This window comes from Notolabrus celidotus, chromosome 11 (assembly GCF_009762535.1).
Source record: "Notolabrus celidotus isolate fNotCel1 chromosome 11, fNotCel1.pri, whole genome shotgun sequence".
NCBI classification, from domain to species: Eukaryota; Metazoa; Chordata; class Actinopteri; order Labriformes; family Labridae; genus Notolabrus; species Notolabrus celidotus.
Window position 1 is genome coordinate 30,687,824 of NC_048282.1, and position 119,870 is coordinate 30,807,693.

At 41.1% G+C, this 119,870-nt stretch overlaps 2 protein-coding genes and 3 long non-coding RNA genes across 8 annotated transcripts in view; 4 read left to right on the plus strand and 1 right to left on the minus strand.

Moving 5' to 3' along the window:
* Window positions 1-14,784, plus strand: part of LOC117821798 — a 16,412-nt gene extending 1,628 nt beyond the window's left edge. The window contains exons 2-5 of the long non-coding RNA XR_004633058.1: window positions 6,732-6,876; window positions 6,956-6,973; window positions 9,849-10,054; window positions 13,561-14,784. This is a non-coding gene — a long non-coding RNA (uncharacterized LOC117821798). The remainder of the gene's footprint in view (window positions 1-6,731; window positions 6,877-6,955; window positions 6,974-9,848; window positions 10,055-13,560) is intronic.
* A 21,860-nt stretch (window positions 14,785-36,644) lies between these two features.
* Window positions 36,645-84,292, plus strand: itga5 (integrin, alpha 5 (fibronectin receptor, alpha polypeptide)). Its single transcript, XM_034695529.1, has 30 exons — window positions 36,645-37,069; window positions 48,624-48,754; window positions 56,093-56,193; window positions 56,733-56,856; window positions 57,094-57,155; window positions 58,212-58,257; window positions 58,357-58,482; window positions 58,570-58,614; window positions 58,874-58,917; window positions 59,148-59,204; window positions 59,810-59,862; window positions 60,037-60,245; window positions 60,699-60,890; window positions 60,982-61,027; window positions 61,757-61,870; window positions 63,204-63,259; window positions 63,664-63,821; window positions 64,763-64,900; window positions 67,231-67,298; window positions 70,417-70,567; window positions 70,679-70,771; window positions 72,391-72,470; window positions 72,602-72,682; window positions 72,772-72,877; window positions 74,536-74,694; window positions 75,302-75,409; window positions 80,403-80,516; window positions 81,157-81,258; window positions 81,377-81,499; window positions 81,622-84,292. Exons 1-30 carry the CDS (start codon window positions 36,861-36,863, stop codon window positions 81,703-81,705), a joined length of 3,180 nt encoding a protein of 1,059 aa, XP_034551420.1. The 5' UTR covers window positions 36,645-36,860; the 3' UTR covers window positions 81,706-84,292.
* A 30-nt stretch (window positions 84,293-84,322) lies between these two features.
* rapgef3 (Rap guanine nucleotide exchange factor (GEF) 3) lies at window positions 84,323-117,405 on the minus strand. The gene is made up of 27 exons (XM_034695530.1): window positions 117,019-117,405; window positions 111,312-111,356; window positions 103,141-103,247; window positions 102,924-103,045; window positions 98,388-98,559; window positions 97,957-98,041; window positions 97,018-97,078; window positions 96,552-96,628; window positions 96,303-96,449; window positions 96,025-96,131; window positions 93,769-93,857; window positions 93,590-93,668; window positions 93,348-93,498; window positions 93,148-93,230; window positions 93,026-93,056; window positions 92,838-92,913; window positions 92,502-92,639; window positions 90,918-91,015; window positions 90,637-90,762; window positions 90,106-90,287; window positions 88,513-88,603; window positions 88,346-88,396; window positions 87,143-87,230; window positions 86,981-87,045; window positions 86,825-86,879; window positions 86,637-86,708; window positions 84,323-84,975 (listed from the first exon to the last, which is right to left on the minus strand). Exons 1-27 carry the CDS (start codon window positions 117,100-117,102, stop codon window positions 84,860-84,862), a joined length of 2,598 nt encoding a protein of 865 aa, XP_034551421.1. The 5' UTR covers window positions 117,103-117,405; the 3' UTR covers window positions 84,323-84,859.
* Window positions 85,498-93,893, plus strand: LOC117821333. 3 transcript variants are annotated; one of them, XR_004632946.1, is made up of 3 exons: window positions 85,498-85,591; window positions 93,186-93,494; window positions 93,585-93,893. It is a non-coding gene; the product is annotated as an uncharacterized LOC117821333 (long non-coding RNA). The 3 variants fall into 3 exon arrangements; XR_004632947.1 differs by lacking the exon at window positions 85,498-85,591 and adding an exon at window positions 86,761-86,915; XR_004632945.1 differs by lacking the exon at window positions 85,498-85,591 and adding an exon at window positions 87,913-87,963.
* Window positions 95,886-99,290, plus strand: LOC117821334. 2 transcript variants are annotated; one of them, XR_004632948.1, is made up of 3 exons: window positions 95,886-95,999; window positions 96,578-96,663; window positions 98,399-99,290. It is a non-coding gene; the product is annotated as an uncharacterized LOC117821334 (long non-coding RNA). The 2 variants fall into 2 exon arrangements; XR_004632949.1 differs by having other exon boundaries at window positions 95,887-96,012.
* Window positions 117,406-119,870: the final 2,465 nt, after the last annotated feature.

Genomic DNA, 119,870 nt, shown 5'->3' on the forward strand with positions numbered 1-119,870 from the left:
TGGTATTCTTATAGTGAACATGTTAGCATGCTACAGCCATAGCCATGATGTCACCCTTTGCTTTCTGAAGCAGAGTTTTGATTTGTATTGATGGTGGTAGCTACAGTATATTTAAAATGCTGACTCAACATAACTGTCTGTCGACCTAAAAATGAGGCATGGAGTTGTGACTGGTAGTAAGCATCCTGGCTAACAGCTACAGTGTGCCTGCCTGTCAGTCAAGAAAACCATGCTCCAAATAATGCAAAACATGTAACCTTTTTATCCCAAAACAAATGAGTTATAAAACAGTGTGACCACGAACAGTGTGTGCAGAAAATCTGTTTTCTTTTTTGTACCAGGCTGCAAACAAGTTTATTCTTCCAGTCAAGATGGTCTTTTATGAATTGGTGTATTTGTGACCTTCACTTCTTCTGAAGACAGCCTCGAGTGGACACTTGAGGTTTTATCACTTCCACATTGGCTTCATAGTTCAAGAAGGAGGATGCCGCTTGGCTACAGCCCATATTTAGCAGAAACCATGCAGGGCTGCTAGCATTATTGCACTTGGTCTTGATATTAACATTCAAAACAGAGCCTCAGTCTGAGAATGAAGGTAAAAAAAAGAAGTTAATATATGATGTTGTTTTCTCATTCTGATGCTGCTGTCGCCTCAGGCTCACATGATCAATAACATGTTTGCGGGGGTCAGACTTTGTGTTATAGAGGTGGTGGGAATAAGACAGATGTGTTCTTGCAAATCTGGGAAAGGATGTAGAATCATATCCTGTCCATGTGCCTTTATTCCCCAATGGACAATTAAGTGAATCATGTAAAAGTCTCTGCTTGTGGCAAATGTGTAACTAACCCCCATCACTGCAGGGAATTCACCCCGCGACCTTAATTAATACCATATTCCTACAGTACCTTATTGTGTGTTTGTCTCACATTCATAAACCTGGCATTTTCCCAGCAGGGGCCAGACTGTGGTGACATTTATGGAGCTGCAGTTTTACAGTAGCGGTCTTGTATTTTGATTGTTTAATCCAAATGACCTAATTTCCTGTAACAGAGGGGTTCACTGATCTACCTGTGAAAACAATGTGCCTCCCTGTCGCCTCTCTGAGAGTTTCCATGCTATGTGCACTGGCGTACAACTTTGGTGCCATGGAAATGTGTGTGTGTATGTGAGTGTGTGTGTGTTTAGCGTAGGCATGTTAAAGGGTGGAGGGCTCTTTCCATTTGTGGAATAATCTGAATCGTTGGGGTGGGCACCGGAAACTTGCCAGTTAAGGGTACATTGGTAGTTTAGTTACAAGCTGATAAGAAACCTTTGTCTTTGGCTATTTCTGATTCCCTGTGGTTCCACTAGCTGTGTTTACATGGAGTATGATATTCTGATTATAAACGGTTCAAAGCCCAAACAAAATACAGTTCAATCGGATTAAACAGGCCCAAAGTGAATTAAATTTCATTCGGTTGCAGAGGAGAACTTTAAATCCTTTCATTAACAAATCAAAATAAAAAGAGTCCCATGGGGGTTGCTGGTGGCCTAGCGGTCTAAGCACCCCATGTACAGAAGCTGCAGTCCTCGTCGCAGGGGTCGCCGGTTCGATTCCCGGCCAGTCGACCATTTCCTGCATGTCTTCCCCCACTCTCTACTCCCCACATTTCCTGTCTCTCTTCAGCTGTACTATCTAATAAAGGCAAAAAGGCCAAAAACATAACTTTAAAAAAAATAAAAATAAAATAAAGAGTCCCATGTAAAAAGTAGGGGTGTGCGATACCACACATTTTTTGTTTCGATCTGATACCAAGTAATACAGGGCCAGAATCGCTGATACCGATACAGATACTGATACTTTTTATTATTAAAAGTATCTTATGTATTTTGATGTATTACATGCGTGTTAAAACACAGGACAGTTTTTAAAGGCAAACAACAAATACTCTGCCTGAAGCATTTCCCTCCTCCTCACTTCTTTCTCTTGAAACTCAGAGTTCTCTCTGACGTGGATTTTTATATGTTTTAACAAATTGGTGGTGTTACCACAGTAGTGAACAGCCTTCCTACACAATTCGCAGTTTGCTAAATTTTCAGTGACAGCTGTACAATACCTCCAAAAGATGCTCCTCTTACTTTCAGCCATCACGGCATGCAATCCATGTTTGATTGGCACCGTTAGTCAGGGTGCTTACTGCGTCGCGCTGCGCGTGAGCAATGAATGTGCAATGCATGATGCGTTTTTTCGTAGTTTGAGCACACAGGACAGCAGCAGTGGAGAAGCAGAGAGTGCATGCACTAAGTGTGTTCAAGAGAACAGAACGTTGTTTGCACAGACAGCCCTACTCTTTGATGAAATGGATAAAACCTAGAAGAGAGAAAGTGAAACTGGTATCAATCCTATTGACGTTAGAATCGATCTTCAAAAATGAGGCGTAGTATCTGTAGTATCAATATTTTGGGATCGATCCGCCCACCCTTAGTAAAAAGTGTATCTGATGTCTTAAAGCTGTGTTCTTTCTGAGCATGCCCAGCGTCTTCATGTACATACGTAGTGATGTACAGTTCTTCTTCCATAGCTTTCTCGTCTTGGGACAGAGAGATACAGTATAAGGTAATGTTCTGGTAGACTTCTACTTCGGTGTAATCGCCTCCTACCAGCCATTAAAGAAGAAGCATGCAGCTTTAAGGCATTTCTACCCAGGCTTCTTAAATCCACGAGGCTACAGTTACTTATTTTGAACGGTCTAGTCTCCTAAATGTGGGGAAATCTTACTCCACCCAAACTATCTTTTTACCTGCTGTGTCATTGGTGCCAGTGTGTGCTGGGAATCAGGCCCTGGTCTCGGGTTTCTGCTGGGAAAACAAGCGTAGCGAGAGTCCAACAGGTGATGGGCTTGATGGAGCGGCTTGTCATAACACTGCGGTGCTCCATCACGAGAGAACCACTGCCGAAAATTAATTACGCATCAGGGATGACTTCAGGAGGTTATTTATAGCCTCTCTCTGGGATTCTAACTGAAAGGGGATCCCCTCGGAAAGACTGGAAGTATCTCCAAGAATAATCTGCCTGCTCGTCTGGACTCTGAGCAACTTCCCGTTTGACTTGTGGACTTCACAAAGTAATGTGAGGTCATTTGGAGGCTTTGGCTTTTAAAGCTCTGCTCTGCATCTGTGAGATGATGTCAAGTTTAAAGTGTTGGCAATCAGCAACAGATAACAGATCAGTCCAGCCAAATGAAGAAGAGGTTAAGCTCTCTAATGCTCTGGAATGCCGAGTGGGTTTTTGTTTACGCTGTACTTTCCACTTTTGGGGTAATTTTTTACATTTATGTTTCGGGTAAATCTCAACAAAGCAAAACAGATGTGCAATAAATAAAACAGAACAGAAGGCGGCATATTCCTCTGTTTTACACGTTACTTTAAAAGACAATGTTCGTTGTTAAATTGTCTGAAGGATTCAGGAGATATCAGCACAGCTTCCAGAGTCACCTCAGCTGTTAAAACCAGTAGAAGATTATGTCCCATCAAAAGGTCAGACTAAGCAGGTCAAGACACTGCTGAATGTCAATTTGATCCTCATCTCCTTCTTCTAATCACCAGACACTCCCAGCTGCTCAGAAAGAGAAGATGTTATGGTTCAACACTTCCGATGGCTTTCCGTCTCATTCCTCAAAGGGAATCTGGGATGTTCTTCAACCTGGGCTTGAAGGGGTTAACTGGGTTTCTAAAAACATCAGGGGACTCCGTTGTGATCTCTGTACAGATTTACTTCACTCCCGTGTCAGACAGCATCCTGGAAGCCGATAAAATATTTCAATAGAAACCCAAAACGCTCCTCCCAGAGATTAAGCTCCAAGGGGGAGAGAGAGAGAGAGGAGACGAGGAGTTCAAACTGCCATAAATTCTTGGCGGAGTAACGTGAACTGGAGAGACGGTTAATGATTAGAAAATGTCCTGATCCGCCTCATTTCACCCTATGGTGCTGTTTCCCACCACTTTTTTTCCATGAAGTTGTAGCACTGAAAATTCTTTGTTTTTTGTGGGCACTAATGCTTGTATGAGATGCATTCATAGTCTTTAAAGTAAGATCTTTGTCTGGTCTTGCATGTTTGGGGAAATGTATGTTTGGTAGGCTGGTACAGACTTCTCTGGATGTTTTGGATCTGTGAGGGGATAGTCTTTCCAAGCAGAAACCATGGCTCATGTCCCAGTGAGTGCAGGGTAATCCCCATATTTCATATCCTTGGCTGAAAGATTTTTTTCCTGTTGCTTTTTTACTTTTAAAGCTCTTGTTCTCCTCAAAGCGTTGTTTTGATTTGTCATTGAATCAGCCAAAGCGCCTTTGAACGGCTGGTTTACTCTAATTATGAGAAACTATTTTTACCCATACACCTCTACTGCTGAGAGTTTGGCTCAAGTTTTGGAGGGTTTGAGCGATCAGAAACTTACAAAGCATCTCAATACAACAGAATTCAATAGATTATACATTTGTGGTATTCAAAGCACACAGTAGGACTTTGATGAAAAGATCTATACCCTTTAACAAGCACTCTACTGAGAAGCTGGAAGCTGTGTCCCAATTCAAGGGTAGCATCCTTTTGAAGGATCCAGCCTTTGGAGCCTGTGTAGACCGCTTAGTCTCAACTAAAATAAGACTGTAGATCTACAGACAATTTCTTGTTTGTGCAACCATGTGTTCCTGCCCTTACACATGCGTCACATAGACCTACTGCCCTGTCACCTTGGTGGTAAACTAGCTAACAGCTAGCGTCACATAACTTAACCATCAACACCATAATTTTAACGATAACATTGTCAGCTTTCTTTTTAAACACTTGTATTGCTTTCATTGAGTTGTAACAAAATACTATCATTGAACAGTTTATTTTTGGTTGCTTGAGAGTCCACCATCATATTTGAATTGTCAAATTGAGGTAGCAAAGAATCACGGGATATGTTGGTCCACAAAGGATTCATTAGATGCATTCTTCATATCCTGGAGAAGCTGGATGCATTTGAAGGAGCCATTGAAATAAGACATATTTTGATGCACTGCTGTGATGCAGTCAGTCCTCAAATACCCCCTCAAAGGATGCAGACCCTGAATTTGGACAAAGCTGGAGATTAGCCTAGTTAGCAGACTAGATTTGTGAAACAAATGTGTGCAGAAGTTCTTCATTTTTTGATTCCAAGTGGCGTTAGCAAGGACGTAGATTGCCTCCCGACCCTAAAACTACAGGATAGCAGCTTCTTGTGGTCCCTAAGACCAGGCTGGAAACCAGGGGCGGCCGTGCCTTCTCGGCAGTGGCCCCCAAACTGTGGAACGAGCTGCCCCCCCATGTTAGATTCTCCCCAACATTACCGACTTTTAAATCCCGTCTTAAAACACATGTTTACTCCTTGGCTTTTAACCCAGCATGAGAGTTGTGTGGTCTCTGTCTCTGTCTGTTTTTATTTTATTTTTATTTTTTATTGGATTTTTATTTGATCTTACAGTGGTTTTATTTTATTTCTTATTTATTTTTAAAGTGTTTTATTGGTTTTATCATGATTCTTTTATTTTATTCTATTTTATTTTCTGACAGTTTTTCATGTTCTGTGTTTTAACTTATTTTACCTCACTGTGCAGCACTTTGCTAAACTTGATTGTTTTTTTTAAATGTGCTATATAAATAAAGTGGATTGGATTGGATAAAACGTATCAGAGCAACAAATGTCTGTAGTGATGTGTAGCGACAGTGTGCTAAGCTGAGTAGCTGGCTCATACAACCAGACCATACTTTAATAGGCAACATTAGCCCTGTGAATGTAGTGTGAATTACTGGTTAGGCCACTTAGTACTGTCATAAATAGCAGATTCAGAGTCTTCATTAATTAGCATAATTAGCTATTTTGGGCACAGTTGACGTTGACTAGCTGTGTGCCAAGAAGCTAAAAGCCCGCCTCAATTCCTCCTCTTTTCTGTGTCTAGGTTGACCAAAAGCTAGGTCGAGTCAGCATTTCCAATATGGTAACCGCCATCTTTTGGCTTCAAAATGTCACTTCATGTGCCAGCTGGTGACGCCACTGAGACTACGTGTTTTATACAGTCTACAGTCTAATGGGAGGGCAGCTACACACATCTGCCAGAGCCACTGAAACGTGAGCAAACAGAGGTGTGATGTTCTGAGGCTAACAGGCACTTAGCTCAGTAAGAAAAACAAATTTTGAAGAACCGTCCTACCAGCACTTAACACGTCAATGTGCACGGCAAAGCAACAGTTTGAACTTAACTGCTTGTAAAACCTCAACTTGTTATTTTTTGCTTTTACATAAGTCTAAATATTTAGAGATGCTGATGGGGGAATTTATTTAACTTTGGACGGAGCCGTGCTTTCTGTTTACCCCTGCTTCATGTCTTCATGGTTAGCTAAACAACTCCCTGCGGTCTCTGGCTTCACATTAAGCGGACAGATGGAGGTGGTACAGCTTATCTCTTACAACTACAGGTGAGAAAAGTCAAATCGTACTGAGCAAAACTTCAAACTCTCTCAAAAACTTTCTGAAGGAATTTCTCTGAGAAAGAAAACCTGGGAAGTGACACCAAAATATCTGTCAAGCTAAATGGCTTTCACAGCGAATAAGTGAGAAATCATGAGTTATCCAAAGTCATACACACCCTCACATGTCTCTCTTCGTCTGTGTTGATGTCTCTAGATTAGAGGGTTCTGTAGTTCCTCACTAACATTATGTTCTGACCCTGCAGGCCTTTCTGTGCGTTCGGGCCCCTTCATTAGGCTCCTGCAGTGTGTGCCCACTCACCCAGGGAGGGGAGGTCATCTCCAGGCCTATTACTAATCACAGCCCCGCCCTCCCCTGAGCAGCCAGACCCCCTCACTCACAGCTGGCAGGTGAATCAACGCACTCTTTGTCGAATCACCTGAAGGCCTGTTTTCTCCCCCTGAATCTTTTTTTCTTGTGTTTTTGCAGATTACAGGGGGGGAGGCAGTGAGTCAGAGAAGTACCTTTGTTTGTTTGAACTAACAGCTGCTCCTCATTCATTACACTAATGTCTTCTTTCTCTATTTGTCATCACTGAAGTCTATTGCAAGGCACGCTTTGGATTTTATGCGGTGATGTATACTTAACGTCTGTCTGAAATCCTGGCTTCAACAAGCTAGGAATAATATAAAAATAATGGATCAAATCACAAAATATAAGAGGAAGAATAGGCAGTGTGGGAATCCAGAGAAAGAAGACTGCTGAGTGCAGGATTCTGTCAGGTGATAAATCAGATTAGAACATTTTAAACACTTTGCTTTAAATCAGTGTCAGTGCCGCCGGGTGTGTCCCTATCAGGAGCCTGAGGGAAGTAAAAACCTCATGCTGTGGTAATGAGGGTGCCGGTGCCTTAACCCAGCATGGGTGCTCCTTCATGCGGGAAAGTTTGCGGGAAAATTGAGCTGCAGGGAGAGGAAGCCGACAAGGGAAAATTGTTCTTTCTCCAGAAGAACTGCGAAAAAAAAATTCCACTGTCTTAGAAAGTCAGCAGCAGGAAATTATGAGCTGGGTACGAGGGATGTGATGAAAGATGTGTTTATTTCATCTGAATTGTTGAGTCACAGAGTAGAAAGCATGCAAGTTATAAACACTGTGTTCTACAGGAATATCATGGAGGGAAATACTATGCTTGTCACTGACAGTGGTTATTTGATCTTATCACAAAGACTCAATAGGGTAATGAGTTAAAATATGCCCTCTTGCAGCTCTGAAGCTTCATCTGTATTATCTTTTTTTTTATCTGATCAATTGACTCTATATTTATATGGACTGCATGCCTCCATCTCATCTCACTGTAAACAAGTGAAGCCAAAATACCGCCTTGATGGCCACTGAGTTATTGCACTGGTGGAGTCAAAGGATTGACAAATTATTCCCCCTCCTCTAGCCAGAATTCTCATTTCACTTGCTTCTAAATCAGCAGAGATCCCTCAGGTTGGTACAGTCCAGAGCAGAACAGAATCTCTTTGTTTGTTTGAAGCAGACACTCATGGAAAGTTCAATGACTCTTCTGTTTGTCATGTTTTCTCTCACTGCTCCTCCACCACTCCACTATTCTGGTAAAGAACACTGTAGGAGTCTCATTATCAACAGAACCATCCATTATGATGTCCCATCCCCTCTTTTAAATATCTAATAATGTCTCCAGAAATCAGCATGAGGAGAACTGACATCGATGACAGAAAGCATGTTTAAGAATAAGTTAGCTGAATTTTGTATTCTATTTCAACTTTATAGTTTTACCCATGCTCCATCTGTTATAATGGAGGAGGCGGGCCTTATAACATATACTGCAGCCAGTCACCAGGGGGAGCTCTAACAGGTTTGGCTTCCCTTTTGAGGAGCTGTTGTGCCAACCATGTTTTATACAATCTATGATCAGAACCAAAAATGAAGCATAAATCGTGTTGAGACCAAAGACTAAGTAATGTTTGCCTGCTGCTATTACATGCACAGTAAGTGCATAGACAGAATTAGAAACTGGAGTTTGCTAATTGTTTTTTAAATCATTATATCAAATCTGATTAGCCTTAGACTTTGGTAAGGTAACCAGACTGGTCACATAGGGTTGTCAGATATTCAAAAAGGTGTTGTTGTTATTTCTAAGATTGAGTGATGTTTTCAACTGTAATACAGCAACTCATCTCTGAGAAGGTGTCAATTCAATGCAAAACAAAGCTCAATCCTGAAACTACATGCACACAATGAAACACCTACTTTTGAGCATAGCTGGCTTATCCAAAAAACAACATAATATAAGAAGACATTATATCTCAAAATGCTCAAATTGAACTTTGAAATTTTATTTCAAGTACAAGATGGTCTTAAACCTAGAGAAGGGCCGCTGTAATACAACTCAAATTAAAGTGAATACATCTCAAATGAAGAAGTTGACATGAAATGTATTGGTGCAAAAATCTTTTTTTGAGTGTAAAAATAATAATTGTTATCATTCCTGGTTTATTCTGAGACACTAAGCCTTAAAATACTGGTAAAATATTGCTTAAAATAAGTTTTCCCTCCTAATAAAATATTTTTTTGCTTATTGAAAACCCTTTTTTAAAATCGCCATAAATGTGCTCTAATGGTTGAAAAGTTCCTCAACAAACTAATTTGCCGATCCAGTGGGGGGGTAACCCACAAAAGTTTTATCATAACATCACAGACGTCATGCTGAGAGGTATTAAGCTTTGAACACAACCAGGTGCAATTCAGAAAAAAGCCCTCCTCCAAACCTACAACAAGGATTTGATGTCATAGTCTTGCATTCATGCAACCTCTATGTAGTGACATAGACTTGTTGTAGAAGGTTATAAAAGGTCAATGTGTATTTAGCTTTAATAGGGGCCCACACATCTTTTCTGGGCTCACATCTGATCAAAGCTCTGCATCAATTTAAAGCAAAGTCAAACTCAGCCTGGCTTTGAGGCTCCAAACATCAACAGACAGTACATTTTTTTAAATGCACCCTGATACAGTCCCTTCATGCAGCAGCTTCTCTTATCAATAACAGTCATTGTAGGTTCCAGTGTGGTTTAAAGAAAGGACCTTGTAAATAAAAAAAGGTTTAGCTGGACAGAGAATCTACATTTTGACACACAGGTTAGCTCATTTCTCTCTGTTTCCGACCTTTGTGCTAAGCTAAGTTACTGTTGGTGTTGAGTTTCATATTTACCATACAGCAATGAGGCGTGAGAGTTGCTCTCCAGAGCATCTTTGGAGGTAGCATAAGTAATTCACCAGCTTAGAAACAGACCTTCAGTTTGCTTTGTGCTGGCTAATGAAAAAGTTTTATTGCTGTTCTCTTATTTCCTCTGTCAAGTATGTTTGAAAGGGAACCACAGACGAGTCAGCCGCCCCTCACTGATGACAAGACCCCAGGAAGTTACAGCACCCTACAGTATCAAGGCACCCTTACAGTACTCAGTGCCTCCCTGTTAAACCACAGCATGTTTGTGCTGCAATACCCATGGGTGCGAGTCAGCTCACAGTCTCCCCGATGAACAGACGTCACTGAACACACAGGGAGTGAGTAGGAGTACAGTCACAGACCCAACACACACGAAGCTGTACTGATAGATTTCCTGTAAGGTCGTCTGTGTGTCTAAATCTCATTCGACAATGCGTTCAATTGTTTTATCTCCAGATGATCTGAATGTGAAACTTATCATGTGGTTAATAACAGCAAAGAGAGAGCAGGCCACCCTCAGATCAGTGATAATGTGCTGAATAAAGACTCTTCAGATCCCAGGAGTCAGGAACAATCAGCTGTTGTTCTCACAGTGATACTGATCCAGCACGTCTACGTTCAGTTTCTTTTTGATGTGGGGTGAAAAAGAGGTTGGCATAAGTTCATCATTTCAGCTGTCAGTGCAAGGTCCTCAAGAAAGTCACACATGTTTGTCCTTGTATCACCTCAAATCTGCTGTTATATAAAAAGGGGTCTGCAGAGAGATGGGACGGGCACACCTGGTAGATTTAGGACAGAGGATCCAGATGGCACCTGTGGAGCTGAGATTGCTCACCTGCAGGAGCGAGCTAACACCTGGATTTAGTCTGGACACTGAGTTCATTCAGTTTGCCTTAAAATATCTTGCTTTGAACGACTGGCGGAGGTTTTATCAGACTGACATGTGTTGACAAGTGGGAAAAAAAGATCACATCTTGGAAGCTTCTGCAGATTTTCAGCCGAGCCACGGATCAAAAAGATCGCTCTGACTGCGAGAATTTTAAATCTTGCAATATGTCTCCAACAAATGTATCTCCAGTTCTTATCCGACGGCCTTTCACTGTTCAAAAATGTTCCAACATCCACAAAAATGTACCTCATACCTTTTCTTCTAAGCGTGTGGTGGTTTTAATTGGCTGTAGGAGGTTGTGGTTCAAGACGTATAAGGACGTAACTGCCATGGAAATAGCACGATATGAGAAAAAGGAAAGCCTGACTCATACAGCGCACGCAGAGAGCTCTCCAGAGCTGTGTCATCAGGACTCTCAGCTGAGAGCACGGTTCTTCGAAATGACCCCACCCAGCTGGTCCCTGCTGTTCTCATCTGAAAAACCTCCACCTCTCACTAACTAACATCATCAGCACGGCCCGCACCACAACTGAGAGGCATGGAAGCAATTATAGCAGCAGGACCGGGAACATGCAGGGTGAAGTCAAATCTGAGCAGGCTAAGGAAATCAAAGCTCGGTCTCTGTGTTAGCATGCGAGGGGACTGATTGTTGGCTTAGGACGTGGTCAGAGAGCCGGCTGTTTGAGCATATACTTGGAGGTTTTTTCTCTGTTTTTTGTGTTTTGTGAACACAGCTGTAGCATGACCTCTGTGGCTGAAGAGAAGCTTAATTAAGTCTGGTAATGATAACCCTGATGATGTCATGAGGACAAACTGAGCAAGGGTGAGAAACCATCAGACATACAACGTGAAGTCTGATATAAAAGCTGTGGACACAAGTTGGGGAAGTGTCAGATGCAGACCTTTTGGAGCTTGAATCAGTTTACAGACTGAGTGATCAGGATATTTCAACCTTTGATGGATACGTTTGGATGATTTTTATTACATTTTTTTTCTCACAGCGTTAGAACAATCCGATTCTCTATTTACAAGCATGAACCAAGATCTTAGAACTGGAAGAACTCTGGTTTTCGCCAGCAGCTGTTTGTAATTAGAGTAAACAATCATGTAACAGCAGGTTTTATTGTATGCAAGAAAAAACGTCAGTGTGGGGAGCAAAGGCAGGTGGACCACAATCTGCTGTCATCATATCCCGGCGTCCATCAGCGGTAATCTGACAACATGTCATTTATCTCTGCAGAGTTTCAAGTGAAGCTACAAATCTGCTCTAGATTGGAAATTACAAATTGAGTAACACATCTAAGGGTTTAGATTTCTTGAAGTCCTGGAATGCATCAGACAAAGTTTGCAATTTTACTTTGTACTAATCTGCGTAATGATGTTGTTATTTTGGCAAATGCAAGACGTGCAAATTGCAAACAAATCACAGGCTAATTAGGTTCTTTTTCAGGCTCAAACTTTTAGAGCAAGCCAGAGTGAAGCCTCCGTCTAACTTACTAATTACAGTGAAACTGAGACTCACCAGCAAAAGATAAATGGATACTCCACTGGGGATGTAATAAAACAAGAAACAACCGAGTCACGGCACACAGTTAAGAAAGTCTTGACTGGTAATTATTTCTCACCAGCAGCTGGCTGAACTCAGTTGCCCCCAAAAATAGACCAGGGTTCCCGAACTGTTGTAAGATGATAGATAATGAACAGTCCAAGTCCACGTACAGAGGAAGTCAGTCTGACTGGATGAGTCAAATATACACAAGATTTCACCGCAGACAATGGCATGTGTCCTGGATGTTGTAAACAAAGGTCAGCTTTGAGTTCTTTAAGAGGGAAATTCAGGGAATGATTACATTCAGCAAACAAATAATAAGAAAAGACAAACTAGTATGGGAGACTGTTTAAAAAAAGTCTTGAAAAACATAGAACAAATACTTCCACCTCAAACTTATATAAAAAATATTGCAGTGCTTTTCCAAATGCATGTTATCTATATTTAGATGAATTTCAAATCATGCTTGTTGAATATGAAGCAGTCAGCACAGAAAGAGTTACTGAAAGAGACCTTCTGTATTCATGGATATTTTAACCTTCATTTCTGGAATTCATCAGTCTAATAACAGTGTCATTGTTATTTTTTTAATTTTTCTATTTTTTAAGTTATATTTTTGGCCCATTTGCCTTTATTTGATAGGACAGCTGAAGAGAGACAGGACTTTTTTTTTTACCAGGTAAAAATGTTTGAGAACCAGTTCTCATTTACAAACATGACCAAGAGGCACCAACAGGAACACATACACACACATAGACATATAAACATAAAATAGACATATAAACATAAAATGTAGGGAGTAGAGAGTGGGGGAAGACATGCAGGAAATGGTCGACCGGCTGGGAATCAAACCAGTGACCCCTGCAACAAGGGCTGTAGCCTCTGTACATGGGGCGCTTAGACCGCTAGGCCACCAGCGCCCCTTAACAGTGTCATTGTTGACATGTTTTTATTTTCTGTTTTGATTGATTTGAAATGTAAAATGGTTTTCATATGCTTCTAATCAAATCTTGAGTCCAGACAGCCAACAAAGACTCTTTAATGCAGTCTCTTTTGACATTTGCAGCATCATGACAAATGAATGCAGCCAAGTGTGTTGAATGCCTTTTCTGTCAAACTATGCACGTCTCATCCATACTGTAATGAGCTGAGCTGAAGTTGCCAGCCAATTGAAGTTTCCTGCCAAAAGGAAAAGTTTATAAGTCAAAAACGTTTGTCATGCTTTAAAAATTCTGCAATAATGAAAAATATCTGCACTTAAGTTAATGAGCTCAAAAAATGCCTGGCTGATGATCTGATCCTTGAAATGACTTTGTGTTTCTGGATCCACACCAGCTGCATGTATTCTCATGAGATCCACATAATTACTCCCAAATTCAGATTATCATTTGTCTTGCTCCTCACAGGCTCCCATCCTATCAGGGCTTTCTTTCATTTCTCTCCACAAGCCTTCCACCCAGACCGGGGTTATTATTGGTCACATCACATGGGGTATTACAACACAACAAGATATTTCTTCCAAGAGGAACCCAATTCCTCGGTGACCGTTGTTCAGCCAGAACCTGATGAGCTGAGGTGGATACGTCCAAGAAATCTGGACGCGCCTGTGACAACAAACTCTTCGGGGAGTCCAAACTTCCTTGTTACTCATGGAAACTGATTTACTAACACACACAAAGTTTACTCAAATTTTCCAGTTGTCGTCGTCCCCTGGTAGCAGAGCTGGGACAATGAGGGGTGAATTGTGTTTTTGTTTCTCTTATTTGAGAATGTGTTTGAGTCAAAGTAAGAGAGACAGACTGAAACTTTGGCCTGTGTTGTAAAAGGGGGAAATTTCTGCTTTAACAGCTCCCGTACCTTCGCAGAACGCGTGCATAACTTTCCAAATCACTAATAGAAACCAGACACGCCGTGAACAAGGATTGGGGTTTTCACTGCACAGCTCAGGAGGGAACCACTGGAGAAGTGACGTGACAGAGTAGGAGGTTAGGAGGGATAGTCACGTTTTTGAGAAAAGATAGGAAAATAATAGAAAAGAACTGGGCAGAGAGCAAACTCATACACTTTAGGATTTATTTTTACACAGAATGACAAAAGTATGGACAAAAGGAGAGGGAGGCCAGAGACCAGGGGAAATGGAAAGGCTTTGTGGACAATCTTGGAACCTATGAGTTATTATTTGTAGCTCCTGGGAGTGATGGACAATTTGGAGGGCTTCTGGTGTTGGCAGTTATTTAGACAAGGGATAAAAGACTTTGTGGCAAAGAATATTTATTATTTTGAATCAGAATCAACTTTAAGAGCCAGACTCTGCTTTACCCTTGCATTGAGTGTACATATGCAGCTTTAGCTTGCAACAAGGAGCAGCTTACAGAAGGTAACAGTAAAGCTCCTGTAAGGAACCTTTAGTTTGTGTCAATGTTATTTTGTCCTGTTTTGGACTTATCTCTCTGATCTTGCCTTGTATTAAAAAAAAAAAAAAGAGTTCTGTTTTGCTGTCTTTTTTAAGTCCATCATACCCTCACTGAAAACCTTTGCTGTGAAAAATGTCAAGACCTGTTTATTTAGTTCACTTCACCTGACTCCCACCTGTTGGTGGTGGTTTCAAGCATTACAAATGACTTGATATACATATTTATTCTTGTCCCTGATGGTCTTACTTCCTTTTGTAGGTCATAAAAAGGCATTGATATTGATTTCAGTCTATTTCAAATCAAGCTAAAGCTCCTTACTGGAGCTTTAACTTAATTTCACAATAAAGGCCATAGAAATAAATACAGGAAGTGTTCAAAGTATGCAGAAACAATATGATAACATACAGTGTAGGTTATAAAATGTGTCCTTTTCACATGTGAAAGATGCAGTGATGTTCATGATAAAATGAGAATAAAAGTCATGTGAAGATGACCAGAGGTAAACAAAAAGCTAAATCCTTGTCAGATAATAGTCTATTAGTTCTTGTATTGCACTGCTGCTCATGCGTTCCCTCTCTTTACTACATGAATCATTTGTTTCAAGAAAGTTTCTTTGGCTTTAGCACAACACCACATGTAGAGCAGTCTGGTAAAGGAGCTTGATTAGTGAATGAGTCTTAGGTGTGACGGCTGATTGGCAGCAGGTGTGTGATGGAGAGCCACACCCTGACACAGACAGAACAGGGGAAAAAAACAACAACACACCAAGGAGGGGAAACAACAGGGGCTGTTTTCAAAACCGCCTGCTACATACTACCTACAAATGTAGTATGCAAGAAGAACTACATACTGCGTTTGAAAGTAGTATGTTGTATGACTGTTCTGTTGGATCTGTTTTGCTGTGCCAGGTGTCGCTGGATTTCCGGTTTCGGTAAGCGGAAGTAAACAACGACCAAGCTGATAGAGAAACTGCTTCTTCAGCATCACTTATGATTTAAAAAGTTAAGAAGTGGTTTATATGGAATTTAATCATTTTCACAGCACCTAAAAACTGAGTTCCCCCCTTCAAAAAAGAAGAAAAAGGAAGAACCGAGATGTTAGCGCTGTGAGCTGTGGGAAACAGTACGTTAGGGAGACTGGTCCGATGCATACTGAAAAATGTTCCCAAATCAGTACAACCTCTGGGTAGTTTTGGCACATTGCAGATTTTGCTATTGTTCACATGCTACATACTACATACTGAATTCTGGTCAAATCAGTACGTACTAGTATAGTAAGCTGTTTCGAAAACAGCCTAACACACAAGGAATAGTGAAGGGGCTAAGTCAAGACCATGACAGTTATGATGTCATTTGTGTTTCTAACACACGAACTTCAATTCAAACCAGGCTGTTTTTGTCTTTATTGGACAGGACAGCTGAGGAGAGACAGGGAATGTGAGTGATTGATATGCAGCAAAGAGTCATGCCTGGAGTTGAACCAGCAACCACTGTAATGAGGACTACAGCCTCAATACATGGGGTGCACTCTTAGACCGCTAGGCCAACTCGCCCCCAAAACTGGGTTTCTTTTTGGAAATTTAACCAATTTAAGAGCATTTCACATGTTTGTCCAGTTTGCTTGATGTTGGTACTCTCAGTCATAGCATGCCATTTTTCAAACCACAACAGATTTGTTCATCTATAAAGAGAGAAGGGATTAAGTCCAGTAAGTTCTGGAGAAAATGATTAATTACAGTAAAAAAAAAGTGAGGATAAAAAACGTTTCATCCATGATTTTCCCTCTAGGCCTGTCCAAGATTTAAGCGTCCACTCCCTTTCAGTATCTGAAATTTCTCCATCCACCCGTGAGCTGTGCACCACTGACTGATAAGGGTGAAGTCGGCATTACACTTAACTGAGATAATTCCCAAAATCCTGGGAGCCTCCCAAACATGTGAGAAAATACTCCACTGCCTGACATCTTGATTCAGCTTAACGGGGGAGAGCACCTAACTACAACCACATGCACCCACACAGATAACCACCCTGCTTCAACTCTGAACTCCCTGACAGCTCACTGACATGAAGCCAGCCGAGCGTTTTAAGATAAACATTGATGCAGAAAATATGAGAAGTTGAGGATGGTGTAATCAGGGTTTTCTTTTCTGTTTAACTTTGATTGAAATGGGAATAGAGGGGGTGATTTGTTTTTTTTTGTGTAATCTGGGACACTGGGACAGCAGATCAGATGAGTCATCATCATTTTGTGAATCATATAATTTCTCAAGACCACAAAACCCTTAACCCCCTTTCATCTGCCTATCTTAAAGTCTGTCCTCTCCTCCTTTTTTCTCTCATTCACATCACATTTTCTTCCAGCTCCATGCTGGTCATGTGTGAAACATCCGGGGAGGAAGAACAGAGGCTCCACTTCAGTCTTTTCTGCGTGCTTGTAGTGTTTGTCAGGTCATAAGCTGGGACAGTGAGCACCACTGGGTTTGGAGGGGCTGATAAAACTCTGCTGAGAAGCTCACTGCCTTATTTAGAACTGAAGTTTAAAGGGGCTTTGAGTCACAAGGCATCAGCAGAATAATCTCTCCCAAGGGAATGTATTACAGGGAATGAATCAGTATTTCGATGCTAGGTGTTAGTGTTTGTGTTCGGCAGTCTTTGTAAAGGAAATGTATTACCATGAATGGTCAATTTCTCCTCAGAGTGGGACATGTAGTCTCCAGGTGGTGATGAATCAGCTTTGGGAACAGTCCCGTCACTTCCTGAACGAGTCTTTGAAAGTGGAGACTAAATGGTAAAATGTTGTTTATGTTCATTTGGACTTTGAGGAGGAAGGAAACAGGAAACAGATCTGCCTGAGGTGGCCAACAATGTTTTATTGTGCAAATTAAACTTGTTAGGATCATCTCATTGGCTTTTTTCTAGTCACCTGATGAAACACAGCACACATCAATACAATGATGTGTAATCATAAAGTAGGGATGTTATGTCACAGAGTCTGCAGATAAATACTGTCATATTGGTTTGCAGAGTGTGGCTAACTTTAGTAAAGCTTCAGTCAGCTTAACATCCTCTTGCCTGTGCTGCTTACGCATTTCTTAGGTTGAATGGTCTTGCCAGTTTAAGCACACATACAAGTTTATCTCCATATTCTAGAAAAAAAATAATGACCAAACTGGAAGGCGCTACGGGAGACCATCTGTCATCTGTGCTTGTTTACGTCCTGGTAGTAGAGCTTTATAGCATTATGGCAGTTATCATTAACCGGACCTACAGCGCTGGCTAGTATCAGATGCTACAGTGCTACAGCTTTGAAGCAACATATGACTGGCATCATGGGTCTACAATGATAAAATATTAGTAAGTTGTTTAATTGACTTCAAATTTTTGTGCCGAACAGTTAATCATTTGGTCAACTGGATATTAGATACATGAGACGTTTTTCGACCGCAGGAACTTTACCCCGAAACGTGGGACTTTACCCCAGAACTATATGCGTTTCTACCAGGGTTAGGGTTAGGGTTAGGATTAGGGTTAGGGTTAGGGTTAGGATTGGGGTTAGGGTTAGGGTTATGATTAGGGTTAGGGTTAGGATTAGGATTGGGGTTAGGGTTAGGGTTAGGATTAGGGTTAGGGTTAGGGTTATGATTAGGGTTAGGGTTATGATTAGGGTTAGGGTTAGGATTAGGGTTAGGGTTAGGGTTAGGATTGGGGTTAGGGTTATGATTAGGATTAGGGTTAGGGTTAGGATTGGGGTTAGGGTTATGATTAGGGTTAGGGTTAGGATTAGGGTTAGGGTTAGGGTTAGGATTGGGGTTAGGGTTAGGGTTAGGGTTATGATTAGGGTTAGGGTTAGGATTGGGGTTAGGGTTAGGGTTATGATTAGGGTTAGGGTTATGATTAGGGTTAGGGTTAGGATTGGGGTTAGGGTTAGGGTTTGGGTTATGATTAGGGTTAGGGTTAGGGTTAGGATTGGGGTTAGGGTTATGATTGGGTTAGGGTTAGGATTAGGGTTAGGGTTAGGGTTAGGATTAGGGTTAGGATTAGGGTTAGGGTTAGGATTGGGGTTAGGGTTAGGGTTATGATTAGGGTTAGGGTTAGGATTAGGATTGGGGTTAGGGTTAGGGTTAGGATTAGGGTTAGGGTTAGGGTTATGATTAGGGTTAGGGTTATGATTAGGGTTAGGGTTAGGATTAGGGTTAGGGTTAGGGTTAGGATTGGGGTTAGGGTTATGATTAGGGTTAGGGTTAGGATTAGGGTTAGGGTTAGGGTTAGGATTGGGGTTAGGGTTAGGGTTAGGGTTATGATTAGGGTTAGGGTTAGGATTGGGGTTAGGGTTAGGGTTATGATTAGGGTTAGGGTTAGGATTAGGGTTAGGGTTAGGATTGGGGTTAGGGTTAGGGTTAGGGTTATGATTAGGGTTAGGGTTAGGGTTAGGATTGGGGTTAGGGTTATGATTGGGTTAGGGTTAGGATTAGGGTTAGGGTTAGGGTTAGGATTAGGGTTAGGATTAGGGTTAGGGTTAGGGTTAGGATTATGGTTAGGGTTGGGGTTAGGGTTAGGATTAGGGTTAGGGTTAGGATTAGGGTTAGGGTTAGGATTGGGGTTAGGGTTAGGGTTAGGATTAGGGTTAGGATTAGGGTTAGGGTTAGGGTTAGGGTTAGGGTTAGGATTAGGGTTAGGGTTAGGGTTAGGATTAGGGTAAGGGTTAGGATTAGGGTTAGGATTAGGGTTGGGGTTAGGGTTAGGGTTAGGATTGGGGTTAGGGTTAAGGTTATGATTAGGGTTAGGGTTAGGATTAGGGTTAGGGTTAGGGTTAGGGTTAGGATTAGGGTTAGGGTTAGGGTTAGGGTTAGGGTTAGGGTTAGGATTAGGGTTAGGATTAGGGTTAGGGTTAGGATTAGGGTTAGGGTTAGGGTTAGGATTAGGGTTAGGATTAGGGTTAGGGTTAGGATTAGGGTTAGGATTAGGGTTAGGGTTAGGATTAGGGTTAGGGTTAAGGTTAGGGTTAGAACCAGAACTAAACTTAAGCAAACAGAACCAGACTCATGCAAACATAACCGGAACCAAACTCAAGTAACAGAACCAGAACCAAACTCAAGCAAACATAACCAGAACCAAAATCAAGCAAACCGAACCAGAATTGAACCAGAACCAAACTCAAGCAAACAGAACCAAACTCAAGCAAACAGAACCAGAACCATTTTAAGCAACCAGAACTTGAACCAAACTCAAGCAAACAGAACCAGAACCAAACTCAAGCAACCAGAACCGAACCAGAACCGAACCAGAACCGAACCAGAACCGAACCAGAACCGAACCAGAACCGAACCAGAACCGAACCGAACCAAACCAGAACAGAACCAGAACAGAACCAGAACTGAACCAGAACTGAACCAAACCAGAACCGGACCAGAACCGGACCGAACCAAAACCAGAACCGAACCAGAACCGAACCAGAACCGAACCCAAACCCGAACCGAACCAAACCAGAACCAAACCAGAACCGAACCAGAACTGAACCAAACCAGAACCGGACCGAATCAGAACCGAGTCAGAACCGAATCAGAACCGAACCGAACCAGAACCGAACTGAACCAGAACCAGAACCAGAACCGAACCGAAACAGAACCGGACCGAATCAGAACCGAATCAGAACCGAATCAGAACCGAATCAGAACTGAATCAGAACCGAATCAGAACCGAATCAGAACCATACTCAAGCAAACAGAACCAGAACCAGAAGCAAACTCAAGCAAACAGAAACAGAAGCAGAACCAGAACCAGAACCAAACACAAGCAAACAGAACCAGAACCAAGTCAAGCAAACATTATTAACGTTCTCAGTGTTGGTTGCAATTGAGAAAAATCAGATGCCTCAGCTTTGATGGGCTGATCCAATTTCTCCTCTCAATGAGTGTTTGCCCTGTCTTTGAGAAGAACCCAAACCCGAACCCTCTTAGAAGGAACAGATGAAGCCACGATACACAGCCTCCCCTCCATCACCCATATCCTATATCCTCACATGCTATTGGCAGCATGGCCGCTATGCTGACCAATCAAAACAAAGTTCTGCTGTGAGCAGAGCTGGGGCTGAGCACTGTGAGAGCTAAGCAGTGAAAGGAAAAAACTGGGAGCCGGCTCTCTCTCGATGTGAGCCGGCTCTTCTGTAACACTGTAAAGCATCGGCTCTCAGAGCCGCAGCTTTTGATCATGGCACATCACTAATGTGCTTAATCTGTGTTCCAATTATGAGGGGGTCCTTGGACAATTTTCTCACCTTTCAAGGGGTCCCTGGCGCCAAAAAGTTTGACAACCCCTGCTTTTAATGAAGGTGGTGCTTATTTCTTATATCTGTTTCTATCTGGTGTCATAAGATGCCAACCTTCCATCTCCTGTTGTAGCTTTATAGGAAACTGGCTACAGGCAAGATAAAGTCTTCCTGTTGTTTTCCACCTGTGTGTTCCTCTGTTGAAATTTGTTTTCAGTGAAAGGAAGTGAAGCTCTGTTGTTAAAAAAAGTATATTTTGTCATTTTCCCCACGGGGAAGACACCACGGCTGCTCCAGCACGTAGGTGGTCCTTTATTAAGCCCTGAGCTGTGTTATATTACATTACCAGTTACGTCTGCTATGTGTGGTCAGGAAAAGGCATTTTGTCAGTACATTTAATATAATTACAGGCGTATTATGTAAAAGACAGATTCAAGTAAAGTGGTAGTGCTTGTTAAGTTTTTCCATTGAAAGAAATATGGCCTCAGAGAACAATCACATCCAGAGACATCAACACATACAGCTAAACAACATGTGACATTTGATAATACGTCAAGTGATTGTCCCCCTTTGAGAGGCGATTCACAAAACAACATTCCTCAACACAAAAACAGGAAGACTGGGATTGTTTGACATTAGTGCTTCACTGTGGCAGCATGGCACTCTGCTAATAATGCAGCATTAAAACATGCCGAGGGAGCCAATCAGCGGTATCCACAAATAGTGGCTGTGCAGGGGTTTAAAAGCTCCCTGCTTTGTCCTTATGTTTGGGGTTTGGGCAAGCCTTTCCTGAGCAAAATAAAAAGCTAAATGGAAAAGCTATTTTTAGTCCAGAGACATTTGTTTGAATTACAGATTCCTTGCAGACAGGAGAGTTGTTGTACAAGCTGCTGCAGATTCAGTTTTAATGACCGTCCCAGAACCAAGGAAAGATTTTCCATGGAGATGTCCCAGTGCTGGATGCAGCTGCAATAAAAATACCTGCCTGGAGTTTTTACTTCTTTCGGTTATTGTCTGAATTTAAAAGATGATTTTATACTACAGGTTTCTGTCTGCTGCTTCAAACATCTGCTTGTATATTTAAAGGCTCGTATATCATTGAACAAATAAATGCTGGGAACAGGTGAGGATACTGTGGATGTTTCAGACATGAGCCTGTGTTGAGTCAGATTTCAAAAGGAGTAAAAGCCTGCAGTTGGAACATGAATTCTGCTGACCCTGCAACCTTTCATTAGAGAGGACACTTCACTTCCCCTCATGGTGTTTGCTTGTGTGCATGGTTTGGTTTGTTTGAGATGTAACTCTATCCAGGCTTCATGCCAAGTCCCCTCTAATGCCTTCATCAATCTCAACCCCCTCCAAAACACTGATATTACCATGCCAATTATCTCCCATTACCCCCCGTCTCTGTGCCTGCAGGGACCCTCATGCATATAAGGAAGGGTATGAGCGGCTTCACCAGACCACCATTGGATTTGACCTTTCTATGACATGTACATTAGCAAGATGACAGAATACTCTTTTGCATGTTGGTTCACACCGGCTGATACGACTAATGCACTCATCACAGACCCCTGATGGCTTCTATATAAGGCTGTGCAAGTGTGCATGACACCTCTGTGGTCTGGACAGTATTAACATCAACATTGACTTATAAGGAGGAGCGGGGGCAGATTAAAGGGAGTCTGGGGGGGTACGTAACATTTTAACGGGCATTGTGACTCACCATCCCAAACATTGTTTTTAGTGTTTACAGAAGGTGACACAGCTGAAGTATGGTACATTCTTTTCGGACTTCCACATTCGAGAGGCACAATGTTATTAATCAGCTCAGCTAAACACAGTCTGGACAGGACATAACACACAATACAACAGGAAGTAGTTTGATGAGAGATAAAAGTGTGAAGAGTCGTCACCAGAACACAAGATTTAAAATATTTTGGATTTGTTCTAATACATATAAGCATCACGATTGTAGGGATAGTGACCTCTTTAATCCAGACTTAAATATCTTTAAAGCTAAAGGTAGATATAAGGAACCATTCATGGAGCCCAGAGGATGAACCCTGATGACTTTTGTGTGCCCCTCAGTTTTCTGAAGTGCCACCAGCTGATGACCATTATTGTTTTTTTTGTAACAAAATCATCAAAACATCTATAAGATGGATAGGCAAACACATTTCGTAAAGCTGTTCATGGTACCCAGGGGATAAACTCGGATTATATTTAATTTCCCCTGAGTTTTTCTCAAGTTCCCCTAGAGGGTCAACATTATCTGTTTTCAATAAGATAAATAAACAGCTGTAAACATTGTTCAAAAATGTTGTACATTCATGGTCCTCAGAGGATGAATCCTGATACATTTGGTGTGCCCATTAGGTTTTCTGAAATTCTGACCATAAACATTTCTATTTTTTTCCCCCTAAAATGTCTACATATCTAGTTAATGGAAAAACATGAGGGGCTTCACGGTGGTGCAGTGGGATATGTAGTGCTGTTGCCTCACAGCTAGAAGGTTCCTGGTTCGTCTCCCCGGCCAGGCAGGTGCCTTTCTGTGTGGAGTTTGCATGTTCTCCCCTTGCACACGTGGGTTCTCTACGGGTACTCCGGCTTCCTCCCACAATCCAAAAACATGCTCACCAGGTTGATTGATCACTCTAAATTGCCCGTAGGTGTGAGTGTGGGTGTGAATGGTTGTCTGTCTCTCTGTGTTAGCCCTGTGATAGGTTGGTGGCCTGTCCAGGGTGTACCCTGCCTTCCACCCAAAGCAAGCTGGGATAGGCTCCAGCCCCCCGTGACCCCTAACGGGATAAGCGGTCAAGATAATGGATGGATGGAAAGACATGAAATTTGGTACAGATGTTCATCGGACCCAGAAAATGAAGCTTAGCAAAATGTAAAATCCCCTTTTGCTTCCTATTGCCACCAGAACGGCAATATTGTTCTTTTTATTGAAACATGATAATATCTATTGATTCCCATTAACTCTGTACATTCATGGTGCCCAGAGGATTATATCTAATGATAGTCTTGATCCCCTGAGGTTTATTGTACCCTCAAAGGACCAGCATTATTGGTGTTTACTTAGATTTATGAACAACTACTATATGGATTGGCATTAATTCTGCATTCATGGTGTCATGAGGATGAACCCCAAAAACTTTGATTGTCTCCTGATTTTCTCTGAAGCCACCAACAGGTTTTGTCCTGTATATTTAAAAGTGGAAGTTTCTTGACGTCTTCTTGACTTTTGCACCAGATTTAGAATGGACATTCATGGTGCCCAGAGGATTATTTCTAATGGTAGTCTTGATCCCATGAGGTTTAATGTACCCTCAGAGGATCAGCATTGATGGTTTTTACTTACATTTTGATAAAAACAACTCTTTTAATTTTAAAGTGGAGGTTCCTTGACGTCTTCTTGACTTTTGCACCAGATTTAGAACGGACATTCATTGTCCCAAGGTGATGAATCCAGCTGACTTTGCCTATACTTGGACATTTCCCATAGTTCTATGAGGATATCATTTGTGGACTTAGAGTAATAATGCCTAGAAATTTAAGTTTAAACTCAATGTCCATCTTTGACTGATTAGTAACAACTTTTGAGAGCCTGTCTGTTTTTATTAAGTTAAATCATTGAGTGTTATATTTTTTTAAATCTTGGTTTATGACTAAGATTTGCAAGAAAGATGACATTCCAATCAGTCTCAGTTTACTGATGTTGGTTGTTAGCTTGCATACAAACAAAAATATGATGTAGAAAGGTTTAACTTTTTTGTCTGCTAAACATCCAAATTTTGACATAGTTATTTGGTAATGTAGGCACACTGATACGGACATTTAGCTCAAAGCCCATGGAAAGCCTCACAGAGCTGCTAATGGCTGCAGACTCTCAGCCTTGTCATATGAATCAAAAAGAAAACAGTTAATGTATATAAACATGTAGGCTGTGTTGAAAGATCCTGCACGGCATAGCTGTGAAACAAAACACTGTGATAAATGTGAACTCCAGCCACAGGAAGGAAGAGGGAGTTTGAAGATATTAACCAGAACATTCAGGAAATTATAGTAAAATGTTACACCAATAAATTGATGCAGATGACACATGGTGATAGTAAATGTAAAGAACGCCCTCTGAAGGGAAAAATGCTCTGTTGTATAACATGTCGAGGAGCCTTTGTTTGTGCAGACTCATTGTTGTTCCATCCATCTCTTCTCCGTCAGTGGAGGAAACTCATGTCGCCATTTAGCTGATGAAGTGTTGAAAGCCATGGCGGTGTTATTGTGTTTACTGGTGCCATCAGCCTTTCATTGTAATGAGATTTCTCAAGTCCCAACAGAAGTTTAGCAGCCAAAGGCCTTTTCTCTGGGGTGGTTTGGCCTCTTCAATCAAACATTTAATACAAATTTGGATGTGCTTAAAGCAGCAGTGGTTTATTCTCTGCCCTGCTGTTTTTGAAACAATAACAGGAGGCAGGCAAGATAAAAAGAACATATTTATGTCTATGATTATAAGAAGAAACAGAAGGCTATCTTTACTTATCTATTCCCAGTTTAAGTGCGGTTTGTTTTGGTAATGGGAAGCTGCATGCCCTGTTTCCATATGCATTGTGTCAACCATGTTTAGCTAAGAGAGTGGGTGTGGGAAAGCAACAGCAGCAAATTGGAGGGAATGTGTGAATGGTTACGCGTGTGTTGGGTGTGTTGGGTGTGTGTGTGTGAAACAATACCCCAAGGCTCTCCACTGATCACACTGATTCACTGCCCTCTCCTGCTGTACCCCCAGATACACACACACTTTACAGCCGCATTCCTTCACTCTGAGGCCTGGCTGTGGCACAGCAGCACGCCCGCCCTGATAGCAAAACACAGGAGGGGGTCAAGGGGCACGCCATTACTCTGAGAAACAAATAGGCCATCCAAATAAAACATGACACCCTGGACACAGGACCTGAATGCAAAACTGGACAACTGGCTGTGCAGACGTCTTCATCTTTCAAGTCAAACTTCCCTGTTCACAAGTTTTCACACTAAAGGAGGGTGACCTGGTTTTGGGATCATACCCTCACTGGTTTATTTATTGTTCCTCTGTTATGATGACCTGCATGTATGCTCTGCTGTGATCCAGCTCATAGGGTTCACAGTTTTCTGTTTCATAGTCGGTTCTGGTATTTAAAGGGAACTTCAGGAGAAGTTCATGTCTGATGAGTGTTGATAGAAAATGTGCTCGGTTGAAGCAATAAATCCCCTGTGCAGGATACACGGACAGAGAAATCTGAGTTCTTTAGCTGGTTGTGCCATGACGTTAGTGCAATCATATACCAGGGTGCATTGCACAGGAGCAGCTGCTATCTCTGCTTTCCTTACTGCAGTTATTTGACAGTATACTTTTCATTGTGCAGGAATAAACTCAGCTAAATATCCATCTGTCATGAGTTGCACTTTAGTTTTGTTTTTGCCTTGTGTTTCCTCCTTGTCTGTTGTCTGTTTTACATGTTATCCTATGTGTTCCTGGTTTAGTGATCCATGTCTTGTGTTGTATTTTCATGTGTTAGTCTGTTGTGTTCCCTGTTTTATTTTGTAGTTCTTGATCCCTGTGTGTCCAGTTTAGTTTTACTTCCTACCCTTGTGTGTTTCCCTCCTTTTTTGATTAACATCATTAGTTTCACCTGTGTCCTGTGAACCACAGCTGTGTTAATAAATCTATGTATTGAGTTCCTCTGTTTCCCCTGTCCTGGGTTGGATCATTGTCAGTCTTCTTTGTGTTCACCATGCTTATTCTATCCCAATGTTTCCTTGTGTTTCCTTTTAGATAGATTGATCTTTATTTGTCCTTAATAAGGAGATTTGTTGTCACCGTCTGTGCAAGAATACATGTATAAAACACAAATAAACTATAAACATCCACCCAGCCTCACAACAATGGTGCACATCATCCCACATATATGCACACTGGACACATATAAACACATCGGACACATTACATTGGCATTTTATTTAGTATTGCTATGGCCGACGGGACAAAGCTTCTGCCAAACTTGGCTTGCCTACAGTAAGGGGATCTGTATCTGCGACCAGATGGGAGTAGTGTGAAGACTGAGTAGAGGGGGTGTTGGGGGTCCAGTGTTATAGTGCGTGTTCTGCGTATGATGGCTCTGTTGTTGAGGTCCGACAGGTTAGGTGTGGGAAAGCGGATGATTTTGGTGGCAGTGTTTGTGGTGAACATGAGTTTGTTTTTGTTGGAGACAGTTAGCATGTTGAAGTAGCAGGGGGAACAGGGAGAGCTTTTGAATTCAGCTTCTTAGATATTTTAGTAAGTTTTGTTTTTACCTTTTTGTTCTTTGAATATAAAATTACATTATTTTAAATCTGCACTTGGGTCCTCCTTCCTCCATTTTACCTAACGTGACAAAGTTCTTGTGATAATCAAAGCTTCTATTCATGTTTTTGGCACTTCTGCTGTTTGTGGCTCAGTTTGCATCACAAGCAAAGGCAGGGAGTTAAAAATCCAAACTAAAACCACTTTAACATCATATGAAAATGAGGCTAGTGGTGCCGGAAGAACAATATATTGAGGTTGAATTGATAGAGATATGGTTGATGATTTGCAAACACTGTTATTTCTTTTTTTCCTATGCTTGTGTTGACGCTTTTCTTACATCTTGTGCTCTTATTATGACACTGTTGAAAAATAAATACATTACTATCCACAAATATAAGAGGGAAATAATTAGCAGGAAACTAAAAAAGCAGAATATATAATTGTATATTACTCAGAGGCAGTACTTTTATAGGTGCAGATGCAGCATACTAATTGTCTGGTCAGGAAGAGATAATTTATGTTATATGTTCCTGAATTAATTAAATTCCCTCACATGTATTAATTATCCAGAGCAAACACTCTCCTAGCCTCAGGGTGGCATTTATGATCAAGTCTTAATGTCTTCACACCAAGTGTAAAACAATCAGGGCAGATGCCCAATAACCATTCTTGCATCTTGTCTTGGTTTGTCTCCTTGGCCACTCAACCACAGTCACCTCCCATTAAATGATGTCAAGCGTTTTATCCTGCCTCTTCACAAGTTTTATTTAAAAGCAAACAAGCTCAGTGAGGTGGGACTGAGACTAAACACTGCATGAAGCAGAGCACTGGCTGTAAATACAAAGAGGGTCAGAGCCGCTGTCGGGGGACACTTGAGTGTTATGGAGTGTAGAATGAGACTGTGAGCAGAGGGTCGTTTCCCCCCCCCAGCAGCTTGCATGCTGCTACTTTACAGCTCTGCTCCCTCACACTGATTAGCAGATGTACATAAAAAACACAACGGCTCATTTTCAGGAGTTTTGTGGCTGTTTTAACAAGGCTACAAAAACAATGGAGACTGTTTGGATCATCTTGCTCCCCACACACGTTGTCTCAATTTGTCTGGATTGACAGTAAAAGCTCAGAGGAGGAAACAATAATGCAGAAGGGGTGGGTGAACTCTGCCTTGTAAGGAGCCTCGGGATGAATTCTACTTCTAAAACAATCATATGATTCACTCAGCTGCTGCGTTGCTAGGAGCTTGTGTTGAAAACAATGGACAGTCCACTCAACGACACCGGCCAGCTCAGGACTTCCACCCAAATGACAAATCGGTCATCCAGAATGCAATGTCTCAGACTGGCTGGAGTAATCAGTAACACCTCAACGCCCTTCCTCCTTGTATATGGGGAATGTTACAGAGCTGAAAGAGTGTGTGTTTGTGTGTGCGTGTGTGTGTAACGGAGATACAAAGAGTAAGAGCTTGCTGAAACAGGAAGCCCAGGCAGGCTTTTACATTGGAGGAATTTCCTGTCTGTAAGATGTGTATCACTGTTTCTACAGTTTAGGAGAGATGGAGGAGAGAGGGGAAGAAAAAGGGGGGGAAAGGAAAGTTCACTCTAGTGCGTGTTTGAAAAGCACTGGAAGACAGGTTTCGGGCTTAATGTATAGATCAGGAGCAGGTTTCAATCTCAGCCACAGTAGCCCATTCTTCTCAAACACTCAGGATATACAGAAGTTTAGTAACAGTAGACCCCTCTGTTCAGGAACCACTATTTACATTATTGCCTCGGTTTTCTTACCAAACATGAAATCTCAAACATATCTAAATGAATTAAAAATACAATACACCCTAAAGAGACAAGTGGACTGTACCAGAAGGCGATTCCCTGGGATGTCAGGTGGTTCATGGAGAAACTCTGGAGTTGCTGAGCTATACATAAAAGCATTCAAACCAAGTAATGGTGGTTCTGAAGGGCAAACACGACAACATTTCACAAAACCACCTTGTACCGCCAGGGTCAGTGTTTATTTATTTTCTGTCCTCATTACTTTTTCCCCTTTTTCTGAAGATTTTCAATGCTGTACTGATGTCATTGCTTTATGGTCTTCCTCAATCTTCTTCTCTCCCTCCTTCCTCCTTTCACTTTCTCTGTCTCAACCTTTTACTGTCCCTGCCTCAACTTTCTACTTCCCTAAACTGGATTGAACCCAGAACCATCAGACTAACAGACAGCAGCCCTGTCCACCACACCACAGAGCTGCTTTTCAGTGCTTGCTTTTTTTTGGGGTCTTTTCAATCCATAATTTTGTTGCAGTAGTTTAAAAGCACAGCTCATGCACATTGTGAGGAAAGTGATTCATTCCCAATTCACATTGGAAGCCCATAGTGGGATTTGAATCCAGAACCATCAGATTGAGAGGTGGCAGGCCTATCCTCAACACCACAGGGCTGCTTCGATGAGCTCTATTTTGTAGGTCTCTTCATTCCATGATTTGGGATATTGTACTTCAAAAGCATAGTTCAAACTACAGTGTGAGGAAAGTGTTTTATTTCCATCTCTCATGGACAGTCAGTGCCAGGATTCAAACCCAGGACCCTTGCAATGAAAGGCAGCAGCCTGGTCCACCACACCACAGAGCTGCTTGCCAGTGCTTACTTTTTTTTTTGGTCTTTTCAATCCATCATTTTGTAGTAGTGTAAAAGAACAGCTCATGCATATTGTGAGGAAAAGTGTTTCATTCCCATCTCACATTGGAAGCCCATAGTGGGATTTGAACACAAAACCATCAGATTGAAAGGTAGCAGGCCTATCCTCAACACCACTTGGCTGCTTTGAAGAGCTTTCTTTTGTAGGTCTTTTTATTTCACCATTTTGTTGTGAAATAACTAGTGTGTGAGGAAAGTGTTATATTTCCATCTCCCATGGACAGTCAGCATCAGTTTAAAATTCAGGCAAGGACTCAGCTGAGTAGTAGTAATAGAAAAAGGAAATTACTTTGAGCTGAGTTGTGTCCAATCAGAAACAAGAAGTGTTGTTCCTACCCTTTCCGTTTTGTGAAATGTTGTCATGTTTCCTGAAATGTTGTTGTGTGTTGCCCTTCAGTGCCACCGCATAAAGTCACTCCCCGTGAGACAGAAACATGCACCAACTCTCTTAAATGTATTGTGGTCAGCATTATTTTTCTCAGCCATTTTTGTGCAAACAGCTTGCCAGCCTTAACTTGTGCATACTGATTGACAATTGACAAAGTGCACAGAAAGCACACCCCGAGAGGACAACTGACCTATTTCAGGCCGGCAACTGGGCCTGCGACAGATATTTTTTCTTTTGATCCAAGAGCAAATTAATGTATAAATTACAGTCAAGATGAATGCAGAAAACATCTTCTAACATTGATTTCTCACCTTAGTCACAGACATGAGACTGCCATTAATCTAACATTCATCTAACTCTGCAAGAAAGAAAATAGGTCCTTTCAAAAATGTGTTGAACTCTTCCTTTAAGCATGAAGAAGGCTGACAGGTGGCAGTTTTGTTGCCTTTCACTTTTCATCAACTGATTTTCCCTCTGAGATAAGTAAAGTGCTTCTGATTCTGATGTCATTTGTCTAAAGACAGTTTAATGGACACTCAAAATGTGTTCAATGTAAAAAACAGAGGAGAAGCAGTGGCACAAGAACAGATTTCACACTTTCTGATCTTGATAAAACCGTGTGACCACTAAGTGGCCTTCTGGTAGTGCTATAAATAATCTGTCCCGCTATATCGGAAAACATATGGCCAGTTACCAGAGTGAGAGGGGGCCAGTGTCTGTGTGTGTGTGTGTGTGTGTGTGTGTGTGTGTGTGTGTGTGTGTGTGTGTGTGTGTGTGTGTGTGTGTAGGTGTGTGTATGTGTGTAGGTGTGCCTGTGCCTGTGCATATATATGCCTGGCCTTGCAGAAGTGCCAATGTGTCAGGTCTATATTTAAAAAAAAAAGTCAGCCAGCTGTGTACAGTCCTGTGAAATGTTCTTTAAGTGTTTTGCTGCGCTTCGGATCTGTAGCCATGGCAGCCAAGTGATGATGTCAGAGCAGAGGCATTGGAACAAAAACCACACCCCCTTTTGCAACACAAATCTCAGTTGGAGGGAGACGGAAAATATTGTTCAGTTAGCCAAACCCAATTACGTATCATCGAAAAGCAGAACAGAGACTGGCCTCACACAGACAATATGGTACAGTTGTGTACGCTGGTTTGTTGGTTAAGCTGCTACTGGATTACACAATCAGACTGTGAAAAGAGGAAGAGAGTGAAAAACTTAGTTCTGCTACCTTCTGGCAGTCCTGTTTTGGTGGTTTTTCGATCTGGCCAAGAGTTAAAATAACTTTGCTCATGTAGAGGTCATACATGCGAGTAATAGAAAGACTGTGGTCAAAGAAGAAGTGCTGATTCAATGTTATTACTGGAAATATTAAAAAGCACTCGATGAAGGACATTTTGTGCATAGCTTCCTGAAATTAAGTGTTCAACTTAATTCATCCTATTTCTAAAAAATATTACATCATCCCATCACTTGCAATGTCTAACTCATGGTTAAGGAAAGTTCAATGACTCCTGTGTTAGTGTTTGCTGTGCTTTCTCTCATCATTTCACATCTACTCTGCTCATCCAGGAGAGAAGAACGCTGCAGGGGCCTACGGTTGTTAACAGAGCTGACGATCATTCAGTTTTTTAAAATCAAATACTAATTTAAACTAAAGCTCTAAGAAAAACAACACTTGCATGTAAATCAGCATGATAAGAACTAACTGTAATGACAGGAACCATATTTGAGAAAGATGTATTTTTATTTTCTAGTGGTATCCATGATCCATATATTATAAAGGAGGTGGTGGGCTTTATGACCAGTTTTTTTTGGGCTTCACTCATGTTAAGTGTTGTTCTGTCCAGTGTTTTATTCAGTCTGTGGTTTGAGCAAATGTACTTCGTGAAGCAGTCACGAGGGACCTATGTGTATCAAAAGTTTGAATGTAGTCCTTTAATCTGTACATACCAAAGTTCCATTAATCCAACATAAAATAAATACTCTACACCAATATTGTAAAAAAATGCCATTGTTTCATTTCACACCTGACTGCAGGTACCTGGAACTTTGGCAGTATGCCCACCATTAGCTAAGGCTCGACTGAGTGTTTTGTGTCAGAATAACACACATACACATATCATTAATTTGGGTTAACCATTAAATAAGATGTGTACCTCCATCACTGTCTGGTTTGGCTCTGCAACCAAACTAGACAAACACAGACTGCAACGGACTATAAGGACTGCAGAGAAAATCATCGGTGTCGACCTGCCCCCCATCCAGGACTTGTACCGGTCCCGGGCCAGGAAACGGGCAGGTAGCATCACCGCTGACCCCTCACACCCTGGACACAAATTCTTCAAACTCCTCCCCTCCGGCAGGCGCTACAGATCACTGTGCGCCAAAACAACCCGCCATAAGAACAGCTTCTTCCCCCAGGCTGTCTCTCTGATGTACACTAAACCATAACAGTGTCACACCTGTCAGATAAATACTCTCTGTAAACATACATGTAGATACACAATGCAACAATTCTCAAGCAGAATTCCATATTTCTATTTTTTGTATTATTTAACTACTATTTTATAATGTAAAACTACCTCTGCAACTCACCACTGCACTTTATCATATTATTTTAGCCTGTACATATTAGTCAAGCCTATTTGTTGTTTCTTTGTATTTATAGCTAAGGTTATTGTTATTATATTTTTATTTTATTTTTTATTGTAGTTCTTATTCTTATTCCTATTCTTATGCCTTGTACAAAGAGAGCACAGTTTACTGAAGTCAAATTCCTTGTGTGTTCAAGCATACTTGGCGAATAAAGCTGATTCTGATTAAATAAGCATTGCAGCTATGACAGATAAGACAAGTAATAGTCATATCTGTTGGATCCAACTGGGTTAAAACCAGTCCGGATGTTTGGAGGTTGTTACATAGATTAAAAAAGTCAGTTTGTAAGTTGTAAGAGAAAGAAAAGAAAGTAAATGGGTTTCAAACAGTAATCGGACAAATAAATCCTAGGTAAGGTAATGATACCTGTAAACACTAGTTAACAACAGCTACAAGCTACTTGTACTATGTGTCCTAACTCTAAACCTGGCAGACTCTGAAAAGACAATGACTCACAGCTGATATCAGTGTTATCTATTCCCAAAGGATTTGCGAGTGCACATCTGACTCACCTAAAACATGAGGTCATGGGCCTTCATAGAGGACTGTGATAACTTCCAGTGGATTCAAAATACCCAGGAGCATGAATCAAAGCGGTCTGAGTTTACACATATGTCATTTTAATTCGTCAGTATGTTTGTGGCAAACATTTTCTCATGTAAAAGCCGGAGTTTTTGAAAACCAAACTATGACTTCAGAGGGAAAGTTTGGACTTCAAATAGTTTTGACGGCTACAAATAAACCGGGTTTCCATCAACCACATCTCCAGCTCTGGGCTCTCCTTCATCTGTAATCCCATCCCGAGGACCTAAAAACAGAGTGAGAGAATGAGACCCCTCCAAGATCAGGGCTTTGAACCATCACGTGCCCCCAACAGCTGTGAAGTGGCCCCCACACAGACACTCTGGATTACTCCTCATCTGTCTACGAGCCGACTTCCAGACCAGTTATAAATACGAGCAGCACTTGACTGAGAGTTCATGTTGCTACTGCCACAGCCAAATTTGGCCCCTGTTGTTCAATCCCAGAGGCTTCAAGTGAATAAGCGAAACCAACAGTCACTAATTCCAGCCGGTCCTGGATAGGTTTATTAAAGGTCTCATTTTGGTGAGTAGTTGCTTTACGCAGTCTAACCACTTTCCTCAGTCTCGTGTGACTCACAGGCAGGAATACATAATCTTCCCACACCCCCTCCAAGAGCATCAGAGGACATCATGTGCCCGACTCAGAAGCACTGTAATTAGATAGAAATACATATGGATCACACATTGAGTTATGAGGTTGTGTGAAATAAGTAATTAGTGAGGAGACGTGCATACAAGTCTATGCCTTGGTATGGGACATGCATCTTTGGGGTGTTTATTTGGACAACAACTCATAAAACCAGACTGTATAAATGTTGATGAAAAACAGAATTTGATGGTTTGTAAATCATTTAAAGACTAAACTTACTTGAAAGTTCAAAGACAACATTTCAAATGTGGAACCTAAGCAGTCTTTTGGTTTCATGAAAAATATGCTCAGTTTGAATTTGATGCCAGCAACACGTTTCAAAACAGTGAGGATGGGAACATCACACACTGAAATAGATGTTATGCTAAAAAATAACAAATCAGAGGAACATCTCTCAGCTAATTAGGTTAATTTGCAACTTGTTGGTAACATGACTGGGTATAAAAAGGACACTTACGAGAGGCTGAGTCTCTCAAGTAATGATGGGAAGCGATTCACCACTCTGTGAGAAAATTGGTGAGGAAAAAGTCCAGCGATTTCACAATAATGTTCCTCCGCATAAAATTGAAAGGAATTTGGGGGATTTCTTCATCAACAGTGCATAATATCATTAAAAGAGTCAGAGCATGTGGTGAAATCTCTGCACAAAAGGGACGTGGCAGAAAAAACTGTGTGGATGGCTGAGATCTTCAGGCTGTTAGGCAGCATTTCATTGAAAACAGATATGACTCTGAAGTGGAAATCACTGCATGGGCTCAAAATCACTTCCAAAAAACACTGTCTGGTGTTGCAGTTTGTTGCTTCATCCACATATGCATGCTGATGAATCAAAACTCTTCTTGGAAATCATGGACACAATGACCTCTGTTCTAAGGAGGAGAGGGACCACCCGAGTTCTTATCAGCACGCAGTTCAAAAGTCAGCATCTGTGATGGGATGGAGATCTGGGATCACATCTGGGAAGACATCATTACTGCTGAACAATATATACAGGTTTTGAAGCAACATATACTGCCATCCAAACAATGTCTTTTTCAGGGAGGTCTTCTATATTTCACCAAGACAATGTCAAGCCACATTCTTCACGTATTACAGGAGCATGGCTCAGGAGTAGAAGGGTCTGGTGCCAAACTGGCCCTGCCTGCAGCCCTGACTTGTTACCCATCGAAAACATTTGGTGAGCTGTAAAATGTGAAAAACGACAAAGAAGACCCTGAACAGTGGAGCAGCTCAGATCCTATATCAGGCAGGAATTGGGAAACATTCAGAGAGTTGTTAAAAGAAGAGGTGATTTAACACAATGGAGAAAAAAAAGCTTCTGTCCCAACTGTTTTGAAACTTGTTGCTGGCCTCAAATTGGAAAAAAGCACGTAGTTTTCAAAGGACAACCACATTTTTCAGTTTGAACATTTGATATGTTGTTTTTGCACAATTCTTAATTAAATATAGGCTTTTAATGGTTTGCAAACCATTAAATTCTGTTTTTATCAACACATTACAGAGTGCAGCAACTCCCATGGGATTAGGGGTGTTTTTTAGCCTTAGGTATTTCTGGAGCCAGAATTGAGATCAATGTAAGTGTCATCATCATTTGACATAAACTGAATGAGCTAAGTACAATGAATGCAGAGACTGAGGCTCGCTTACTGTAGCTAACATAAATAAAATTATAGTAACACTGAAAAACCTGGATGACAAACTGAAAGACAATTTTGGCAAAGATCTTCAAAACACCCAGAAACAAAGCACTACCAGGATGTTGAGTCACTGATTCAGCTAGTAGCACCCACCAGTCACTCAACCTTGGTCACGCCCCCAGCTGTGCATAAAAAACCCTCAATATAAATAACATTGATGAGTTTTAAAATTCAGCTCCAACATGAATAACTGCTATATTGAGCAAACCCTTTTGGCCAGGCTGCAATCATGTTTAATTCTGCTGTAAAGCTGTTGACATCTCAAGGGGTCTTATGAGTTCTGATTCACTTTTGGGGCCTGCCTCATGAGGTCATTTGAGGAATTACAGTTTTGGGCACTTCAAGGCTAAATCTTTCTATTATGGAGATTAACACTTGCAATTAAGGCTTGTAATTGCCACATGGTGAACAAAACAGTGCTTCATTGCTTTTAGAATTCCTGACTTATCAGTGAAAACCTCAAGAGATAAAATCAACAGATTATGGATAACAGAGGCATCCAACATAGACTGGTTTAAAATATGTTTTATTGACCTTCCTATCACCTTCTCTCTCAGTCTTAAAAAGCTCAAGATAACTGAGAGATAACCCAAAAAGAAGTCTCTTCTTCTGGTTAATAATCTCAGTGTCACTGATAAAGTCTTTTGAACCCACAAGTGTGAAACTGACCACATCTCAACCACATTGGTTTTCAAACAGAAAGGTTAGTGGATGAGAAGAACCCTCTTCACAGTTTTTTTTCGGGGGGAATCACTGGCTCCTCCTCCCCAAACTTTGTCACGGGTGTGGGAACTCCCAGCTGCATGTATCATGAGTAGGTGAGCAGAGGAGGCGTGTGTCTGGACAGAGAGAAGCAAAGAGAGGAGCGAGGACGCACAGAGGAGCTGACGGAGCATTAATGAGATACTGGCCGGTTAGAGTTACAGGGATGCAGTTTTAGCCCAAACCCACCACTGTTTTTCAGGCTCGAATCTGCGGACTTGAACGCGCCAAAAACTGGGAACATTTTCGTTTTTGAAAAGAAACTTTAGTGGATTAACTTATTCTCAAAAATGGGCTTGGAACAGTTTCGCGTAAAGACACCGGGGACAGCAGAGCCTCCTGCCCGCTCACTCCTTTGTATGATCGGGCTGTTGCTCACTTTTTCTCAGCCTGTCTGTGAAGCGTTCAACTTGGACGTGGAGAACCCAGCTGTTTACAGCGGACCTGAAGGGAGCTATTTTGGATATGCTGTTGACTTTTATTTGGCTGATTCCACCAGGTAAGTTTCTTAAAATAGATATATTACACATTTCAAATAGTTAAACAATTAAGTAGAAGTCTTTCAGTAAACTCACTCCAGAACAAAGCCTGAAACTTTTGTTTGGGTTTGGATTCATCACTTCAGGATGGTTGTACACAAACATGTTGCGTGCAAACTTTCCATTGCCTCAAAACCTCAAAACATTTCCGACCCCAATGTTAAGGTTACAGGGCAAATTTCCAAAAAGGAAATACAAGATTTAGTGGTTGAATTTTGTTTTCGCTCTGATTTTAAATCAAGGCTTTGTGTACATACTGTGATCTCAGGACACATGCGTGCTTTACGCACAGCGCGCACGCCCTCACTGCGCACACAACTCTCTGTAATTGAATATACTGAGGAAATTACATCTGTGTTCTGAGTGACTCAAACATTACAGCTCCAATAATACTAATCTGAGTTAGTGGCCATTCCATCATAAGAAGGATCAACCATAGAAGGGATCAGAAACCTCTTAGAAGTACCCTCAAATCCTAATCTCATTGTCCCACAAAATTATATTTAATTCTGATCTTTTAATCTGATCCTTCCTTCTAAAGCCAGTTAACTGCAACCTTTAGCTTCCACATTGTATTGGTTTGAAATACTGCTGAGGATAGAGATGCTGCCTGGCTCGGGGGAATGTGATCCCTGTGACACTCAGCATGCTGTGATTGTCCCTGCATTCTTTCTAATAGGATTTTGGCATCAGTCATTTTGAGGGTCTTGAAGTCGTGCACACATGCCTGTGGTCAGGTCTAATTCCCCTGCAGTATGAGGAATAAATAACTCAGTGGGTCATTGTGACTGCCTAAGAAATACATCAGCAAAATGCAGGACAGAGCAAACCATGGGTTAATAAGATGCTGACAGATTTGCGTTTGAGCTCTGTACATTCTGCTGAGCCTTGGACCCGACCCTGTAATCGTAATAATGATTAACAAAAGGTTCTGTGGCCGCAGTCAAGGTTTCACTCAGACGTAATCAACCTTCCTGGCTCAGCCTGTGTCTCGGCCCACCGTTGGACCAGCCAGCACGCTGGGATTTCAGATAGGGCTTTGTGCCGAGTGGGCCGTCAGCAGCAGCTCTAGTTTCCCCTGTTTCTCCTCCCTGCTTCCCTGGACGGCAGACACTCAGACATGGGGAAATTTCTCCCCCACCTCCCCTCCCCTTACCCTGCTCTTTGCTGTCTCTTTAAAAGCCTGCTGCCATTGCTCTCGTGTCTTTTGCCTGGGAAGCTTCAGGAGAGCTGTATGATTTAAGACGTGAAGCTTGAATGCATGGACCCTCTTCTCTCTTCAGAACCCCCTCCTTATTTTCCCTCCTATGCTGATGTCATCCTGCAGGGCTTTTTAATTCATCCACCACCTAGAACTCCCCTCCACCCACCCACTGTCTAGCCGCCCCATCATCTCCCCTTGCCTCATTAAGTGTTAGACACAGTAGACGTCATTTTACTGATGACTTAATCTGAAGTTTCTTCAGTTAGGAGGCCATGGGGGAGGAGATGAGACAAAGGTTTGTATGTGCAGAGCAGGAATAATGGAGGTGTAGCCTCCTACGAGCTGTAATTTCCCTTGAAGATGATATGTGTTCAGAAGTCAAATGTCAAACAAAACAAAGTACAAGAGAGCAGATTTAGGAGCATGAATCAGAGCTTAATCTGGAAACCACATATATCTGCCACTTTTCATCTTCACTTTCTTAGAAGTCCACACTCAACAACATGTCAGCAGAGTTTTGAAGTGAGTTTCTGTTATCTCTTGTTTCTGCCGTCACATCATCATCGCCCAAACTTTGTGGAGACAGGGAGAGGGGGAGTAGCCGGAGTCCCCGGGTGAGGTCAGTGGAGGGTTGAACAAGGAGTTTCTTCATGTCAGAGCAAGCTGCTGTGAGTCTGGCTCTGACCTTTATGAATAAAATTGTGGCTGCTTTTGAAAAACTTTAGTTATCACTGGCTGACTGATGGCGTCTGTAGATGTAGAGACAAGGAAGGAGGATAGTTTTCAAACCCATAAATGTTCTGTCAGGCCAGTAAACACAAAGGCTTACTTTCTCCCACTTTGGCGCTCGTTCTTGACAACCAGTTTATATATCTGTCTTGCCCTCCGGCCTGGCCTAATAAAATTAAATTTGGACACTAGCAGACAGCCCACCATGGAAGAACGCCTGAGGATAGAGTGTGTGAACTGTGTGTGGTGACTCCTGTCAGAAACACACACAGGAAAGGCACGAGGATATATAGTCCCCTGTTGTGTTTGTATGTTATTTCATGTTGAGCGAAGATGGACTCCTCACATGTACAGACACCCTCCTCTTCATCATAGGAAAGACTTCTGAAGGCTGAGTCTCCCCTCAAACACTAAATAATCAAACACCAACAGACTCCTCTGACTTTCCCCGGTGCCAGGCAGCGATAAGGGAGTGGATCACACTGAGATAGAAGAGGTTAAAGGTCAGGGGCTGTAAATAATAACAGACCTGTACTGGAGTGCATGAAAGGATGAGACAGCTTCTGGTGTCTGTGGATGAACATAAAGAGATCATAGGTTTTAAAACAGCTTATTGCTTCATGTGAGATCATTATGGCTGCTTACATTGTCCACTGAATATTAGTGTCCACTAATAAGTCTGTTTCTTCCCCTGAGAGAGGTCTCTGCCTTTATAGAGGGAGAGTTTTGCTGTACTAAAATACAAGTCTTGCCAATTGGTGGGGTGAATTGGGTTTCTGTACTTGATGTTAAAAGAAATCAATTCTAGATCTACTCTTTTCATGAACTGCAACGACATAAATTTTGATGCAGCTTGGGGCTGTTTTATAAAATTAGAACTGTGTGATAACTTTTACCAAGTTTCCATTAGTCCTCCAGGAAGTTTCAGTTGGTCTTCCAGGAAAAGCTCTCCAGGAAGTGCCCTCCATAGACATATAAAGTGCAGAAGCTGCATTGGCTGCTGGGGTGCAAGAAATACGGCTGCCATCTTGGTCCAAAATACCTATCATACACCACGTATATCACATATCAGAATATTCTATTACTGTTAAGCCCACTATAATTATTAAAATACGCTGAACCATGTGTCCTGTATCATACCTACATGTATGCTGTTTGCAGAAATTAAAAACCCAGCATGAAAATCAGTTTAGTATTCAGCGAGTTATATTTGATTGAATGCGCTGACACTTAATTGTGCCTGCCAAACAGATTACACTGAGTGGAGTGGGTGACTGGACCAAGATGGCGGCCCCACGGCTCGTCAGCGCCAATATGTAGTAGCGGCTGATTCTGCGTCTGCTCTTTATATGTCTATGGTGCCCTCTGTCCGTTGTAAGAGTAGCCTACTCCATGTCACTGATGAAGTTTGTTGTTATAAGTGGGTCTCTCTCTGTGTGTGAGTAAATCAAGTAGCATAAAATTCAGAATACACTGTAGTCGCACCAGTACATGAACACTGTCCCTTTTTTGGGTTCCCAGAGATGTTTTAACTGTCTTCCTGTGTAAAACCATCCACAATGTGCAGCTTCTGTGCAACTGTGTAGCTCTTTAGTACAATTCGTTTAGCTTCTCTGCTAGCTACTGATACTGTAGTTGAGCTCAGCCTGTGGTAGTTTTGATTGTGATTAAGAAACCCAAAGGCGCATGAACATTTGCGCCATCCACTAGGGGTGAGTACTGCCAAGAACCTCACGATACGATACGCATCACGATACTTGGGTCACGATATGATAGTATCATGATATATCACGATATTGTGATATATTGCGATATTCTACAAAGTAAACTAAGTAAAAGTAGGGATGGTGTATATGTAAATCACACAATATTACTCAAAATTGAAAGGATAAATTAAGTCAAAACAATTTGATTGTAAACAACTTTTCCACTTTATTGTTTTTGAAATACTGAAGTTGTATTTTAGTTCCAACTCGGCTAAAATGTGAATTTTTATTATTACAAAAATATCGATATTAAGAGTTGAAATATCTATATCATATTGGAGGTCAAAGTATCTCGATATATTGCTGTATTGATATTTCTTCACACCTCTACCATTCACCTCCACTGGTCACTTGTGTTAAACTGAGAAGTCAGTTCAATCGTAGTCCAAAACATGACATTAGTCAACATATAGCTTGAACTGCAGAGTAAAAGTCAACTTGGCGAAACGTTATCTGAAGGCAGCCTTAGAGAAGACAGTATCATTATAAATGCTCTGTGATGAAGGGAGGACGCTCTGACAGAGTTAATAATCTGTTCCAGTCCAGGCATGTGTCTCAGTGATGTGTCGGTGATGTGCATTAGCTCACGGATGGTTTGACCATGACGAGCATGCAGAGGTCAGTCAGTCCATGTTGGTCACTCTCCTGGAGTTTACTCTCTCCACATGGGTTAGAGTTAAACTAATATTGACATTGGCCTGGTTTCTCTCTTTTGACCACTAAAGCAGAAATGTTCTCTCTGACTATACCAGAGTCCTCTCCATATATGATCACTCTCATTCCTGTGTTTGCTTCCAGTGATGTCCTCTTCTATGGTCTTCTTTCTAAATCAAACCGGTGAAGTGTTTGAGCTGCAGGAGCACAGTTTGTATATTTGGGCTGCCAAGCTTTTCTTCATCCAGGTTCTCGTCATGGCGTGCAGACAATGGAGCCCTTTGTCCTGACGACTGACAATGTTTACTTGTTTTCCATTTTTAGGACTTCTAACTATGACTTATTTCTTACTTAATTAAAGCGAAGCGTCTTTAATTTTCCGTTGTCAAACTTTATATGCACCTATGATGATAAGGCCGGTAGGTTGGGCGTAAAAGTGTCTGTTGCTGTAAAGGTCAGAGAGGATATACTTAGCATGACTACACTGCAGTCTGTCTCAAACATTCTAAACTGTGCCTGTCTAGCTTTACCGGTCTGCTGTTTGAGGGGGCTTTTGAATAACGAGCCTGTGTGTGTTTCAGTGGAAAAAGGAGTCAGTGTGGATTGTGACGATGTGTTTAAAGGGCCCGTGGACCCCGCTGTCACGTCTGCAGCTTTAGGTCTGGGAATACCCCGAGGACGTCATGTCTACCTTTGAATGGAGTCAGCCTTTGGTCAGGGTCGTCCTGACTCAGGCTTTGGTAGATTTTAATCTCTTACTGCCAGGAGGCCTGTTTTGCTTTAACCCAGGGTCGTGAAGTGACTCACATGAATGGTAACTTGATAAAGTCCATTCTTTATATAGTAACAGGAAAATGACGCCACCGTGAAATCCTACTGGAAGATTTTCAAATCTGAATCAGATCTCATATTTGAGATGGAAACGAGACGTAACCTCTTGCTATTACTGTCTATGGTTTGTACGGACAGTAAGTGCGAGAGGTGTGGGTTGAGCTAGAATTGGGGGGGGTGCAGACAAAGTGTTTCAACAGCTGCCTCAACCCCCCCCCTCACTGATCACCACATTTAATACAACAGCCTCTCTATCCTGAGGTGGAGAGGACTGGACCCCCTGACGTGGGCATTGTGGAGAGGTGTGAACCACCAGCAGTTAAACTCCCTGCAGGAGGATTTTAGGGTGGTTGGACTGTGAAAAGGGTGGGGGGGTGTTGTATTTGAGGGCGGGGATGGGAACAGTTTGGCATGAGAAAATGCATGGGCTCAAGTCATGCTGATGTTTTTAAGTTGCAGAATGCTTGAAATTTCTCACTGGCCACTTGTGAAATGCTTTTTGCATGGTTGGTGGTTTTGACAAAACAGCTGCTGGTTTAGACACATTAACAGTGAAAACGACAATATGAATGGGGTACTACAGATACAGTGATGGCAATGCTTGCTGAAAGGTTAGAAGCACATATGTCAGCCACTAAATCAACTTGCTGATTCAGTGACAAGGGCAGTAACTCCACCCGCCCACAGAATAGTGTAAAATCATCACGTCTAAACTTCTATTTCCAAATGCTTTTGGACGTCTACACATTTTCCTGTGTGACAATAAACAACATTGTTGTACTTCCTCGGCTAGCAGTGCTTGTAATTTTCAGGCCACCTGTTGCTCAACACTAGTATCCTTTTGAGGGTACTAAGGAAGCAGTTTTGTGGTGATAGTGGAATCAGATCCTCAGCAGACTGGACTGTTTATCTGATCAGCTCTGTTTGGTGTGGGTTCAGACCTCAGTCCCTCCTTTTCAACTTTATCGAGGCATGTGGAAATGTCTATAAAGTGGTATAAAAAGTCCTGATTTGCTCCAGGCCTTTGGAGTAACAAACAGCTCCCTTATCTCCCTCTGCGTCGTACAGTACCATCTGACCGTTAAGAAAACATGTGGCTTTTGTACAGCACAGTAAACTCTCTGTCGTCGTCTGCACACGCCATCCCAGCAGGTACTGCTACTCTCATCATCCCTAGACTCCTGGACAGCACTGCTGAATACACGTGTGTGTGTGTGTGTGTGTGTGTGTGTGTGTGTGTGTGTGTGTGTGTGTGTGTGTGTGTGTGTGTGTGTGTGTGTGTGGTTGGTGTGCATGTGTGTGTGTGTGCACAGAACGACCGGATCGTCCATATGGCGGACACAAGAGCTCAAACAGCTTCTGTCTGGCCTTGGCTTTGAGTTGAACACAAGACTAGTCGAATGGCTCCATGTGGTCTGGAATAAGTCATGACACATTGCTTTAGCTTCTCATTTCTGTCATTCAGCTGATTTAATTCCAAGTGCCCACGCCTGCTTTGAAAAGTAAATATTACAGCAGCATGACATCATATAACTCCTCATTAATATCTTGAACAGGTCATCCGGCTACCCAGCTTCATATTTCCATCCACTCACATTGATCTAAGCGTTGTGTCATTTCGCTGGTGAAATGATTCTCCAGAGTTGCAGGGTTGGAAATGTTTGTTGTATTTCGGCATGCTTCATTTATCCTCTGCTGGAGCAAACGCAGTGAAGGTCAAGTGCTGCCTCTGGCCCGGATTAGGTCACTGCCTCTGAGAGATATTGAACCACTCCAGTATTTGAGCATGTGTTGAAAGCTGGGTGTAAACTCCATGGGTCACTGTACATGTATCAGTGAGGTGTTGCTGAAGTTTGAAGGCCTTTTCTCCCCCCTTTTTTCCCCTTACCAGCTCCATTCGTGCTGCAGCGTTCACTGAGCCCTGTTTATGACTGCAGATGGTGGCTCTGGCAGGCTTAACGAATGTGATTTTCTCCCCTTACTTTCTAGATTAAAGCTTTTGTAATAGTTTTCAAGTGACATCAGCTTTGCAGCTGGGGTCGGAAGACAATTAAATGTGAAACGGAGGGAAATGTTTGGGTTTCAGGGGTGGGGGTAACAGAGGAATTTGCCCTCTTACAGCCTCATCCTGTAACCTCATCATAAAGTGTATTAGTAATTGCTACGCTCTCAGGATAGTGTCAAATCAGCAAGTTCTAGCACCCCTAATTTCTCAACCCGACATAAAAAAGTGGTTGACATTCTGGCAATTACGGTGCGGTGGGAGATTTTTGGTAGCATTTTAGCTTCAATGAGACAAACACAGTCTTTGCTTACAGTGAAGCTCTTGTTTACACATTCCAAACTTGCAGCTCAAGTCTTTTACAGTAGTTTAATTAATGTTTAATTGTCAGCCGGGTGTCTGCGGTCATTAGTGGCTGCTGTGTGGCAGCTGGATGGGCTGACTTTGCTTGACATGGTGAAGCTGCTAATGCATTTGGACCACTTACTCCACTACATTGCACAAGCCTCTCTTTTGTGAAATAAGTCTGCTATTTCTCCATAGCAACTTGACACTTACAAATGAACAAGTGAGGATTAGTTTAATTCCAGTAGCCAAAACATTTCACTAAAGATTGGTCATGGCTTTGCAGCTTTGCCTGCTGTGATTTCTATCAAACCAGAGATGGTGCTTCTTTCAATGTCTCTCTGAGCAGCCTTTTGTCTAGACTCACTCTCGCCACTTTGGCTAAACACAACCTGATGAGTCTGTCCTTCAGCAGAACAGCTGAGGATCACTGCCCCCCCCCCCCCCCGACGAATTACATATATTTGCATACCCATCCTAAGAGCCTGTAATACACTCCACCTTCTCTTACAAAGGAATTTGTAATGCAGCACTCAGCCGACTGCAGTTCATTAAATGCTAATGATACAAAAACCTTACCTTTGGAGCACACAGCTAGCAGACAAGGTGTGGGGTGGGGGAAATGCAAGTTTAAATCAACAGAACCCCGCCAGATAAAGACCCATTAAATGCTAATTTCTCTTAATTTGCAGCACTTTCAGATTGCGATCAGTGAATGTGTGTGTCTGCACATCTGCGTTTAACAGCGTATGGTAGTGAAAGCTCCCTCCAGCTGCCAACTTGCTGAAATGATGATGTGCTCGTTTTGTTATTTCCTGTATTGTGCACTTTGAAAAGTTGCCATGGCCAATGTTGCTGGACTCGGCTCAGATCTGCGGCTGTGGGAAGTGTCCTTGGCCTTGTTAATGTGTAGATTTTCCTCCAGTGGTGTCATGCACTGTATTCATGGTCTCACAGAGTTTTTCCAAAAGATTTTCGCCATAGAAAAATTATTCGGTCTCTTTTCTGCTGGCTTTAAAACTTTGCACCTTCTTGGCTATTATTCTTGCTGTAAATCTTTTGGAGCTTTTCAATGCAGCAGGTATCTTTGGCTTACAGGTCTTGAGCATGCCTGGCACTCTACTTTCCAAGGACATTCCTACAGAGCATAACAGCCAGGGTTTAAAACTTTCAGCCTGCTTATATTTGTGTAAAGGTATTGAGACAAGGGAGATTCCTACCCTTGCAGTTTTGAGAATCCCTAACTAGAAAGCCTCTGTACTCTCTGTATTGTTGTACAGGTGGAGCTCAGCTGCTCCACTGGGACACTCCTGTGCCTGCTTATGTGGTCAGAAACTGTTTCTCGCTCTCAGAGTTGGACTGTTTGTTTCTCTTTCTCTCTTTCAACACACACCAGGGCTTTCTGCTCCACATTTAGAATTGACATTGTACTGGATGTCTTCTGAGGTATCAAGACCACATATAACCGTGTGATTCTAAGCTCAAAACCTCTGCTGCGGGACGCTCCCTTTGATCTTCATCAGTTGTGTGTTTTCAAAACCTTCAGTGCTGACATGATTTGAAAGCTTTGTTCTGACCACCGAGACACTCTGGCCCACGTCTGTAATTTTTCCATAGCCCATCACTTTCTGTGTTTTGTCATCTGAGGTTGTAGATCCATTCAGAGGAATCATTTTTGGAATCAAGGCCTGAGACTATTCACCCTAGAGTTAGTAGAGTTGTTTTCTGTTTTGCAAGTCTAATCTGAAAAGTTATTATTCTGCTACTTTTTCACTGATCAGCAACTACAAAGGTTATGTGTGGTTTGAGGTTTTAGGGAAAAGGGGCAAATTTTAATCTAAAACAACACATTTGATCATTAGTGACTATTAAACAATGGCTATCACCAGCATTGAACCATTACTTGGATAACATAACCGTTAGCTAGTTTTTTTTAGAATGGAAAATACAAAAATTCCTCCCTAATACTGTTGTGAGCTGTTTTATGGTGATGTGAGATATCTATGGTTAAAGTTTGCTAGCTAACAGTTAAGCTAGCTGGCTAATGTTGCTTTTGGTATGTTTTATATTTTACCAAAACTTCAACTGTGCAGTTGCATACATTCCTAGCTAATGAGATATTAGCTTGCTTATGGTAATTATTAACCATAGAGCTATCTATGGTTAATGTTTGCTAGCTAACACTTAGGTTGGCAGCCTATGTAGCCTTGTTGGGCAGAGCTCAAGTTAAGAAAACTTATTTGTGAACTCATTAGCATACTTTAGACCAGGGTTTCCCAAAGTTTGGGTCGGGACCCCCTGGCGGGTCGCCAGGCACTAGTGGGGGGTCACAAGATGTCTCCCAGAACTATTATTTTTAAGTAATCTAAAAATTGCATATTTGACCTATTACTGAAAAAATAGCGACAGAAATAGTAGTTAAATTTGAAGTAAGACCTTGCAAACAAATCAATTCATTAGTTTTTCTGCCTTTCTTTGTTGCCAGATGACCTCTAAGGTTAGGGTTATGGTCAGTAAACAGTTGATTAACAAAAGCCTCTTCAGAAGCCACATACATGTAGGTAGGCAGATTTTCTGCAGACCAGCTAAATGAAGTATGAAGCAACTTTTAATCACTTCGAGGGACAGTGGGGGTCGCAAGTCTTTGGCACTTATATTTTCGGGGTCAGGGGCTGAGAAGTTTGTGAACCCCTGCTTTAGACAACAAATAATGTAAGTTTCAAATTCTAAACAGGCAGTTTATTTAACAACGCTAAACACAGGATCATAGAGTCTCCAGGTGAATAGTGTTAAATTGGGGCAAGCTAGCACCACCAGCTTTAGGTTCTCAGTTTAGTGATCAAGGTTTAATCAACTGTTAATTCTGGTGCTGACTAGTAAGGATGATGACATTAAGTAATTTAGTTGACTAAATGCACACATCCCTACTCAAAGTATTACACAATGTCTCTCCAGATCTTCACTTGTTATACTGTAGCTCCATATTAAGACAACATTTGAGCTTCTGACCCTGAGCATGACGTCATGTCATTATGGTTAATTGCTCAGTTTAACTACATTCTGACTCATGCTGGCTCCCTGTCTGCCTCTGGACCCCTGGGAGTAATATCCCTGGGGCAGGATGCCAACTTTAGCCAAATTGTAAACCTTCATGCACTATTGGAAGATCAGGGACCGGAAAGGGTGGTCTCTTCCTGTTTTGGAATCCCCTAGACACCGTCTGGTCTCAATGGTCCCATGCCTCCTTAACCAACATCAATGCCCTAAACTTTTCTGTGATGCTTGTCGGGTCATGTTGGTCCAGAATGAGGTAATGGCCAAGCCATCTACATCAGTAGATCTGTCTATAGGGGGATATTGAAGTTCACGATACCTTGGATTTTATGTTAGCGTATTATCACTCATTGCTCTCTCTTCTCCTCTTCCATCCTGCCTCTGATTTCTTTTTTTTTATGTCAGTCGAAATGGTCTCTGCCTTCCTGTGGTTGTACAGTGTAGCACCAAGGACATGGAAGTTTAGTGTCACAGCTGTAGAAACAAGAGTGTGACTCCACTTAGCCTGTCTGCTTTCTTGTTTTCCTATTCAATCTGCCCCTCAGGGATGCATGTGTGACCGTGTGAGTGTTTCTCCTTGTGTGTCTGACTGCACAAGTGGAGTGAATGTGTTTTCTAACCATCACATGTGCACATGTCAAAGCAGCAGTTTTTCCCTAGCTGTATGGGATTATGTAAAACAGTGCTGCAACCTGTTAAAATGTTTTGGTTCTGAGTCAGAATACAGCTCGCTGAGCGGTAAAATGTGCACGCTGCATTGTGTTTGAATCCGTCGAGTGGGAGGTCAGGAATGCATTTTTTTTAATCAAGGCCAGGTTAAGAGCTGCAAAACTTTGCAGTATGCAAGCCTTTAAGGATCCTGTGGTTTGGTAAACTTGTAACGTTGGATTAACAGCAGGTTCTCTCTCTCTCTTTCTCTTTTTTTGCAGCGCCAGTGTCGTTATAGGAGCACCCAGGGCCAACACACAGCAAGTAAACGTTACAGATGGAGGATCCGTGTTCTACTGTCCATGGAGCCTCGGCCAATCAGACTGTCACACTATTGAATTTGATCCTGAAGGTAAAACTTAGAATTGATCTGTTGTCAACCTAACTGTGACATAACTGCCTAACTACTAACACATCTTTGAGTATTTGACTTCCTTGTTACTGGAGAAGTTGCCAAAGTAGAGCTCCTGTTTCAACCCTCTTAGAACGCCCGAGGTCTGCTGCTTCTCGTACACTTTTGAAGCCACTGGAGCATTTCCTTTCGGCTCCTTTTGTCAGCAGCAGGTCTAGATCAGGCGTCAGTGTTCCTCTTCACTGAACTTTAGTTGGCTACGTTGGTTCCTGGATGCTGGATGATCCTCTCTTCCTGTTTGTATCTTCTATTTGGGGGCTGAAAGGGATAATAGGGTGTTGGAAGATGTTCTTCCAAACTCCTCCCTTCCTCTAGGTCATGTTTGTGTTGCCTTACCCCAGGAGCTTTAGGGAGATAAGCAATCGATAAACAAACATGGCAGACAAAGAAATGCACTGTTTGTATGACAGGTGAAGTAGACATCCCCGGTCCTGACAAAAAGACTCCAATGAATAAGTTAAAGTGCTTTTGGAGAACACGAGGAAGTGGGCGAGATTGTCTAATGACTGGATTCATGTTTCGATGTGTTGACAGAGTCGCCCTCAGCTTGTTTGGCTTAATGGAGCCATGGCTAAGTGTGGAAAGGGATAATCAAAGTAAAAACACTGTCTTGTTGTTGCTGGCTGAACACCCTCTGAAAATACACACTAACACTTTGTATGCATTGCACATATAAGGGGACAGTTTCTGCTGCTTTCTTGGCAGCCTTCCTGAGCTTCAGATGGTGCGCCAGCTTAAATTTACCGTCCATAACGCACAATAGTTAGAAATATTCCACTGAGTGTTTCACAAGCCTGCTTTAACAACATTCTTTTATTGGACACTGCTGCTTGGTACCCTATTTTTGCACTGTTTTCCTTGCAACATAAAATGTGTTGCACATCCAGGGGTGCTGGCTGGAGGCCACAGCGAGTGATGTCATGTGCAAACAGCAAGGCCTTACAGGGGAAGGTTAGTCCCCTGGGAAGTCAGAGAATGTCCTTCATATATTTTAAAGGGCTTTTGAAGAAGCTGATTTGAGTGCCAGAGCTGGTTCTGACATCTGGATCATGGCAGAATCTGTGTTCAGTGTGAGGCAGCATGGACATCTGCATGCAAATGTGGCCATGCCAAACAGCTGTTACATGGATGACATTTACTGCTGTGATTCATTTACTGTAGTTGTAGATCTTTTCCTTTCCAATCTTGACAGTGAAAGCCAGAGCAATAAAAAAATACATTCAATGATGATACTGGCTGTTCGTATGTTCTGACTCCCAGGTTGTCAAATAAAGCAGCTAGTTCAGTCGTCCAACGCAACAAAACATGTTCCTTTAGGTACCACTCTGACTTCAACGCTTCTATCACTCACTGCTTTCATGTGGCAGGTGAGGTCAGGTAAAATAGAATGAAGTCCACTAAGGTTGTTGGCGACTGATGGGTCAAACAATCAATGTGCTCTCTCTGGATCAAGTTCTGCCTGAGTGTCTGCACGCTCCAAGTCATGCATGTCAAATTGACGTATTCAAATCACATTTCCCCAGATGTGGCTTGTTTATTATCACTACCCTCTGAAAATCTACCTATGCGATGCCAATTTTTTTGTGCTAACTTGACCCTAGAGGCTTGTTTGGCCAAACTGTTGCTAGTGGTAGAGGTCATGTGTTGTATGCCTTTTTGAACAGGTAGGTCTTGAGGTGGTTTTTGAATGATTGAAGTGAGTCAGAGTTGTGGATGTGTGGAGGGAGAGAGTTCCAGAGAGTTGCGGCAGCGATGGCAAAGGCTCTGTCCCCCAAGGTGTGGTGCTTGGTCTTGGTGATAGGGGACAGGAGATTGGCATCTGATGATCTGAGGTGGCGAGATGGGGAGTGACGTTTGAGGAGGTAGGTCAGGTATGAGGGGGTGAGGTTATTGATGGCTTTGTAGGTGATGAGCAGGATCTTGAAGTGGATTCGGTGCTGTATGATGGGTGTGAAGTGGGCTCTGGAGCGGGAGTGGGTGAGTAACCATGCAGCTGAATTCTGGACATATTGGAGTTTTTTGAGGTCAGTGGAGGGGAGGCCGTAAAGAATGCTGTTGCAATAGTCAAGTCGGGATGTTATGAAGGCGTGTATGAAGGTTTCAGCAGCAGAAACCCTCAAATGCTAAAGGTCAAAGATAAAACGGCTGTACGTGATGAGCCAGGAGTCAGAATGGTGACAGAGTGCTTCTACATTCTAATATATCTTTCTCCAAATTGTTGCTTACTGGTATTCTGTAATAACAAAATGGTGTCATAGGTCTCCCTGTCTCTTGGTGAGTTTGAGCTCTGACCCACGGGCCACAGACCCTCTTAATTAGCCTAACTAATTGGGTCAAAGTGGCCAGAGGCCCCCTCCCATCCACTTCCTCCTCCATTGAGATAAGAGCCTTTCTATGGATCTGAGAGGGGAGCGAGGGCAGTAGGGAGGGTGTCAGAGGGGCACATACAGGATGGGAGGAAGGGAGGCAGGGTGAGAGAGCTAGGGAGGGGGAGTGAGGGGAAGGAGGGGAGAGGGAGAAACCAGAGCCCCATTCCCCTGCTCTGTCCGGCTCTGCTCTCCTGCTGTCAGTACTCCCACAGGGGCAGCTGATGTGATGAGTGAATTTGGCCATTTGTCTTCCAACCCAAGTGACACACACACAAATACACACACAGGCACACACACGCACACATGCATGCACACACACAGAGGCTCTAACCTCCCTAATGGCTGTCCTCTCACACACAGTTCAAAGGCAAAGTGAGTCTAGTGAATGCACTCCAGACCCCAAAAGTCCTCAGCTGGTCCCTTGAGAGACTGAGACCGGGCACTGTGTCACATCAGCGCTAACCGGCCTCCCAGGGGACTTCAGTCAGAGGACAGCTTATGTTGTGGCCTCTTGGTTCCTCGCTATCTCCCCTTTAAATCTCCTCTATTTTCATTGAAAGCATTTCACACGACTCCAGCTGGTTGGCTTCAGTTGCCTCGCAGACAACAAGCAGAACTTTTCAGCGCCCATTACATTGACACAGAACATAACTAATGCTTGAACTAATGCCAGCATGTGAGAACTCAGCTCAGCCTCTTTGGGCTGTATGTTGGTATGTTTCCTCTCTTTAACATACTCAAAAATGACAAGTAATCAATCATTCTTTTTCATGTTTATAGCTCTGAATCCCAACAAAAGTCATCCCAGGACACTTGGCAAGTCTAGACTGGGCTCTATGAGGAATTGTTTTGTTGAGAACCAGCATTAATCTGTCATTGAGTGAGCCCTGAGGAACCGTGGTACAGACAGACCTCCTTATATCAGGCAGAAATCTCAAACAAAACCAGACTCATTGGTGAACAGCCATTTGTTTTGACTGGATGGGTTTAGAAAGATGGGTTTTCAGCTTCTTCAAACAGCAGCAATCTCTGATGATTGAAGGTTTGTTCAGTCTTCCCTAGTTGAGGTAAAACTACCAGAAGGATGAAACTTTTTTTTTTTTTTAAGTTATATTTTTTGCCTTTTTGCCTTTATTCGATAGGACAGCTGAAGAGAGACAGGAAATGTGGGGAGTAGAGAGTTGGGGAAGACGTGCAGAAAATGGTCGCGGCTGGGAATCAAACCGGCGACCCCTGCAACGAGGACTGTAGCCTCTGTATGTGGAGTCTTAGACCACTAGGCCACCAGTGCCCCAGAGAGATTAAACTCTATTATTATTATCCTCAAATTTTCCTCTAGCACATGAATCATTTGATGAAACACTGGATTATGACCACATCTTAGTAAAAGTAATGATACACTATACCTTATATGTACTTTCTGTTTACTGCAAATAAGCTATGGATAGATCAAGACATTTGAATAGAGGGAGAGATGGATAATGCAAATAATGATAGCATTAATATGCATTATAATAGAAACACCTATGATAATGATAACTAATTATATTGGTGTCAACCATGGTCGATGAAGTCAACCATGTAGACTGTTCAAAACATGAACAATGTCTCAGTTATGTCACCCATTGGTTTCTGGAGAGACGCTATGAGGCCAATACACTCCAACTAAGAGGCTTTTTACTAGTGATTGGAAGTTCAGCTCTTTTCAGAGAGCCGGCTCTTTTGACTCGGCTCCTAAAGAAGAGCCGGCTCTTTTGACTCCTGAACGGCTCTTAATTTAGGATCTTTTGTAGCCGTATATTTTACAATAACTTTGCAAAAACTAATGGTTTGTGTGTTGAAAACCCTTTTATGTACAGTGTTTTCATGAGAAGCCTCAAAATTGCCTAATTTTGTGCATTTATTCTGTTACAAAACCATTCTTACTTTTGTTTAGTATATTAATCTAACTTTTTTATTGCACAAATTAACAAGAAACTGCAAACATATCCACAGAACAGAACCAGAACCAAACTCAAGCAAACAGAACCAGAACCAAACTCTAGCAAACAGAACCAGAACCAAACTCAAGCAAACAGAACCAGAACCAAACTCATGGAAACAAAACCAGAACCAAACTCATGGAAACAAAACCAAACTCAAGCAAACCTTATTAATGTCCTCAGTGCAGGTTTGCATTGAGAAAAATCAGATGCCTCAGCTTGGATGGGCTGCAGCGAAAGGAAAAAACTGGGAGCCGGCTCTCTCTCGATGTGAGCTGGCTCTTCTGATTCACTATAAAGCATCGGCTCTCACAGCCACAGCTTTTGATCATGACACATCACTACTTTTTACATGGAAGCGTATTTAATAGAAAACAGTAAACAGTTAAAGTAGTAGTGACACTAGCTAACTAAAAATTGGCTCCTTAATATTGATGTTTATAGGGTTGCTATGCTTTTGGAGCCAACCTCAAGTGGATGCCAGGGGAACTACAGATTTCAGCACTTTTGCATTGGCCTTCAATTTTCAGTACCAGAGGTTGCTGCTTGGTCTATCGATGCCACTTCAGAAAGCAGCCTAAAAAATGATCCACGGGAATCAGTGACGTAAAAGAGAACAAAAACTAGAGAAGAAAAAAGTTGGGAACATGTATTAAAAGGACATGAATGCATAAAGATGGAGAGAGAGAGGATCAGAGTAACAGTGTAAGGATTACAACAGGACTTTCCTGCTGCTGCTGCCTCTAACTGGCTTGGTAACACGACTGAAACAGACATGGCAATTCTCAGCTCCTATGTCTCTGGTGGCTTTACATCGGCCTTGTCCAAACAGAGACCCCCGAGTTATGAAAATACTCACAGGGCTATGCTTATAGGAAAAGTGCTGTGCAGCTAAGGCAGATTAGTTAGAGTAACAAGCCCATAAGGAGCCCTTTCAAGTGACGGTTATGTTATTGCCTGTATGGCTAAAGCACTTCTTTTCACACTTAGACTTCTGACCACCAAACTCACTGGGGAAAGGTCTTACTGCTGTCAGCCCATGATAAATAACTTTAGCAGGAAAGTCCAATGATGGAGATTAAGCAGAAATAAAGCTGGGTTATTGAAAACTTTAATCTCTCTGCTTACTGTCTTGGATGAAGGGTAGCAGGAGAGAAAAACCTCTGTAATGACACGGAGACTTGGGCGAGATAGTGTAAGAAAAATGAATGGCAAGACGGAGATAATATTGAAAATGAAAACAGAGCGAAGGGGAGAGAGTAGTGTGTGCCTAAACAGAGATGACTGTGAGGTTGCTATGAGGAAACTGGGCCAGAGAGTGTGTGTTTTCATTGGACTGGACCCCAGCCCCTTTGCTGTTTCCACAAAGACACGGAGCAGCTCCAGGCTGCCTAGTTGGCGGGGAGAAAAGTCCAGGGGCGGACAGGCGTGGATGGAGAGGCCTGCTCTCTTCAAATCTGCATACGGCTTGATTTCAAGCAGTGTCGATCAGTGTTGAGACTAAAAGCGACACTACTTTCCTCTTTTGCAACATGCCTGTGGTTTGACAAGCGAAAGAGACTGCAAAGATTAGGACTGATCATTTTCCTCGCATTTGCTTCGGTTGCTCTTGACCTCACAGTTGCACTTTTCCTTGCAGATGCCATTTCAAGCTCTGACTTGATTTCCCCTGATGCGTTGTGACGTCCTCGCAAAATCAATTTGTTAGCACTTCAGTCTTCGCTGCAGCACAGATGTTACATCTGTCTTCCAATAAAGTTGTGTTTAAAACCGGACTCCTCAGACCATCTGTCATGTCACCTGCTGCTGTCAGAGTGCTGAAGTGGGAGATCAGCGTTTGGGACCAGGTGGTCAAACAGAGCAAAGGGGTCAATGAGGTTAAGCTAAGATAGTCCGGTCCAAACCAGGAACGCTTGGAGATTTTTATGTCCTGCATAGAGATGGTCTGATCCCATTTGTCCTTACTGATGACAGTTTTTATTCCTAGACTTGAGTATTGGCTCATATAGAGCAGGGGTTCTCCAATGGGTCGGGACCCTCTGGGGGGTCGCGATACACTATTTGGGGGTAGCAAGATGTCTTCCATAATTTTTAATATACTTCTTAATTGTCTTAAATGTCATATTTAAACCATTATTGTGAAAATATCGACAAAACTAGTAGTTCAATTTGAAATAAAACTTCCAGATAAAAATGGTTCGTTAGTTTCTTTTTGTTCCTTGTAGACACAGAACTCCTGAGGTTAGGGTTAGTTAACAGCTACTAAACAAAAGCCTCAGTAGCAGCAAGTTCATTCATTTTCTGCAGACCAGCTACATGAAATATGAAGCAACGTTTAATCACTTTGAGGGACAGTGGGGGTCGCGAGTCTCTGGCACCTATATTTTGGGGGTCGTAGGCTGAAAATTTTGGGAACCCCTGATATAGAGTATCCCCTTCTATGATTTGGATTGAAAAAAATACATAAAGTTGCCAATATTTTGCTATCTTTGAACAACATTTCCTCCTATGCTAGCACCACACTTGTTTGGAACTGTTATGCAGGAAACTACTTCAAACCAGTTACATTTTTGGGTGCTTATTGATCATGATGATGTTAGATCAATGCTTTGGCTGGCTTACTCCCCAATACCCAATACCGGATGAGCTATTTGTAGTAAGATAGGAGGCATATGCTGATTCTGGTGTCAGTAATTAGGATAAGTGTAGTCTTGAACAGAGGCCCAGGAGCAAATTCCATATTTCTCCTTAATATGATTGTCTTCATATGAAAAAGACTGTAACTGGAGTCGTACAGCCTGCATCTCGCCAACCGTCCAGATGTTTCAAGGGTCTGGAAAGAATTACAATCCTCAATGTCCAACTGTTTGAATGCATGTTTTGTACAACTGCTGTTTCTAAGTGTTCTCTTTCTTTGTTTTTCTCAGGGGATCGCACCGTCTTGCTCAACGACACCGAACATCGGATTGATTTCAAGTCCAACCAATGGTTCGGCGCCACTGTGCGTACTCATGGTGACACAATCCTGGTAAGTCGACTCTTTCAGGGGTGATTTCAGGGGGTAGGAAAAGAAGGGTTAGAGTTTCATCTTTGTGCCACACCACTGGTGCTCTCTCTGGTTATGATAGGCGTTCAAAGGAGCATGCTCAGGTCACATGACTTTAAAAGACTTGCTACTCTGAGTCATGCCTCACTCTGATGTCAGAGGCAGTGTGTCTGCTCTTTGTCAGAAATTTGTCTTACAGATTACTGCCCATTTAGTTGTTGTCATTCAGACACAGTTTTCACCTTCTGCGTCAGCCCACTGTAAAGAAATGTTTCGTGTTTCACTCTGGGACTTCAAAGTTTAGCCGCCTCTTGTTTGGTCTGATGGTTCGGGTTGTGACCTGGGTTGAGTTACATGGTTACCTTGCTCCAGATGTACCACTGACCTCAGCCTGGGTCTCCCCCTGAGTTCACTTGGGTGTTGTTGCAACTGGAAAAACATCTCCCACCTAGAAGCTCACCCCATTCATCACCACATCTCCTCCCTCCTTATGTATCCCTCCACCCCCCCCTCTTCCCCAGGCCTGCGCCCCTCTCTACTCCTGGAGGACTGAAAAGGATGTCCCCCGTTCTGACGCTACAGGAACATGCTACCTCTCAGCACATAATTTCACCAAGTTTGTGGAGTACGCTCCCTGCAGAACAGGTAACTACCACCTCTGTTTCTGAATTGCAGTTATGCTAACTTTGACCAGTTTTATCTTGTAAACAGGGCTTTCTTTGATCTGACTTTTCTCCTCTCAGTTAGACAAGAATAACTTTTTTTCCTGCAGTTTTTCATTACACATATTGTCTTTATTCCTTAGATTAAGGCATTCTTGAATACAGATGATAAATGGTTATTGCATCTAATTATTTATGGTGCACAACTTCCGTGTTTCAGAGATCAGCGATGCTGTGGGACAGGGCTACTGTCAGGGAGGATTCAGTGCCGACTTCACAACGGTAATAACTGTGATCCTGTTGGTGAACCACCAGAAGTTTCTGGGATTACAAAACTTAAAACAATTGAAAAGAGTTTTTTTTTTTATATACAAATAGAAAGAAAAATTCACTAAAACACATTCATTACCAGTTTGAACACACCTTCTCATTCAATGGGTTTCATTTATTTTAATTATTTTTGACATTGTAGATTAAAAAGCATATTTATGGCACTTCATTACACTTTACAGCCCTCAATACTGTATCAGTTTTTCTAAAAATATGCTTTGCTTATTAACATTACAACCTAACGATGCAATCTTAAAGGTATTAGATACATATACACTACCAGTCAAAAGTTTGGACACACCTTCTCATTCAATGATTTTTATCTATTTCAATTATTTTAAACATTGTAGATTAATACTGAAGACATCCAAACTATGTAATAATCTGGTTTTGCCATAATATGGATTACAGTAGTCAAATAGGGCTATCCATTGTGTACTAACCCTACCTCTGAATGACACAACTGATGGTCTCAAACACATTAAGAAGGCAAGTCAATCTACAAATGAACTCTTGACAAGACTCATGTTAATTAGAAACCAGTCCAGGAGACCACTTCATGAAGCAGACTGAGAGAATACCAAGAGTGTGCAAAGCTATCATGAAGGAAAAAGGGGGCTACTTTACAGAATCTAAAATATAAAACATATTCTGGTTTGTTTAACACTTTTTTGTTAATTAAATAATTCCATGTATGTTCAGTCATAGTTTTGATGTCTTCAGTATTAATCTAAAGTGTTTCAAATAGTTAAAATAAATACAAACCCTTGAATGAGAAGGTGTTTCCAAACTTTTGACTAGTAGTTTAGGTATATCTTTTAAAACAACAGGACATTCTGATAAAACGTGAGCACCTCTTCATCCAGAAAATCTAAAAGTTTGCCCTGCACACACTCGTAAAAACTTTCAGACGGTTTATCTCAGCACCTTTTGGTATGAAATTGTTAAAGTGATGTCATGAAAATCTTTTCCTCTCCATTGTAGTAATTCATAGGTTTTATTTTTCAGGATGGCACAGTGGTATTGGGAGGACCAGGCAGCTACTTCTGGCAAGGTATGGCACCCACACCTACCAAACACTTCAAATACTTGAAAACCATTCTTTAAAATAATCCTCTGAGTTGATTTTCATTTCTCTTTGGTGCTACTTTAGGTCAGGTGATCTCTGCATCTAAGGAGGACATTATCAAATCGTACTACCCGGGCTATTTCATGCAGTCTGTGGTGAGCCAGATCCAGACCAGACAGGTCGAGGCTACACATGATGACAGCTACCAGGGTAAGAAATGTCAAAGTTACACAATTGTCCATATCTTTATTTGTCTGCTTTGCAAGCTAAAGCTGATGTGTGCACTGTGACTTGCAGGCTACTCTATTGCTGTTGGAGAATTCAGTGGTGATCAAGTGGAGGGTAAGTCAGCAAAATCAAGTTTGTACCCACATAGCTAATGTTAGGTGAGGCATGCTAGATGTACTGCACTTAGGGGACAGTTACATAGCAATCCAAATAATTCAGCTGAACAGAGGATTAATGAATGTCAGCTGCAGTATTTTACGCGATTATTGAGCTGGAAACGTCATCAATTCTGGAATTTTCTTATCTCCTGCTGAGTGTGACCTGGATATTTTCCCTCCTAAATCTTGACTTAATCTCTCTGTGCACTTTGCAGATTTTGTGGCCGGTGTTCCAAAAGGACTGAAGCTTTACGGTTCGGTAAGAAAGCTTAATCATTGCTCTTATTTTGGCTCTGAGTTTGGTGCCTCTAGACTGAACCACCTGGGGTTTAGATTTGGGGCTGATGCAGGAAAGAAAAGAAAGAAAACGGTCTGAGTGTTATTGTCACAGTGGGATTTATTTTTGAAGTAAATTCCACATCAGAAATCATGCTTGTATTAATAGACCATATAAAAAGACGTTGACCATATGTGGCTGCTGTGTTGCAGGTGTCTATTCTGAACGGTACAGATCTGAAGATCATGATTAACTACACCGGCGAGCAGGTGAGTCTAAGAAGTCTTATCTGAAACCTTCTACATACAGCTCCTTCTTGCTCCACTTCTTCTGTGTTTTCATCGCTCTGGGCTCCTAATTTGTTGAGTCAGTGTAAGCAAAATAATTTCCTTTACAACGTTCTCTTAACAAGATTTTGGTCTCTTTCGTGGTTTGCTGTTAAGCCCAATTATACAGGGAAAAGAGTGCTGGCAATTTGTGCAAATGGTTCTGGGAATAGAAAAGCACGGAGCTCGTTTAAAGTGATGATGGATTCAGCTGAATAAATAAAAATACAAGGGATTTTTTGCTCATGCTCTGCAATTCAGGCTGTTTCAGCAAAGTTTGGATTAACGCTCATGGCAGAAAATTCAGAAAATTAAACTGACCTGGAACTGAAACAGAAACAAACTGGGCTGAACCTGTAAAACCGATCAAGCTTTCATGTTTCTTTCAACACTCCCCTTTTTTCAGCAGTGCAAAAAAAGCAAGTTTGAAGTTTGGAGTGACATGACTTTTTGTTTTACTTAAGAGCTAACTACATTTTAATGATTTTTATGGATTCTGATGAATACACTTTTTTTCCCCTTAAGTCATGAAACACTTGTTTTTACAGATGGGTTCATATTTTGGCTATGCAGTGGCAACAACAGACATCAACAATGATGGGTGAGTTGTACCCTTATTTTTTCAATCTTTTTCCCACCCTCTCTCTCTCTTTCTCTTCTGTACTCAGATAATTAGTTGTCAGAACCCAAACTAGATGCCACCAACAACTCATTACAGGCGTCAACGTGTCTGATCCTAAATGAGTTTGTGTGATTCGCTCTTTCTTGTCTGTAGGATGATCGACCTGCTGGTGGGAGCTCCAATGTTCATGGTGCGAGGCTCTGATGGGCGCCTAGAAGAGATGGGTCGTGTATATGTTTACCTCCAGCATAGTCCCCTGAACGTGACGCTCCACCTACCTCAACTGACAGGCACTCAGGTGTTTGGGAGATTTGGCAGCACCATTGCACCGTTGGGAGATCTTAACCAGGATGGTTTCAACGGTAAAGAAAGGACAAATTGTTTTTTTCAAATAAAGTTAGCTACCTCTGCTTTTTTCTACATCTTACACATGGAAAGTGACCTCGCACTGTAGGCCAGTCTAGACTATTGGCTGTGTTGCAGTGAATTTCTGGACGTTAAATTTCATTGTCTGAATAAGGGTGAAGCCAAATGACTGTGGTGTTTCCATCACTTTTCTCTGTAACCCATCATTAATTTTCTAAAGCTTTGGTTTATAAGTTAATACCAGCCAAAATAATGACATAATTAGCCTCAGCTGTGCTTTGTGTTCTGTGCTCATTAGCAAGAATTAGCTTGTAGCTTGAGGCACTGCCCAAATATAGCCTCACAAAACCACTGGTTTTATTATCTAACTGTTACTATTTCACTTCAGGATTGTTCACTGCCACTATGACCTAAGTCTCATGGTCTGCTTACTTTTCTTCTTTTAACAGACGTGGCTATCAGCGCTCCGTTTGGAGGGGAGGATCAACAGGGACTAGTCTACATCTTTAACGGGTACTCAGGAGGTCTCAGGGAAAAACCATCTCAGGTGATAGCTGGACAGTGGGCAGTTGGGACGGTTCCTGCCAGTTTTGGATTTGCCCTCAGAGGTGATAAGGACCTGGACATGAACGGATACCCAGGTGAGCAACGCTGGTAGGATGCAAAGACAGTTTTGAGCTTTTTAAAGATATTTTTGTAACGATTTCTAATTCTGTTTCTTCATTTCTTCAGATCTCATCGTTGGTGCTATTGGCGTTAATAAGGCAGTTCTCTACAGGTATGTTGTTTTGAATCATATACATCCTGCTGCCTGTTTGTTTAAAGAGGAAGTTGACATTGTAGAAATATTTCGAGCTATTATTCTCTTTTTTTTAGATGAGAAACTCAAAAGGGCTCCTAAAGTAGGCAATTTCCTGACTAAGCAAAAAAGAACTACAGGCAGACAGCTAGCCTTGCTTGGTTGAAATGTACCAAACATGTAACAAACACCTCCAAAGCTCAGTGTAAACTGTATATATATTCCTATTGCTTATTATTCTGACCTTGTTTCTTTAATTTGTGCATAAATTAAAAGGTAAAAATGCAAGTTAAGAAATTCTTAACCTTTGCACATGGCTAGTAGGCTAGCAATCTACTCTTCATGCTAAGCCAAGCTCACTTACATTAACAACATTTATATGTGACAGTAGCATATAATATAACACGTTATTACTCTCTATGTTTAATCTAGGCTAAAACACAACTTTTGGAATTGCTGGTTAGCAGATTTTTAATCTATGGACAGAGCTTGCTTGCTAGCTTCTTCCTTCTGTTACTTGTATTGAAGCTAAGCTAAGCTAGTCATATTCTTAAAAGGTGAAAATGAGAGTGGAATCATTCTTCTGAAATAACTTTCAGTGAGAGAGTAGACATCATTTCCAAAGTGTCTTTCACTGAGGCAATAAAAGTGGACGTTGAATATTCAATGATTGCATTTTCATTCTGCATCTTTTTTGTGACCCCTTAGGTCTCGCCCAATCGTGAACACCAGCGCCTCTCTGAAAGTTTATCCCACCATGATCAACCCCGATGAGAAGAACTGCATCGTCTCCAATGGAAACAACAGCATTCCTGTTTCCTGGTGAGTGTCTATCTTGTCCAGTAGCAACACTCAGCTTCCTATGACTGAGGCTTCAGTTCTGCTCTGTTGGTATTTATTTGACCTTTCTGCAGAAAGATGGGCTTCCCCATTTCCCCTCACAGGCATAAACAATCCAATCCTGCAGGAAGTTCTGATAAGAAATATCCCCCACATCAGCAGTCACGGTATTAATACCAACGGAGAGCTGCTCTTATCTGACCTATTTTCAAAATGTCTCCATATCGTACTGTTTCTGTTAAGCAGCAGAGAAATAACATGCTGAATAGCTGCATTGTTAGCCCCTTATGGCCTCCTCCAAATGTGCACAGTGTTCAGTTCCAGAAAAGGGGAGAGGAAACAGACGGTTGCTTGCTGCTCGACATGGTTGACACTGCGCTCATGTGTCTGCCTTTTCCCCCCCTTTACAGATCCTGATCCATAAAGGAAACTCTTGTATACACATGTGTCTTGATTATGCTACGTTGCCTGGCAATGAGGAGTTTTTTTGGTGGGGGTGAAAAGGAGAGCACAAGGGATAATGGGAGGGAGGGGAGGAGCTGTAAAGTTTTTTGCTGTTGCTTTGAATGAGATATTGTTTAGTGGTGGAGCACAGCTGGGAAACATCAGGACACGTAGACTCCTGCGATCGTGCGCACAAACTCTTGCAGACACAAGAGAGCATGTATATAAAGTCAATACTGCTCTAAGAAAGAAATCCTTGCAGCCTGTGTGTCTTTCTGTCTCATTTTTCACCTCTATTCCCTTTCCTGTTTTTTTTTCAAATACAATCTGCCAATTTTGCTCTCTCGCTTCTCTCAATTTTCTCCAGTTTCTCTTGTGTGGGTTTACTTGTAAAGGGCTGGGGGTTTTTGGGGTTGCAGACTATTGGACAGCAGCAGCATGTTGTGCAGCTGATGTCATGGGAGAGAGCTGCAGGCTTATATGGACAGCCATTGACTGGTCAGCGCTGAAATCCGAGTCCTTGCCCAATTTCACCCTTCTTAAGCCTGCTATGCACTTGAGTGTGGGGGGGCTGTCGATGGGAAAACAGAGAAGCAGCGATTTATCAGCTTGGGAAGGGGTCAGATGCCAAGATGCCTCTTTAAACATGGCATTACATTCATATCATTTGTTGTTTTCCCACTACGCCTTGAGCCATGTGAACATGTGGACCATGTAAGGTCAGAAGAAAAAAATGGGCTGAGAGAGAATATCCAGAAAAGAAGCGAGGGCGTTTGAGGTGTCCTGAGCTGGACTTGATATTTGCACTGAACCTCTGCCATAAGTGAGCACACTTCCTTCATTATGTCCTTGTCCCTTTTGTCCAAAACAGTGTCAACCTAAGTTTCTGCGTCTATGCCGATGGGAAGCACCTTCCAGACATCCTAGGTGAGCCAACTTTCCACATCTGTGCTTTATTACAAGTATGGAAACTGTCAAAAAGCCACCAATGGTAATGTTTTAAATCCACAATAGTCCCCAGGTTAAAGCGTTTTGGCAGGTGATGAAGCTTTCAGGATTTGTAAGGACAGAAAAAGAGATGTGCAGCGTGCCAAACACCTTCTCTGATTTGCACTCAGTCCCCGTCACTATCAACCCTACTTATTATCTCTAATTACTCCATCCTCTATAAACAAGTGTTCCTCATGCCATTAACTTTACGTTACATTGACTGCGTTATCTGTGCTCCGGAGCATTTATTGAAGTTGTTTTTAAACCTGTCATTAGGTGACTCAAGAACATTCGTCATGCTGTGAATGCTCATTTGTGTGTGTGTTTGTTACGTGTTCCAGATTTCCAGGTGGAGGTGCAGCTTGATAGCCACAAGCACAAGCAGAAAGGTGGAGTGAAGAGGGCTTTGTTCTTGGATTCCCAGCAGCCTTTACTGCAAAAGAGTGTGACGGTGCGGCGGGGAGAGCGTGTTTGCAACCACACCAAGATCTACCTTAGAGTACGCCAAGTTTCTTAATAACTCGTTCAGACTTTTATTCCAGCTTTGAAAGGTCGACCTACTTTGCTGTGATGTGAAGATGCAGATAAATAAAGCATTAAAACAACCCCTGAAGTGGAATATAATCAGTAAAAACAGCTGCAGTCTTAAGTTAATCGTCTACAAGAAACGTGAGTGCCCAATATTAAGCATTAGTGATACTTATTCCACATGTTTTGGCACAAAGAACAAATGCAGGTTTTCTCAGATCAGAGGAAACACGTGGGACTGAATGGATTGAGGCATCACACAACTGGTAGAGTCAGTTTTCAGGGTTCTGTGTTTGGATTTACTGATAAAAGAACGCAAGTGTTAATCAACCCTATACCAAAGGAGTCTTCTTTACAATGTCATGCAGGGGGTGTGGTTTAAGATCTCACCCCTTGTACCAAGGCTACAGTCCTTGTTGCAGCAGTCGTTGGATTGACTCCCGGTCATGACCTTCTGCCACATGTCACCCCCCCTCTCTCTAGTCCTCACATTTCCTGTCTGTTCCCAGCTGTCCTATCTAATAAGTGAAAAAATGCTCAAAAACAAACAACAAACAAAAACATTTCATACAGAAAACAATCTCCTGAAGTGAATCAAGAGAGACAAACTGAGTTCATGGAGTTATTAGTTGAAGCAGGAGCATGTCTGCTTTCATATCACATTAATGCAGAACTCATAAAAGACCGTGTCAGCTATATTTTCCTGAATGCTGAACGGTGACAGTTGTGATTATTTCCTGTTATCTAAGTCTGTCCTTGTGTCATATTCCCCCAAAAAAGTATTACACAGAAGCTGTGTTGATTCACGAAACAATGCAAACCCCAATCCTTCAAAGTTCTCAAACACCAGATTCTCCCTTTTGCATAAATAACCTCTGAAACAAACTTTGTTGTGTGCTTCCTTGTGTACAGGAGGAGAAAGAATTCAGGGATAAACTCTCCTCCATTTACGTGGCCTTGAACTTCAGCTTGGATCCAGCAGCAGCAGCTGACTCCCACGGGCTGCGGCCTATCCTCAACTATCAGACCACCAACGTGATTGAGCAGAAGGTACTTTCACTTACAGTATACTTTCCACATCTTCTTTCCAGCACTGTTAACTAACCCTGGAGTGTTTTAAACTTGGGTTGTAGCATCAGTGCGTGCAGAAACAATGCCCTGTTATGTGCTCATACTGCTCCTAGATGGCTGAGTCTCACACTCTCTGGACAGATGATATGAAATTGGGCATCATTCCCCGCATCACCGGCCAACCGCTCGCTGTTTTTCTCTTCTTGTCCCCGATGAAAGACTCAATCTGTTAAATGCAAACTGGAAACTAGTCTGGGGGGAAAATGTTCAGGATGTCTGGAAAGCTGTTGTCAAAATGAAAATGTGAGGCATATGTACAGTGAAGTGTGTTTCCTTCCCAGCAGGCCTTGCTCTCAGGCTGTTTGCCTGTTTGCATAACAGCACACAGGTGACCTCTTTTTTCAGAGATGCAGACACAGAAATTGGTAGATATTTTAGGGGCCGGGTGCAGCCCATCTGGTTGAAATCTCTCGGCTCTTTGCCAGTTCTCTTCAGGCACTGAGTCGATTTGGCTCAACATGTGGCATCCTCTCAGCTGTGGCACAGCTCGCACCATATGTGAGTGCAGCGTGGAGTATTTGAAGAATCAGCAATCAGCGTAATTTCATCCCCTCCTCTTTCGCTCTCTGTCTCTATCCTGGTGTGTTTCTATCCTCTCACCCTGCTGGATGAGGACCGAACCTTCTCATTGTTGCTTTTCCTCGATATCAAAGCAGCTAGTCTTTCAACAGATGTGGTCTATTGCTGAACTGAGACCTTGAGAGAAGCCCAAGCTGAAATATTGATGTTAAACCTGAAAGAAGCCATTTGTTGCCAAGTCCGATGTGTGTATATCTGAGTGTAAAAAGGAGTGGGAGCCTGCCAACAGATTTCATTAATCTTTCTTTGGACTGTGTGAATGAAACAGTGCATAAACAGTGCTATAATACCACAGCCTTGGTCTTGATCAGACACTCAATGCCCGATAGAGTTCCACATATGCTTTGAGAATGTGTGGCAGGCCTCGTAACATTTCATCGACTCTGCCAAACTTTTACTCTCTTCAAGCTGGAGTGAGAATAAGAGAGGGATGATGTTCCTCTCTTTTTATGCTTTAACATATCCCACATGTTTCTATCAGGAGCATTATGATGGATCTATTAATTGTCATCAGTCTCAGAGTGGCGTCTCTTTGTGCCGTAGAAGTTGTTGTCATCTTCAGGGAGTCTGTGAATGATGGAAACTGAGCATCAATGCCTTCATTGTTCTTAAAATAAAAGCATCTGAACTTAGGGCGTGAATTTGATTAATGGTGTCGGCTGATTTAGCCATTATGTCACATGCAGCGATCTGTTTTGTTGTTGTTGCCCTTACACAGATGTGCAGATCAGACTTAGCATGTTGCTTACCATGGTGTCCATAATTAGAGCCCCATGTATGGTGTAATGACAAGGGTGGGCGCCTGCTCTCTCTAATCTCCTCCTCCATTTCTATTTATTATCATCATCGTCAGGAGCATCATCTCACTGTCAGAGCCGCAGCGGGATGCAATTTAGCGATCCACAGGGCTTTCCCTGCCACACGCTCAGCGGTTATCCACTTATCCAGTCGTGTTTCTACTCCTCTGTTGTTCTATCCTCCACTGTAATCTCACTTCTGCCTTCCAGGTCAACACACAGATCCTATGTCTCAGTATGTTCCTTTATGCTGCACGCCCCTCCCTCCCTCTCCATATGATCATATACTGCTGTGGTTGGCAGGGTGGCGTAGCGTTGTGGTGAAAGCGCGGTTGGCCACATAGCGCTGTGATGTGGGACTCTGGCGAGAGCTGTGGAGCGTGCAGCTTTGTGCTCGGCTCCACAGGAGTATCTCCTCCGGCACGCTCTCTTGCGCTGGACTCCTCCACCGTTCATCATTTCCTCCCCTTTACGCCACAAACAGAAAGCATGTGTGTGTGTTTTCCGGGGGACAGCTGGTTCAGGGGAGTGTGTCTGTGTCTGTTATGACCTCACCAAGTCAGTCATCGTCCCTCTGAGGCACAAGGCTGTTTTTAACTGTCTGATAGACAGAGATGATGTCTTGTAGTTAAAGGGGACTGTAGTGCAGGTGTGTGTGTGTGTGTGTTTGGTGGTGGTCGGGGAGGAAAAGGTGGAATGTATTAGTCATGCCACATGTCGCATCTTGCTACACTCATCCTGTTGTCTCCTTAAAAACAGAGGTTTGATTTATCTTGTGTGTCTAATTCTCTTCGCATGTAATAGAAAGTATGTTCTTCCTATTACCTTCAGCCTCCATTCAAGTTTTAATCACCTTCAATGTTCATCTTTCAGGCTCAGATTCTGCTGGACTGCGGAGAAGACAACATCTGTGTTCCTGACTTGAAGCTGGCAGTGCACGGGTGAGTCCGTTCATTTCCTTGCAGCATATGAAATCCAGGAAATACATCAGAATTCAGTGGTGAGCAGTAAGCAGGGTCATAAGCACTGAACTCCTCACCTCCACGATGGGAACGAGGCCTTGGAGTGAGCACTAGAGTGTAACTACAGCTGTTTTTGTTGTTCTGGCTGCCTTGTTTAGCTTAGCATACCAGAGCGTGGCTGTTAATAGCCTCAGTGTTACAGTAAAGCTCGGGTCCACCATCCTCTAAAAACAGGAAGCAGCTCTGCTCTGCAGGTGCTTTGACAAACAAGTTGAGGATGAGAGACAGACGAGATGAAAGAGATCAGCTTGGAAAGAGTCCCAACCTCGCCTGCGTCTGCAGCCGTCAGAAGCCCGCCACTCTTTGATTTGTGAAATCTGCTAGCATTTTTCTCAAAAATAACAGCCTCCCTGATACTCCCTTCTCTGCTCTGTCATTTTGATCTCACATTCCTATATTTATCTACCATCTGCCTCCATTTCTTTTCAATGTATGGCTGATCCATCGCATATGGAACAACCTGCCTGGGGTGGGTGTTAGCACTGCACTCAATCCAAGTGAAGCCCCAACAAAACTTAGCCACAGAGGCTGTTTTTAGTTAAATTAGAATAACTGCTCGGTGTTTTGACGGCTCAAGAGTACCTAATGGTTGTGGAAGAGATGCACAGAACAAAGGGTCCATCGTTGACCATGTACAAGGCGAGAACTCCCCTTTTTATGCCACACATTGGGAGAGAACAGGCTGTAAACTCTAGTGTTGGAAAATGAAGTCAAAAGTCAAAGTCTTCTTTATTGTCATAAACTGCAGTATGCACCAGACATCTCTCTCAGACCCCAGCAACGACAACAACAGATAAACATAGGAAATAGCTAGAAAAAGATAAGCTAAAATTAAAAAGAGTAAGCTATTAAAAATAATAAATTACAGTTTAAAACAGTTCAAAAACTTTGCTATAGTGCAATTTAAAATCAAAGTGAGTGTGTGTTCAGTCCTGAGGATGACTGATTTTGGGGGGAGTCAGTGAAGGGGGCACTATGGGAAGAGGGGGCAAAACAGGGAGAGAGTTCAGCATCCTGACTGCCTGGTGGATTAAAAAAGTCCATCAGCAAACACCGAAAAGTGCAGTCCCTCTGGTGTCCACTGGAGGCTGGCTCCAAAAGCCAAGAAACTCCATCCTGTCCCATATGAAAAGTAGAATCAAACATGTTTAAAGCCCAGTACAAAACCAGTTGTGGTCTCTGTGCCTCATCTCTTTATTCAGGAAAACTGTACTCATCGATTTTCATTATACTAATGCTAAGAGTTCATATCAGTAAAATCACACCCCTTGTTGTGCCTAAATATGCTCAATCAGGGATGTGATTTTACTGATTCAAACAACAGGTTGGAGTATTGAAGCTGTTTGCTAGGCAGAAGGACATGACCTCAATTTCAGCTCTTGGTCAGTTTGTAGATTAGCCAGAAGTTAGATTTGGGTTAGCATTTCCAATATGGCAACCACCTTCCTTAGGCTTCATAACGCCTCTTCAGAAACCAGTGGGTGACATCACTGACACTACGTCTATGTTTTATACAGTCTGTGGATGGAAAGCTCAAATAATGACCATCTTTTCAAATAAAATAAATGATTCCACAACTCATTGACTAACTTTAACCACTAAAAACTACTGTGACAGATTACATACATGTGCAATACGTTGATTTCCGGTGCAATACCTCATAACCATGTGCAATATTGTAATTTATTCCATAACATATTGTATCATTATATTCATCTACTACATGTGCACTCTGGCTTAGACTAGTTTGACTTATTTCATGTCTTTAAAAGTACTTCTATACCTTTCTTTGTACAGATAGTATTTTTATTTTTATTTAGAATTTTTGGATTTGTGTTTAGGTTTATATATTTATTGTCCTTACTGTTTTGTTAAGTACCAGTGTTCCATTCACCACGTCAAATTCCTTGTGTGTGCGACCTCACTTGGCAATAAAGCTTTCTTTAATCTTGAATCTTGAACTCTACCACCCTTGCTTACATTTCCAATTGTCAGCGTCACACAAAACAATAATACAGTTATTCGAAGCCAATAATAATAATACATTTTATTTAAAAGCACCTTTCTTAACACTCCAGGCTACTTTACAGAGGGATTAAAACACAATGAAATAAAATAACATGATAAAATAAATAAAAACAACAGGCAAAATAACACAAACTTAAAAATGAAGCAGTGGAAATTAAACAATGTCCATGTTAGAGAGGATTTACTTTCCTTTATCTAGTTACCTTAATAGATAATGGGTAATGTTGATCATTCTCAAAATATGGACCCAGTTCTCAGTGGATTTTCTGTGTCATCTGCCTTCTCAGTTGCTGCAGCTGTTATGTAGATTTAATTCAGGTCATATGGTGAGCATTATGTCAGATGAAATGGCTGTAGTGTGAACGTCCTGAGTGTTGCTTCTTATTTTGCACCACCAAAGCACATAAACTAACCGACAAAGACATCCCTCTGTGAAGCTTTCGTTTCAGCCTTTGTTTGTTTTAAATATCGTAAAAAGAGTTAGAATCAGACGATTATTTACCCGCAAGATCAGCCTCAGAAACCCTCTCTCTCTCTCGTTCTCCTTCCTCTGTTTTATAAGAGCAGGCTGTAATTAAAAGCGTCTGTGTGGCCCTCCATATGGAATTCCTCATTGTTCGTAGCTGTGGAGAGAGTGTGAGGGGGAGAGAGGGAGAAGGGGGAGGTGTTTAACACTCCTTCGCTCTGTTTTGCTGCATGTACGACTTTATTACCACATCGGAAAAAGTTTCCCTTTAATGGGAGGGGCGCTTATTGAGATAAATCTTCGGGATGTTTCCCTGCAGCCAGACACGAAACAAAATAGAAGCCTGAGAATTTATTGATTTCATTAAACTACCAACGATTTAATGCCCTCTGCTCTGTCAGCAAACATAAACAAAGTCTGTCAATGTTTATTCATAACTTCATGACACAACTTCACCCATATTTATTTGTGTAAGGAGTCCTGACACCACTTAACCCCACTGTTGACCTTATTAGTAACCTCTTTTTCTTTTTGGCTCCTCAGGAACAGGAAAGAAGTCTACCTGGGTGATGACAACTCGCTGACCCTGACTTTCAACTACAGGAATGAGGGCGAGGGAGGTGCGTACGAGGCGGAGCTGTATGTGGTGCTGCCCCCTGAAGCTGACTACAGCGGTATTGCTCGCAATAATGAGGTGAGAAAGGCAAACCATGAGGAAACCTACAACTTTTAGCAACTTAGGCCATGATTAAAGTTTTTTTTCTTTTGCTGTGATGTAATGAGTCTATCCTCTTGTGTTTTTCAGAGCCTGACTCAGCTGACATGTACCTATGAGACAGAGAATCAGACCCGATACCTCAGCTGTGATTTGGGCAACCCGATGAAGCCCGGCACAGATGTAAGGACATCGTCTCAGCAGTTTTTCCTCTTTAAACTCGATGCTAAATAGTGAATAGTACACATGATTTCCTCCAAAGTGTGATAAAAGTTGTAAACCGTGGACACACCATCATGATTTCCTGCTCTTTGTAGGAAAAAGTCACATGTTATCCCCAGATGGAGTGTGAACAGCACAGGAAAAGTCAGAACGTGTCAGGAAATGTTGTGACAGGAAACACCGACTCCATCTGTGCCCTCAGCTCCCCTGCTGGGTAGAGTTCCCCTTTCTAATGAAGGAGTCACAGGCTGGCACGCTTTTAATAGGTCTGCAGAGGAAAACAGCCACCAACGTGTTAACTGGAAGAGATTAGCACTCTCTTTCTCAAATATTCTGCTCGCTCGATTTCTCGGAAGTCCTCAGACTATTGCATTATTAACTTCACACAGTCGAGAGGAAGCTCATGTCTGCTGGCAAAGAGTTCACAGACTGACACACCCAAGAACATAACATACCTGTTAAATGATGAGATGAGTAGATTAAGGAATGGAAAAGAAGGGAAAGCCTGTCTGAGAGATATTTACATTCAATCTTTAAAGCTCAGACCTCCTAGAGTTGAGATATCCTACCCCTTTTTGTCTTTATTATCTTTTTGTAAGTGATTAATCTGACTTATTGGATGTCGACTGTGCTCATAAGCTAGTCCGAGTTCTTATCCTCTCTCACTAGCGGCAGCTTTTACATTTTAGCTGCTTCTTGTAACAACCTCGGGGCAAATTTTGATATTAAGATATTGCTTTTTTTGTCCCATGCTGATCACATGCCTGATTACAATCTTCAAACTTATCTGTATGCGAGCACAGCTTACAATCCACTCTGGTTCTTTTTTTTTTTTAAGATATATTTTTGGGCGCTTTTTTTGGCCTTTATTGGATAGGACAGCTGAAGAGAGACAGGAAATGTGGGAGTAGAGAGCGGGGAGTTGAACTGGCAACCTCTGCTACGAGGACTATAGCCTCTAAACGTGGGACGCTTAGACCGCTAGGCTACCAGCGCCCCCACTCTGGTTCTTAACACCATCTCCATCCTGGCTTTTCAAGTCGCTTGTCTGACTCTAATCAAAGGCAAAATACAGAAAATAAACTCCATCTGAAAGTCTTGTATTGCTAACCTCCGGCTACACAGGAAGCCCTGAAAAGTTGGCCATCACTTCTTAAAGCTATATCTTCATCATACTGGAGCTGATAGAAGGTTTGGCCTGGGATTGATCTTCAAATGTGTTACGAAATGTTTCCTTCTTGGAGATTAGGTCATTTATTTATGCAAGAGATCGCCTCCCTACTCACTAATGTTCCACCAAAACAAGTCCCCCTGCCTGACACTGTTCCATCAGGGCAATATTGCGACACCCATGAGCTTCACCCCACCCAAGAGGATTGGGATTGGTTTAAAGAAATGGAGACAGCTCACCAAGTTTTTTCCCTTCGTCTTGAATTATTACGAGTTCAGCCAGACTTTTCCCCATGGAGATAAATCTGGCTTTTGCACGGATAGGTAGTAATGGAAAACATTTTGTGATCTGCCCTCCTTTACTTAAAGATGATGATGATGATTAATGTGTTGGATGTTTCTCTTTGCAGCTGTGGGCAGGTCTGCGCTTCACTGTGCCTCGGCTGAAGGACACACACAAAACTGTTCAGTTTGAGCTGCAGATTCGCAGGTACACCTCGATGTCAACATAGAACAATGATAACAGTGGATAGAGTCTTTTGTTCCTGAGATATCTACAACTCTGGCATGATGTCAGTGTCAGCAAATCAGATCATTTTCTTCTCCTTTTTGTTCTCACAGTAAAAACGAGAATAATTCCCACAGTGAGGTCGTCCCCCACAAACTGGAGGTGGTTGTTCAGGCTGAAGTCATTCTTCAAGGGTGAGTTGAGTGTCGAGATCTCCTCATTTGAACTTCTGTAATTACATTAAGCCTCTTTTTTCTCACAACCCTTTCTTCTCTTTTTAAAGTGTGTCTCGGCCAGATAAGGTTTTCTTCCCGCCGGCCAACTGGAAGGTGACCAAAAACCAAGAGGTGGAGCAGGACATTGGGCCTGCGGTGGAACACATCTATGAGGTAATCAGCTGTGTAGACTCGATGTGGCTCAGCCTATTGGGTATTGAAAAGCAGAAAGAAAGCTGACTTCCTAAGGCAGTGATGAAGGAAAGCTTAAGAAAACATTCTTCAGATTTGACAGGGTGATTAATTCACACAGTGTGCAGGTCCACTTTTTCTTGGGTGAGATTGAACAGTGCTCTAAAAATACTGTGAGAAACATGTAATTGGTTTTGAACATTTACTGTCTTTAAAGATGGATAACAGGTCTCATCTTCCTACCGTTGTGTACCATCCTGTGATGGGTGCTGACATCTTGTGCTTGTGGCATCATTTTGAGCTTGAGTCTGTGCAGTACTCACTGGCTGGAAGAGTTGTAGTGTTGTTGCCCCGCCCCCTCGTCATAACCAAAACACATATTAAAGTTAACAATGAAATGATTACAATCACTCAGGTTAGCACATACGATAGCAAAACAGAATCTTGTGTCAGTTTGAAGAAGACTCTCCCAGTTCTGGAAAGTTTGATAACTCTTGTGGTAGAGTTCATCACTAGTTCTAACTTTTATTCTGCAGTGCACACACTGTGCCAAAACAGCTGTCAGTCATGATGTCAAACTATAGACTGTATAAATAATGGACGTAGTAGTGCTGTTTTGAAGCCAATCGTCGGCGGGAGCCATACTGGAAATGTTGAACTCAACATAACTGCTGTCAAGCGAGTGTGACGTAAAGAGGCGGGCTTTGAGCCTCCTCGCCAACAGCTACAGTGTTCCTGCCTGTCAATCAAGTCAGCTGTGCCTCTTATAATGGAAAACTTGTAATCTTGATATCTTTGAAATTTCCACGTTATAAAAAAATTCACCCCCCGTACAGTGTGTGCCGATCAAGAAATGAGATATCCAGACTACACTCATTTTTTGTACCAGGCTGTAAACATGTTTATTTCTACTGTAAAGATTGGCTATTTTGAATTTGTGTGTATGTGGTTTCTGGTACTTCCAGAGCCAGCCTCAAGCTGACACTGCAGTTTTTAACACTTTGGCTTCAATTCTCACGGCCACTTGTGTCATACCCCTTTTTTATAGCATCCAACAACAAATTTAAGCTAAACTTTTCTAAAGAGATGAACACTTGGATATAAATCAGCATTGAGAAAAATCCTTGCATTTTGATTTCAAACTTTGATCCATATCCCATCTATAAACATGGAGGGCCATACTTTTTGGCTTCACTCTTGGGGACCTGTCATGGTGTCCATCCTTTTATACAGTCAATGGTTTGTAAACAGACCGAAATTAGTACTGATGCCTGTTAAAAGCCCATGAAAGCAAACAAGACCATTTGGATTGATGTTGATTAACTTTCTCCAGACTGTCATGAGTTTTGTACATTTTATTTGGAAGAGATCCACAGTTAGTGTAAACAGTTTTGCATGTCCAGGATTGGATTACCAAAGAGTTATGATCTTCTTTGACCAAAAGTGCTGCCAATAAAATTGAAGTCCACCACATAAGCATGAGGTGACCCATTTTTAGAAGAAAATATGTTAAATATTTCAGTTTCAGCATGGGAAAAAATGTGATGAACCTTCAAGCTATAAGTAAAACATGAAAAAATCAAGCTGCTTCAAAGTTGTCTCATAATTCACAGACTTAAGTTTCATTTCCTTTTTTCCAGCTTGTGAACAACGGGCCCAGTCGGATCAGCCACACCCACCTTGAACTCCGCTGCCCCTTCAGTGTGCCGGATCACACTCTCCTGTACCCTCTGGAGTTCTCCACAGAAGGCCCCATCAACTGCACTGCCGACAAATACATGAACCACCTCCACCTCAAAGTAAGCCGCATAAAAACGCATACCTTTTAGGGTTCACGTGAGGACAAACGGAATGGCGAACATCTCCCACTGATTCCCAGTCAGATGTGTGATTTAACAGTTGGGTCTCTGCTGGTTGTCCACACCCTCCTTCCTCCTTCCCAGCTTCTCTGCCACACCCAGGACACTTGCCCCACCAGTGCTTTGAAGTTCCAACTCTTCCCTTTGCTCTGCACAGCTTGATGAACCACCTCAGACAGCAGCAGCAGCACACACACTCATAGCAAGATGTAGCTCTGGGATTTTGTGGGGGAGCATTTTATGTTGCTGTTTGTGTTTACGTCGGATATTTGACAGATGTTTTAAGGGGTTGATGGTGCTCATCCATCTTAGCAATGAGCTAATGTTTTTTTTCCCCTGGTGAATTGCTAAGTACTGTGTGTTTCCACGGGAATCCATGAGGAATAGAGCTCACATGCCTCTGATTAATGAGGAAAAGCCTCAAGGTCATTCTAACATTAGCTTTCGTATTGACAGAAAGGGTGGTGTGCTCTTCTGCCTGCTGAGGTCACTGTCTCTGTTGTGCTAATGGGTGGTGTGTGTGTGTCTCTGCTCTCTCCTCCATCAGCTCCAGCGCACTTCAACAGAACCTCCGATCCTGGCATTAAAAGCACACGAGCACCGAATCGAGAGGAGGGACGTCAACAGGAATCAGCTGGCTGATTTGACTAACCTGGTAAGATGCTTCAAGGGAGATTTTAATGTTCAAGAAACAAAACAGCTGCCTCACAAAACTTAATGATCCAGATGATCTCTCAGGAAAATCCCAAGTTCACTCGCAAGTTGTCACTGGAATCTCTGTGCCTTTTTTGCACACAGAGCAATACAGAAGCAACAGATGGGAAGGCTATAACTTTTATAGCCTCGTAGTGACCAACCTATGAGGAGTCGAATTATGCAGAGAGGTCTCCTTCTCTCAAAAACAAATAATTCCCATGATAAAGACAGGAAAACACTGAATAATGAAGATTCAAGTAAAACATCGGGTTTTCTTTAATGCTCTTTGGTAGGCACAGGATGTCAGGAGGGACTGCGAGCTGAGCTGCTTGCTATATGTTTTAAGGTTAAGATTTCTTTAATCAGATTTTTCCCGGTATGGGGCGCCGTTTGTAAAGTTGTGCACACCGAAAATAACAGAAACATTTCTCCACAAAACGTCTTTGAAAGTATCACAACACGTTTTCAGTAGGAGTCAGTACTGAAAGACTATGATTGGGATATCTGTGTCACTTTATGGTGCTTTAAATTTGGTACTTCTGCTAGGTAGCAGTTTGAATTTCTATTGGCCGCCGTTAGTAACAAAATAAAAGCTTCATAAAGCGATACAGATGTCCTAACCATAGTCAGTCAGTACTGACTCCTACGGGTTACTAGCTGGACTGCCTGTCGTAAATGTTTTAAAGGCAGTTTTGGATGCCAGTGGCGGCAGTTTGAATTTGCATATCAGCTAAATATTTAGAATCGTGGAGCAACATTTAAAATTTGTATTTAACATTTAGATTTATATTTAACATTTAGATTTATATTTAACATTTAGATTTGTATTTAACATTTAGATTTGTATTTACATTTAGATTTGTATTTCACATTTAGATTTATATTTAACATTTAGATTTGTATTTAACATTTAGATTTATATTTAACATTTAGATTTATATTTAACATTTAGATTTATATTTAACATTTAGATTTGTATTTAACATTTAGATTTGTATGTCACATTTAGATTTAGATTTAGTATTTAGATTAAACGTTGAACATTTTGATTAACCAAATATATATATATATATATATTTTAAGATATGGTTATTTTTACTCCTTTAATTTTAATTGCTAATAGCTTTTTAATAATTGATATTTTATAGGCTCTTGTTTGCTTTACATTTTTTTGCACTGTCTACTTTGCTACTGTCAAACTTGAATTTCCCCATTGTAGGATGAGTAAAGGACTATCTTATCTTATCTTATCTTATCTTATCTTAAACGTTGAACATTTAGATTTATATATAATATTTAGATTTATATTTAACATTTAGATTTATATATTAACATTTGGATTTAACAGTGATTTAAACCTAATATATTTTTCACAACAAAATTAAATGTGAAGAAGATCACAAATATTCCTCTAAATGTGATAAAAAAAGTGACTTTTTAAAATTCACTCTACATTTTTAGGATGTTTTTGAGCTAAATGTGGAGAATTGTGGCTGCTTTTTCAGTGTGCATAACTTTACAAACGGCGCCCCCCCTCACATCTGTAAAGACATTGTCCACTCATGAGCAATTGGACCAGGCGTTAAAACCAACCTTCATTAAAGCAGCTTCATGTATAAAACAATGTCTTACTGATGTCCTTTGTTGAAGCTTCAGGGGCTGTGAGCTGAGCTGCTCCGGATTTTCTGTTTTTGTGTTTTTAGTGCAGAAACTTTCCTCAGGAGCTGTTTAAAGCGGTCATGAGTACATTTACGCTTCAGGGTTCTTGGTCAAAATGAAGTCCCCTGGTATCCCCCTAAAGGTCTTTGTCAGGGTCTTTGGGTGTGGTGCTGCAGTGCTAATCCCTGTGTTGGGCAATCAAAACATGCAGATGACTTTTCACAAGTCAGCAGACTCATTTGCAGAATAACCTCAGGCCTTAAGAAAAACAGGGGGCTGGGGGAATCTTTTAAATGCAGCTTTTTTTCCAAGTGTCACAAAGTTCTTTATCCAGTTACATAATTAACTTAAGAACAACTGTTATAGGACTTAAGGAATAGTGAAACCTTTGTATCAAACTGCAAGTTTAAACACCACTAGGCCAAAAGGTCAAGTCATGTCAGGTCTAATGTAATAGGTGACTTTAAAGTGAGTGAATGAGGAGCTTGAGTTAACTGTTCTGGGTAAATGTTGTTATGTAGTTCAAACCATTTATTCGTCACTTCCCCGGCAGAGCAGCTCAGAACTTCGTGTTGGGTTTAAACGATAACCGTTGCTGTGTCGTCTTAAGTGAAGTGTGCAGGCCTGGATCTATTTTGGAGACACTGGCCCTGATCTTCTACGAGGCTCTTGGGATTGCTTAATTAGGTTATGATGTTGTTAAAAGGGAGGGGTCAGAGGGCACAGACTTGTCCCCTTGTGGTGATTAACATTAAAGAGCCTTCAGTAGTGGTGGAGGGTGGAGAGGCTGTGAGAACAGAGGACAACACAGAGACTTCTTGTCGATGATGCACTGCTTACTTCACAGACCACTCTGTAATTTTCATCTCTGGCTGTTGTGAGGGCCGGGGCCCACACGCACACTGGCCCCATTGATCCCGTCAGCTGCAGGTAGCTCCTCACTCTGCCTCTGTCTGTGGATACCTGCGTCAGCCAAAGAGCCCTTTGTCTGCAGGCCTGTTAGTCCTAACCGTGCTCGTTCATCAAGCATGTCGAGCGACACGTTACCATGAAGGACTCCACTCTTCTATTTTCCCTGCGTCTGCACTTCTGTTTTCTGAGAGGACAGTCATCTCTGTTCAAAGTGTCTCTTGATGAAAGCCAATAGAGTTTAGCAACGCTGGGATGAAGCTGTCAGCAGAGGTCAGAGTGTGAGACTTTCAAATGACCTGCTGTCTTTGAAGAGCTGAACTGTGCATCAAGAGCAAAGGGCTTGCCTTTATGTACTAACAATCAAAACACATTTCATAAATATGAAGATGCTCCTTGTGTTCTCGTGTTTAAGTGATGTAGAAATACAAGTTAGGTTCTAATTGGATTCCCTATCTCAAAGAGTTTGTACAACAAAACATACTGGTTACCGGTTGGTGCATCATTAACCACTGCTTCATTGATTTGTACTGTTGCATCAAGAAATACTTTGGAGTTTCAAGGTTGAGACACATTTTTTAAGATTCATTTTCTCTTTGTATGGCTTTATTAAGAGGATAGGACAGCAGATAGTCAGAAACAGGGAGAAGAGGGTCGGGGAAGAGCTTGAACCCGGGCTGCTTGCTTTGAGGACAACAGCCTCTGGGCATGAGGTCATTGGGGAAATATCAAAGTGTAAGGTCTTTAAATGTTCATCAATCACTGCTAATATTTAGAGGCACATAATGAGGGAATATGAAAAACACTAGCCATCATTTTTCTTAACAATATAGCAAACCAAAAGTTGTCTTAAGTTGTAATAATAATAATTCATAGGATTTATATAGCGCTTTTCTGAATACTCAAAGTTGCTTTATATAGAATAAAATTAAAAATAAAACAGGCAAATAAATCAAAACAGATGGCTTTTGTGAAGATGTAGAGCTGGGTATCATCAGCATAGCAGAGAAATTAAAGTCCATGGTGGCTTATGATGTGACCGAGGAGGGAGCATATTAAGGATGAACATGAGGGGACCCAGCACCGAGCCTTGGGAGACACCATGTGTGACGGGGGTGGTATGGGACTTGCTGTTATTGATGGAGATGTATTGAAGTCTGTCGGAGAGATAGGAGCTGAACCAGGAGAGTGCTGAACCAGTTATTCCAATTCTACTAACTAATCTCTAAAGAGTATTCAAACACAACATTTACCATGAATGAAGCCATTCATTTCTACTGAAAGTTCACTTTATAAATAGTGTCACATAAGTTGGACCATGTATTTCATTAAGAATCAATCACATGTGTACCATTAGTTTCTCTGTTGTTTTAGAAATGTGTCTCACATCTGGAGCAGTTATTTTGCATTTTTTGCTTGATACTTAAATACCAAAAATGACAGCAGATAAATTTACTTGATTAAATTATGTTTCACTCTTCATTCAGACACAGTTTCAAAGAGTCAGCGTCTGCAGGTCCAATGTGTATAGCTGCTGCATATGAAGGCTAGAATGGTATTTTTTAAGCTGTGGGAACATCCTCCATGCCACCAAAGCTCCACCTCTTGACCACATAATCCCACCAGGGAGAATGTGGGTCTGAGGCATCTTTGGCACTGGTCCATTTTCAAGTCATTTCCAGAGACCTTAGCAGCCCCGGTGCCCAAGGGCATCGAGGGAGTCCACCAGGAGGAAGTGGACTGATACGCTTTCTGTCTGTCTGAATAACCCTCATTAAGTCTGTTGAAGACTGAGCCTGAAGGAATGAGGCGGGTTCTCTCCTCTCCTCCTGAGTCTGCCCTACATGGTGTAATAAGTACACTAATGCGATCCCGCAGGAAACCCGACGGAACCTCTGAGTCTGGTTGGTGGTCTAGCTGCAGCACCGGCTCTGAAACACAGACTCTTCATATGTTATAATGTTAAAAGGACAAAGCTGCATTATGGGGATCTAATTAAGACAGAGTAGTCTCCAGTCTTGAGAAAAGTGGATCAGTTTCAGTGGTGGGTCGATGATGTGGAGAGTGGCGCATGCTGCATTTTTACAGTCTCATGACATTCCTTCAATCTAATTTGAAGCAGGCGTGGAATACAGATCATAACATTGGCCTCTTTGTTAAATGTATTCAACATGGAGCATTAACTGGGCTGTTTTTTTTTGCCCTCCAAACATCTGTTCTACCTGTTTTCACTGAGGCCTGCTTGACTTTTACCTCCATTTAACCCTGCAGGTTAACTTTTATGGGGGAAAACATCTCAGTCTGTGCATCACAATGACTCAAATGTAGCATATCTGGCATCCAACTCTAACATTGACTCTTCTCTTATACCTGTCTCCTTGCAGTCCTGTTCTAATGCGGAGTGCTGGACGATCCAGTGCAAAGTGGGTCTGCTGGAGAAGGGGACTACAGCTATCCTGAAAGTTCGATCCCGCGTCTGGGCTGAGACCTTCATCGAGGTTTGCTGGAGATGACTCTTGCCTGACAAACTCACTCAACTTGTACTGTACATGAGAAAGGAAAGACAGAGGCAGAAGCAGTCCACCATAGATGACTCTCTCCCTACATGTCGCTGTGTATTTTCTCAGGTCAGACCTTGGCAGGAATTAGAAGGACATTTGTTCCCTTCAGACCTCGAAACAAAAACATCAAGAGTTAAAACCTTAAATGTGACTCTGGCTCACAGAGCGGCAGCAGTCTGTCCCACATATTTGTGTTGACTAGGCACCAACACTGGTTCTGGATCAGTTTGTGACGCTGCCAGAATGAGCAGTCTCACATATTTGCCTCAACAAATGTGACAACAGTTGCTGAGTGCAGCTTGTAGAGATTGCAGACTGCATATTCTACACGTTGACAATTTTCATCCTCACACATGTCATGTTGTATCCACACACTGACTGTTTACACGCCCTGCATGCTGTTTCACATGACATATGTGTGAATGCATTAGAGATTAACAGCCTTCTGGAGTGTAACGAATTTTCTTGAGAAAGGAATGCAGAGATTTTCCAAAGAGGAGGGACGTGGTCTCTGTCGCCACCTAGTGTTTTGCTTGTGAACTGCATGGATTTTTAAAACGTGTCTTGTCTCCTTCAGAGATCCTACAAGCAGTATGTGCTGGAGTGCCTGGCCAGATACAGTGTGAAGACGATGCCGTACGCCATCCTACCTAAACATGTTCCAAGTGGACACAAAAAGGTAATTTGATCTCTTCTTTAAAGAGAGATTTACACCTCTGTATAAATGACTTCATACAGAGGTGTTGCATTAGTGTTAGTTGTTAAGTTAATACAACAAACTGTGGTTTTGTCCTCAGGTGGTGACTCCAATCGTGTGGAACAAGCCGGATCTGGAGAACTCGGTTCCTCTATGGATCATCATATTGGCCATTTTGGCTGGTTTGCTGCTCCTGGCTCTACTAATATATGTATTATACAAGGTCAGTGCTTTCACATGGCATTACTTCACATACTATAACCTTAAAGTTGGATGAGCTTGAATTTCTGATTAGGCCTGCTGTGATTACTCCTAATTTTGCCTTTCTTAAAATCTGTCTTGCAGTTCGGTTTCTTCAAGCGATCCGTACCGTACGGCACGGCCATGGAGAAAGCACAACTCAAACCACAGGCTGCCTCCGAGGCCTAGATCTGCTAACAGAACCACAGTACCTGGCCATATGATTGCAATGGAGAGACTCGATGGATCATGAAGAGTGTTATCAGGAAGCAGTTAAGCGAAAAGAGAGACCACTGGAACTCCACTGTGCTGCACTAGAGGAAGACAAAAATCCAAAGATCTCCAAATGAATGTTTCCTTTTCTTCTTTTTTTAATTTATGTGTGTTGGCAGGTTGGGATTGTTACCAAATACAACTTTTTCTCAATGCCTGAAGGCTAAAAAGAGACTGAACAAGAAGATAGTGACTGCAGAAGAGGTGCAGGCGACCATCAGATGCCTGTTGGGTTTCCTTTTGCTGATTCTTGTTACGGAGAGATCTGTGTGTTACGCCTTTAACTGCTTTATTTTGGTGCTAATGACCTGATGTGTTCACATGTAGCTTGTGGCAGCCAGGAGCTGTGATTTCCGCTGCCTGCTGAGGCCTGAAATGATTTGTCTGACGTCTCCTGAACACACGGTTGTATTGACAGAAGTCTGTAAACAGGTTTCAGATGGAAATGCTAACCATAGCCATAGCAGAGGCAAGACTACCTGCCTAGATTTTAAATCAAATAATGACTCAAATTTCATCCATTTGTTTAAACTTAGACAATCCCTGACCTGTGGGAGGTGTTCCCTTGATTCATGCCTGACGCTCTCTGGGATGGGCTAACCCAGCATCCTGCAACCCAGAGCGGGATAAGCAGGTTCAAAAAAACACATGGATGAACTGTTATAAAGATGATCTCTCTGCCTCAGGTTGATGGACAGCGCTGGGTTGTTTTTGCACTCAAAGGAAATCTACTGATATAAATCCAAAGACACCTGAGACTGACTGACTGACCTTCCTTTGAGTTCTTATTTTGACTCCTACTGATGAATTTGTTGGAACGTTTCTGTCCTTTTCTTGCTCATGTTCAGAGTTACCAATGCAAGCGTAGTCGACTGGGATGGGACTGGAACCACCGACCACAGACCTGTGGAACCTCACATTAGGCTCGAAGCAGTGTGGTGCTTCTGCAAAAAAAAAAAAGTGGTGCTCTCTTAAAGAACATTTTGCTGTTCTCACTCCTGATGCATTTGTTTTTTGGGCTTATGCAACAAGGAAGCAACGTGCAAGCGAATTACATTTAAGAGAAACCAGAGTTAAAGGCTTCGGCTTCCTGAACCAAACACAGGACAATCATGGACTTTGTAGCCTTGACAGAGAGCTTTTTTTTTTGAGTGTGAAGGATCCATTTTGAGCTCACAGAATGTGTGACTGTGAGACACTGAAGCCGCCCATGTTTAAAAAAAGAAGAGGCTGAAATCATCCCACTACCAAAAGGCTACAGGGACTGAACGTTGAAATGCTTAGTGTCTTCATGTACATAGATTTAATGTGCCTTACATGTAAATATTGTAAGTGTGTGGGCTGGGGTTGTGTGTGTGATGCGTGTATAAAGTGTGACTACATGCATTTGTGTGAATGGTATATTTATGAATGTTTGTTTTGTGTGAGTTGGTTATCAGCTTTCCCACTGCGTAGTCCTGTTTCTCCCTATCTCCTCTAAGCTTGAGATCATTGGGGTTAAGCCATTCTTCTATGCTATCAGCCATTGTAGCATTAAAAAGCATAACATTCAAAATTCAGGTTGAGAAGTTTTACACCCTCAGTGGAAACAATCATACGGCTGCCGTCCAGACATAACGTCCATCAGGATGTCTTGTACCTCTATCAAAGGGATGACAACTAGGCACTGGGAAACAGATGTTGTTTGGAAGTGCAATATTTATATTCACTCTATTTTACAGTGCTTTCTTTTTGTTTTATTTTGTGATCAACCAGAACTTTTATTTTTTGTGTCTAAGTTTGTGATGAGCACAAACTAAATCCTGTGTGAGGCTTCTCACTTTCACTTGCTTTTTCCACTCAGTGTGATTTTTCTTCCACTTCAGTTGTACTCACCACTTCATTGCAGGACCACTTTTTCTAATCGCACCACCGGCTGACAAAAAACAGAAACAGAAAAAAACAGCAGAACCTATCTGAGTTGAACTCTGGTATGTTGAAATAGTTGGATAATTTATGTGCTCTGCTGCTGCTGCACCTGTCCAAACACCAACATGATACTAACCATGTGTTTTACATTCGTTTGCCACATCACACTCTTTTTCCTTTTGGAGAGTGATTTACTATTTGTGAAACGGTCCACAAAATCCCCATTTGGTGTTTCATTTAAAACATTAACTTCGCATTTGTCTTTTATTTTTTCAACTGAACATGTCAGCCCATTATTTATAACGACAGGGGATCATTTCACTACTTCCTCCGTGTTACATCAGGAGAAGGCACTGGTTTTTATTTCCTTTTTTTTGTACATGGTTAAGCCCATTTCCACTCTCCAGGACTTCCATTAAAGAAGTTGTACATATTTATGACAAGGAGAGTATTTTTTGAATTTAAAGGATTTGTTGTGAATTTTTCTCACCCCATATTGGGGGGAACATTTCTGTCAGGGGTGGGGAGGGGGACTTTGGAGGTCAATTTTTTACCTGTTATTGTTTGTATTTTAAATAAAGTATTTCCCTTTTTACAAAGTCTTGTTGTTTTCATGAAATTCACATAACTGAGAAAATAATTTATTTAGAAAAAGAACATCGTATGAAATAAATGCATGTCAGTTTGTGGCCCCAAAAAAGATACAATATATTAGTTTACATGTGAAAACACTAGTGCACATAAAATGACCTTTAAGTGGTTGGTTATGGCAGATTCATCTTAAATGTGTTCCTATGGCCCTCTTTACAGAACCACCAGAACCCTTCTTCTGTCAGATCGCTGTATAAATATGTACATGAGGAATTTTAACACTTTGCTGTACATCTTTTAAAATTGCCTTCATGAGGGTGTGCACACAAAACTGGATTCTCTGGTTCAGCATGAGATCATTACTGTGCACACCACACATGCTCACTCTTAATACTTTCCCCTGCAGAGAGTTCATCCATCAGAGTCTGAGCTTCTTGAATTAGAGTGAAAATACCAAACACCTCCAGAGGTCCGTCCAGTTTAGAAGTTTCGTTCTTCCATTTAAATCAGTTCTGTGGTTCAGTCGTGCAACAGCTTTACAGTCTCTGTGCATCAGCAGGTGGACGTCCTTTCATTCTAATGTTCTTGATAGCTGCGTTAGCTTGCGCTGGTTGTCGATCACCTTCAGGTTGGTGAGGTAGTGCCGGATGTTGCTGGGAGTCCGCAGAGGGGGGGCGATGTCGGAGTCTGGATGAGAAAAATAAGTCATGTTTGTGAGAAAGATATATTTAACTTAGGGCAAAGGATTGGGGCCACATTAAGAAAGAAAAAGAGGAACGTCAAGAATAAAGCTGTGACATTACAAGAATAAAATCCTAATTTTAGTCAGTGGTTAGCCTGTATCTTATTTTGAAGAGAAATATTGGATTTTACAAGTTATAAGCACTACATTAGTTTAAGTATCAGGACTCTGGAAAGATGGTATACAAATCTGAGTAGTAAATATAATGATTTGTCAAAACTATACTTCAGAATAACTTCACAAATTGCTCCATATTTCTCTATTCAGTGCATGCGTTGGCTACTCCTCTGATATTTACCATAAACTCAATTTACATCTTTAGTTTTGTAATATTACGACTTTTGTAGAAAATCCCACCTCCTCTTCAGCTCTCCCTGTGACAATTCCTCCCTCCTTTCTGGCTCTCCCTGGCCTGCTCACCTGCTGCCTGAGTGGGAGGAGCTTTAGAGCTCATTAAGGACAGCCAGCTCACCTGTGTGAGCCCTTTTGTGAGAACAATGGAGCTGGCCACTGTTCTGTATATCCTCAATCGCCACAACTGAGCATCTGTGTCTTTAAGCTGTGAGTTTTCCTTTATAATAAAGGCTTTATTTAAAGTGTGTAGTGTCTTAGTTTCAGGGTTCCTACTCTTTTCCAGAGATCATTTTCCAGGACATTTCAAGGACATTTTCAGTGATGATCAAGCTGGTATGACGGTCTAAATTGAGTTCCTAATTTAGTTCCTAAATAATCTAATATGTTCCTCTCAGTGGAAGTCTACATTGAAAGTCTATGGCTATCCATGAAATCATCTCTTACATGCTTAAAAATGATAGAAAATTGATTATAGAATAATGCAACCACCGATGTACAGCCCTTCACTTTATTAGTGCAACCAAGCAACAATGATGGGAAACTCTCATCTCAGCTTTCTCTTTTCTCAAAAAAATATAAAATTAGCTAAAAAACAAAAGAGCCAGCAAAGGACTCTGGAAGCTGCCTTACTGAAATAAATAAGTATTAATAATCCGAGGATCAGTGCATAAATTGACCTAAATAGAACTAAATGACAAAAAATGGCCACAAATGTTGAATGGAGATGTGTTTTTTTTTAACTTTGTCAGGTCGCACGCAGTCATGTTGGAATAATTCTCCAGGATATTTTACTTTTTCTCCCATTTTCCAGGTGTTTTCCAGGACTGGAAAACTAGTCAACTATTTTCCAGGTTTTCCAGGTTTTCCAGGACGCGTGGGAACCCTGAGTTTGCCTTATTTACAGTTAAGTTCGTTGGAAGGAATAACTATCATGATTTATGTACCTTTGTTTGATCTTTTCCAACAGACGAGGCCAGTTATAAAAACAGTTATAATAAATATTCTTTGGACTGGTAGCTCATCTCATTGTCCTCTGTCCTTGCAGACAGCTCATTGAGTTGGTTAATCCACGTTACACCAGCACACCTTACCCATACTATATTTTACAACTTTATTCTCATCAATATACATTTTCTTTCTTTATCTCATACTTTTTCTTTTTTCAATGTGACCCATATACTCCATATTATTTCTAAATCTTATAATTTATTAAAAGGGTGTAACAGTTAATATCGCTGTAGATGTAACTTACATGTAGAAATTCGAGTAGCAGGCACTTCCAGAAACATCCGATCTGCAAGGCCCCTCTGTGGAGATGATGCAACTGCAGAATAAAAACAAAATTTAACAACATTTAATATCCTGCAGGAAAAAAAACAAAAGAACCAAGTTATGTTACAGCCTGAGTCTGAGTTTGACAAGCTCATCTGGATAACTCACCGTACGGCTGGCTTCTGCACCCTCGTACAATCTTCACCGTCTTGGCAATCATGCGCTGAAACAGAATGGGAGGGAAAAGCAAACATTGGAGGTAAATCTGATACTGAGGAGAATAATTGAGCTGAGCAATGTTACAAAAACATTTTTCTGTCTCACCATTTTCTCAAAATTGACCAATTTGTCTACATAGTTTGGGTTTCCCTCATTGATGAATGTCATGTCTGGGAACAGACAGGAACAGGAAACATGTCAGTTATCAGTGAATTACTGTAATTTTCGATGTCAGTGTAATCTTGCAATCCCGCTGGTATGCGTTACCTTTGAGCAGCAGAGGCATGAAGGGGATGTAAGGAGGACTGAGTTTAGCCACAGTCAGTCTGTAGGCCCTGTGGTTTCTTGAAGGGTCCTAACAATGGGAGAAAACAAAGAGAGCACTTTATAACACCAGACTTTAAAAGAAAAAAAGTCTTTTCATGTCACATTTCTCGTTTTTCTATTCCTTCCCTTCTCTCTTTGTCATGAATTAATGTTTCAGTTTTTTCCTTGTGTTTCTTGCCTTGGTTCCTCCCTGTGTTTATTCTGTAGGCCTATTAGTTATCCTTTGTCTCCCTTGTGTGTTCGGTGATCCGTGCCTCTTGTAGTTTCTTGTGTTTCTTAGTCTTATCTTGTGTTTCCTGTTTTTATGTTGTAGTTCTTGATACCTGTGTTTCCAGTTTAGTTTTACTTCCTGCTCTTGTGTGTTTCCCTCCTTTTTGATGTACCTGATGTGTTTCACCTGAGTCCTGTGTTCCACACCTGAGTTAATTACTCTGTTTATTTAGTTGCTCTGTTCCCTTGTCTTGTGTTGGATCATTGTTTGTCTCTCCTGTGTCCTGTGTGTCCCTGTGTCTCCCCAGTGTTTCCTTTTGGATTTAATTTTTGGACATTTTTTTAAAGTTATATTTTCTGGATAGTTTATGGTTACTTTATGGATAGGACAGCTGAAGAGAGACAGGAAAGGAGGGGAGTAGAGAGTGAGGGAAGACATGCAGCAAATGGTCATGGCTGGGAGTCGAACCGACAAACTGCGACGAGGACTGCGGCCTCTGTATGTGGGGCGCTTAGACTGCAAGGCCACCAGTGCCCCAGTTTTTGGACATGTAAGTTTTCTTTGTACCTTTTTTGTTTATCAAGACCTTTTTATTTTAAATTCTGCACTTGGGTCCTCAATCTTTCCCCCAACGTGACACACTTCTTTTTGTAGATTTTCTTCCTTCCTTGTCTCGCTTCACGCTTGTGTGATTGTGTGCCCCGCCCTTCTCATTTTTTCCTGTGTTGTTTGTCTCACCTGTGCCCGAGTGCCCTCATCTACCCAAAGTATTTAGCTCATCTTTTCATCAAATACTTCTCTCACTCGTTGAATCCCTGGTGTTTTCACATTGTTTTCATGAGCCATTTTGCTTTTGATTAGCTTCCTTTTGGGATAAAATATATATTTGGAATATAAAATGTACCGAAGTGAAGGCAAACAATGTGACTCACCATCAGCCTCTCATACGCACAGTAAATCCTTTTTGTCTTGCTGGGTATTCTCTGAAATGGACAAAAACAGCTCAAGGTTAGCATGAGTCATCACCTAAGTAACTGTTAAGTAAAAGGTGACACAACTTTTAATATCATTGCCATCGTTCCATTCAGGGGTTCCTCACCTCCCAGGTCTTGTAAAGCCTCTGCACTGCAGTGTTGCTCAGAGCAAACATCACAGCGAAGAATGAGTTGAGGTTTTTCTGCTCCTTTAATCTGTGACAGAGAGGAAACATGGTTATTAACTTCAAGCTGACAGAGCTGTTCTTTTAAAATATCTTTCATGAAGTTAGCAGCTTCAATAGTTTGTACTTTGAGCTGACAATGTTAATGTCAGCATGCTTGCATACAATAACAAACTGTTTAACACTACAGCACCATGTTTCATCCACATGCAGCTGTAGTGTTAAAGTGTCTAAGAAGAAATATAGAGACAATTTAGACATACACACAGACATATTTCTTGAGTCTTAGAAATATTTCAGGCTGTTTCATACTAGGCAGCGAATTGTTACAACCCACTCTCCTCATATCCCTGCAGGATGCAATCACCCTGAGAATTCAACCGTCCCTAAGCTCCTGCTCCTACGAAGCTACATCTGTTTGTTTGCATATATTTTAAAGTTACCACAATACAACAGTTAACTGAAGATCCCAACATTACCTTACCAGGAGCAACAAAACTTGCATCAAATAAAAGATGCTGTAGAGCAAGACAGAAAAGAGCTAGCTAGCTAGCAAAGAAACTTTGTGCATGTGACGTCTGCTGTGGACACTAAGCCCCTTGCTTTGGACATATTCCAAAGGCATCAAGAATTTACTCTTTTTAAAAAAAATTATGTTTTTACATTGAAACCAGCATCTACTTTTATCCCCCCAAATGTTATGATTAAGTTTGTAAACCTAGCAAATCATGTCCCTGAATGTTCTAAGAATACCTAAACTTTTGTTTGGACTTCACATGATTTTTATTTCTAATCTTTGCATACTGAAACCTGCTAATTTGCATAAATATAAAGTACAGTTGAACCTGATGGGAGTGTTATGTTAGTTTGAAGATATTCAAGTAGGTCTTAAACTACTATTAGGACATAAAGCAACATATGATAAATTCTAAAGACATCTCATAAGTGATGGGTGAGGATTATGATATTCTTAAAACACTGAAATCTGCCCAAAATTTGACAAAACTTACAGATTTTTCCAATTTCATTGTTAGCTGCAACCCTCTTTTTTTTTTTTTACTTACCCAACCTGTGCATTTTTATTGATTTGTCATATCTTATATTTTTGCACAATAAAAGGACAAACCTCAAGAACTGGTAAAAGCGTTGAAACACAAAGTACAACTCAGCTTAATGGGAATTTTAAAAGTTCTGCTTGTATTTGTACTGAGCTACCTGAAAACTCAGAGGATTAACAAAATGACAGCAATCAATCCCATTTGAAACTTTAATTTCTTCACCAAGTTTCAATCCAATTCATCCATTGGTTTTAAGACATCACCTTAAAAAAAAATCCCAAATGTCAACCTCATGGTGGTGCTAAAGGAAAAGCTGAGGGATCATCAAGTTCAGAATTTTCTGGGGACCAATAATGTTGTTAAATTTCATGGCCAATCAATACTTGATGAGCTAAGTCAACCCTGATCAATGTGGAGGACCTACTGACCTATACTGAAGAAACTACTCATATGATTTAATGTAATTATCTCTTACACTGCTGCCACCTTTATGAACTTCTTGAGCAGGACGGCTCGTTTCACCAGGTCTTCACAGAGGAGCAGCTCTGTCACCACCCAGTACTGCGTCTCATTGAAGTGACGCACAAACCGCTCCAGGTTAGCCGTGATGGCACCTGGGAACTTGTGTCGGCCAAATACGTAGTAGATCAGCTCGACCTGGAATGACAGGCGACATAAATCACAACGCTAACATTCACTGCACATAAAGTGAAAGAGAAGATGGTAATGAAGGTGGGACAGGTTTTTAAAGATGACTTAATGGACATAAACTGCTCAGAAGTATGCAAAGCATGCAGGAAGTGTTGTAGAGGAGAATCAGGTGATCTAACGGCTGTCAGATAAAATCAGACAAAACGTTGACTCAGAAAAAACATTCATCAAAAGAAACTATCTCAATTTTGGTTTCAACTTTGGTCTGTCGCTCAGTCTTGATGACATTTACATTACTTTTCAAACACTTTAATATTGTGTTTGGATATATCAGCTGTCATATCTTCTCAGTTACCTCATGCACAGCAGTGAAGAGCTCCCAGTCATAGTTGGTGAGTTCATTGGCGATGTCCTTGGAGCACATTTGTTCTAGGATGTCAGTGGTTCCTTGCTCTGGGCCTTGCTGCTCCTTCAGAGGCATCTATGAGGAAGACATAGATAATAAAGTTGGTTGTAGTTGGTTGTTCCTTTAGCAGCTTTTGGCATCAAATAATAAATCTAATAAGAATAGTTAAAAAATGATAGCATTTCCCTCGTTACTGAAACAAATGTTACACAGAGGAACCTTCTCCTCACCAGATGTTCCACTTGGCTGCTTGTGCTGATGAACAGTCTCTCATTGAGTCCCAGAGCGGTGTAGACAGCAGTCGCATCCAGCTTTAACTGAGCTCTCTCTGTGTGCATTAAATAGAAGAAAGTCTCATTTTAATGTCATGAACTGCCAAAGAAAATCAATCAGCATGAGGCAGGAAGGATTGGAAACAGAGGAGGTGGATTATGGATGGTATTGGAAAGAGCGAAACAGCTGCACGGAAACTGGATGTTGTGGACTTTGATGAATGCAGTGGAAGCCTTCATGCTGGAACACAATTTAACATTTTCCCTCTAGCATCCCCCTAAAAAAAAAAACTGTCATGTATACAAGTGTAATTTATATTCTGGATTTTATGGTAACTCATTTAGTCTGTGAAAAGGAACTTTTAGGCATATTTTTCAAATAGTTTGTTGTCAACATTTTGGCCACAAGGATTTTAACATCACAAAAGACCAGTGTGCCTTACACGATTCAAAGCACTCAGGGTTTACTCGAGGTGAGATGTGTGGAGATTTTCCATACACAACAAAAATGAAGGTAGCTGCATATTATATCGTAGCTAGTTGTGACATAAACATCAGTTCTGAGTGAGATTTCAAATGTCAACCATAGACTGTATAAAATATGGACATAGTATCCGTGACGTCACCCATCTGTTCCTGAGAGCTGTTTTGAAGCCAATTGACGGTGGCAGCCATATTGGAAATGCAGAACTCAACCGGGCAGAGTGTGATGTGGTGTGAGCCTCCTAGCCAACAGCTATGTGTTCCCGACCGGGAGTCACGTCAGTCATGTCCTTATTTGGGCAAAAACTCGGAATCTTAATATCTTCTGAACCGTCACGTTAGAAATAAATTCACCCCCCGTACAGTGTGTGCCGATAGAGAGATTAGCTTTGTAGGGCCAAGACGTTTTTTGAACCAGGCTGTAAACATGTTTATTAATGCTGCAAAGATCGTCTTTTTCCCATTCATGTCTATGTGGTTTCCGGTGTTTCTGCAGCCAGCCTCAAGCGGATTCTCGATGTATTGCAGTTTATAACACTTCCGCATGGGCTTCATCGTTTCAGACCGGAGGTTGCCGCTTGATGTCAACACTGCCCCTCCCCTCTCTGCCGTCGTAACCCCACCCACAAAAGATTGTTGTGCGCGTTCTATGAGGAAGTAGTGGCTTCCCAGCAAATCAAGGCGATGTAGTGGGGCCGCCACTTGACCAATCAGGACAGAGGGTTGGGGAGTAGCTCTGATTGGTCCCTGATAACAGGAACGAAGGGAATAATAACATTGCTTGATACAAAGGCATTGGAAAACACAGAGATTTCGCCATAACCTCAAATTACTTCACTTACAGATGAGTATCTATTGGTATTATGACCTTTTCTCCAAACCCAGCAGAAAAAAAGTAAAGTTTTTTTTACACCATTCCTACCAACAGCAGCTTTAACTGTGATTTAGTCGTGAATATGGCCGAGAAAAAAAAATTATCGGTCTTAGAAAGTAGACCATCAGATTTTCTGTTCACTTCCTTTTATATATAGAAATAAGCATTATGAATATAAGTCTTACCTCCTGTTGAGTTCATTTTGACCAGAACGTGATCCCCTCCAGGTTTGACTATTGCTGACATCACTTCCTGTACAGACGAGTTGACAGGGAGCATCAGAGTGAGGGGTTTGTTGTCTGGTCTGTAGATCTCATACAGAACTGCACAGAGAGGAGACAGATGCTGAAATGTCAAGATATGCTGATGATTGACGACCTACAGACTGATGTATGACTCATAAATAACACCTACAGATACATGAGTTAATGTGATCGACCTCATCAGTGTGGCAGCATACTGTAATGATATGGATCAGAATATGTTCAATGAGTTAATTGTGTAGTGTTTTTCTAACTCACCTTTATCTTGCGCTCTAATTGGTTGTAACCTTCCTACTGGCTCCTCACAGTTTGAAAACCAATCAAATTTCTGGATCTGTTGATAACATCAGAGTGATTCAGACATTAAAAGGCTGACACATTACAGAAACATGACATTCAAACTGTGTTTGTCATTCCAATACATCTGATATCAACAGTCTGCTTACCTTGGTTAGGGACTGGTATCCATTCTCCAATCTGTGAAGATATCAAAGGTGCTTTAGCTTGGCAGCTGGATTGTGAAATGTGCTAGAAGTGACAGATGTCACATGATGATAAGCCATCTTACACTTTTGTTCTCCTCCTGTCCCTGAATTGTTCTTTCAGCATGTTGGAGAGACGGAAATCAGCTGCAACCTCCTTCTTAGACTTCTGTTTCAGCAGCATGGACATAAAAAAGCAGAGACATGTTGAATGAATCCTCACAAATACAATCTTTATTCTCAAACACAGCGAAATAATGTTATCAAATCAAGCATGATATCTCACCTCAAGAAAGTCCAGAGTGAAGGGGTCTTCTTTCAGCAGAAGGCCGTACAGCGCCACCAGCTGGCTGATCAGCCTCACTACTTTCTGCTTCGTGTAGAGAACGTAAGAAGATTTCTCCTGATCTGAACCCTCAGAGAGCTCTGCCTGGTAAGTGCAATCATGGTTAAGGACAATAACTTAAAGTCTTATACAAAATAAAAAATCAGTATCATTGTATTCTGTGTTATTGCTGCACAGGATATTGGTGCTGCAGTGCAGGACACAGCTGGCTGGAGGGCATGAAGACTTTGTGAGTGAGCAGAAAGTCGCTCACGCAGGGATCTGAAGGAAAACAAACATCACAAACGACAGTGAGAACTAAGTATCTGACAAAATCTGATCATTGTGAATCACTAAAAATGGACTTGGGAAAGGCTCCAACCTATGGCGTCATTTCCATTTGAGTCCAGCTTCACTGTGTCCAGCAGGTGTTCCAGGATTTTCTCAGGTGTTCCTGACATGACTGTGTACCTGCAAGCAGCACAAAAGAAGAGATACATGAGTGCATGCAAGTTGTTCTTCATTTTTTGTCTTAAGCAATGCTTGGTGATGTAGTATAATGTTACTTTGATCACAATTTCTCTGCATGCTTTGAAACTATCTGAATGACTCCTCATTGAGGATAACGGTATCTGAATTCTCAGTATCAAAAGACAGGAGCTGTGTTCCAATTCATGAGCAGCATCCTACAATGAATGCATTTCATCACAGCGGCATGACAAGGCTGTTCCATTTTAAAGGCTCTTTCAAATGCAGCCAACAAATATGTCCATCTTTTCACAGACCATAGAGGATGCACCCGATGCATCCTTCATGGCCCAACCTCACCCTAGTTTCATTGTGTACCAATTCAAACCAGATGGCAGACTATAAAACAGCCTAAGAATACTTGTAGACCAGACCATCTCGTTTCAGTCAGGCCTTAGTGGTGTACGCAGGCTGCAAAACACGCATCCTTCATAACCTGCGTGCTATGAGGATTGCAGTCCCTGAAATAGTGCACATATGAAGTTTATAGTCACCCTAGCAGCTCTTTGGGACTGCACAAGTGCAGTGGTGTTGTGAGCTAAAAGTTATGCACACCGTAAACAAAGTTTTGAGTAGATTCTTTAACATTTCTAGTTAAGGTAACAACTCTGAGTCAGTTAAAGCACTGGCATTGTGAGCTACTTGCTAACACACTGTAGCTTAGTCTGTTAGCAGGCTAACATTTACTGAAATGTAGAAAAGAAAAAGGTTATGCACACTGTTAACAACTTTTGAGTAGCTTCTTGAACATATCTTGTTAAGGTCAGAACTTTTTGAGACCGTTGAAGCACAGCGGTGATGTAAGCTAATAGCTAACACATCTTAGCTACTTGTAAATAGGGTTGCAAAATTCTTGGAATTTTCAAAGTTGGAAACTTCCCATGGGAATTTATAGGAATTAAAGGGAATAAACTAGGAACTTACTAAATTGAAGGTTGGCTCTTAATAGGGAACTTAAATATACTTGGGGAAGATATATTTTAGCATAATCCTGACTAAAACAACCAGATTGCATGCAAGTACAGTTGAAAATCTATGCTATTCCTCAATCACATGCACACAGCACACTGCTTACTGCAGGGCTATTGAGACCACGCCCCCTACATGCACTGTGCATTCCTCCATCACATGCACAGATTATTTCTAGAATCCTGCAGAGGCTAGGCTTGAGAAGCTTGAGGGAAGATGCTTTTTTTATTTGCATGTTGAATGGGACTTTTCTGGAGGGAGTGGGGCTCTTTTCATTTAACATTTTGACTGGGACTTTTTTGGGATTGCATTTTGTTAATTTTTGAATGGGTTGGGTCGGGGGGATGAGTAATATTTAACTCAACATTCATGTTTTTGTTCTAAAATGAAAGAATTGTTCAATAAAATATTTAACACTTGATAAAGTTCTACTTACAAATAAATCTGTTTTAATAGTATTATTTTGGATGGATGTCTGCTCATAACAAAACAAGTATTTATGCTTGGATATGATACCTTTCCATTAAATTACCCTTAATTCCCATTAACTCCCATGGAAAGTCTCCAATTTGGAATATTTCCAAAATTAACTCCAGCTTAACTTCCCATGGAAATTTACCAGAAATTTTCCACCCCTTTAGAACCCTATTTTAAACTGTTGCAGACATTAAAATACAAAAAGCTACAGGTTTTTGTCCTGTTGTTTTTTCTGGGCTCGTCGTATAGTTATTTGGTAGAGTGGATTGAAAAATAGTAGACATGGTTGTGAGCACAGGTGAGAAAGTAAAGAGAGCAAAAAGTTAAAGTAAGCTGTGTGCAACCTCATGGGGAGGCCAGCCTCACATTCATTCATTTTTTTGTTTGCTTAAAAACCACACAACTGGTAATAAGTCACGCAACAAGGGAGGGTTTCATTCTTTCTTTTCTGGCTCCATGATAACAGTCCATTAATGAAAACTCTACCATGTTTGGCAAAAACAATTGTACACTTGTCTTGCAGGATATCAAAATGAAAATTGAAGTGTGTGTTATTTGCACAACCAATTTCAGCCACACCCGGTACAAGTATCCTAATGCTGACTCAGTTTGTGATGGTACAGTCGTGTTGTCGTAGAGGTGAGTGTGTCAGGTAAGTTCTCACTTGCAGTTGTTCCCGGCTCCTCCCTGCTCAGTGCGGGCCGTGCTCTGCTCCAGCACCAGCACAGTTTTCCCATGCTCCTCTAGTCTCACCGTGTTTGCCTCAACATCCTATAGAGCAAGACACACACAGACACACATCTATGACGACCTGAGTCAAGTACATATTTGTGGATCTGAGTTTGCGGTTCAAAAAGACAAACAGACCTGAAGTGTTTATACGCACGTGGCCTCAAATCCATGGCACGGGTGCACGTAAAGTAATAAGTTACACAAACACACCTTGAGGATGCGTATGAAGTCCTGTTTATCAACTCGCAGGAAATGGCAGTTGTCCTCTCTCAGGATGATTGTTGCAGAGCGAGGTGCATCATTCAGCAAAGCAAGTTGCCCAAAGTCCTCTCCCTCATGTAGCGTGGTTACCAGACCCTGTTTGCACACAGCACTTGGATCACTATGCAGGAATTTGCCAGACAAATAAGAATCACAATGACGATTAATATAATTTTTGTCACCAGGAAATAGATTTACCTTCCCATGTGTGATCACATTTACAGAACCTTTCCAGATGATGTACCAAGACGTGCCTTTGTCCCCTTGACTGAACACTACAGCGTAAAAAGAGGAGACAGTTAACACCAAGGTAAGTCATTCAAACGTGTCTCTGTGTAAATAATCATAACTGCACACCTTTCTAAAACAGCCTTTATTATGTATGCTCTAATTTCATATTCAAGACCAGATGGGCCGAGTGGGAAATAGGAGGAGCGAATAAGGACATATGATCACCTCCACCGTAGATATGAATCAATCATGATACGAGCAAATTGAATATTCTGGATGTTGTGCATCATATCTGCAAGGCTGTGCAGAAGATGTTTGTGCACATCAGGGAATCAGTGTGCTACACTGTGGTGCAACTACACAATAAATATGCATGTGTAAGCAAGGTTCTGTACCACTCGAGTTAAAACGTCAGCAAAGCTGTCACACTCACAGACTGTTCCAGCCTTGGCATGTGATTCAAAGACCAGCACTGCTGCCAGCTCCTTACGCACCTACAGAGCAGCAAGGGAAGAAATGAGAGTGAACTGCAGAGTACTAGTAGTCTAAGAAAAAAGGAAACTGGTGATATTGTTTGGTTGATTTTTTTCTGGAAATACACAACTACGATTTAGGCAGAAGACTCCATAAAAACAGAACTCTTATGTAAGGCATTTTTTATATTTTAAGCATAACGTGTCAAGAGTTTTTGGGTTTGTTCCAGTTGTTCAAGCAGAGGCTGATACAGACTCTTCAAACTGAGGTGGCCCAGGTGGAGTATAAGTTATGCAGTGATGACTTAAGAATATATGCATACACAAATGAATAGCATTTATGTCCCTCGCTTTCTTCACCAACTATTTCCTGACCTATAACAATGTAGTTTCTAAAAGATGTTATAAAGTTTTACAAAACAGAGTGGCAGCATTTAAATATGAGCGTAATTCTTTAAGGACTCTAAATCAAATAAAATGTTTGTCAAAACTCACAGTTGAAAGTATTAAAAAGAGGAAATTGTGCAACACTGAAATGCAAAGAAAAATACTTGCAACTTGTTGCAACACATCCTAAAAAGTTGTTTTCAGCATAAGCCAAGCAGCTGACAATGCAAATAGCCAATCATAGTTTAGGATTTGTGTGCAAGAAGGAAACAAACCTATAAATAGCTTCATATGAAGCTTTTGTAGTTAGTTAAATTTAAGTTTAGCAGCAGTAAAGTTGAGCTTCTTAATTGTAGAGATATTAGCCGTATTGCGATATTGCTTTTTTATGCACAAAAGTCCCTGCTTTTGGAATAATTTAGGACACTATGAATACAAATAAAACGAACATATTGTGGCTTGAATCATAAGGACACAGATGTCAAGAGCAGGCAGTAATAACTGTGACTTACGGAGGTGGAGAGATGGGCTGCAGCCTTGACGTGAAGTAGCTCTTCATAAATGACCTCCAGATCCTCAGCACTCCTCTGACTGGGGCTGAACACAGGTACAGAAAACAGATCATAAACTACAGATACACGTCAAACCTTTACTTTGTAGCACTGCAATTTGTCTCTAAAACCTCAGAAGAAGACAAATTAGATAAGACAACATACTACTTGTTTGTAGGGCTGCACAATATATTTTATAGTTAGTGCAATATGAGTATTCACAATAAACACATAAAAAAACCCTGGATTTACCGTAATATATGAGAAAATTCAATGTAGTCAGATGAGTTTTTTGCACTTTGGATCATTATTGCAACAATGGAATCACACATTGCATGTTTTTTCATATCATGCAGGCCTACTTGTTCGCATGTATGATAGCTAATACTGACTTTTTGCGTAGGATCATGGTGAGCAGAGCATCAGGACCGAGCTGACACAGCAGCGACAGACTCTCCTGCAGCTCGTCCTCTGAGTCCTTCTCATCCTTTATATGGCCACACTCTGAGTCCTGGAAACGGTAGAACTGGGTGTCCTTGTCGAGGAAGTTCAACTCGTGTTTCACTTGATTGAGGCGAAACAAAGAACAGAGGAGAAACACATGAATTAAACCCAAATGTTTCTATGAGTGTGGACCTCTAGAGATACTATGGTGATTGCATTAAAATGGAACAGACTGACTGATTACTAAAAAAAGAGATTTTGATCTTCAGGAGAATTTAGCCGTCTTGTGGTTACTTCACAAAACACAGATCCATGGAAATAAGAGCTAATGCATTCAGAGTGCTCCCCTTCGTTGATGTTGAAGCTTTTATATCCTGATTGAAGTGGACTCTCCCGTGGAGACAGTGCCTTGTCCGAACAGAACAAGCAGTGAGTTAGTGACCACTTGACTGAGTGAGAACACATTGTAAAACATCTGCTCTGGCAGGCTCAGACACCAGATTTCAAGCTTCTTAAGTACTTCTGGGAAACTCTCAACACAGTATCATCAGAATATATTAAAAAATACCAGAATGTGACAGGATTTGTTGTAGGATTGTTCTACATACTTCTACTGTCGTGCCAAGGCGTGAGCTCACCTGACACATAACAATGTTAACACTGACTTAATTTTGCAGCCAGCAAAGCTCGGTAAGTTCAACTGTCTGGTGTGGATAATTTCTCATCCCCTTTGAATGAATGTTCAACAAAATGTCCCAAACTGTAACTTCACCTCTTAGTCATCATCGTGTTAGGCTTCTGATGACTCAGGAATGTTGCCAGGGTAGAATAAACACAGCTTTTTGATGACACACTATTCTTTGGACTTTTATTTCCTGTTGATTAGACTAAAGAATTGTTCTTTTAAAGCTGGGGTTGGTAATCAGATTTAGATACACTTTTTGTTATACTGGTTAAAATGAACTTTATGTCCTGATGGCAATCAATACATAATGTGTTCTTAAAAAAGAGCGAAGAAAAGCTGCTATCTACAGCCGGAGTAAACCTGGGAAACACCAACCAATCAGCCTTTTTTGGGTGTCTTTTTGGAGGAGCTCTGAGGGAGGAGGGGAGGGGTTAGACGGAGTCATGAGGACATGCTACATTCAAATTCATGCTAGTTTTCCGAGACTGCCAAGCCAAGCTTTAATGGATTTTATCAGAAATCTAAAGATGGCACCAAGCATTCTAAAAACCAGTAAAAGGAAACACATTACCTGTGTTAAAACATCTGTATACAGGCTGCTTATTTATTGTATAGATGTAAAGTTCTGGCCCCTTGCTGCAGTCTTACATTAAATCACTTTTAAACATCTATTTTATTGAATTTTGTCCTTTGTCCTTCATCTATTGTTATAAGTCTATTTTTGGATTGAGCTCCTCTTTAATTCATCATATATATATGTTTTTTTTTCATGCAGTATTGTGTAAATAACTGTTGGGATTGACTTAGTTATTAATTTACGTTGTGTTGTACAAGAAACTTGTCCAATATGGATGAGATGCATTATGTTTTGTTGATGGTTTTTATGATTGCTATGTTCTTCTCTTGTGTGGATTGTTCTGATTGAATGGATTGTTTTTTGTTTTTTTTAATTGTTTGTATTTATTAATATTACTGTAGAGGCAGCTAAATGTGTGCAAAACAAGACAAATCTCCATAGGGGGAAAATCATCCATCCATTATCTTGACCGCTTATCCCGTTAGGGGTCACGGGGAGCTGGAGCCTATCCCAGCTGGCTTCGGGCGGAAGGCAGGGTACACCCTGGACAGGTCGCCAACCTATCACAGGGCTAACGCAGAGAGACAGACAACCATTCATGCACACACTCAAACCTACGGGCAATTTAGAGTGATCAATCAACCTGAGCATGTTTTTGGATTGTGGGAGGAAGCCGGAGAACCCGGAGAGAACCCATGCATGCACGGGGAGAACATGCGGGGTAAAATCAAAATGATCCAATTGAATCCAATAGTATCGTATCGTATCTTAACAAATCATATCGAATCAAATCAAATCAAATCAATTCAAATCGAATTGAATCTTATCAAATCGTATTGTATTTTGTAGCATCATATATCATATCATATTGTATCTTGCCATTTTGTATTCTGTTGTATCTTTTTTCTTCCCCTCACTGCTAGCCTTATCCAACTCTAATTATTCATTTTTAACTGATTGATTTATTTGTATGTGCTCTGTTGTTGCAAATGATGATCATATGGTATCATTTTGTATTGTATTGCATTGTATCATATCATGTTGTATGGTATTGTATTTCATTATACTGTATCATTTCTATTTAAGCATTTGTAAAGAAACCTGTTGTATTGTATTGTCTGTATTGTGTCTTTTATGTTGGAACGTTTGTATCGTATCTTATCATTCATAGTGTAATATTTGAATAGTACTGTGTCATGAGTTGATTTGGTTTAGTTTTGTATTTTCCTGGTATTATGTTCTTAGTCTTTCCTTGTTTTGTTGATCATATCTCCGGTTATCTTGTTCAACCTTACTGTGGTTTTGTTCTGTTGCCTTTCCTTGTGTTTCATGTCTTGTGTTCTTGTATTTCTTGTGTGTGAGCAATTTTCACTTTTACTTTTTTAGTTCAGTCTCCAGTGTTTCCTGTTTTATTTTGGATTAATTGTTCCTTATGTGTCTGGTTTAGTTTTACTTCCTTTTCTTGTGTTTCCCCGCCAGTTTTGATTGCACCCTGATTATTTACACCTGTGTCTCGTATCACACCTGCGTTGATTACCCTCTGTGCATTTAGTCTCTGGCTGTTTCCGAAATCGCCTATTATACTAGCAGTACGTACTGATATGTCCAAAATTCAGCATGTAGTAAGTAGTATGTGAACAAGAGCAAAATCTGCAGTATGCCAAAACTCCCTGGATGTCTACTGATACGGGAAAATATCTCAGTATGCATCGGACCAGTCTGCCTCGCGTACTGGTTCCCATAATGCACAGCGCTCGTTCTGCTTTTTCTTTTTCCTCATTTTTTGACGGGAGGAAATCTGTTTTTGGGTGCTGTGAAAGTTATCAAATTACATATAAACCACTTCCTAACTTTTTAAATCATAAATGGATGCTAAATAAGCATTTTATTTATCGGCTTCGCCGTTGTTTACTTCCGCTTTCCGAAACCGGAAATCCAGCGAAGTCTGGCTCAGCATGCTGCATGACAGATCGAACAGAACAGTCATACTACATACTAAATTCAAACGCAGTATGTAGTAGGCAATACCTACTGCCTACTACATTAGTAAGTAGTATGTAGCAGGCCGTTTCTGTACCTGTGCCCACTGTAGTAGGCAGTAGGTATTGCCTACTAAATACTGCATTTGAATTTAGTATGTACTACATACTACATACTACATACTGAATTTTGGACATATCAGTACGTACTGCTAGTATAGTAGGCGATTTCGGAAACAGCCTCAGTGTTCCCTTCCTTGGTTGTCAGTTCATTGTGAGTCTTTTGGTTTAGTCTTGTTTGAGTGTATCTCTGAGTCTTCCCTGTTTTCTTCTGTGGATTTTCATTTAAGTAAGTTTTTGTTCATCTCATGTCTTTGTTTATCCAACTTTAATTTTAGTCTGCATTTTGTGTTCCTCCACATTTTATTTGTCTAATCATTGCAGTATTGTTTTGTGTTGTACCATAATGCATGGTATTCTATGAGTGCTGTGATATTAATACTTCTGATGACTCAGGAATGTTGCCAGGGTAGAATAAACACAGCTTTTTGATGACACTTACACTATTCTTTGGACATGTATTTCCTGTTGATTAGACTAAAGAAATGTTCTTTTAAAAGGTTTATGTCAGAAATCTAGAGATGGCACCAAACATTCTAAAAACCAGTAAAAGGAAACACATTACCTGTGTTAAAACATCTGTACACAGGCTGCTTATTTATTGTATAGATGTAAAGTGCTGGCCCCTTGCTGCAGTCTTACATTAAATCACTTTTAAATATCAATTTTATTGAATTTTGTCCTTTGTACTTCATCTATTGTTATAAGTCTATTTTTGGATTGAGTTCCTCTTTAATTCATCATGTCTACCTGTTTTTTTCATGCAGTATTGTGTAAATAACTGTTGGGATTGACTTAGTTTTTAATTTATGTTGTGTTGTACGAGAAACATGTCCAATATGGATAATATACATTATGTGTTGTTGATGGTTTTTATGGTTGCACCCTGATTATTTTCACCTGCGTTTCGTATCACACCTGTGTTGATTACCCTCTGTGCATTTAGTCTCTGTGTTCCCTTCCTTGGTTGTCAGTTCATTGTGAGTCTTTTGGTTTAGTCTTGTTTGAGTGTATCTCTGAGTCTTCCCTGTTTTCTTCTGTGGATTTTCATTTAAGTAAGTTTTTGTTCATCTCACAAAATACTTCATATAACTTCTGTAATATCCCACCCTTTAATTCTTACCATGAACCAGGATTCCCTCATCCACTAAGACCTGCCAGATTCCCACAGCCTGACTCCTGTTTTGAAGGCCTTCGCTTTGTTTCATCAGACAGTCTACGAGCTCCTTCCCTGAGCAACACTGTCTGTAGGAGAAAATTAACACATTTATTCTCATGCTTTTTCTGCAGACATCGTTGAGTTTTAAACACAGAAGAAATCATGCTCCCTGTGTGCGTACCTGTATGTTTTTAGGTGATACTTTCTGTCACGGACCAGACCGGGGTTCTTCTCAATCATGACGCTGTAAACTGATCTTGCTGCCTTTACAACACGATCTGAAAGAAACTTTAAACACATGCAAAAGGAACATTAAGTGGTTAAACTTCCTAAATATTCAAGTGAGTTGTGTACCCTTTAAGGGATATTAAATAGAGCTGCATTCATAAAGAAGATAGGCAAGTATCACATGGGGTCATGTTTAATGAATCAGCTAACTTAGGAGTTGGTGGCCAACAGAAGTGAGCTTGAACAAATCAAAGCGTGAGTGAAAAAAAGAGTGAGTCAATTCTGTTTCCCCCCGTAGTGTTGAGATTATGTGGGATGCCATGCTACGTCAACAGCGTGAGTGGAGATTTCTGTGGGCGTTGGAGTGTAATATTGTGAGTGTGGTTGTGTGTGTGTGTTTTGTGTGTGTGTGGGTTGCAGGGAGGTGAGAATGTGTAAAAACGGCTGTGTTAAACTCTCCCACACCTCGCCAAGTTCCCAGCCTCTACAACTCTGCGACTCACTCTGCTGCTTGCACACAGCAGAAACTCACTTTTACTTTCCGACCACCCTCAATGTGTTTCCTTTGAACCTTTCTTGTTTCCCCCTGTCGCCCCCCCCTAACTTCCACCCTCTGACACACATTCACACAACCCAAAAAGACTGCAGACAGGGGTGCAAAACCTGTGAGGCACCGGTGCAGAAACAATTGACTTATGTAACACTAATGTGCTTTGTTTGTGGCTGTAATGCGGCTGTACTATTTCAGGCCATATCACGCTTTACAGCATCCCTTGCTTCTGCTTCAAAAACAAATCAAACTACCACAACGACAATATTTGTTCATTTAATGATTGATAAAAGTTGTTATTCTGCTGCTCCCTGATAGACTCCCTCCCTCATATCTCCTGCTTGCAGTCTTGTGATTGCACGAGTGACTCAGACGCTTGCATGTTTGTTCTTTGTGTTTTCCTTAAGGCTCTGCTGTTTGCCCAAGGTGGTGGTCTTGAGATGTACACAGAACCCACAAAGACTATTTACTATATTCCTACTTGTTTCTTTGAATGGGGTTATAATTTAAAGGAAGTGGGGCTGTACAATCAATCACATTCCCACCAGCATCATCGTAAAGGGAACAAGTGCAGTACACATATTTACACAAAGACTGCCTCATTCCCAATGAACAGGATGAACTATTACATTTGAATGTAGCACACACTGAAACTCAGCGTGCAAACAGTAGGCCAATCAGGTGGAGCCCCAGCTAGCTGTGAGTTACCCTCAGATCAATCTCTGTCATCGACTATACACTACCATCCAAAGGCGGTAATGCCTGTGGGAGCAAGTGACACCTTCTTGTGGCTTCCAGTGTAACCAGCAATTAGGGACAAAGAATCTGGCAGGACGATTACAAGAGGAGCGTGGTGAAGCTCCCTTACTCGTGAGGCTGCTACTGATATCACTTCAAGATAACAACCTAGCAAAACGAAACTAAGGAAACATTTTACCTTCAAGCAACTTTTCATTACCAAAAACCAGGGACAAAGAATCTTTGGCCAAGCCTTCTTTTTCTGTGCGCTGCCATTCTTATAGTCTAAGTCACACCTTCAGAGTCGAGAAAGTAGTTGGGTTTGAGAGATGACATCTATGACCAGTGGTGGACAAAGTACATGTCTTCATTACTTAAGTCAAAGTATAGATCCTCCTGGTCAAACATTACTCCAACACAAATGAAAATTGTTCAGTCCAATTATTACTTGAGTTAAAGTACTGGAGTACTTGCTTTTAATAATACTTAAGTATTCAAAGTACTTTTTAAAATATCTCAAAACTTATTTGGGTGCATGGGTGTACATTCTGCTACGTTCTTTTAATCTAGAAAACATTATTTCATATCTGTAATAAAACAAGTGTGTTAGCTACAGACCTCCACGTGCTTTCTCAGGTTAGATGCTGATGTTTTGTAGGCTGTGATGAAGTTTGTGTGGTAAACCGATCAGAGATTTACATCAATTCGATCATACTTTATTCAAAAACCTCAAACGTGGGCTTAAAATATGGCCGTGGTGCTCAGGTAGAGAATCGTTATCCTTCTCGATCATAGCCATCATCACCACGACTAAATGAACGCACTGATCTAAATAACGTTTGCTCTGCATTTGATCTGCACTCAACCGAGGTACGGCTACAAAAATTTAGACAAACCAAACACAAGAACACAAACAGTTTACGGCAGGGGTGTCAAACTCATTTCAGTTCAGGGGGCACACACAGCCCAAGTTGATCTGAAGTGGGCCGGACCAGTAAAATCATAACATAATAACCTATAAATAACGACAACTTTACATTTTTCCCTTTTGTTTTAGTGCAAAATAGTACAAGTATGTGCTGAAAATGTAATCAACTATCTTTCTACAAAAACAGTTCTCCATGATGAGTCTTATAGTGGGGCAGAATATTTTACTCTTTAAGCACTGAAACCTGCTGCAAACACACCAAACAAGTTATCAATTCACCTGACACAGAGTGTAATTTTTACTGCAAAAGAACAGAGAGATTATAATAATGAAGAAGGTAAAGTTGGCTATCCTGGACCCCTCAGCTCCGAAAGGAACTGTTTGCTTGCTGGACAGTGTTGTATGCAGGGGTGTTGTGCTAGTGTTAGTAGTTAGTGGATCATCTTAACAGTGCTCTAAAAAGACTTAATGAATCTCAACCGGATTATGCAAACAGCAAGTAATCTATTTTCTCACTTTGAGAAAAAAGTCCCGGGAAAAAGTGCTGTTCAGGTGCGCTCCATCAGCACTATGATTGTATGCGACCCTCAGAGGACAAATTTAAAATAGTAGTTACTTTTATTGAAAATTTGCAGTTAATGTCTAATCTGTAATTTTTTCACTTTGCAAAGTTGTTCTGTGGGCCGGATTGCAACCTCTGGCGGGCCGGTTTTGGCCCGCGGGCCGCATGTTTGACACCCCTGGTTAACGGTCTTTGGGATCTGATTTCAGAAAAGAAGATTTCATGAGCTGACTTCAAAGCAAAAGTAGTGAGTAACTAGAGCATTGATAGAAATGTAGTGGAGTCAAAAGTATGATATTTGTCTTTCAAATGTAGTGGAGTAAAAGTAATACGTTTTCCCAAAAACTAATACTCAAGTAAAGTACAGCACTCAAGTAAATGTACTGGGTTACTGACCACCACTGTCCATGACCAAGATTTCATTAGAGCTTACATGCAGATATCTGTTAAAAGATGATCTTATAAGTACAAGGCTAGCATACTGTGGATTGCATTTAGCCTCCTTTGCACCCCACACAGCATACAGCCAAAATGAAAGCATAAGAGTAACGTTTACAACCTTAAATCATGTCACTTACCCACAGATTCTGTATTTAAAAGCAGAATCTGATGACATAGATTAGCAACAGACTAGCTTATGCCACTGCTGGTAAGTGCTAGCATAAAAGCTATGGAAGGAAATTAGAGCAAGAATTTATAAGCTGTGGCTAATTTGAGTTCATTTATTGTATGAGATATCATCATAAGATTTCCTTTGAACCCATTGGGCCAAAAAAGAAGATAGTGTCAAGAAACTACCCACAATGTTTTCTAGTCTTGTTGTCTACGGCTCATTCAGAAGATTAAAAATGCATCCTGAGCTTTCACAGACCTCCTGACCTTTTGCCTCAATCACGCAAACCCCACCTTTCCCCTTTCACCTGGACATGGGGCCATGACACATGCTTGTAATGTCCAAGTTCACAGAGAGATGCAAATTATGATGTACATCAACTGTAACTGACTTATGAGTACCAATGTACAGACAAACATGAAGCTATCATTTCTGCATCAGTCTGTTCTCAGACCTGACATCAGCAGAGTAAATGTGCCCTGGGCGCCCGCTGTGCCCAAGTAGAGTTGTGTTTTCAAGAGGCCACCATATTCCCAGGGGCCCCATTTTCCCCTGGGACTCCCACAGTCACATTCTCAGGCATGTCAGCTCCAAAATGTATTTTCTTGATGAGGCCATTTTTCCATTACCTTACCCAGTCCTTATAAAAACAGCATCATCAAAAGCCATATTTCAGTGAAGCCCTCACTGCTACGCCTGCTTGTAAACATTCAGAAAAATGAAGCATTCTCCTCATCCTATATGTCTGCCTCTCTTCAGTTTACTGTGTGTCTGTTCTCTGCATGTAGGCAAACTAATCACGTTATCTAGGGAAGCATTTGTTCCCACTGAGTCAAATTACAGAGCAAACACCTTCCACAAGTACAATACACACAAAACTAGAACGCAGCTCCCAACACTGATGTATAGGCCATCTGTGAGGTTTGGACAGGTAGTCATAACCCTTTTTATGACTGAATGTAATGTGCTTCTGAGCAATTTTACAGGGCAGAATCTGTATTCAAAACAAGCTTTAAGACTGCTGATGTACAGTACAACAATCAACTTATATTGGTTAAGCTTTAACTGTCAGACTCAGGATCATAAACTGCTGCACACAGGGCTAGTTACAGAACAGCTGCTGTACAGCCTGTACATTGCTCTTTAGCAGGACATATGCTACTACCACACAAGAGCAATTTAATTAGAAGAGGGTGCATTGACCAAAATCCTATGATCTATTCAATGTCTGCATAAGCTGTAAAGCATTGACTTTATATTGTTAAAATGTATCAATGAAATCAATGTTTATGGTCTTATTAGTATCTGCATAAATCTGTATTAAATTGGAGTTAATAAACTAAAGAAACATGTTCAAAAACAGTTAATTTTTGTGGTTTAGACCATTTGACAAGGCTGGGGAGGTTTAGCAGATCCAATTTTGATTGCTGTAGTAGCCCTACGCTACAATACAATATGGTTGAGTCGTCTGAGTTAAGATTCAGACTTATTGGTCTCTGAATAGTGTGGTATCATGAACTTGATTTTCTCATCATTCTTTTTAATGTTTATTCCTCAGACCATTTTGCAAGATACTGACCAGCACAAGCAAACTAATTTCCCTGTTCAAAAACATAGTCCTAAAACAAACAAAAGTAATGGACCGTTCGGACCAAAGGACCTTTTTGAACAGATTAAATCTGTGTGTGAATTTGGCCAACACGTGCCAATTGCAATTGACATTAAACAATCATGTTGACATGGATAAGACTTCAAGTATACTCAGTTTCAGACAATTTTGCTTGATTCAAAGATAGCATTGGTTTTTAAAGGTAAACAGTTACAATCTGGTGAAGTGTACTCTTGCTAAATAATAGCTAGCTTATCATGCTAGCATATCTAGTTATTTCACTTTGTTTTTAAAGGTGCAGTTGGTAGGAATGGGGTAAAAATCAATCCTTTTTTTCTGCTGGGTTTGGAAAAAAAGTCATAATACCCATCGGTACTCATCAGTAATTTAAGTAATTTGAGATTATGGTCAAATCTCTGTGTTTTTCAATGCCTTTGTATCAAGCAATGTTATTATTCCCCTTCGTTCCCGTTATCACGGACCAATCAGAGCTACTCTCCGACCCTCTGCCAGCACTACTTCCACATAGAACAAGCACGAGAAGTAGGGGAAATCTGGTGGGATGGGGTAGTGTTGACATTCAAAATCTCTCTCCTGACTGATGTTTATATCACGACTACCAAAAGCAGCTTTAAGGCAGCACTCAGCCTACTTATTTGAATGATACATTTCTGGAACTTCCTGTGTAAATTTCACTGTCTAGTTAAATTTAAAGCGACATCATTGTCATGGTAATCTCATGACATTTTTAGATAAAGGTATTCTTAATCTATTTGAAAAGAGAAATAAATTATCAACTAATCAAGCCCGAACTTAAACTTCTAAGTAACCATACAGTTTAGTATACTGGCTAAACCTGCTGTAGTATTTCAATCTCCCCTTACTAAAATCAGAGTTTCATTCTTTAGATTCATGTCTGACAAAAGTAAGCAATTTAAAAACAATCTTAATAATGTAAACATAAAATTGTCTCAAATGATGAACAAGTAAGAGTTAGCAAACAATTCAGACTGTAATTACTTCTTTTTAAGCAGTGAGACTATCTTTGGGTTTACCATCTTTGCAGTGCAATGCATGTGTGTAATCTGACACGCAGAGAGACAGGCTCTGCCGCTCTGCTAATGAGCTGATACACTTTTTATCACAAAACCCTGAGAAGTCACTGTAAAACTAACAATGCAGGGGATTTAGTTGATGTGGTTGACATGCCATGGTGTGCATCAGAGCATCGGATTTGTGTGCTACAACTTGCAGATTGTGAACACATTCTGGTCCTTCCTGATCTGATATTGTCCTACTGAACACTCCTAGTGTGGCACAAAATGTCCAAGTTGGCAATTGGCATAGATGACACTTAGAATAACAATGCAACACTAGCCAAATTATCCCCATTCATTCTGAAAGCTGTAAAGAAATGCCTCATGCTGATTCTCTTATCTTACCGAGTGCTGTATTATTATGGTGCCAAATGATGCTCAACAACCAAAAAATTAATTATTAGCAGCTTGCATTCTTGGTCTTTATAATATTAACCTGCATCTGTTAATATTAGTATGAGGATGATGCTAATGTTAGGCACTAATGCTAGACTTATACTATTTTTCTTACAGTAACTAATTTCTGATACTTTTTAATATTTCTCTATAAAACCATTAGTAACATAGTTAGAGGCTATTGTGGATGTGTCGTTTTTCCAGTGACAGTATGATGTGTAGTATGTGGTTTGTTTTGATGCATTGTGGGGTGGAATGATGATGAGTACAGTAATCCACTCATTGTCTCCTTTGTAGGCGAGACATCTCTCTGTTTCTTGCTCTCTGGCTAACCTCAGTGGGCTGAGCTGTGTGAGAAGCAGCTTCAGATGAACACTGTGTGAGTTTGACGCAGAGCCCAGTGCAGCTCTGTGGAATACAGATACCTGACTTTTCCCCTCTCTCTGTGTGAGAAAAATTCAAGACCCAGCTCTGAGGGCAGCATGCATTCTGTAGCCCATGACTGATATGGGTAATAGGTTTTCCCAGGCCTGGGATAAGGTCATTAGATTATTAATATGTCAGACTTAAGCTACACAAATGAAATATGGATTCTTTAATGTGACCAAAGGTTATTTATAATTTAACTGCAAGTAACTTAAGGTAACTCTACATCATCAAACTCATGTGTAAGAACAAACAAAACCTGCTTCACAGATTGAGGTTATTAAAAACAATCTGTCTTGCACAGAGATATCAGAATGTATGATGCTCATTAGCGACTTTAAGAACCTGGAGCCAACACTTGCGGAGCAACCAAACAAAACTCAAAGAGCAACACCCGCCTCCTGCAGACACCATTACTCTCTAACTTCTCTCCCTAACACAGAACTAAATGTACAGGCATGGACCCTTTTGGTGTTGAAAGACGCTTTCCATTTCAAACCCTGTTATCAGTGTTTCAAATATTCTCTCCTTGACACACAGTTGGAGAAGCTGAGATAAAGCAGTGAGAGCGGCTTGGGCTGTGGGTGAGGTAAGGCTCAGGACGGTGTACAGGGTCAATTAACTGAGGGCCTTGAAGTGCCCTTTAGACTCCTTGTGACGGCCTGCCCCCGCCAGGAATGTGTTTTTTAAGACTCGCTTGAGTAGTAATGCAGGAGGATATTATAACAACAAAAGAACAAGTTCAGCAGTTTGAGAGGATGCAACCACTGCAACTCTGGACGATAGCAGAGGTCAGAACGGCTGAAAACCACGAGGCTGGTGGTTGTTTGAAGAGTGAAATTCAAGGCTTGTGCCAAATAGTGTCAAATAATGTTGCCTAATAATAAGTAGAGACACTCATCAGCCATATTTGTGCCTACAAAGCTGAGTATGTGACTGTTATAGAGGTCTTAAAAAAAAGAATGACAAAGGACATAACTTACTTACCAACCTGTTGCTAACCTGTTGCAAATTCACCTAATTCGTTTGGAAGTGCTCCTCCAGGTGTTCATTTTAATTCACATAACTTTTTCAGTGTTTTGTTTTCACAAAAATGGGACAGGGTTTGCATCTGGATCCGCCCCTGCAGTAAGAGCATTATAGTACTCCTGTAGCTGCTGGGAGATGCGGTACCAAAGCATAGCTCACATCTCTGGCATACACACCTGCTTCATTGTGTCTTTAGGACCCAGGGCCTCTGGCAGCGGCGTCTAAAAGAAACAAAAAATAAATGTTACCACCACTGAACCATTTCTGCATATCTAAGTTCTCTGAAATAAAGCAGATAACTTTCTTCAGAGCAGCATTCCTCTGGAACGAGCCAGACTGGATGTGTTGATAATCGCCACGATAACAAACTCGTACGTAAAACCAAGCTGAGCTGTCCAGAGATAAGATCTATTATTTTCCTTTCATTGGGATGGAGGTCAACACAAATACATTATCTCAACCTGTTCCGTGTTACCATTGTCTCCAGTGTGATGTGGGTGGGTGTCAAGTGTGTGTAATGAAGTGGGAGGTAAGAATACACAGACATCAGCGCAGAGGAGAGAACACAGTCTGTGGCCACACATTTCTAAAATGGAAAGTGTGCTTTCAGCTGCCACTACACTCTCTCATGGAAAGACTTGAGAAAATCTTCATCAGCAGCAGTTTAGAATGTGTTTTAAATGAAAGTTCAGATGGATACGGCCCTCCTTTATGCACCAATGAGAATGAGATCACATTTGTTTAATTCAAACCTGCTGCCTCATACAAATATTCAACATTCCCAGGTCTGTACTTCGGCCGAGGCTGCATTTCCTCTTTCTGGCTTATGTTTTTATGTCTTTATGATCCCCCACTCTCAGCTACTATTGTCATCCTGTATTCCTAAGGCAAATACTTGTGTGGATTTAATACAGAGACATAAAATATCCTTTTAGAGACAATCAATTAGATCAGATATTTCCCTTCAAATCTGGTACCTTGCAGGTGATTAGCTTCTGTTGCTACGTCTGATCCTTAGAAATAAAAGAAACAGAAATAAAAGCAACACAATTTGCTCTTACAAACATTACCAGATAGTATCAGGGTATATGTTTATAACAGCAGGTGCTTCTTTGTGCAACTCTAATGCATTGTATGAACAACAAGCCAGAGTGTGTCAAAGTATTCAAAGTATTCAAAGTGATCACAATGGCGTAGCTAACACTCACACACGCTGTAAGGTAGCTGTCTGCATTGATCAGGAAACTGTGATCAGCTCCTCACATCACAGATAAACATCTGCTCAGTGTCTCCAGACCTTCAGTTCAGACTTTGTGGCATGTTTTGTCTGCTTTGCTGTTCAGCCGGCTACGTCACATGACCACAGCCAGGATGGCACATTGCCAATACTTTTAACTGGCTCATAAAAAAATATTGGCTTCCACTGCAAGTCTGTTATGGTGGGTTAAAAGAAAGATAAACATGATGCAGCTTAATTCACTGCAATTTTGTTTCTAATTAAAGTATTTTTGCATGAATATGACGCCATAAAACAATTTATGACAGAGCTTATTACTGCTTTGACCCGACCACAATGACACATGTGGCCTGTGTAAATAGAAAAATGTCAAAAAACAAGACTGTGGACTGGCAGCCGCATCGAGGAATCTTTATGAGGAGAATTGTTTTGTTTTCTTCCTTCTCTGTTTCCCAGGAGCAGCAAAGACAGGGATACAAAGCCCTTGCCTCTCCTAATGATGACAACAAAAACGAGCTCAGTGTTGCCCCTGTTAGAGGTGTATGCTCTTCTGCTCTCAGAAAATAAATCAGCAAATGCCTCAGTGCCAGTTAACTCATGCTTATGGTGGACACTACACCTCAACGAACAGGGATACTGGCATTTGGGGAAAATGACAGTCTCAGCAGCTTTGGTTGATATCAAGCCAATGATGTAGATCACAGTTATGAAGTGAACCTATTCACGATATTCACACGGCAGACTGTTTTTTTCTGACATCGCACTGAGGCCAGAAACCTGAAATATAGCTGACAGCTAAGGAAAAACAAATTGATAAAGCAATCCAAAGAGATGAGAGGGGAGCTTATACCTGAAGTAAAAACAGCATATCTGATAGCTCACAAGCATGTACACCATAGATACAACATCTATCCTTCAACCTATTAAACGTGGATATAGTCACTGATATCATCCATTGGCTTCAGGAGAGATGCTGCAGCCCAACAATGGCATAGTAAAAATCCTGACTTTAACTACTGCACTTTTATCATATTTTTTAGCCTGTACATATAAGTCATGCCTATTTGTTGTTCTTTTGTATTTATAGCTGATGTTATTATTATTTTTATTTTATTTTTATTTGTATAGCTTATTCTTATGCCTTGTACAAAGAGAGCACAGTTTACCTAAGTCAAATTCCTTGTGTGTTCAAGCATACCTGGCCAATAAAGCTAATTCTGACTCTGATTCTGAACTTTCAATCAACCTACAAACAGGCAGAGAGGTGGGGCTGACATAGGCTTGTAGCCTCCTGCTAACAGCTACAATACATCTTCCTGTCCGTCAACTGCTGTGTACCTGATTTTGCAAATGTATGCATAACATACATTTTATATCATCTTAACACATGCGTTTTCAAAAAATTGTACCCTTGTAGAGTGTGCATACATAAATACATACATGAGCTTCACACCTAAACCTTTTGTTAAACCAGGCTGTTCAATTTGCTGTAAAAAGGGCATTTTGATATAAAACCTAAAGGGGTGTCCTTGGTTTTTGCAGCCAGCCACAAGAGGACAGATGGAGGAACTGCAGATTTTTGCACGTCCAATAGCTTCATTTTTCAATAACGGAGGCTACCACTTGGTTAGAATTTGACTAATTGAATAACAAATTAATGTTAGCATTTCCTCATTTGGTCTGATACTGTTATTTTTCTTTGTTTATAACATTTTTGTTTTATTATTTGTTTATTCTTATCTTTTCTGTTGTACAATGTAACACTATCAAACAATAATGTAGGATCCATGAAGGATTCAAGTGTTTATTGTATCTTATTTTTGAGGTTGAGGGTAGTTTATTGTGGTATTATTTTTTGTAGTTTGTTTACGGTATGGTTTATTGTGGGGTTAGTTTATTAGGTTGTTTATGGGTCATGTGTTAGGGGCGGGGATATTCAGTTAATTTAGGCTACCTGTTTTCTTTTGTTTGCAGGTAGAGAGAGGGGGTGAGTTGGGTCTCCATACTTTTTGTTGACCGCTTATTATCGCTTATGTTCTCTTGTGCACTTTATCATGAGTTGATTATCCTTTTTCGTTAATAAAAGGTTAAACTTGCTTTTTTGTGCATTAGTGATTTTTGCTTTTAGCGCGTCCGACACTTAACTAGGCCCAACCTCAGCCTCTCAGAGGCTTTTGGCTCTTCGTAGTCGCTACAAATGATGTCAGCTAGGAAGTGGTTGAATGCTAAAATAGCTGTTGTCTAACGATGTCTGATTGGTTTTCAAGAAGCAGCTAATGTTAGCATTCAAACAAATACAAGCAGACTTTTTTTCAGCTAGCTAAAATCACTGTAAGCATCTTTTTGTTAGCTTAGAATGTACATCTTTCCTGTAGCTTTCCTGTAGAAAGCGGTTGAATATTGATGTTAGCTCTTACATTATAGTATCTTAAGCTTTACAAAAACAGCTAATAATGAAATGTGATTAATTCTCTGGTGAAAATATTGTTAGCTTGCGTTAATCAGTCAGCCATCACTTCATTAGCTAGTTATTTACACCATTCCTTTCATAATGTGTAACACCATTAAATGGTCATGAGTGCTAAGAAGTTGTTGAATGCTAATGTTAGCAGTTGTATTACAGCACCCGCTTGGTTTTAAACATGTCACTTTCATTTGAAATATTGTCCAACGTGGTCCAACCTCCAGGTTTTGCCTATTCACTGACTTTTCAGCTGTTGAATGCTCTGACAGCAGTAAAATAATCACAGTTTGTCAGATTCTCTAAAGATTATGATTTATTAGCCTGGGGAAACAACAGTGTGACGTCATTGCAGCATTTCAGCCCTCTCCAAACGGGATGTGAGAGAAATATGGCTGCAGTGTGATTATGCTGAATTGAGGTCCAGCTTTTACGTCAATGTATTACAAATAATGCTCCCCAAAGGAAAGATGTGAACATCAGGTCAATCCATTATGATGAGGTTGTATAGTGTTAACTCAACCATTGCAGTCATGGGTAGATCTTGTGATTAACCTGTAATGTAGTCTTAGTGTAGTGGAAGAGTTCCTGTGTAATTTATGAGTGTGTTAACCTGTATAGACAAACTCACCTGGTGCAGTGACAACAAGTTTATCCACTCATGTGACATTTGAGAATATGTGTAGCATGCAATGCCGTGCGATTATTACACTCAAGTTGTCAGGCGTTGAATTAGAATGCCAAAGCCAAAATATGATCGTCAGTTGAATTTACAGTTTATTGTCGTCTAACCTTTTGAACAGCTTCATGTAAAATATGGTGTTGACATTTGGCTTTCAACTGAAGGAAGTTCAGAAGGCGGTCTATTCAGATTTACAGTCGTCTTTGACCTATTGATGCTTAAAAGTCAAGTAAATTTAGAACTTGAGAGTCTCGGTGCTGCTCTGTGTCTTCCTGCGACTTGAAAACGATTACCTCCCCTTTGTGCTCTCTTCTAAAAACTCCTCTGTAAACTGAGCGGGAGTGTTGTGCTCAAGGTGAACAATACACTATTAATAACCTGAGTTTGATTGAACAAACCTTTGTGCCTTGTTACCGTCTTGTGTCCCCACACCCAAGCTGCTATAACAATAGAGAAATCCGCCTCAGTCCACTTGAAGCATTCTTGAAATATCTACAAGCTGCTGTTTTGGGGGACCTAAACTGTGTCAGAGTGTAGGTGAGAAGAAGCTGCATCTGTTGCATTAACACATTTTAGTTGCAGCACAAAGTGTATTTAATTTGCTTGTATAAAGGGGGGGTGTTTGCACTTTCACGAAAAGCTTTTAGGGCTATTAAAGCCCCACGTTGCTGACATTTAGTATCAGCCAATTTGCACAACAAATTATGATTATGGGTTTTTAGAAGATTCATCAGCAGCTTCCAGCAGGGATTTCAGAATAATTTATGAAATTCAAAAAGAGCAAATGCCATCTCTGAGTTCATGTTTGTGACAAAGCTTCAGATTTATCTCTATAGGCCTACACTATGTTATACAGCTGCAACACAGTAGTAATGAGTGGTGGTGATGGGGTAGAGGATAGTGAAGATGGCTATAAAAATTGTAGGTGGAATATATAAGCACATTGGCTAAGTGAGTGTACAGTGGGACATTAAAGTGCACTATTGATGTTCTTGTCATAACTTGAGAGTTTTCATTTTCATGCAAATCACAACTTCACCAAATCTGGATGCTGGAGGCTATTTATCACTCCCTGTCATAATATATTTTACAACATCAGTTAACTGTTTCGCAGATTGTTACTATTTACCAGAGATTGCGCATTAATCCCTCATGTATTAGCCTCTAATCCTACAATATAAACATAGCTTTCTAAAATGGGCAAATCTGCTTTGTAAGAAGCTTTATATTTACTGTAGTTTTTTTTATTTATTTTGATGCTAATTCACTAATTTATGCACCTTTTACGCAAGTGAAATTTAAATGCAAACATTAACATACAGTGCTTATATTATGGTACTTAAACTTTCCTGATCAGCTTACCTAATAGCTGACAATGTTACCTTTACTACCGTTCATTTATGTGTGCCATCATAAAGTTACTTATAGCGAACACAAGCTCGTTCCTATTTTCCATGCACTGTATGGGAGTTATTCTCTACAGGACAGAGTGAAGTAGCATACCCAGCTGATGCCTCGAATGCTCGGTGTTTCCACTGAGAACCGGTCCGGGAACACTCGGTAATTGTGACTCCGAAACAGATGCATCTTGTCTCAGATCAAAAAAACCGACGAGCAACTTTCCCGGTCAGAAGATGTGCCTGCAGACATGATTCATCGCGCTCGAAGATCCACGCAGATAAACCTCCTGTCACTGCACAATAATGTCAGTGTCAACAGCTCAGGACTCCGCATTTTGTCTGGAGAAAAAAGAAATCCAGTCAGGTCCTAGTTGCTCCTCGTTCCTGCCTGCATCCAAACTCAGACCTCTTCAGACGAGTCCTCGCTGTGTGGACGGAGTGCGTAATAATGCTCAGCCATCCTGCAGCACAGGCGCACTGCTGAGTTGCGTGTGTGCGCTTTTCTCTGACTTTTGGCAGGAACTACAAGGAGTCACCAGACTGACGGCCTCAGCACCAAGAAACTTTCATCTCCTAATTATCGGCGTTTGATTTGTTTAGCTTGACATGATTTCACTGCGTGTGTGAGGACAGGTGCACTGTGAGCATTTTGTTGGTTATTTCTAAGGGAAGGCAACGTGATCATTTCTCGAGGCAGTTTAAAGGGGACAGAACATAAACACGTCTCTTGGGGTTTGTAGAAAATGACTACATAGACAGAAAGTATTTTTACTTGTTGCCCATTACTACTGCATACTCAATCTACTTAAACATAACGCCTTTTAGACAGGCAGAAACCTCGAGCAGATCCAGACCTGAACAGCCATCTGTCGAGTCAATATATCTCTTCTCATGATTTTCCTCTTTTTTAATTATTTATTTATTTTTCTTTTTTTATTTCCTTTTTTTTTTTTTTTTTTGCTGTTGCATTTTTTCCAGTTGTTTACTTTCATAACTCCCTGCATTGTACAGTACTACAACTACTATGGCTACTTCTACTACTACTAGCCTACTACTTCTATTACTAATTATACTACTAATACTACCATTATTAATAATGTTTGATAATGATACTACTAAAATGGGGTGCGTTGGTTGATGGCATCATCCTCACTCTGAAATCTCTCCCTAAGCATGTTCACTGCATGTGTGTGCATGATTGTATGTATATACTGTGTGTAGCATGTCCAAAAAATAGCACGAGTGAAAAAATTGAATTTCTCCCCTGGGGATTAATAAAGTACCTTTCTTTCTTTCCTTCTTTCTTTCTTTCTTTCTTTCTTTCTTTCTTTCTTTCTTTCTTTCTTTCTTTCTTTCTTTCTTTCTTTCTAATTACATTAAGGGAACTCAACATACAACAGAAATATACTGAATTAAGCATTAAGATCTGTCATTCTCTTTACAATAAGATATAATTATTCCAACTATCAGACTGTCCCATATTTCCCACAGTTTCTCTATATCCTTTATTATGTTACAAAGCACTTAGTTTTGAATTTACAGCCTTAAAAAAACATGACATGACATAAATCACTGTGTTGAAACCCTCAGAAAAACACTCAACAGGCTGTCTGAAGGGATTACCATGATCTGGATGACTGAGAACCTTCACAGACATGTCTGGAGGATTGTAAACTACCTGTAGAGCCGACCACCTGACAGTGAATAAGGGCTGGGTCAAGGTTAGCAAATGAGGCCGTGTTCCATGCAGGTCTGTATGTATGGTTTCTGTTTGTGTTTTTTTCTTTTTTCATGGAAGCCCACAATGGTACGCTGCAGAACTCTTTATTTACACACACACAAATACACAAAAACACTCACACACACACTTATCAGGCTGTCCAGCTGTCAGGCTCTGCCTGCTCTGTGGGCCACTCAGAGATAAACTGCCTCCAGGTTAGAAAGCAGTTAAGGTTGCAGAACAGCACTTGATGCCTCTCATCAGTAGTTGTGTTGCTTCTCAGTCTGGTTGCAGGTGTTTGTCCTTTGCACAGGTGTTAAACTGTTATGGACCAATTACTGGTTTGTGGATTCATAAAACTCACACTGTTATATATTACACTAGCAGGTGTGATGTTCATGTGTGGGCTATATGAGAATGCACTTTGCTTTGTAGCCTCGTATTACTCTGTGTTTAAGAGATGTTATGCTACCATTTTTCCCTCCTAGTACCAATTACAATACTTGAACATGTGTCTACTGGCTGATTCTGAGAACCAGTCTGAATCCAGAGTGAATGAAAAAAATCAACAACTACATAATATTACTAACTGCAGGTCTGTAATGCTAACGTTGTATGGCAACACTGAAGCCTAGCCTTCTGTACATACTGCTTTTTACAAATTGTTCTTTCCAGTGCAGAATATTGCTAACACCACACTGCTAACATTTTGTGAACTCTAGCTAACATCACGACTTCTGCTAGCAACAGTGTTGACGTTTTTTATCCTCGTGATAAACTGTCATTATATAAATAAATTAAAGTTATTGCGGAGGCCCCATGCCAATCGTTTTGTCGACTTCTATTTTGTTCAAGTAGAAAAAGGGATTTTTGGTTGGCTAGTTCATTTTTCTAAGGTAAATAAATATGTATTAGATCGGTGCAAGACTGACATACTGACTGGGGCTGATACTAATACCGATATACAGTACATACTGATGCACAGACGGATACCAATACTGGTACCAATACCAATGCCAACACTGATAATGAGACCAATACAGATAACAATACCAATACTTATACCCATACTAAACTTATAGAGACACCAATATCGATACTGATAACGATACCAATACTGATACCAGTGCTGATACTGATACTGATACCGATAGGCCTTTTGATACCCATACTGATAGACTCACAGAGATATCAATATTCTCACCATTATAGTTACCAAAACTGATACCAATACT

Coding starts and splice junctions, on each gene's coding strand:
- rapgef3 (XM_034695530.1), bottom strand. CDS start 117,102: ATGCATCTGTTTCGGAGTCACAATTACCGAGTGTTCCCGGACCGGTTC. Junction 93,669..93,768: donor AAATGGAAATGACGCCATAG/GTTGGAGCCTTT, acceptor GTTTTCCTTCAG/ATCCCTGCGTGAGCGACTTT. Junction 90,763..90,917: donor GCAGCCAAGTGGAACATCTG/GTGAGGAGAAGG, acceptor TCTTCCTCATAG/ATGCCTCTGAAGGAGCAGCA.
- itga5 (XM_034695529.1), top strand. CDS start 36,861: ATGGGCTTGGAACAGTTTCGCGTAAAGACACCGGGGACAGCAGAGCCT. Junction 63,260..63,663: donor GCACCTTCCAGACATCCTAG/GTGAGCCAACTT, acceptor TACGTGTTCCAG/ATTTCCAGGTGGAGGTGCAG. Junction 67,299..70,416: donor TTGAAGCTGGCAGTGCACGG/GTGAGTCCGTTC, acceptor TTGGCTCCTCAG/GAACAGGAAAGAAGTCTACC.